Source organism: Camelus dromedarius, chromosome 1 (genome assembly GCF_036321535.1).
Source record: "Camelus dromedarius isolate mCamDro1 chromosome 1, mCamDro1.pat, whole genome shotgun sequence".
NCBI lineage: Eukaryota > Metazoa > Chordata > Mammalia > Artiodactyla > Camelidae > Camelus > Camelus dromedarius.
In genome coordinates this window covers 96,972,911-97,094,806 of record NC_087436.1, presented here as the reverse complement: position 1 = coordinate 97,094,806, position 121,896 = coordinate 96,972,911, and the positions used below count along the sequence as shown (strand labels likewise).

Genomic DNA, 121,896 nt, shown 5'->3' with positions numbered 1-121,896 from the left:
ATGATTACTACCATAGCCTTAGCTAATACCTCCGTCACATCTCATAATTACCATTTCTTTTTTTCTGTCCCTGCACACTCGAATGAGGCTTTGGGGGGAAAAAGAGAATCCTGAATTAGAAAGAGGGAAAACTCAGAATATTGAAGTCACAGCTCTATTACTTTCTGGGCCTCACTGTTACTGTGGAGGAGCCCAGTGCCTTCTGATTTAAATGTGACCTTTTTCTCCCCTTTGGAGGCTGTTAGGATCTTTGTTCTTGATGCTTTGAATATTCATGATAGTATGACAAGTTATGATTTTTTAATTTTAATCTATAGCCCTCTTATCTCTTTCGGTGTGGAGTATCAAGTCCTTTATCTGGGAAATGTCCTTGTATTATTTCCGTGATTCTTTCTTTCTTTCTGTTTTCTTTCTCTAGGACTCATTAATTGAAACACCTAGATTGAACAATTAATTTTCTTCATCTTTTTTTTTTTTTTCCTATGGTCTCTTTGTTTTGTTTTGTGTGACCTCCTGGGATATTTCCTCAACTGTTTCTTTCTACCCATATACCAGTTTTTTAAAATGTCTGTTATATTTTCATTTCTATGAGGTCTTTCTCATTGTCTGAGTGCATCTTTTCATTAGAAAATCTTTTCTTGTTTTGTGGGTGCCTTAGCTTCTCTTATCCCTGACTCTACGAGTGTTAATTATAGATTTATTTGGTATTTTCTCCTCTTTCCTCTATTGGCTCTATTTTTTTTTTCCAAGTTCTTTGTGTTTGCTTTAGTCTTCTGCATTGTATTAGAGGCTTATTTGAAATGCCTGACCCCCGTGACTGTGGTCCCACTCCTGCCTGAGACTTCATACTTGCTGGCACGTATGCTTGGAGCTGAGCTGCAGAACAGAGTGGGCCCTCACTTTTTAAACTCGTAGAATTTCACTTAACCCTTATTGAATGGCACTTCCTTCTGGTTCTCCGCTCAGCCGGGCCTCCTGCCTGTCTGCTGCAGTTTTTGCATCGGAGACATCTCTGGTTTCTAATGGCTGAAAGAGAGGCTGTTGCCTGGCTGCTTAGGACAGAGGAGAGGGATATAGAAATCTACCTGCCCCCCAAACTGAATTCTAACAAAACCTGTTAACAGCCCCAACTTCACTCCCACTTTCAGAGGTTCTAGCAGAGGGACTAGTTTTCCCTAATTCTTGGGCCCTTCTGAGAGTCCATGGCAAGAACTGGCCTGTTTTCCCGCCGTACAGGTACTCTTTTTGCTTGATTCCGTCATTTACAACTTATCCATCTGCTTTTGATCTTTCAAAAGTTTGTTGACATCTTTTCTCTGTCATATTTTCACCCATTTTCTTTGTCCTTTTGAGTTTATCTATTATTTTATCTTCTTTGGTGGCATTTTAGAAGGAAGCAGAAATAGAATATGTATTTAATCTATACTCTTTAATCAGACATCAAAGCTTTGGTTTTTACCACTTACTTTTCAGAAACATTTAAAAATTGATGTGCACATTGAGAACTCTGATATCTCATTTGTATTTTTCCCAGTGCACTAAGTCATCAGGGAAGACAAAAACTAAACAACTATTTCTCCTCTTTTCACTTGTCATTCAGTTGTGTAAGCTTGGTCCAAACAGACAAAAATGAGCAGACATTCAATAAGAATTTTCAAATGGGGAAAAAATTAATCTGGGCTGACTGTGCCAAAGTCTGGTGTCTGCAACTATCCAGGAACTCAAAGGAAATGACAAAATCAGATAACAGAACTAAAACTATCACCTCATCATGTCTTAAGCATATGTGACTCTTTCGCTAACATCTGACCTATCCATTGCTCCCCACCATGAACTCCACAGAAAGCAGTCCACTTTGTTACACTTCAAAACTTTCTTGTCCTCCCCTCCTATCTCATCAGTAGGCTGTCCTGTCTATGACAAAGTTTTATTTCTTCAACTGGTGAACAAGTGACTATCCTACTTACTGGAATTTTCTCTCTACTCACTTTGATACTTTTAATATGAAGAACTGTTGTCTTTTCAACCACATAATGTTTTATATGAATTCAAGACTACACACTAATTCCTTTAATGTTAGTGGAAGCACAGACTTCTCAGTAAAGAAAGTAAAAGAAAGTATTAATAGTCATAATAACAAGTAGCCACAATGAAGAGGCTGATTCAATGTTAAACCCATCAAGGTGAATTTTTGCAGTTAACTTTTGTGAATGTCAGAAATCTTGATTGCAAGTGTCAGATCTTTCTGTGGTTAGTGACATCAATTAGTTGAGAACAAGACGCAGGAACATGCAGATGCTTGTTTTAATGAGTAAAGGCAGCATGGCCTGTGGTAGGTCTCGCTTTGCAAATATTACATGTTCTTGGGAAGCCAGACTAAGGACAAGTTTAGACTTGAGGAGAGCAAATGTCAATGAGGCTAAGGAGAAATGTTTAGGGTTTTTTTCCCTTGCCCTGAGAAAGAATTTTCCCACACATCTAGAAGGGAATAAATGTATATTGGTCCAGTGAGTTAGCATTTCATAATCAGTTTTATTCAATACTTAAAACGTACGTGGTGTAAATTCCCCACTGATCTCTTCTACTTCCAGGGGTTGTTTCTTCACCTTCTATTGACTGATGACATTCAAATATGCCAATATTGTTCTGACTCTTCTAAATGTCTAACGTATTTCAAAGAACTGTCCTGAGCTATCTCACACACAACAAATCCAAAACTAATCAAATTATCTACCCATCAAGACTAGTGTTTTTTCTAAATTCCTTAACTCAATTGTTTTACTATCTATTCAGTCACCTAAACCAAAATTTTTGGTCACATTCCACTACCGAGTACAGTTCTTAAACCAGTGGCCAATAAATATTTGTCAAATAAATAAATGAATGGATTCCAGTGCTTTCTATTCCTCACCCTCTAACTCATGATTTAGCAAGTTCTAGTTACTCTACTTCAAATCCCCTTTCAAAGCATCCCCTCCCCTTGCCTGCACTGTCGCTGCTCTAATAGAGACCCTCAAATCTCTTAATTCTCACGTCTCTACCGTATAAACCATCTGCATCTCTACAGCACAGATTTGGTTATATATTTGCTTGGTTCAAAAATATTTAACATCTCTCTTTTGTCACCAAACAAAATGTCAGCTTCTCCACCTGACTCCCCATCATTATTAGACAACTCTTGTCACTTCCCCTGACTCATAAACCTACCTCTCAAGCCATAGTTTCTGGTTTTTGATCACATGGTGTCATTTCAGGCCTCCCTTACTTTGATCATATTATTTCCTATGTTGGAATGTTCCTTCCTTCTCTTGGCAAGCTGGCTTAAATCCCACTCATCCTTTAGCCTCCAATTTAAACATCTTCCAGGCCTCTAACTGGAATGAAATTTTTTACTCCTCAAAGCTTTGGTGAGAGTTTTAATTTATCCTTATGCTCTAGCTTTTAACATAATCTAAGCTTTTTTTTTTTTTTAATAATCTGTTCATGTGTCTGCCTTTCTCTGAAGTCCTAAAATGCCCTATTCTTAGCATGTAGGCAGTGCCTGGTCCACAGTCAATGTTCTAGAATGTTCTCAGAATTGGCATCAAATTAAAGCCATATCCACATTATTAAGAGAATTACACACATATTTCAGGAGTTAAAGGAACAGAGGCTCACGAAAGATAAGATTTCTGCTAGAGAATGAGCCCGCGCTCCCACCCCTAACCTCGCCACCATCCCTTATACCGCTCCTTTCTTTTACCTTCAGACTCTTCAGACCACAAGCAGCCCGGGCAGGACTTAGGCCCGTGGTGGCATCTGTTCTCTAGGATTTGTTCCCTGGGCTTGTGTTTCCCCATCTTGTCTGCCAGGTGTCACGAGCGTAGCTCTCAGAACCCCAGCGCTGACGACGAGACAACGCAAGGCCTGCGGGAGGGAAGCCTTCTGGCTCTCCTTGGGAAAATGTTCATTTCATTCCAGGACCTTGGAGGGAACGTGAGCCTGCCTGGGGTGTACTGCCCTCTCCCTCTGGTGTGGTGTCCTCCCTTGTTAGAGGAGGGCCTTGGACAGGAGGAAGCAGGCTGTTCTTGTTTCCCCCCAAGTCTCAAGTCCTGCATGGCAATGGCCTCATATATAGTGTGTAGACTGAGGGGCCAGCAGTGGTGAGAACTTGCTGTACCTGAATTTCCATCATACATGGTGAAGATGCCCTGCTGGTTCAGAGAAAGACACTCTTCAGGTTTGCTTTCTCTTAGTGAAGGAGCATTTCATCCAATTAGAGAGGAATAATCAGAGAGTAAAGAGGCCAAGGACTTAGCTCCATCTCCCAGGAGACTTGCCGGAGGAGAGGTACTAATTAAACTTACCTAACCAGTGCTAATAGACTCTGCTCCAGCAGAGGAGGAGTTTTTACATTTAAAAAAATAAAAATATGATAAATATATGCTAATTAGAGAGAATTATCAAGACCCCCCCACCCCATGTAACCGTATTCATCTTCAAGGATTATTAACTTATTGCCAATCTTATTCATCTACACACTACTCTCCAAGCTCCCAGATAACTTTGAAGCAATTCAGATATCATATTAGTTCATTCATAAGTATTTTTGAGTATCACATAGAATTATTATTAGCAATACTTTTAAAAGAATTTACCTTTGATTAATATACTTCTCATCCTACCACAGAATCCATATTTTGTTGCCTCAGAACTTGACAAGTATATGGGGCTTCCTTCGTACACTGAAGTGTAAGCCTTACAGGGAGAGTGGGATAGTGTGAGCCAGCTCTGTCCCTGCAGTTGATCTGTTCTGTACACAATTGCAGCCGGGGTGCAGGAATGCCCCTGCTTTGGTCACCTAGTAACTTTTCACTAGTCAACAAGAAGCTGAACAAACTATTATGTTGCAGGAAAGCACTTGGCTAGCTGACTTGGATCGTCTCCTAGGTTTTAGAAGGAAAAAAACTATCACCAAGCTTGAATTTGCTAAACCTTTAGGCTTTGTTGTCACTCTTGGAGCCTAACATGGATACAGAAGACATAGGCTCAGGTAAACTAGGCCAAACGCTGAAGCAGATTTGGAAACAAAACCTGATGCTAAAGCAGGCGCTGCTGGGCAGTGACCCTGGCGCAGGGGCTGGTGGGGCCACCTGGGTAGCCACGGTGGTCTTTCTGGGTCAGGAGCTCAGCGGGGCCCTCCACCAGCTCCTGGAGCACGCTGCAGGCACTCTGCACTCCGCCTGCCAGCAGCTGTACGTGCTGCTGGACAAACAGGATCATGGTACCTGGAGACAAGGCAAGTATTTCTTCTGTTTATTCTTTCTCTAAGAAATATTGATTGATAGCCACTCTGAGAGGGGGCTAAGGAGCATACAAAGGCTAAGATAGAGTCTTTGTCCACAAGGGACTAACAATGCAACAGGGGAAATTAGGTAAGACAAACACACGATAATGCAAGGGACGCTGAGGCCAATTCCATGAAAGATATACAAATGAAGTGGGTTAAGTCTTCTGAAGTGGGTGAGATTCTATTTTTAGAGTGGGGAATTGGGACTATCTCTAGAACAAATGTAGTATTTAATCTGAAGCTTAAGGAATAAATAGGATTTATGCAGCCAGAAATTGGGCACCTGGAAAGAGCATTCCAGACAGAGGTGTTGTTAGCAGGATCCAAGGTTTAGATGTAGGAAACTATAGGCTTAGTTTGAGACAGAACAAGCAGTTTTTCTATATTGGAATATGATATTCTATTTTTATACTTATTTAAACTTGAACCTATTAGTCGCAAAAACACTAGTAAGACTGAGATGGGATGGGATATGGAATTAGACCTCTACACACACTAAGAGGGGCGCAGGTTCTCGGCAATAGGCTGAGTTATGGATACTGAGAAGTACAGTGCGCAGGAAGAACGTGATATCCGATGCATATGATCTTAAACAACAACAGTTACTCTAGATAAGAAGATGGGTGGCATCGTGAAATCCAACTCTAAATAATATACTGTCCGCAAAAAAATTATTTACAAAACAGAGACAGACTCACAGATACAGAAAATAAACTTATGTTTACCAGTGGGGAAAGCGGGTAGGGAGGGATAAATTGAGAGTTCAAGATTTGTAGACACTAACTAGTATATATAAAATAGATTTAAAAAATAAGGTCTTGCTGTATAGCATAGGGAACTATATTCAATACCTTGTAATGGCCCATAAAGAAAAAGAGTATGAAAAAGAATATATATGTATAAATGAATGACTATGCTGTATATCAGAAATTAACACACATTGTAAATTGACTATACTTCAATAAAAGAAAAAAGAAACCCCCCCCCCCAAAAGACACACACACAAAAATGATGTCAAGGCAAGTGGGCAGGTCTCATCAATCAGGAATCCAGGGCAGATAGTATTAAGAAATTCAGTCTAGAAGGCAGATAGTGGACATCAGGGGAATCTGTCCAAAAGCGTGTGACCCAGAGATCATCAGCTAGAGTACATAGATAGGAACCGAATCTCTGGAGAAAACTGAATGTGGTTCTAGGCAACATACAAAGACAAATAATTACTCATGGAAAATGAGAAGGACTCAGCTACCAGAAGAGGAGTTCAAAATAAAGACAGGGTCTCAGACATAAGACAAAAAACAAGTTGTCAGAACTGGAGCCTGAAAATAAAGTTAGACTAGTGAAAGGATGATTTAGTGATGATTCTGAAAACACTAACTATGGGGCCTTAAGTGACATATTCCCGAGTTCAGAACTGAATTCTAAAGATTGGAGAGTCGCTAAGCCTGTAGGAAGCCATTAGGTGACTCCAGCTGTGAGGAGAGGAGGGATGGACAAATAGGAGAATAACAAGAAATGGGGATGCAGGGAGAGAGTACATCAGATCAGATCATGGTGAGGGCTTATACCAGGGTGATGAGGCTTCACTTGGTTTATTACTTCTTGAGTAGCCAGGTTCTAATCAGAGAATTGGTATGATAAGAGCTATTCTTTGAAAGACTCATTTGAAAATTGCCAATGATCACAAGCTCGGCAGGAGGAATGGTGTGAACCTAATCCAATCACCATGACAAACAAAGTACTCAATAAAATATACCATCTTCACCAGCAGAGGTAATGTATCTATGGTATGCCTACTACCCAAGTCTCATCTGAAGAGCTCTGCTAAACTTTAGGCAAATAATTACAGATGGATCATTGATAAACTGTATAGTATATCCAAAGAAGAAAACAATTCTCAAAATCATTCTGAATGAGGAATGATTGAAGATGTTGACTTCAAATGAATAGTATCTTATGGAGGGGGTTATGATACCTGTCTTCAAATGTTCAAAACATTTTCACATGCAAGAGGAATTAGATTGACTCTTTGCTACTATATTAAAAGACAACATGTCCCCAACTCCTAGGTGTGTTAAAAAAAAAAGTTACAGTTGTACAAGTGACTTTTTCTTCAAGAGGGAGAGGGGCTTAAATGCCTGGTAAGGGTCTTTGTAGATTTCTGGGTGTATCTCTCCATACCTCATGGCATATCATTGGAGAAACATAATTTGGTTTAGTTTTGTATTAATTTTTTTATGTGTCTTGTGTGTGTAGAAATCATTCCTTCCATAGACTGCCTCATGAAAATAAATGAATGTTTGGGGAGCACTGCTACATTTCTAAAGAAAGAAGAAAAGGAGATGTGTAATTTATGCGGCATGCGTGATGAATGTATTCCACGGCAGACAATGTCCGCCATTCAAGATATCAAAGCAACAGACATTGCTGCAAGAGGGGAACAAAATGTCATAGAAACAGTTCCTGTTTCTCCCACAAATGGAGAGGAAAGTCATTACACAAACCAGGTTCAGTTTAAAAAAAATAAAATACATAAGGGTTCAGAATTAGTGGAAAAAGAAAACAATCCATTATTAAATGGAGATGTAACAGGGCAAGAAGAGTCACAGAACAAAATGTTCCCAGATAATGCAGAAAATGAAGATGGTAAACAAATAGAACACATGACTGTTGAAAACATAAATGCCAACAGGGAAGAGACACATGACGTAATCCAGACAACAGAAAGAGAGATTCAAGAGACCTCAGAAAGCCAAAGAGAAGAGATTACCACATCCTCAACAGCATGTGATGTCTCCAATAAACGCATGAATAGTCTTCTCAGTGATTCAGAGAGTCTAAAGCAAAGGAATAACATAATGGAAAAGGAGTAAGTAAATGCAATGTGAGAGGTGCTTCTATATGCCGACTTACAGGTGTGTCTCCACTTGTACATAAAACATAGCTTTTATACATGGATAAAATTTTATATTTACTTTTCAGATCTCCAAAAGATATTACATGTCAATAATTCCATGTAAATTAATCCCATAAAAATATATATGGCTGCTATTTCTAATATTGTTTAGTTTCAGTAAACAAACATTAAATGTTTCTTTAAAGGAAGAAGGAAGTAACTGTGTAATAAAGTAGTCAAAATGAACAATTGTCCAGAATGGACACTTTTCTAAATAACTACTCTTTAGTTATCATAAGAAAAACTAGGAAGCTGCAGAGTTCAAATATTAAAAGAGAATTTTGTAGCCTCAGATTTATCTTATTTGTATCTTCAAATAAATTCCCAGAATCATTTTACTTATAAATCATCATGAATTCTTACCCCGTGTCTGGAGAACTCTAGGAAGGCTCATGGATAAGCTTTGGGAGGTTCGTAAAATTGAATGTATATTTTCATACCTATTTTATCTCCTTGGGGGTGTTCAGAGCTTTCACCAGGTTCTCAGAGAGCCCGAGCCTTCAAAAAAAATGTTGAAATTGACTGATCTATTTAATGAATTATCTCCCCTGTACAAAGGAATAATAATCCATACTTGCCAAATAAAATATTCACAAGCCTTACTTTCTCGGTAAAAATAAGAAACTTAGAAGGCAATGGGGAAAAGTAATTTAAAAAATCACTGATTTAGGAGTCAGCTTTAAATTTTTCTCTAAAAATATGATATACAAGTTCTATGATCTTGGGCAACTTGTTTTATTTCTTAGCCTTGTTTTCTTATTTGTAGAAATTGTATATACTTCTTGGAGTAGTTGGGAAGGTCAAATGAAAAAGTCATGTAAAGGGCCTAGCACTTGTCTCTTGGCAGATGTTCCCACTTAGCTCAATAACAGTGTGTTGATTTATCTCACCCCCAGCAACCCTCACTTTCTCCACCTCCCACACACTACCTCCTTTCACTGAGCCCCTCTGCTCTTTCAGACGTACAATGCCATTTCCAGCACAACATCACAAATGAGTCAGTGCTCTTAGGCAAGTCATTTTAGTCATTTTGCTCACTTTAACTTTAGTTATCTCATCTACAGAATGAAAGGGTTGAGCTAGTTTAGCTGTGAGATTCCCTACACGTCTGAAAAAAATCTAATGAATTCTGCAGATGTCACAGAACTACATTCAGTGCATGAAAGACCCCCCCTGGTTTGAAAGACTTACTGATCCTTTAAAACAACTGTTAGTCAATATGTGGCCGCCCATTTCACTTGAGAAAAACATTAACACTTTACATCTTCACATTCAGAAATGACTCAAAGCATCAACTAATGAGTCACTGCTGAACCACTCCCTCTGACACCTCCTTTAGGTGTTCCCTAGTGAGCGATTTCCTCTCTGTGGCATGCAAACCAATTTTGCTTGGCTTGCATGTTTGAGAAGATGACTACTCATTGCGATCCCTCAGGCTAGGAAGCCATCATGCCACAAAAAAGATGAATCTCATAAACAAAACCTAGCTTGGAACCTCTTGTGCATCCTCCCTGGAGAGCGTTCTGAAAAAAGCCCCTCTCTTCCAGGGTAGTTGTCCTAGTGTGTACAAACTCAAAGGGAAACACCACTAGAATAAACCAATGTGATCGTTTTAGTGGCTGGACTAGATCTATTTGATTAGGGCTAGGGGAAATAGAAGCATTTACAGGGTTCCTCACCCTACTTTGTCTGTCAGCCTTTTGGAAGAATGCATTGAGATGGTTGTCCAGGGCACGAGGAGGGTCATATTTGACGTTACATAAGACTGGATCATTGTCTCCTCTATTAAACAGTGTATCTCATTTTCTGAAGTACCATTATCACCATTATCAGAGAATACTCAGACAGAACCATGTGCTGGGTCATTTTCTATTCCTTCTAAGGTCATGGGTTCAGAATTATAAATACAAATAACTCTCTGCAATTTCAACATTTTTTTTAGATTTCTAGGCTAGAGGGCACTGTAAAAGTCGATTGACTACTAATTGAAAAATAGTTAAAACCTGATTATTCTACAACTGGGTACTAATGCTGCATTTTACAGAGATCCTCTTATTTTTAACACTGCTTACATTTCAATCATTTCACTGGTATGAAACGAGAAGTAGCAAGGAGAAATATAAAGTGGTAGTTTTAATGTAGAGATATAGCATTTATGGAGCACTCATTTTGTGTTAACTCACTATTATAAGAAGTTCAAATATTTTATCTTATTCAATCTTCACACTGTTGTAGATTTAGTATTAGTTTCAATTTTGTAATGGATAAAGAAACCAGTGTTTTGGAATGATTTGAGGAAGTATGATATTATACTAGGAAGTCTGGGGTTTTGAGTTAAAGATGGATGGATTCAGTTATTGATTCTACGACTTACCACCTGTATGATCTTCAGCAAGTTAAATTTTCTAAACCTCAGTTACCTTATCTGTAAAATGGTACTGCCTGACTCCATAGTATGAGGATTAAATGAAATAATGTGTAGCCTAAAACCTGGTTCATAGAAAGAGCTAAAGTATTTTAATAATAATTATTAATGTTGAAGGTCAAACAAATAGTAAGGGACTGACCTCAAAATTGAATTCAATCTGTAAGACTCTAAAATCTTTGGCAAAGGTGATGGTACAAAAAGCAACAGTAAAACCAATTGTCAAAATAAGCTTTTGAATTGATTCTTTGAGAATTGTAAATATTCTAATTACCTTGATTAATCATAAATTCACAGTACTTTTGTACCTTTCTCAATTTTTCTTAAAAATACAATAAACATCATCATTAGATCTAAGGTGTTTAAACAATTCCAATACTACATATATATATAAATTCAAATATCAAAATTTAGAAAATTACTCAGGTATTAGGACTTGGTTTATCAAGAAGCTTCCAGCAATTTTAAGATTCATATTTGAATGAACAAAATTGAGGAATAAATCGACTGCTTAAATAATTATACTAATAACAATAGTAACAAGAGTAACAGTAGCTAACATATACAGTATCTACTATGTGCCAGGCATAGCTTTTTAATTTCTTAACTCATAATAGTTCATTTAATTCTCACAGCCTTCCTATGAGATACATATTATTTTATCGTCACTTTACAGTTGATGAAACTGAAGCACAGAGAGGCTGAGTACCTTGCCCAAAGTCACCGTCAGTAAGTGGGAGAGTGGGAGTCATAGCAAGACAATATGGGGCTACGACTTGTGCTTCTATGCATTTCACTGCATAGTCCATAACTCAAATAACTGAAAAAATGATGTCCTTTTTTCCCCCTGCAGATTTCTTGATGTGCTGAGTGACGATACTGTCCCCCAAGTGTCTTGTTATATTACAGCACCATCCTATGTTCTACAACATCTAGAATGCTGGATAATTAATAGCATGAGTTCTTTAACAGTGAGCGATAATGAAGAATTGGTCAGCAATGTCATCACTGTTAAGTGCTCAGATATGGAAAAGAGAATTCCATTTCCAATAAGCATTGCAATTCCATTTGCTGCACGTTACAGGGGAAATTACAGAGACATCATGGTGAAAGTGTCTGACGTAAACATGCAATCAAGTTACCTGACTCCAAATTCACTGGAAGGAATGAGAGGAAGTTACAAGGTCAGTAAATCCTTGGCTACATCTACATTTGCTGTTTCACTCCTCTTCTAAATATTATACAGGCTAGTATAGATACAGTTGCTCCACTGGTAACAAATGGAAGGGTTGATTAAGATTTATGCCAGTAAATTCGTGCTTTTTCTGTTTTTTCTCCTTGCCGACCATAAAGGTCACAGAGCAGAGCTTATTGGTCAAATTAGGGAATGAAGAACTTAAGTGTAGGGCCCATAAAGTGTTATCATTTTGCCTGGGAAGCAAAGCCAACATCATGGTTTAATCAGCTTCCAGCCTTTGACTAGCTTTAGATGAACATTTCTTGTGATGGTCTAAATTTAAAAATTCTAGAATCCCCAGATGATAGTAGTTTATTTTTATCATTCATGGATTGGAAAAATATGTAAAAAATAAACAATTTGTTTGTGTGTGTGCCTTGAGATAGTTATTAAGTCTACAAATCATGTTTTTAGTCTGTGCATGGAAAACAGTATATGTGGTAGTTAGGAGGTGGGTTGTGGAGGAAGACTGGCTTGGTCTGAAGTTTGGTTCCTACACTTTCTTGCTATGTGAGCTTGCGTAAATTATGTAACCTCACTATGACTCAATTCCTTCATCTAAAAACTGAACACAACAGTGTCTACCTGATAGGGTCATAAGGATTAAATGAAAAAAAAATGCTCTTAAGAAGATCAAAGGAAGCCTATAAACACATGCTAGTAGCTAATAAATTGTCATTTTTCATGGTAGACTTTTTTATAATAACTCCAAAGCCATCTACGGAGATAAATTCGTATGTTTTGAAGAAGATATATACACAATTATTAAACTTAGCATAGAGTTGATGGGAACTAAAATTTAAAGTTCTTCTGTGGACCACTGAACTTACTTTTAAACAATTAAAATATTTCTCTTTTCAGTTTTATATAAGTTGTCATTATTTGAAGAGGAGGGCAAAGAATAAATATTAAAAAAAATCCACTCATACAAACAATTTTTTAATTCATCTCTTCCTTTTCTGACTTGGGTCTTTTCTGAGCTACAAACAAGATTATACATTTGAATATGAAAGCTAAGCCTGTTCTAATTATTTACTACTGTTCATGCAATTAAGACATTTTACATTTAGTCTAGGAAGCCTGTAAGTATAATAATCTAGTCAGCATTGCCCTTGATTGTGGCTGTTTAATCTTGACCACTCCACTGACTGTCACAAAAAAACAAAAACTTCATAGCACATGTGCTTTTCAACAAATAGACATGCAAGATGTTTAGTAATACAAGAGAAAAAAAGTAAGAGAACCATTGTCTACTGAAAAAACAAAGCATACACTTTTCTTTTTATGTTCTTCTAATTGTAGTTATCCCTATTTTTAACTAAAGAGAATTTAAACTCTGGATTCCTTCCAAATGTTTATGCGGTTCATATGACATTTATGAATTCTAATTCTGGAGTCAGATAAACTATCGTCAGAGTTCTATTCATGACACGCCCCCACTTAAAAACCCTTCCGTTTCCCCAGAATCTGCCAAATACTCTAAATGCATGGCAACCACCACCAGTTCCCAGAAAACCCTTCTCTCTCTCACTGTTTCCCTCCAGCCAATTAGGAACATTCATCATGCCCTGAATTTTCCCAGCGATGGATTCACACAAAGAAATTGTGAAATCTCTTTCTTAGTCAGTTTTCAAATGATAGATTATTTTCCATTGTGATTGTCCTTGAAATGTTTGTGTGTGTGTCTGCATGATTATCCACTCATGCCAGGGTGGAGCCCGGCTGGTGTTTAGGGAAGCATGAATAGACCAGATTACTTCTAAGTCTTCCTCTTCATTTTAAGCTTTGGTGATTATCTGAATAGATAATTCTGTTTTCATTTATGTACTCAGTTCCTTTTTGTGTGACAAAAAAGCTCGAATATGTCCCTGCATCTATGCACTCCAATTTTAAATGTCACTATGTGAAAAAGAAACACAAATGTGTCTCTTTGCAGTCATCTGCTCCCACTGCATGGAAGAGGGAAATAGAGAAAACGACTTTATCACGAGATTGTGAGTTGTCAGAAGGAGGAATTTACTGACAGTACGGGTGCTACAGTACTTGTGTAAACTACCCAAATGATGAAATTTCAGTCCTTGTAATTCCTAAAACAGTGTTAAATCTTCTGAGTAAAGGCCAATATTTAAAGTCCATGCTGGTAAAAGAGGATAGGATTCCAAAATAATTAATATTTGTGAAAACACTAAATGTGATTGCCCATTATACATTTACACTTTGGGGGAAATAATTTAATTTTAAAAATACATTTCTCTCTTTTCTGTTGTATAGTCCAAATTTGAGAAACTCCTAATATCTACTACTTCATCTCATGAAAGGACCATCCTTTTGGGGTTAATGAAGTAATTCTCGACTGTGGGAGATTATAGGGACAGCATATAGTTTTTAGGGGTCTTTTTTCCCTTTCCACAGTCATACACAGCATGTATTCCCAGAACACTGCTGTATTGATGTCTTTTAATCTTATTGTCTTAATGTCCTTTAATCTATACAGGGGGCCTGTGCTGAAGTGAAAGTTTACAAGTTGGGTATATTTTCTGTTGTGTCTTGTTTAAAGAAAGAGTCTTTTACAGTAACAAAGAAAGGCCTTACTCTTAAGCCAAGCATGGATTCCAGAATATCCTTAAATTACCCTCCAGGAGTTTTCAGCTCACCAGTGCTTGTACAGTTAAAGGTAAATATTAAAAGCTGGTGGGTTTCTTCTCCTAGATTTTGTGGGCCATCAAACATGGTCCTAAAAGGATGAAGAAGACATAAATATGTAAAATAATAGTAAATGAATTTTTCTCCTATAGTTTTAATGATCTAACGCTAGTGTCATCAGTGATACAGTGACGATTTGGAGCATATTGAATCTCATTCCAAAATAAATCCTTGCCTTATTTGAAAGTCTTTTCTAGCTATTTTTTTCTGTTGTTTTGTTTATGATATTTGTTGACAAAAAAAAATACTGAATATCTATGATAGAATTGATGCCAGACATTGGGACTTTCATCTGATTCAAGATTTCCACCTGAGAGGATGGCTAAATAAGAGGCTAATCAATTAAAAATTTATGATTATGAATATTTGGTTATATTTAATTTGGGGGATGAGGATTTAATACACACAAACATTATTTGCAAGGTGTACAATGATGCATCAATGTACAGTTTAGAAGACATGTTTCCTCAATATTTCCTATCCTTCTGGCCTCAACTCTCCCTCAAGCTCTCCCTGTTTCTCTATTGTTACTGTAAGTGGTAAATGAAGAAGAAAAGTTAGGGAGAAAACATAAATAATGTATTTATAAATATTTTCCATAAACTTTGAAATTTTGGAATTATGCTAGATTTTTTGTTAGCCATTTTTATATGAGAGGAAACAAATAAATATAGTCTTGTTTTTCTAGTTTCTGAAAATCACTCGCTCTAACAATAGTTCTAATTAGAAATTACGTAAAATGTCTATTTTATTTTCTAGGTCACTTTGTTGCCTACAATTAAGTGTGTTTCTCAGTTATTTATAACATAGGAGAGGGAACCTAGATTTCAGAAAGGCTTTCTAAAGAGAGGACCAAATGCTGTGCTCTTTTATAAACAATTGTAGTGTTGATTCCAGCCAATAAGGTATAGAAAAAGTATAAAACTATGTTCTATTAAATTTTCAGAAAACTGACTCAGAAATGTGCTGATATTTTGCATCCTTTGCTATCAAAATACAGGAATATATATATATATATTTTTTTCTTTGTTTAGGTCCAACCAATTGACCCATCTCTGGTGGCATATTTAAAAGCTCAGCAAGATACTTTCTACTCAGTACTCTCCACAAGCCCTCTGATTCATGTTCAGCACCCATCAACACATCTCTTCCAGAAGCCAGTCACTGTATTCCTACCTTGTTCTCCACACCCTGATAAAAAAAATCTTGGATCTGAGATAGATCATAAAACAGCAACTAGTGCCATGACAAACAGAATCATACCTTTATACCTCAACCGGTGAGTTAGACCTTACTGTCACTAATTAACTTGATGGTAAACAAAGAAACTTAAGTGATTAAAAATGTAACCAGATGTCATATTTAAATATCAGTACTGATATTATGAAATATTTTTAATGTAGAAAAAAATATTGTGGATCCAGAAGGGTAATGATTTTTAGCTGTAAAGTGTCCAAATGTATGCTATGTGATAAGATTGACACAAAAGAGGTAAAATTAATCCTTGATTTCAAAAAAAAATTATATGATTAATTATAAAGATATGATATGATGATTTTAATTTCTGTGGTTAAGAGTGTTCTGTTAATGTGGGGAAAAGATTAACCTGATCGTCTACAAAACAAGTTAAATTTGAGTCTATATTTACCATGTAGGCAGTTTCCTTTCTCTCCTAATTTCTATAATTAAAGAAAATCCTCATGAATAAGACTAATTTACATACTGAGTAACTAGCCAGAGATGAAATCAGAAGTGAAATGCTAATAACAAATAGGGTACATTGAGTAATACTAATTCTGATCTTAATTCCTGTCCTTTCAATTTAATACTTTTTTCCCTAATAAGAAAGGAAGAAGGGAAACTTTCTATTCTTTGGTTCTGAAGGGAAATTTTTTTCTTCTTTGAAAAACCATCGGAGGGAGAAACAACTTCAGACATTTGATTGAAATAATAACTACTATTAACTGAGAAGCTACTATTTGCCGGGTTCCTTTTGTAGATTCTCATCCAACCTCCCCACCACCTTACCTTCATTTCATCAGTAAGAGATTGAAACTCAGTGAGACTAAGAACTAGTACAACTATCTGTAGGTTGATACTACTTTCAACCCTACTGTGGGGTGAAAATTTTACAAAAACAAAAAAAAATTCTGGAAACTTCTCCAAAGCAAAACTTGAATTTGCTACAAACTGGCAACTATTTACATAGTGTTTACTCTGTACTAAGTATTATAAGTAATCTTGAAATAATTAAAAGTATACAGGAAGATACGTGCAGGTTATATGCAAAGACTGTGCCATATTTTACTTGAGGGACTCGAGCATCCACAGATTTTGGTATCTGTGGGGTCCTGGAATCAATGTCTTGTGGACATTGAGGGAGGATGGACTAAGGCTTGGTCTGGACTCAAGTATCTCCATTTCTAGTCATGACTATATGTAGTCATCATCTGTTCAGTTTGAGGCTGCAAAACTAGCAATTGAGAAGTGGAATATTTTCACTTCCCACTGTATTTCTAATTTAGGAAGCTGGCAATAGTAGAACACTGGGTTGTGGCTAGGAGAAGTTAGACTTCCCCTAGTGTTAGCTAAGTGAGAGGTGACATAGAAATATAGGCATGATTCAGATTTTTGCTACTTGGGAAATTATACTCCAATTGGCAACTGAGTTAATCCGTGTTCCTGTCTATCATGGTAAAGTAAGATTTAAAACCAAAAATATCCTGGAACTTCCAATTTAAAATGTATTAGTCTAACAGATTAAGACATTCACTTTCAAATACCCCCAAATACATATACATATGTATTTTATATACATATATACCACACACACACACACACACACACATATATTTAAAGGTGAGCATGTAACTCTAAAAATTGATTCCAACTGTTGACCTATTGCTAGAATCTAGTAAGAATTTCTATTGTCCATTTGGTAGATTGCAAAGGATTAATGAAAAATAATTTGTGCCTGGCATGTACTTTACATCATAAAACAAAGCAGCTCCATTTGCCAGAAAGATGATAGAAAAAACAATTTTCCTGTCCCTGATTGTTAATCGCATAGTCTGTGTATACTAATGAGAATATAAATGTGTCCCTGTAATACACACATATTTGTGGAAGTGACTAGATGAGAGTTTCTTTGCCCCTCCTTTGCTATATTTCCACATCCCTCAGAAACAACAGGGCAGAATGTGGAAAGAAATTGGAAATTTGTAATAAAAAAAAAAAGTGAAGTTGCTGAAAGCATAGGGGTAAAAGTAGAGGCAGTAAGAGGCCTAATAGACATTCATGCTGAGGGTGGCATGTTTTCACACACTTAATCGTTAAATTCAAAGCATCGGAAAACTAGTCAGCACAGATAGGAGAAGGTTACACCTCTGCCCAGAGAAATTATACTCAGTAAAAATGACTAGACACTGAAAATTGGTTTAGAAAGTATGCACACAGATCTGCCCTCTAGATCTGTGAAAGAGATTTAAGTGGCTACCAAACTGAAAAGTGGGTGGACAAATATTCATTCAAAGATAGGAAAAAAAATCCAAATTCTCCATGATGTCTTAAGGAAAAAAAATCAATACCAATCAACACCAAGATTTCAAAAGAAGAACAAAAATAACAACAACAACAACAACAACAAAAAACTATAGACATAAGGAAATAGGACATCATCCTGACATTTCACAGTAATTTGAATAATGAGAATTATAGTTACCTGGAGAATATTATAGAAATCTATTTTGTAAGTTTGGTAGTACCCAGTAAGCAAAATTTCTAAGAAACAGAAAGCCATCAGGATAGACCAGGAAAAGTGTAAAGGACAACAGGATGAGACACAAAGATTACAAGCTGAGATGAAAAGTCACCAAGTATGATAAGGACTCATCTGAAGTTATGTAACCTAATAATTACAAGAACCATTGAAAAAGAGACCAAAATGACCGTAAAAGAAGCAATAATCAAAGGCGTAGTTAAATGTAATTTGCTGATGTTGATTAAAACTTTGAGTTAGAAAGTCTGATTTCAAAATTTATGAAAAAATCCCATATTTAGACATAATATGGCAAATTAAACTGTACATTTAAATAAAACATACATTTTATAAGCATCCATTCAGCAGAAATAGATTAAGTAAAAAGGATAAAATCAGTCTAGTCCCAGTTTCATTCTTTGTAGCAGTGAATATCAAGGAAAAATGGACTAAAACCTTCAAAGGGAAGGGTTTTCATCTAAAAAAAGTGTTTTGTTTTTTTTTTAAATACAGGGGCTCACAAAATGTGCTACTCACATGTTCTTACAATAAATCAGTAGATAAAATTAATGGGCTGATTTGATAAAATAAAATTTAAGAAATCAAGAATAGAGAGTCATTCTTATTTTCAAAAATCTGGAATTGAACATAAATAATATAAAAGCAAAAAGAAAAAGACAAAGTAAAGTTCATATGGCAAAAAGATAACAGAAAGAAAACAAGAAAACAGTATGATGACAAAAAGATTATATAAATAAAATCATCAGTTGTATTAAATAAATATAGATGGGTTAAACATAACTTATACCATTGTCCATCTTAATCTTAATGTTTAATATTTTAAAAAATATTTTATATGCTGTATTTGTAAAGACTTCCTTTGGTTTATTATATATTTTACCAGTTTTACTGTCAGTTTAAGCTGCTTATTTTAATAATTAGAATTGGCATTTCTAAAAGGCTATTGCTGTATTTTAAAAACCTTTTTCCAAGTTACCCCTGTATCAGTATGCTTTCTATTTCTTCTTTTATTCCTTTAATCATTGCAAACAGTTACATTTTATTTCTCATTTGGATTATTCGATCACCTATTAGCATGATGTTATTAACTATGATACCTGTTAGCATGGTGTCATCTAGTAAAATGCCTATCATCACAAATTCCGCTCCGTATCTCTTAGCTTTAGAAATTCATTTCCAAGTATTGATTATAATTTTTGATCAGATCAGCTTTCCTCCTCCCCTCCCCTTCCACGCAGAGAGCTTCTGTGTGCTTCACTGGTGCTTTCTTGAGCTAACATTCAGTGGGATTTGGGTTGTTTTTGTTGTTTCTTATTTCATGGCCAGTGCTGCCCTTTGGGGATTCCAGTTTTATGAGTGAGTTAGTTCCAGCTAACAACAGTTGGAGGCTGTATCTCATGTGCCTGAGTGAGTGTTAAACTCCAGCCCCCCCCCCCCACATCGGGCGTGTGTGCATGGTTGGTGGGGTAGGGACAGCCTGATAAGAGTGGGAGGGTTCCTAGAATCAGTCCCTCACGTTCCCTAGGGAGGAAAGAGAATCCTAGCTTTTTGCAATTCCCCTCCCCCCAGATTTAGGGGATTTTCTTTCCACTTTTTGAGTTCCTCTAATTTGTGTGTGTGTGTGTGTGTGTGTGTGACATTTAGTCCAGTGTTCTAGGACTGCCATTTGTCATTGATTCCGTTGGCCAAGGTCCAATTTCGTTTTTTTCCTCCATTTCCTTGCCTTCCTTAGTACATGATCTCTCTGCTAGGAAACCCTTTTTCTACCATGTTTAGCTGAAGACCTCTCATTTATTCTGTAAGCTGAAGCTCAACTATTTCCCTATCTGTCAAGACGCTCTGTGATCTCGGGGAGGGACTGACTGTTCCTCTCTTTGTGGGAGCCCTATTTGTGAACATCCTCTATCATGCTGTAATGCTAGGATATTCCCTCTCCCATCTATCTTCACTCAGCGTAATTGCAGCATAGTAGCTGCCATGTTGAATTCGGTGAAGCAAATATATTAATGAGTAAATTTGTGGAAATGTAAGTTGTGCTATTAATTCTCTATACTTTCTGACAATACTAAATTGGTAAGTTACAATATGCTCTGTTGCTATTAGTGCTAGAAATGGGAGATGCATTTTCCCTATCCAGTGGAGCAGACAACGATCAAATGAGAACCTATATGAATTATTTATTTAACATTCTTTCATCAAAGGGTGAATGTCAGTTGAACATTTTCTGTGGAAATGGAAACACACTGAAGCAATCCATGCCCCATAAAACGAAAAGATAAAACCAATTTGAGGCAAAAACATAGGCTGAATATAAAGAATAAAAGATCTTTATTGCAATACATTCTTACATGTGTGAATGATTTCTCGGGGGAAAAAAATGAGTCACTTAATAATGAGCCAGAAAAGATTTCTTGACAGTAATGGAAGGAGAAATTAATTTACTGAATAGAAACGTATTCCATATTATGCAATAAAATATGTTTGAGAGTTAGATGGGAAAATTTTTTTTGCATGAAAAATGCCATTTCTACATAGTGCTATTGGTCTTAAGGTTATCTATTCAAATGTAGTATGTGAGTCGTATACAAGAATACCTGTACAATATATGCATCATATCACAAAAAGTAATAAAATGGGCAAATTGGTACAGCTACCACATAACTTCAGAAATGAGATAACATCAATACAATAATACTTCCTTGGTTGGCTCCTCATTCCATTTCTTGCCTCCTTAACATAATTGCTCTTCATTTTCACCAAAGTTAATCACTCTTTGGAAATTTTAAGTCATTCCTTTGCTTTTCTTTCTTTCTTAGTTTTATCACATACGTTTTTATTCATCCCTATACAATGTCTTCTTTGGCTTGCTGTTTGTGAAAATGACACCCTACTATGGTCTTATGGTCTTGCCCTTTCATTTATAGTTGGATAAAGTTCATTTTCATTTCTATATAATATTCTGTTGAATAATTTCATATTTCACTTATCAATGTTCTTACTGCTGGACATTTGAGTAGTTTTCAATTTTTGCTAATACAAATAGTACTATTATGATTAGTCTTCACTCAAAGTACTTCACTACAAGTACTTCTTTAGAGTGTATACCCAGAAGTCTTGTTGAGTCATGGGGGTATGCACATGTACAATTTCACAAGTTTTATGAACTGGTAGAACTAAACTTCAAACTCCCACTCTTGCCCCTTATCTTTTCTAGCTTTGTATATTTTCAGACTTTATAATTTTGAAAATCAAATAGGTATAAAATGGGTCTCATCTGGTTTTAATCTGTAATGCTCTGATCACAATGAAGGTAACATATTTCATAATGTCTTTTGTTAGCCATTTGTGTTTTCTTATGTGAAATGTCTGTTAATTTCTTTGCTAATTTTTGAATTTTTTACACTGATTTATAAGATTATCTATATTCTCAATGCTAATCCTTTGCCAGTTTGTGGCCTTTATTTTTATATTCATGTGCCAAATTTATTATACTTTTCTTTTATGATTAGTGCTTTTTGTCTAGTCCTAAAATACTTCTATCTCCTGAAATTATAAAAATGTTCTTCTCTGCTATCTTATAATTTTAAAGACTTTAATTTCATGTAAGTCTTCAAGCCATCTGAAATTGGCTTTTATATACAGTATGAGGTAGGAATTCATTTTTTTCTAATGCGGGTAATGTTTTAGCAGCATGATTCATTGAATGATTCTTTCCCCAACAACCTGCAATGCCTCCTCTGTCATATAACAAGTTTCCTTATTCTGAGTTGTTCCTCTGGTCAGTCTTTTTGAGCCAATCTAACACCATCATAATTATTAAGGCTTTATAATAAGTCTATATATGGTAGGTAAATCACATCACATTCTTCTTATTTAGGAGAATTTTTGTTCTTTTTTTCTTGAAACTTTCCCATTCATATAAAATAGAATCAGTTTATTAAGGTCCACAAGAACAAACTCTGTTGGGATTTTGCTAATAATTGCCTGTGACATATGGGTCAGTTTGGAGAAAAATGACATCATTAGCATATTAAGTCTTTTAATCTATTTCCTACAATATATGCTTCTATCAGTGTAGTTTTCTAATGTCTTTCATTGAAGTGTTATAAGACTCTCCACACATGTACTACACATGCTTTGCTAGGTTTATTCCTAGATACTTTATAGTTTTGACTACTATTAACAATATTCAAAATTTTGGTTTTCTCTATTGGGGATATATATATTTATATGTATGTATATATGTGTGTGTGTATATATATGTATGTATATATGTGTGTGTGTATATATATATACACACACACATATATGAATATATGTAGTGGATTATATATATATATATATATATATATATATATATATATATATATATATATATATATATATATATATATATATATATACACACACACATATATGAATATATGTAGTGGATTTTTCTACAATGGTATTGAAGCCAGCCACCTTTCTAAATCTTCTCATTATTTCTAATATTTTCTTTTTGAGAATTCCTTCAAGTTTTCTATGTAAATTCTTGCATCATCTTTAAGCAATGATAATTTTGTTTTTCCTTCCAGTCATCATGTTTATGCATTTAATTAATTTTGAGTTAATTTTTGTATGTGGTCTAAGTCCAATTTCATTCTTCTGTATACAGATATCCAGTTTTCACCAAACCATTTATTGAATAGGATAGCCTTTCTCCATTGTGTGTTCTTGGCATCCTTGTCATAGATCAATTGACTATAGATGTGTGGATTTATTTCTAGGTTCTCCATTCTGTTCCATTGGTCTATATGTCTGTTTTTATGCCAATACCACACTGTTTTGATTACTGTAGCTTTGTGGTACCTCCAGCATTGTTCTTCTTGCTCAAGATTGCTTTGGCTATTCAGGATCTTTTTTGGTTCTATATGAATTTTAGAAATTTTTTTTCTATTTCTGTAAAAAATACCATTGGGATTTTGATAGGGATTGTATTGAATCTGTAGATCACCTTGGGTAGTACAGAATATTAATTCTTCCAGTCTACAAACATGAGACATTTTTCCATTTGTCTGCATATCATTTTCCTTGAATAGAATTTTGCTCGGTGTTACAGTTACCTATCTCTTCATATCAAAATACTCCCCCAAAAAACCACTTCACTAGTTCTCATGATTCTGTAGTTTGTTTGGGGCCTCAGCTGGAAGGTTGTTTTGTTTATCTTTTTAGAGTCTGTTATGCATTGCAGTAAGAGAGTGTCTGATGTTGGGAAGTCCAAGATAGCATTATTCACGTCTGGAGGCTTGGCAGTGGTAGCTGGTATGCAGAAGTGGTTGGGCCTTGTTCTCTCTCCATGGAGTCCCAAGGACTCTTTCTTTCCACCTGACTTCTCCATATCACCTCTTTCTGTCATGTGCTCTTTCCAGAAGAGTAGCTGGATTGCTGACATGAGGATCAGGACTTTCAAAAGTACAAAAGCAGATGCTGTGAGGCTTTCTTAATTCCTAAGCCTGTTATCAGATCATTACTCCTATAACAGTCTACTGATGGAAGTGAGTCACAGAGCTGACCCTAGTTCATTGTGGGGAAGTGTTACACAAGGACATGAATATTGGAGAGGCATGGGGAGTGTCTTTGGAGACCTGCTACCATATTTGGCGTAAGATTCTAGATTTACATTGTTTTTTTTTTTTTCATTTCCTTGGTGATATTATGCTACTGTTTATGGATTTTACTACTGCTGCTGTGAAGACCTCAGTAAATTATATTTTCATAACTTGACGGGTGATCTGCTTTATCTTCCTGGCTGCTTTTAAGATCTTTTCTTTGTACTTGGTGTTCTGCATTTTTCTATAATGTATCTAGATGTGAATTTTAAAAACTTTTTGTGAATATAATACATTGTGCTTTCTAATTGGAATTTTGTCCTTTCACATTTATGAAAAATTAATATATGTTTTCCAATCAAATATTGCCTCACCTCCACTTTATGCACTCTATTCTTCTAGGTATCCAGTGAGTTGTATGTTAGACCATGCCCTTCTAAATTCCATATTTCTTTTCTTTTCTTTTACATTTTCCATCTTCTTGTGTCTATATGTAAATGCTATATCCTGTGTACTGTTTTCACATTTCAGTTCAAGTGCCACAAATATTATATACTTTAAAATACACTTTTAATTTATGGTTGAGTTATTGTTTTCAGCAATTATATTTTTTACATCTTAAGATTCTTTGTAGCTCATATCCAGATATCCCTCATCATTCTTGATAGTCTCTTGCTGACTGCTTATTTTTAGACTATTCTTTATCTAATTAAACTTTTCATACATAGTTGTTTTCATTTGGTAGCTACTCATTCTAATAAGTGTAGTTTTTGAGGGTGTTGCCTGTTGCTTCTGCCGACTGTGATCTATGGTATTTACCTCTTTACTTGTTTGGGGACTTTTGTTTGTGATCACATATACATGAGATTCCTGCAGGCATAAAAGGAGCTGCTTTGTTCCAGATGGCATTCATTTCTGTCTTTGCTGAGAACCAGGTGCTACTTCCCTGGGACTACTTCAGCCTCCTTGAGAGTCTCAGTCAAGATCTCAAGTTCACCTTTTATGATGAGGATCTCAAGGATCACAGTTCTTTGTTCTGCTCACTTGATTATCACTTACAGTTTTATTCTCCTGTATCTAAGTTATTGGAAAAGAATTTGTCCTTATAGTAATCCCATTATTCCTGGCTGTTTGTTCCCTGACATTCAACCCTGGCTGCACTCATGTTTTGGAGGGGAATTTGAGACATTCCCTTAACATTCCTCCTGCTAAGTTCAAACCCCACCCCCAAATGCATTAAAAAGTATATTTATCAGGATCTAGTTGTTTAATATTAGGGACAGAGAGGCCTAGATTACTTACTCTCAATTTGTTATTTATAATCTTGTGTTTTGTGAATGCAATCTATAATATTTAAAAGATTCCACCTAAAAGGTCATTTTATTTATTTATTTACTTATTTACTTATTTATTTATTTATTTATTTATTTATTTATTTAATTTGTTTGTTTTATTGAAGTATAGTTGACAAATAACATTGAAAAATATTTGAAGCATAGATCACAGTGATTTTACATATGGATACATTGTGAAAAATTCCTTCAATCTACCCATCTACCTAATTAACACATCCATCACCTCACATACTGATCTTTTAAAAACATTTTGGTGGGAACATTTAAATTCTACTCTCTTAGCAAATTTCAACTATACAACGCAGTGCTATCAACTACAATCACCATGTTTTACGTTAAGAAATAGTAGCTTTATAAGAAGTAAAGCCACACATGCCATACTTTTCTTTGTACTGATCAGCCAGTACTATACTGTCAGCATAGGTTAACCTCATTCAATAGAGTGAAATGGGTTTAGCAAAATTTTGAAGCAAATGCTTACTGAGAAAATATGATTTTTCACATTTATTAAATATGGAAATAGGATACTGGAAATATTTTTAGTTCATTATATACCTTTGTATGCAAAAGCATGTAATGTTACCTGTGGATTTGAAAGCCAAGCAAGGATGAATTTAATTTTCCAAATCAAAAAGAAACTGTCACCTAGAATAGCCAACACAATATTGAAGGAAAAGGACAAAACTGGAGGACTGACACTACCTGACTTCATGACCTGCTGTAAAGCTATGGTAATCAAGACAGTGTGGTACTGACAAAAGAAGAGACACACAGATCAATGGAACAGAATAGAGAGCCCAGAAGTAGATCTACAACCGATCTTTCACAAAGGAGAAAAGGCAATATAATGGAGCAAAAATAGTCTCTTCAACAAATGGGGCTGGAACAAGCGAATATCCATATGTGAAAAAATGAATGTAGACACAAATCTTATACCCTTCACAAAAACTAACTCAGAATGTAAACATAAATGTAAAACACGAAACTATAAAACTCCTAGAAGATAACATAGGTGAAGGCCTAGATGATCTTGGGTATGGTGATGAATTTTTAGACACAATACCAAAGGCATGGCCCTTGAAAGAAATAATTGGTATGCTGGACTTCATAAAATTAAAAACTTCTACTTTGGGAAAGATAATGTCAAGAGAATGAGAAGATGAACTACAAACTGGGAGAAAATATTTGCAAAAGACACATCTGATAAAGGACTGTTATCCAAAATATACAAAGAACTCCTAAAACCTGATTCAAAAATGGGCCAAAAATCTTAATAGACATTTTACCAAAGAAGAGATGCAATTGACAAATAAGCATTTGAAAAGATGATCCATATCATATGTCATCAGTGAGATGCAAATGAAAACAACAAGGAGATACCACTACATACCTAGAAGAATGGCGAAAATCCTGAACACTAACAACCTCAATTGCTGGTGAGGATGGGGAGCAGAAGGAATTCTCATTTTGTTGCTAGTGGGAATGCAAAATGGTATACTCTGGAAGACAGTTTGTTTGTTTCTTAAAAAACTAAATATAATCTTACCATATGATCCAGCAATAGCACTCCTTGGTATTTCCCCCAAGGGAGTTAAAAATGTATATGCACACAAAAACCTGCACACAGATGTTAAAGCAGCTTTGTTCATAATTGTGAAAACTTGGAAGCAAGCAAGCTGTCCTTCAGCATGTGAATGAATGAATAAATAACATCCATATAATAAAATGTGTTTCAGCACCAAAAAGGAATGAGCTAACAAGCCACAGGAAGACATGGAGGAATCTTCAATGCATTTTGCTAAGTGAAGGAAGCCAATCTGAAAAGGCTACATACTTTATGATACAGACTGTGTGACATTCTAGAAAAGGCAAAACTATGACGATAGTAAAAAAATCAGTGGTTTTCAGAGTTTGGTGTTGGAGAGGGATGAACAAAAAGAACACAGACTTTTTGGGGTAGCGAGTATTTTCATGACCCTAAAAATTCTCTGTACTATGTGATAATGATAGATACATGTTATTATATATTTGTCAAGCCCACAGTATGTACAACACGAAGAGTGAACTCTACTGAAACTATGGACTTTGGGTGATTATGATGTATCAATATAAGTTCATCAACTGTAGCAGATGTACCACTCTAGTGGGGAATGTTGATCATGGGGGAGGCTATGTATGTATGGGGGCAGAAGATACATGGGAAATCTCCGTATCTTCCTCGTAATTTTGCTGTGAACTTAAAACTGCACTAAAAATATAGTCTAAAAAACAAACAAAGCTTTCCTTGAAAAGTTTCCTATTATGTCTGTTTCTACTTACAGAGACAAAATATTGAGGTACCTTGGAACAGACCATTTTTATCTTAGGAAAAATCTTCTGCATGTCTTTCCATTGTGGCATTAAAGGCATCAGGACACTGTTAGATGTGAAAAAGGCAGCCTGGAGTAGATACCTGTTGGTTTGTCTATCTTGCCACTTTATTTTTGGGTAATTATACTGGAAATTATCTTCTCTATCCATGTGGCTCTAATGGGAGCTTTCATGTTCTTCAATGTCCCTATTATAACTGAATATTTAACCCAAAATGGGCCAATCATATTCCCTTAATGCCTGGAATTTTGGACATGGAGAGAGTTTTGTACTCAAGAAATAGCAAAATCAGTTATTCCTAAATAAACAAATTGATCTAATAAAGGTTGATTATGTTTTATGGAACTATTAGTACATAAAAATGTCATCTTTTGTGTTGTATGATCACGTGCTATCCACTACCAGGCAACACTAGTTGTCAAAGTTTGCTAATAGCATCCATGAAAGGAAGAGGTTAGTTGCAGAGCTGCTAAGAACAGCTGAGATAAATAAGGACGCCACTAAATTATTTAATTTCAGTATGAGTTGTATCTCTTATCATATTAAAGTCTAAATTTGAGGTGATAGATGTGCTCTCTAACCTTATTGCAGTAATAATTTTGCAATATATATAAGTATCAAGTCATCACATTGTACATATTAAGCTTGCACAATGTTACATGTCAGCTGCATTTCAACTGGAAAAAAATAAAGTCCAAATTTGATCTTTATATCATTAAGGACTTCTTTGACTTTAAGTGACAGAAATGCAAACCCAAAGTGCTCAAGGAAAAATGAATTCTTTGGTCCATGTAATTTAAAAATCTGGAAATGTATTTATCTTAATAGCTTTCTTGAACTAGAAAGAGCCCAGTCTCTCGTCTTCTCTGTCTGCCTTCCTCTGTGGCAATTCCATTCTCCAACATGCTTATTCCTCATGCTGGCAATATGGCTACATCATCAAAACCACAAGTTCAGTAGAAAAGAAGAATCTTTTATTCCCTGTGAGTATACGTAAAAGCCTGGGTCTTATTCTTACGCCAAATCTGTCACAAACCCGTCACTGAACAGATCACTGAGACTAAAAGGAAGTACTGGGGCAGACCAGCCTAGTTTATGGTATGATAACAATAACCTGTTTCACCAAAGACAGGCTGCTACCTGGTCATCCTCACCCCTAGACTGAAGCTGAAGGGCTCCCACTGTTTGGTTGCTATCATGGTGGTAGAAGAAAGAGCTTTGGATAGACCCGCACTAGCAATTAAATGCTTAACCTGAAAATGACAAAATGACTTTGTTCACTATTCATTAACCAGAACTAGTCACATGGCCCCACTCAACCACAGGCAACAAGGAAGTACGACCCTATCATGCTCAGAATGAGGGGAAATTGGATTTTTTTTGGCAAAATGAATGCCAAATGTACTATTTGGCTCAGATTATATCCCCACCTACACCTGGGAGTAGGGTCAGCCCCATTACAATTGAGAACACGTAGGTCTTCATGGAAAACTTAGGTGATGAGCAGAAAAAATGTGAGAGTTGTTAACAGAAAAAAAAATTACATATAATTAAGTCAATTTCTAGTAAATGACCAAAGTTCTCGATTCAGTATGAATGTAACTTCCTGTGTTAATAAATTATTAACTTACAAGGGTTAAAAAATTTACCATATTTGTGGTTATAAACCAAAAGCCAAAAACTGTTCTGTTTTCCCCTGTCCTCCTGATTTTAATCTGGTTGATCGACCTAGTCTAAAGTTTTCAGAGTAGACATTTAAAATCTAGCTCATTTCCTAATCTTTGGTTCACAGGACAGCTCAACCTGTGAAACTAAAGTAGTTTTAAAACCGTAACAAATTCTATTCACAAATAAAGATGTGGGATTCACACTTGCATCTTCATTCTGAGTACCTCGCTAGAATGGTTCTGTCCTCTTGTGGCTTGTAGCACCATTAGACCAGGTTTTGTTTAGGTTTTTCCAGCAAGATGTTCAGGATCAAGGATTTTTCTTCTTTTAGTTGTGAGAAACAGATATCCATTCAAGTGAATTTAAGAAAAGAAGAGTTTATTGTAAGGCTATAATAGCTGCTTTCTCCAGCTATAAGACTACACTGATTCTTTCATCTTGATTTTTCTCCTTTTCTCTCTTAGCATCTGCTCTGTTTCCCCTTCCTTAACAACCTCTCTGCTTATTCATTTTCATAGCCAGGACAACAAGTTACAATCTCTGGGCTCTTCCAAAGAAAGGAATCACATTGTCTGGGTTTTGGAAATTGGTCTCCTGCTAGTAAAATCAGCTCTGGTTGGGGAAAGTATCACATAGTACACGCAACTGCCTCTTTCATAGCTTCTGGGTGGGCAGGTTAAGCAAGAGGGAGAACTGTATGAGAAACTAATTGACCATGTCTGCTGTAGGAGTTAGGATGAGGTTATCGATACCATTTACGCTTATTATAATTTTAAGTGCTTTACAAATATTAACACATTTAACCCTATGATATAGATAGTATTATTACTCTCATGATACAAATAAAAAGACTGAGATACAAGGAGATCAAATAACTTGCCCATGGTCATACATTTAGTTAGAGGCAAAGCAGAGCCACTCAGAAGTTGAAAGTAGGCAGGATTGCTCCAGAGTCAATGATTGCTATACCACGAGTCTTGGCTATCCTGAAGCATCCGGTTTACGTTATTGAGTTTATTAATGTTTAGAGTCCTTTAAAAAGCTCTTTTGCCAGTAGTAAAATGCTTCTCATTCTCCCAAGCTCATCTCAGGTATTAGCATTTCCACTTTGCAAGCTTTCCCAAGCACCTTTCTTCTGCTGTTAAACCACCCTATATATTCCCATCATTGCCACACAGATCTCCTTGGCCTGTAACTGTTTCATATTGTTAATACTGTGAGCTTCTGTAGGGCAAGAGCAATATATTTCTTATCTTTGTACTCCTGGTGCACAACATAATTACTGGCACATAGCATATACTTAATGAATTGTTATTGGATTATTCACTTAATGAGAGAATGAATGCATTAAATATAATTTATGCTACTCAAATTTCACCAATTTCTCTCCTGCTACTGCAATACAGGACAAAAAGCACCTCCATAAGAAAACCTGGGAACAACGCCTGTGAATCTTTGAAATTATTGGGATTCAGAAGCCGAGATAGTGGTTGGTTTGTGCTTGACGGGGTTGCGGTGAGAACCATGCAGAGTGGCTTGATATCATTTGAATTGTGTGACCATTTAGAGAGGTAATACTACAGTAAACAATACCAGTTGATGAGATGATATCCTCATGGTTCATAATTGATGTTTACAGAAGCACAATCATAGGACGAGATTTTTTGTTCCTCAAATAGAATTATAGATAGTCCTTTAGGGTGTGCTAAAAATGCAAACTAGATCCGACATGAATATGCTATCTGTAATTTCATTCATGATAGTTTAATAAGTGCTTCTGGAAACCACTCTTAACTTAGATTTATTTTTACAGCTTTCTTCTAACTCCAAAATAGTTTTAAAATAGCACCTTCATTGCTGAAATTCCATGGAGATAGTAATTAACTGTTCATATTATGCTCATCTGCTAACTATGTATATAGAAACTGAATTTGTTACTTCAGTGTCCTGATTTTGCTTTCTCATTTCCATGTTCTCTAGACAGCTCATTATGAGAGGAGTTTTAGACAATTTTAAGGTTCACAAGAAGTAGACACTCATAAAGAGAGGGCAGTCATATGTCCAAAGATAGCTTTTATCTCATAAAGGAAAAGCTCACATCTACAGTTGTCTTGTGTCAGGGTCCCTAGAAAAAGAGATTAAGATGAGAATGTGAGTGACTCATTGAGAGAGGGCTATCAGGTGACTCCTGTAAGGGAAGGAAAGAAGCAGGCAGGGCAAGGGAAGAAATGGAAAAAACTAGGGTTTGGGCTCAGCCTGATACCTCAGGGAAGCTCTGAAGCGTGAGTACCAAGGGGGCTGGCTTTACACGCCTGCATCAGTTTGTCTTTGTGAATGTGTGGCTGTTCTAGGGGAGGGGGCGCTTACAGGCAGTTTTCTGGAGAATGACTAAGTGACGGGTGGTCCAGCCCAGGGAGAGGGATTTGTTTTAGTAGTATTTTTGAGACTGGATGCTTCCCTCTGCTCACTCTTTTTTCCTTCCATGCAGGCTTATCGTGCTTCACCTGTCTTCCATGGTGGACAACATCCATTTGGTTTCTTTCGTCAAGTCTTTGGAGGAAGCCACGTTCAGCACCACTGCCTGCGTTGTGCTGTATCATGAGAAAGACAACCCACAGAGAGTCGTTATTTTAGTGGTGCCTGCTAAGGATTTAAACCAGGTGCTTAGGAATTTGCGCATGGAAGGGTTCAGTGGTCCTCCAGAGCCATCTCGCCATTTCCAAGTGAAAGAAGGAGAACAACTTCTTTTAAGGTTTACTGGAAACATATTTGCTTCAAGTAAGTATATAAAAAAAAACTTTTTGCATATTCTGTGGGCTACTGGCCACAAGCTTCAGAAGGAGCTCACTAAATGTGTTTTACTAAGCAAATCTTCAAAGGATTAAGTGGAGGCTTTGGAAAAGTAGGAAGAGAAAAGAGACCTATGTGCTTCTTCCTTTCCAGTCTCTTTCTTCTCTTTTCAGGGTATGCGTGTTCCTTTGTGCACAGACATTCTTTTAGAAAGTTTCCTCCGTAGTCACTGTATCTGAGTCCAAGCTAGGATCATCTCTTTCTTACACCAGTGTAGCCACCTCCTAAATATTCCTCAGCTTTCACTATTAGCCACATGAAATGTATTTCCATACATTAACAACAGCGGTCTAAAAATATAAATCATACTTTATTACTCCCCTGATTAAAACTCTATAATTACTTCCCATTCTACTTAAAACAATATCCAAACACTTTATGTTGTGCTACAAAGAATCCAATCTGGGGTCAGTGGACTCCCACGAGAAGTGTCGTTAGTGCTATATTCCAGTATACTTGTCCTATTTATCATTCCGTTCATTCTATTTTATATATTTAAAAGACTACCCTGAGAAGGAATCCAGAAGTTTCACCAAACTCCAAAAGCGTTCATGACACAAAAGCTGTTCAGAGCCCCAGATCTAGATGACACACCCCAGCTTCCCTCTTACCTTTATCTTTATCTAGTGATTTCTATTTCCATTATAAATCTTACCACAACCTGCAATTACTTTATTTATTTATCTGTTTACTTCTTTTCATTCCTATACTTCAGTTCCTCACTGGAATATAAATTCCATGGGGGCAGGGACTGTGTCTTTCTTGCTGTGCACCCCCGAGCCTGGAATGGAGCCCAGGACATCGCTACGTCATCACTACCATAAATACATAAGTAGTGAATGAAGGAAGATATGACAACGCTGAGGAAAACAAACAGGGTGAATGATGATGAGAGGTGGCAGGAGAGGTGGGGAAGGTGAGGGAATGGACGAGACAGAAGAGATAAAAGGAGAGAAAGAGAAAGAGAAAAGGAAGCCGAAGGAGAACACAAAGAAAGCAGCTGTGAGAGAGAAGAGAGAAAAAGATCCTTGGGGGAGTTGCCAGCACAGCAATTTCTTTTTCATTAATCCTGCCCCCTCCACCCCCCAGCCCTTCTAACTCCTTTCCTCAAGGTGGAATAAGATCTAACAGGTACACATGTACGGATGAGGTGTGAGGGGAAATTCAGGAATGGGTTTTGTGGGGATTTCTGGTCCAGGGGTCTTGAGATAAACTTGATTGGTAATATTCTCTGTTTACTTATAAATTAGTATAGATTCCATTGATTTTTAAATAGTGCCCATTTTCTCTCTGATTCCGGAAATTACTCCAAGCTCCACTGGCTCTTTGCTCCCTCTTGCTTCAGAAAGCATGTGGCTTTGAAGCCGAGGCTGCCTTTTTTTCTAGTGTCCCAGAAATAAGTGAGAATCTAGGTGTCTCAGTTTGAAGTATCTCTTCCACTTTCATGCGCAGAGTTGCAGTCCTCTGGGCCAGCTGATGGGCCACAGTGTGAGTGACAGAATGTCAGGAAAAGGGGAAGGGAAAGGAGAGGAGGGCGGGGAGGAAGGGTGGAAGAGATCCCTTCCTACTTGGCTTCCGGAGCAGAAACCACCCTGAGACAATCCCTCTAAGAAAACAGTCAAAACCTGGAAGTGTTCCACCCAAACTCATGATGCAAATGACTTCCTGTAATACTTGGGACAGCAGCTGTGTTTCCCTCTGGCTATTTGTCTGTGAGATTCACAGAGGTGACCATGAGCCCTCATGGAAGGATGAAGTATCAGTTCCTTACTGAGGGTCTTGCTCCTGTTAGATGGAGAAAATCCAGTGAGGTTCCAGATAGAGCCTAGGTCTCTAGGAAAGGCAAAGCAGAAAGGATCCCAGCATCCTGCCTGACTCATTTTCCTTGAGTGAAGACGACTTCTCCATTCCTATATGGAGGAACTGCACACGCGCTGGCTACCTCCAGGCACTCTTATTTTAGCAGATGCTCCACTCCCTACCACAGGCAATAGGACACTCAGCCCTTGCCTATGAGAAGGTCAGTAACCCTCTCTTGTTTAGGGCAGATTGTGTAAGGCAAGGGTAGAAGCAGGAAGACCAGTTAATGTGCCACTGCAGTGAACCAAGCAATGGAAGATGGAAGCTTAGATGTGAAAGTGTTGAAGATCATGTCTGATACTTTCACCATCACTATCTTTCGCATAGACAGCTAGCCACAAGCATTTTTGCCTTATAACTAACTGGCTGTAAGGCAATTTTGTTATAAAAGATACAATTAAAAAAAAATAAAAGGGAATTTAAAAGGACATAATATAACAGGAGAAATAAAATAACAAAATTTTAAAGACTGTATTGTGAAATAGAAAATATTTAAATACAATGAAAATGTGCATAGATTCATGGCAATGCTGCACAGATAACTGATTTTATTTTGTGGGCTGTACCTAAGATCTTACCTTCCAAGTCTTTTGTTCATAATATTTTAGACATTTTTTAAAAAACTTGTTGATTAGTCTCTTTGTTTAGCATCACACTTTTTCTTATTTGCTAACACTTATCCTTCATTAAAAGAGATATCAGTTCCCAAATACAAGGATGCCTATTTATAACTGAGATTTGTGTTGCATTGTGAAACCTGTAGACACTGTGTGCCCTTGGCCTACTGTCACATGTCCATTGGTAGATGTTCCAAAGTTCTGCGGGAAATGGAGGTTCAACTTTGAGCTTGTCAGGCCCTTCGTCTCAGCCTCTTTCTCCCCCAGTTTAGTATGTTTCAAAATGAGAAACCAATTTTTGGGGTAAATCATTGTCATCTGTCATGATTTTTTTGTTGTTGTTGTATATATCAAACCAAACTACTAGCCAGTTATTTTATCTTTTATGGTAAAATTGCCTTCTAGCCAGATATATGGTAAAATGTTTGTGGCAAAAATGCTTGTGGCAAAGATGTCTACAGCAAAGATGCTTATGGTGAAAGTACTTAAAACTGGTGGAAATGTGTTAGAATATAGGAATATTCCGAGCCAGTGGTTCTCATAGGAGTCTTCTGGGTCTCCGGGTTGCTAGCCTGTCACCTCTTCATCTGACTTTTCTAAGCAAAAGCATACATTTCTGCATTTGTAATTCCTATGTCTTCAATGAAAAATAGTCTAATACTCATTACTGAGAAGAAAATATATTGCTATAAGAAATCTCTAGTAACTCACAAAATATAAATAAATTCTGTAGTTCTTTATATGACAAATATTTATTGTATAGCTGTTAGCCTACTATCCTTACTAGGAATTATACACATAATATGTTGAGGAGAAAGAGGTTCTCAAAAGGTTAGCTAATGATTGACTTCATAATTTTAGTATGCAATAACAGCTTTTGGGTTGACTTCTCTAAATATGCCAGAGTGGGAGAAAAAAAAAAAAACTACAATTTCTTTGTGCTATTTGTCCTTTTATCAGTTCTCTTTTTTTTCTGTGACAAAGGATCTCCAAAATATAGTGTTATATCTTTTTAAAAAATCTGCATAATGCTTTCTGTTTATAACACCAAAATCATGCTATTTATTGTAAGTAAATCCTCAATAATTTCATCCTTATTTTATATATAAGTATGACTCAGAGATTTACATTACATATTTTTGTTTTTTAAAATCATCTGGCAATAAGAGGTAGATACATTTTATGTCTAAATTGAACCTATGTGGCTATGTTTCTTCCTCAATCCTTATACACTGTATATAAATTATTCCTTATAAGTAATTATGTACATGGAGGGAGTATCTTTCAAGGGGTGGAAGGAGAAATTTACTAAATTTTATTCTATTGTGACCAAAGTAGCAACAGATTTCTTGATAGTACTTTAGTGATATGGAAGCAGAAGTGTGCCAGATGTTAGTTACCCCAGTGATCCAGAAACTCTAATTTACTATTTACTATTTCAGTGACTCCAAATAATTTTTCTTTTTTCTTTTCTTTGTTTTTTCCTTTTTACCAGAGTGAAACTTAAGAAGGCAAACCCTGGCTAGCCATAACTGTCCTAGGATGTCCTAGGAATCTGTTTTGTTCAAGGAGCCAGGTTGCCTGTAAAATAGAAATTTGTGCAAAGGAACATACTCCTGTACCTTCCCTAACCTGAGGTATTCTAAGTCTAGAGTTAACCGTGCTTTAGAAATTCACAAAAATGACCTCTAGCAGTTACAACAAGGAGAAAGGTATTGGTGTCATCTACATCTCTTACTCTTATTTCACTGGGCAAGATGGAAACCTTCCCATGAGAGAGAGGGAAAGAGAGAACTCTGGGCAGTCATCCTTCAGACCTCTCAGAGCAGCAGGAAGCTGCAACTTAGATATAGAAGTTTCATATTAACATTTCTTTAAAAATTTTAAATGGGTTATTTTTTTGTCATACAAATTCAAAACAGTGGAAGAGTCCTGCTTCTTTCTTCTCATCTGCTATCACCGCTGTTATTTTCTGTGCCCTTATTATGTGCCAGGCCATGTGCCAATCATTCTACCTATATTATCTCATTTCATTCCAAAACAATGCTAGAAGATGAGTTTCATTTCTCTTGTTTTAAAGGTAAGGATATTAAGACGTCAAGAAGTTCAGAGATGTAAAAGAAGTGGATAAATATGACAGAGGAGATTAATAGTAGAGGCTGAACTTGAGTCTACATCTTTATGTTTCAGAAACATATCATAACTGCTACATTGTAAAAGCTTACTTTTCAATTTGCAAAGGGTAATGTACTCTGCCTTAGGAAATACGGCAGTGTCTGTTGTACTTTTGCAGTGACAGGATCAGATATCCTGATTGTCATGGTAAAACCCCTGTGAGTGAAACATTATGTTCACTAAAGTGCCATTATTTTCAGTGGACAGTAGAGAAGACTTTTACATATCCTTGTTTGGGAGGAATTCACCAGGTTTTAATAGAAATTTTAGTAACTATTTAATCTAGTAACTATTCCATTTGGAAGTTCTAGAACAGCACTGTATTCCTGCGATGGTGAAAATGCTTTATATTTGTACTGTTCAATAAGGCAGCTACTAGACAAATGTGGCTACTGAACACGTGAAACGTGACGAGTGCCTATGGAACTGAATTTTTCATTTTTTAATAAATTTTAACTTTAATTTAAAAAGCCACGTGTTGCTAGTGGCTACCATATAGGAGAGTGCCATTCTAGAATGTCCATTGTGAGGTTGTGATGGTGGGAAACATTGTATGACTACTTAAAGGAAAGGAAAATATAATTCTTAAGAAGTGAAAATAATTTTTTAAGTAGAGAAAGAGCGGGATATACCCAATGGTTTCTTGTTATAACAAAATGGAATTGAAAAAGAAAATGGAATAGAAAAAGAAACTCAAAGATTATTAGATCTAGAAGCAGCCAGAGAGCTCTTGGTTCAACCAGATGAATCGTTTCAGTAATCTGTAGTCTCAGCCTACTGCTGCCCTGTTAGGTTATGTTTTGACAAGAGTCAATTACACAAAAAGGATGCATTTTGAAAAACAAATGATTGTTTGGATTTTAAAAAATTAAGTAAGGAAACACGCTATGTCTTCATAGTAACAAATGCATTTTACTTCTATTTAGGCAATGGGAAGGATTATGGAAAAGACTACAAGCTTATTTTTCATTTACAAAGGAAACCTAGACTGGAACTCCAAATCAAAGAGGTGGATGAATTTGGAAACTATAGCTGTCCTCATTATAAGGGCACCCTGGTAGTTTATAAAGTACCTAAAGAAAGGATAGCCCACAACTTGGATCAATCTCTTATACTTAATGAAAATCATTATCAGTTGCCAATTTGCAAATTACCATTGAGACTGCCAAAGGTGAGTTATTTTACTTCCATAATTACTGTGTTTGGTCAGTTCTTTATAATTATCTACCAGAATCAATACTGCAGACATATGGATACTTATGGTTAAAAGAAAAAATAGGAGTAACATTGATAAGGAAGGAGTGGGTAGCTATAATTTTAAAGTGATAGATCACCTAATCAGAATTTCTACTTTCTTTCATATCAACTTTCTAATAGGAACAATTCAAGTCGGTCTGGTCCTGACAGTATATTGTTAATGACTATTGAAAAAAAATGTTATAAATTTTCTGTAACTGTATCTGAGCAACTAGAAAAGTCATTTATAAAAAACATTGAATACATTTCAGAACACAACATTTTAAGAAAAAATCATGTGGTGACTAGGAAAATGACATCAAAATATTTTGAATGAGAAAAATCCTGCACATTTAAGAGTTAATTACTCTTCATTTCTGATTTTGTTTGAGTTCTTTTTCTCTTGGTTAGTCTAGCTAAAGCTTTGTCGTTGTTTCTTATCAAAGAACAAACTCTTCATTTCATTGATTTTTTTCTACTGTCTTTTTCATTTATATGCACTATAATATTTATCTCCTTCCTCCTATTAACTTTGGACTTGTTTGTTCTTTTCCTAATTTCTTTAAGTATGAAGTAAGATTATTTATTTGTAATTTTTCTTGTTTCCTGAGGTAAGCCTGTATCATCATAAACTTTCCTCTTACAACTGCTTTAGCTGCATTCCATAGATTTTGGTATGTTGTGTTTCTGTTTTCATTTGTATATATATTTTTTATTTTGTCCTTAATTTCCTAGTGATCCATTGGTTGTTTACTAGCATGTTGTTTAATCTCTACATTTTTGTGATTTTTCCAGTTTCTTCTTGTAGTTGATTACTAGTTTCATTCCATTTTTTTTTTTTTTTTTTTTTTTTTTTGCTGGAGAATATGTTTGATAGGATTTCAATCTCCTTGAATTAATTGAGACTTCTTTTGTGGCCTAATGTGCAATCTAGTCTGAAGAACAGTCTATGTGCACTTGAGAAAAATGTATATTCTGCTGCTTTTGAATGGAATGTTCTATATATACCTATTAGGTTCATTTTACTTAATGTGTTTGTTTAAAGTTGATGTTTCCTTATTGATTTTTTGTATGGATGAACTATCCATTGATGTAAAGTCCCTTATTATTATTGTATTTCTGTCAATTTCTCCCTTTAGATCAGTTGATATTTGTTTTATTTATTTTGGTGCTCCTTTATTATGTGCATATATATTTATAAATGTAATACCTAGAGGAGAAATTACAACTGATACCACTGAAATAAAAAAGATTATAATAAACTACTACAAACAATTACACACCAAAAAATTGGGCAACCTAGAAGAAATGGGTAATCTTCCAAGACTGAATCATGAAGAAATAGAAAATATGAACAGATCGATTTCTAGTAAAGAAGATTGAAACAGTAATCAAAAACTTCCCAACAAACAAAAATCCAGGACCAGATGAATTCATGGGTGAATTCTACCAAACAGTCAAAGAATATATAATACCAATCCTTCTCAAACTCTTCCAAAAAGTTGAAAAGGAGTGAACTCTCCCAACCTCATTTTATGAAACCAGTGTGACTCTGGTACCAAAACCAGACAAGAATACTACAAAAAAAAGAGAAAGTTACAGGCCAATATCCTTGATCAACATAGGTGCAAAAATTCTCAAGAAAATATTAGCAAACTGACTCCAATAATACATTAAAATAATCATATGCCATGATCAAGTGGGATTTATTCCAGGGATGCAAGGATAGTTCAACTTTCACAAATCAATCAATATGATGCACCATATTAACAAAATGAAGGATAAGAACCATATGATCATCTCAATAGAAGCAGAAAAGGAATCTGATAAAATTCAACATCCATATATGATAGAAACTGTCAGCAAAGTGGGTAAAGAGAAAAGGTACCTCAACATAATAAGTCATATATGACAAACCCACAGCAAACATCATTCTCAATGGTGAAAAGCTAAAAGCATTTACACTACGATCAGGAACAGGACAAGGATGCTCACCACTTTTATTCAACTTAGTACTGAAAGTCTTAGCCATAGCAGTTAGACAAGAAAAAAAATAAATAAAAGGCATCCAAATCAAAAAATAAAATGTAAAACTGTCACTATTTGCACATGGTATAATACTACATATAGGAAGCTCTAAAAATTCATGAAAAAACTGGGAGAACTAATATATCAATTCAGTAAAGTTTCAGAACACAAAATCAATATACAGAAAGCTGTGGCATTTCCATTCCCTAATAATGAACTAGCAGAATGAGAAATTAAGAAAGCAATCCCATTTACAATTGCAACCAAAAAAAAAAAAATCTAGTAATAAATTTAACTAAGGAGGTGAAATACCTGTACACTAAAAACTGTAAGACATAAATAAAAGAAATTGGTGAAGACACAAATAAATGGAATGATATCCTGTGCTCATGGACTGGAAGAATTAATATTATCAAAATATCCACACTAACTAAAGCAATCTACAGAGTCAGTGCACTCCCTAACAAAATTTCAGACATTTTTCACAGAACTAGAGCAAATAACTTTAAAATTTGTATGGAAACACAAAAGAACCCAGATAGCTAAAGCAATCTTGAGAATAAAAAACAAAACTGAAGGGATCATGCTCCCTGATTTCAAACTATACTACAAGTCTACAGTAATCAAAACAATATGGTATTTGTATAAAAACATACACATAAATCAGTGGAACAGAATAGAGAACCCAGAAGTAAACCCACACATATATGGAGAATTAATTCATGACATTGGAGCCAAGAACATACCACAGAGAAAGGAAAGTCTCTTCAATGAATGGTATTGGGAAAACTGAACAGTCACATGCAAAACAATAAAACTAGACCAGTATCTTATACCATACATAAAAATTAACTCAAAATGGATTAAAGACTTGAATGTAACACTGAAAATCCTAGAGGAAAACATAGGCACAACCTCTTGACATTGGTCATAGAAATGTGTTTTTTGGATCTGACTCCAAAGACAAAGGAAACAAAAGCAAAAATAAACAACTACATCAAACTAAAAACCTTCTAGGCAGTAGAGGAAATCATCATCAAAATGAAAAGGGAACCTACTGAGTGAGAAAAGATGTTTACAAATCATATGTTTGACAAGGGGTTAATATCCAAAATATATAAAGAAGGCATAAAACACAACAATGAAAAAACCCCAAACAACTCAATTTAAAATGGGCAGGGGACCTAAATAGACACTTTTCCAAAGAAGACATACAGATGGCCAATAGTCATATTAAAAGATGTCCAATACCACTAGTTATTAGGGAAATGAGAATCCACACCACAATGAGTTATCTAAAAACTCTCAAGGTGGCTGTTATCAAAAAGACAAGAAATAAAAAGTGTTGGAGAGGATGTGGAGAAAAGAGAACCTTTGTACATTTTGCTGTTGGTGGGAATGTAAATTGGTGGGAATGTAATTGGTCTAACCAGTATGAAAAATAGTATGAAGAATTGAGAATATAATTACCAAATGATCCAGCTATTCCATTTTTTGATATTTATCCAAAGAATACAAAATTACAAATTTGAAAAGATATATGCAGCCTACGTTTATTGCAGCATTATTTGTAATAGCCAAGATATGGAAACAACTTAAGTGTTCATACATGGGTGAATGGATAAGAAAGATGTGATACATATATACAATGGAATACTACTCAGCGATAAAAAAAGAATGACATCTTTCCATTTGCGACAACGTAGTTGGACCTTGAGAATATTATGGCAAGTGAAGTAAGTCAGACAGAGAAAGACAAATAGCATATGATTTCACTCATATGCGGAATCTAAAACACAAAACAAAACAAAAACCACGTAATCAAACAAAACAAAACAAAAACAAACTCAGAAATACAGATATTAGATTGGTGACTACCAACCAGAAAGGAGGGAGGTTTTGGAGGGGTCCACAAAATGTTTGAAGAATGTCACTTGATAGTTGGTAACTAGATTTTTGGTGTTGCTCACTTTGTAGTGTATACAGATTCTGAATTGTAACGTTGTACAACCGAAGTATATATAATCAATTTTACCTAAATTAAAAAAAAAGTTACTTTTGTTCACTTTTGTTTAAAATTCTTACTCTTATCAGGAAACAAACAAAAATTTAAATAATTTTCTTGCTGTACATACTATTTCTTTCAGTGATCCAGAACTTGTACTTCTAAACTACATTCTAATGAGAGATATAACTGAAAAATTTATTTTATTACTCCAGAGGAAGAACAAACTTCTTATCCTTTAAAGAAAACCAAGATATTTTTCTGTGTTTTTACTTGTATTATGAACAGTAGTAATATGGTTTTCACGGGGTTAGATTTTTGTACTGATTTTAAATAAATTACTAAGATGAGTAATTAATTTGACACATATTAATTGAACTTCTGAAATAGGGAATGAGCTATGCTAGACATTATGATAAATACAGAGCTTATATAGGAAAATACATGTCCTACCTAAAGCTGCATTTTCCATAATGATGGCCACTATCCACACGTGTCCATGGAGCACTCGAAATATGGCTAGTCCAAATTGAGATGTACTATAAGGGTCAAATACATACCGGATTCCAAAGACTTAGCACAAAAAAGAAAATAGAAAAAATTTCAGTAATTTGTTTAAATTGTTTTCATTGTAAATTACAATATTTTGCTTATGCAGTTAAATAAAAATATATTACTAAACTTAATCTCACCACTTCAAAATTTTATGTGGCTAAATAGAACATTTTAAATTATTTATGTATTTCAAACTATATTTCTATGGGACAGCGTTGCTCTAAATGGTTTATAATCTAGCAGAGTATGCCAAACATTTATACAAAGTCAACTTTGTAATACAGCGAATAATTAGACTCATAGTATCAACAGTGTACTAATAGTTATTCAGAGGAGGGTAATGGTTCTTCTGGAAGCTAAAATCAATAGAAGTTTCATGGTGGTTGTGGTATTTTATCTGAGCTTTGTTAAGTTGGTAGAGATTTGGCTATTGGAAAAAGTATGTTTGGCTGAGGAGATGGAATGAATTTGAGTGGGGATGGTAGGCATAACTTAGCAGAAATTCGTAAGTCACATAAGAATGAAGCTGGAGGAATAACCCTCCCAGACTTCAGATAATACTAGAGAGCTACAGTAATCAAGACAGCATGATACTGGCATAAAAACAGACATACGGATCAATGGAACAGAATAGAAAGCCAGAAATAAACCCACAGATCTAGGATCAATTAATCTTTGACAAAGGAGGCAAGAATATATAATGGAGAGAAGACAGTCTCTTTAGCAAGTGGTGTTGGAAAACTGGACAGCAGCATGTAAATCAATGGAGTTAGAACACTCTTTCACACCATACACAAAAATGAACTCAAAATGTCTTAAAGACAAGTATGAGACAAGACATGATAAACCTCCTAGAAGAAAATACAGGCAAAACATTCTCTGGCATAAATCTTAGCAACATTCTCCTAGGGCAGTCTACCCAGGCAATAGAAATAAAAAGAAAAATTAACAAGTGGGACCTATTTAAACTTATAAGCTTTTGCACAGCAAAGGAAACCATAAGCAAAGCAAAATGACAACCTATGGAATGTGAGAAAATATTTGCAAATGATGTGACTGACAAAGGCTTAATTTCCAGAATGTATAAACAGCTCATACAACTTAAAAACAAAACAAAAAAAAAACCAAACATGAAATGAACCCCAAAATGAACAGAAGACCCAAACAAGCAATTCTCCAGTGAAGACATACAAATGGCCAAAAGGCACGTGAAAAAATGTTCAATATCACTAACTGTCAGATAAATGCAAATCAAAACTACAATTAAGTATCACCTCAGACTAGCCAGAATGGCCATCATTAAAAAGTTCATGAGATAAATGCTGGAGAGAGTGTGGAGAAAATGGAACCCTTCTATGCTACTGGTGGGAATGCAGTTTGGTACAGCCATTATGGAAAACAGCATGGAGATTCTTCAAAAAACTAAAAATGAACATATCAAATGATCCAGCAATCCCACTCCTGGGTATATATCTGGCAGGACCTCTAATTCAAAAAGATACATGCACCCCAATGTTCCTAGCAGCATTATCTACAATAGCCAAGACATGGAAGAAAGCTAAATGTCCAACAGATGATTAGATAAAGAAGCTGTGGTCTACTTATACAATGGAATACTACTCAACCATAAAAAAGAATAAAATAATGTCATTTGCAGCAACATGGATGGACCTAGAGATTGTCATTCTAACTGTAGTAAGCCAGAAAGAGAAAGTAAAATGCCATATACCATTTACATGTGGAATCTAAGAAAAGAAAAAAAGAGGACATTAATGAACTCATCTACAAAACAGAAACAGACTAGCAGACATAGTAAGCAATCTTATGGTTACTGGGGGAAAAGGGGTGGGAAGAGATAAATTTGGGAGATTAAAAAATTTATTCTGTATAGCACAGGGAGCTATATTCAATATCATGTAATAACTTTTACTGAAAAATAATATATTTATGTATATGCATGACTGGGACATTGTGCTGTACATCGGAAATTAACACATTGTAACTGACTATGGTTCAAAAAAAAATAAAAGAACCACTAGAATAATTTCTAAGATGCCAAAAGTCTTTCAAGTGCTTTCCATGCATTGTGTCATTAATTCCTCACAAAAAAAACCCTATGAGGCATTATCATTGTTCTCATTTTATAAGAAACTCAGACATAGAAATTTTAGGCAACTTTCCCATGGACTCACAACTTCTTAAGTGTCAGAACTAGGATTCAAACTGAGAAAATATGCTTCACACAAGTGCAACCACTGTGTGCCGTTCCCTCTTTAGCAGATAAAGCTAGGATTCTTAGTCAAAGATACAGGATGGATTCTAGGATCTTCAGGTTCTCCCTGGAAGTTGGTATGACAATGTCACTACACTATGCTCCAGTGTAGAGGTGATAGTAAAATTATTTAACACATGATAGGACATGGATTCTGGTCATTTGCACTGAAAGGAGCCATTTGATCTGAAGTGCAGGGTCCTGGAGACATTAACTCTTTACTTACTGTTTTGGGGGAAACCCTGGGGTTCCTGGGAGGCATGTGTAGGGTAGCAGAGTCTATTAGACCATTGATACTGAAAATCATATTTTAAGAACAGCATAGCTAGAGAGGTGTATCCCCACCATCAATGTCTCCTCTGTGCATTTTCATTTCCATCCTAGGGCCTTTGTAGTGGCTGCTCCCCGCGTTTGGGGGCTTCTTCCCTCTGATAGTCACGTAGCTGGTTATTTTCCATCCAGGTCTCAGCTCAAGTATCAACCCCTTCACCCTACTCCTCCATCTCCTTATCTACAGTCACTCTTTAACCCCTGACTCTTTTAAAACTTACTTCGCAGCACTTACCATTCATTGAAATCATTTGATTTATTTACTTGTTCATTACATTTCTACTTGCCTTTGCTCCCTGAGAAGGCAAGTCCATGAGGGAAGGACCTATTCCACCCTGTTCGGGCCCTGTACTCAGTGATTACAACCGTGCCCGGCACCTCGTAGGCACTCTGCGTATTTGTGACTGGAGGGATGAGGGGAGGGCTGTAGAGTTCATTAGATTCTACATGTTTAAGAACTGTTGACTTAAAGGAATGCTTGAGTAGTCCCAGATCAGTGGTGTAGAGCCTGGCTGTACAAATGCTTAGCTGGCAGGCCAAGGGGTGATTTGGATCAACATGAAGATTTGAGAGCAGAGGAAGGTTACATCGGGGTGCTCTCTCAACAGCTAGATTTAGCACTTTACTTCCTGAGGTCACTATGTTGATATGATGCTGTGGGGTGCCCAGAGGGAGACCAGTGAGGGCGGCTGTGGGAATTCTCTGGCAGGAGGTGGTGAGCACCTCTCTGTGATGATGGTGGACAATGGAATGAAAGGCCTTTAGGTGAGAGAGGACAGACTAGAGGTACCAAATATGAAACAAATCCAGCTTTCAGTTTGCAGTATTTTCTCTGTGCCCTGACTTCATGAATTCATTAATCAAATTAGCCAAGCTAGATAATTAAGGGGTTTATATAGCTTTTCCTCAATGAAAGTCCCATTCAGTGATTGTCCCTGTCTTTTGCATGAGCTCTTCTCTGCTTTGATTCTAGAGCAGCACTCTCCATCTGCTTGCCTGAGCAGTTCCTCCTGGTCATCTCTCACAGCTCTGCTGAAGTGTGACTTCTCCCTGGAAGCCCTCCCTGACCCCTGCTCCAAGTTAGCTGTTCCCTGCATGTGTTTCCACAACGTTCTATACGTTCCCCCATCACTGCAGTTACCGTATTTTATCATAATCACTAGCCTTCCAGTAGACAAGTGTTTCTCAACCTTATTTGTTTTTCCTCCTAAGGAGTCTCTAAACTATATGTCTGTTTATGTATTATATGTGTATCTATATTTTATACATTAAAAGTTTAAATTTTTTTGTCTTGCCCCAGAGCAAATTTTCTCTCCTTGAGGGTGATGTTACTTTGGTTGGGAATGTGGGCAATCAACCATGCAGGCACATCCACTGTCTTGCTCAGCTTGTACGGTCAGTGCCAGGCACATAGTACACACTTGAAAATTATTTGTGAGTGATTAGATAAAGGAGACAATTTTTCATAACTTAACATTGCCCAACCTTGAAATTTATCATCTTGAAACTATACTGGGATTTAAAAAAATTACGTTTTAAATGCCTGCTGCCTTTCATATATGAATCTGCTGCTAATATGTCATTTTTTTTTTCCTTCCGGATAAGTTTGTATAGGGTTTTCCAGAGTCACTTTTTGGGCCCTTTCTCATGCCTAAACTAAGTCTTTACAAGTAAGTTTGTTGGTGTTGAGAAAGAATCTGTGGCTAGAGAAAATTCTCCTCTTTTAAAACTAACATACCTAAATGGGAACTGAAACCATGACCTCTATTTTTATGAGAACAGACTTCTTCCATAAAGTTTAGAATTTTAAAAAATCCATCTCAGCTAGGCAGTATTAGAATGTGCTATTTTTTCAGGAAATGGAAGTAGCCATAAAAGGTGGAGCTCGGCATTAATGAACACTATATTATGCATACATTTATAGATGTAGCATAAATGAGGGGAAGGCATCTGTCAAAATTGAAACTGTTTTCCACGGAGAAGGCAAGCAGGAAATATTCATATGTATGTATATGGATATAAACACACACACATTCACATACAAATAATCCCAAGGTGTGGCCTTAATGTACTGTGCCTGTTTACCAAAGCAGTGAATATATCACCCATTACCTCATGCTTGTGAGGCTCTCTGTTCATCTTACTCTTCAGCCTCCACCTTCCATTCAGTCATCTATTAATTCATTCAACGAAGACTTCCTGCATCCATGGGCCACGCACGCGGTGTTTCTGTCCATGCATGGTCTCATTCTTCCCTTCCCTCTCTATGGACTATTTTCATGTCAGAGGGCAGAGTGAGCTTTTAAACCATCAGTCAGATTCCCTCCTGCCTCTGCTCCAAGCCCTGCAATGACTATCAGTTTCACTCAAAGTCAAAGATTCTAAATGAACTTGGCCCCACTGACTCTAGGGCATTCCTTCCCATTGTCTCCTCTTCACTTAACTGTAGGCACAACAGCTCTCTGGCTGTCTGGAACTTGCCACCCATGCATCGGCTTTGGGTTTTTGTATTAGCAGTTCCCCTGCCTGAAATGCTCTTCCAACCATCAGATACCTGCATGGCTAACACCTTCATCTCCTTTAACGTGATCAAATTTCACCTTCTGAGGCTTACCTTGATTCTGTTTGTTATTTCAGTCTGTTCCTACCCATACAGCCTGACACTCCTTACCTTGCTCTGATTTTCTCCTTTCCTCTAAAACATTGTTACCTTCAAGCATGTATTTCCCCATTTATTATGTTTATCGTAGGAGCACCTCCATCCTACAGCTAGGACATAAGCTCCTTGAGGGCAAAGAACTTTATCTGTTTCATTCACCAATGAATCACAAGGACCTAGAAGAGTGTCTGGCATCTGTTAGGTGCTCAATAAATGTTTGTTGAATGGGTGAATTCATGAAGAGAGCTTGCATTTTAAATACCAAAAGCGTGAAGAGGAAGTAAGAAGTGTCAAGAAGAAAAGTAAGTTCACATCAGAGGGTTGTCAGAGCTGGCAGTGGACACTTATAGAAGGGATGGCCAGTGAGGGCTTCACGGTGGAGGTGATTTCTGGGCTGAGGAGCCATGGTGACAAGAAGCCTGTGTGCTTGTGTGGCCAGAAAAGCACACTGGGAGGCAAACAGCAAGTTCCAAGACTGGACTGGGCATCAGTGTCTCATCAAAGACTCGAAGGAAGACCATTATGGTGAATGCACACATGAGGAACAGAGAAAGGTGATGAGGCTTGAAAGATAAAGAGGCCCTGGTGATAGTTTAGATTTCAACAGAATCTGAAAACAGTCATAAAATCAATATATGTGAAAATGTATGGCTGAGAAGAGTGATGATTTATCTCTAAACTTTTCCTAGGTTGTGCTTCAAACTTCCTCTTTTTACAAACATATTCAGGTGAATTCAGTTCACCTTATGTCTATTTGTGCTTTGACAGAAATAAGGCAAGTTTCAAAGAACTGTCAAAGACTTTTTAGGTGGCAGGAAGTGGTGTGCGTATGTGCTTCTGAAATCACGTCACATAGATGACTGTCTGTGCTGTTAGGTTATTTGCACCAGCTTGAGTTGTGACTGCTTTTGACTCTTCCTGTCTGCTCAGAGGCTTTGCTTTGAAGGAGAGAAGGGCTCCAGGTGGCTGTTTTTGCGGGACTCTGACCGAGGCTGCAGTGTCCCAGTCATACCTAACCTACATATTTACGTAAGCCATCCGTTGACCCAAGTTTTGCTTAGCCTGAACTTCCTCTTTTTTTTTTAAACTGATCTCCTGACATGTGATTTCTAGTAAATAATGATACTGCTTCAACACTGAATTCTCACCACATTAAATAACTTGCTGTGTCAAAGGGAGGAAGCAAGCAGAGGCTGGTGTCACATCCAGTTCTTCAGAATCACCACTTTCTCACCACTTTGGACTTTCATTACCATCTCCCTGCCCTGCCAGGGTTGACTTTCTTTTCTATATGATTTTTCCTTCCTAACCATATGAAAACCTAAAGAACAATCCTGGCTAAATAAATGAGAAGATTCCAAACTATTGCAAATGTTTGCATTCATAGGCACTTCAGTTGTACTTAGGATTTTTCATTGTAGTAACTTACAAAATTATATTAACGTTCAAAAATGAAATGGAATTTATAACCCTTATGGTAGCTATTAAGAAAGGAGGTTAAGAAAAATATAGACTTTTAAAAATCCTTTAAGAGAAATCAGGGTTATGTCTGTTGTGGGAAATGGTGAATTTAAAATAGCAATAGGGAATTTTAAATAGTAATTTAAACATTTTTTTGGTAACTTAGTTTTATGCTCTCTACACTACAGTTAATTCCAATAATGTGTACGTTACTTCATCCTCCACCCCCTACCAATTATAGAAGAAAGTCATTTGAATCTTGATAAGGAGAGATATCATGTCAATTTCTTTAACCCATGAAAGCTTTAAAAGCTACCTCACTCTTTGCAGTGATTCAGTTCTGGCACTCCTTGGCTCTGCCTAGACATGTCCTCCCTGTCTGTCATCTAACCTTCCTCTAAGCCATCAGAAAGACCTTCAAAGACAGTTTTGACCATGTCACCAAGAACTGATTTTATATTGTACGTGAGATGTGAAAGGGAGAAAATGAACAAAACTAGTTTAGTCAGCAACAGGATCCTCTATTCTTTTCTGGGAAGTGCTTTGCCCACCAATTTAATCAGAAGAGAATCTTGCCCTCTCTTTTCCTCCTCCTTCCTCTTATTCTTCCCCCTTCCTTTTCTTTCCCTCTCCCTTCTTCTCCTCTTCTCCCCACATCTCTTCCCCTCCCTTCCCCTTTCTCCTTCTCTGTTCCTCCTCCTCCTTCCTCCTTCACCCGCTGTCCATAAAAGGGAAGGTTTTCTCTGCTCAATCAGCAGTATAACTAAACCAGGAATTGTGCACTATATTGATGTGTTTGCATTTATTCTGTTAAAATTATAACATTTAATAAGTGAAAAATGATGTTCATTAATTCTGACAATTTTCTAGTTCATGAACTGCAACTGTTTTTTTTTTGTAGATACAGCAGCAAACATATCAATTAACAAATACTAATTAAGTGCCTACTATATATGAGACATTATGTAGGGCCTTAAAAGAAAGTAATACCTGTCAAAGTCCTAGCTTTCCAGGAAATCACAGTCCAGTTCAGGAAATAAAACATAAACACTTTAAAAGTTGTAAAACAATGCAAAAGATAAATAATAATTGAATACAACAATACAGTAATATCATAAGACAGGAAGTGATGATAAATTGCAAATAAATGACTAAGATGGTAAGTGCTGGGACATTTCAGAGAAGGCAGGAATTCCAGTGGGCTGAGGTGACTTGGGGACACTTTACAGAGCAAGAGAGTTGTAGAGGATGATTCGTTCTGGAGAGGAAGAGAGAAAGAGGAGTGGGTTCCATACAAGGGGGATGACCTGAGCTGAAACTTAGAAGTTTAAAAAAAAATGACACAAAGGAACTTATTCACAAAACAGAAACAGATTCACAGACATGGAAAACAAACTTACCAAAGGAGAAAAAGGATGGGGGAGGGATAAATTGGGAATTTGGTATTAACAGATACAAACTACTATATATAAAATAGATAAACAACAAGGATCTACTGTAATAACCTATAATGGAAAAGAATCTGACAAAGAATATATATATATATATGTATATATATAAATATGTATGTGTATATATATAAATATGTATGTGTATATATATATATATATACACACATATATATGTACCTGAAATATTTTGCTTTACATCTGAAACTTACACAACATTGTAAATCAACCATACTGTAATAAATTTGCAACAAGGATAAGTTGTATAGCACAGGGAATCATAGTTATCTTGTAGTAACTTTTAATGGAGTGTAATCAGTAAAAATACTGAATCACTATGCTGTACACGTAAAACTAACACAATATTGGAACTAAACTATACTTCAATTAAAAAATAATGAAGTAAAGGGGAAAAAAAAGTTGCAAAGCACAAAGCACGCTTCAAGAAAGGACAATGAATAGATCTGTGTGGCTTGAGTGAAATATTTGGAAAAATCATACTGGAGATACATTGGGGAAAAGTTATGGAGGATTCTGAATGCCTTCTTTAGGTCATCCAAATGTTTCTGTGAAATTGTTATGGGGGGTCCTTTTGTCAAAATTTGTCAGAAGGATGTGACTCATTTCATAATATAGAGATCATGTGCAAAGCCGAGATTCACATCCGAGATTCTTAGGGTATGAGGAAACAACACAATCTCTCAGCTGCTGTGCTCTTGGAATGAGTCTGGCCATAACTGAGGATGGAGCAGCGGGTATCTAGCTAGTTTTCATTGAACATCTTTTATCCTATAAGTAGTGGCAAGCCCTTGGAAAATTTTAACCAGGAGGGCAACATGATCAAATTTTGTTAGCATATCATTGTGATAGCCTATAAGGATAAATCAGAAAAAGGTGAGCTTAGCAACAGTAAAATAAAGGGCTAATGAAGTTGTCCACGGAAGAGATGATGATGGCCTGATGTTCAGACCACGGCAGTAATGATAGAGAGAGCAGAGGTCGGAGAGGGAGTTAGGATTTGAGATCAACTGGACTCGGTGAAAGAGTGAATACGAGTAGGGACCGGGAGACAGTGGAAGTTGTGGACTGGGCGCTTCCTAGGGTGGCTCCCAGGACACAGGTTTGAGCTATGGTCCTATGATACAACAGAGTGTTTCACTAACTAGTTTAGAAGTGTGTTCAGACTTGCATTTCATCTCTGTTCCCCCTAATATTGCCCTATCCAGTGGCTGATTATAAATTCTCCTTGAAGGCCTATCACCGGCCCCATTTTCTATCTAGATCACACAACAGATGGGGTATTTTTTTTTCAAAAACAGATACGACTTTTCACTCTTCTCCTAAAACTTCTCAGTTGGCTCAGACTTTATGTCTATTGATCAAAAGTCCAAGCCACTTACTCTGGCATTTAAGGCCCTTCACAACCCCCTCTAACTCATTCCTACTGCATTTACCCAACTAATGTCTTTTGCTGCAGTTCCACTTAAGATCTCATTTCTTCTACACATTATGGTCTTAATTTCCTCAGAGGTTCTTCCCACAGCTGCCCTTGTGACAGCACTGACTTAGCTGTATGATCATCTCTTTAGAAGAAGACTAAATTTCCAAGGCAGAATTAGGTACTACAGTGGTATGTATTAACTAAAGCCCTGAATACATACTAACGTATGGTCTGTTATAATTTTAATTTGTGTAATAATAAAGGTAATGATAACTAATATTGTTATTTCTTGCTAGTAACTTGATAAAGCATTTACACATATTGACTCATTTGCTGAAAAGGTAGATGGTTGAATCAACTGAGGCACAGAAAGGTTTGCTCAACAGGAAATAGCTGGAGAATGGCAGTGTTACTGTTTGAACCCAAGTTCATCTGGTTCCAATGGTGGCACTCCCAATCTCTGTACCAGTGTTTCCTTTTGTGACTGAGTTCGTCAGGGCTGGGAGCACAGCTCATCCAATTTTGTAATCCCATCTCTAGGACACATTCAATAGTATTTTGTTGAACTATTAAAGAATAAATGAATGCATGCTGGGAAAATTGATAAAGCAATTAAAGGTGGAGACTTAATAGCTGATAAAAGCTTTACCTGTTTCCTTTCCCAGGTAATAGTTACATTTAGCAGAAGCCTTTCATGCCGACAAGCGAATGACTAATGTGGGGATTTCACACACTGTGGCCAGACATGGGAGGAAGATGTTTGTGGCTATCCAGGCCTTTCCCAGTACATTCATATCACTCTTTCTGTCAGAAAGGATATTCCTATCTATAAGCCAAAAAAAAAAAAAAAAAAAAAAAAAAAAAAAGACAGGAAGTTTTAAAAAGTCTGTTAGGATATTCTAGAAAAAATTTTGCTTAGAGTTGAATAGGAAGCTTGACAGGTCTTCATAACTGACAGAAACTTGTTAGGATTATAATTTTAGAATGGAACAATAAAGGAATGAGGTGGAAGTTTATGCAAGTTCTAATAGTGTTGTATGTCTTTAATTTGTTGAGTTGCTTTTTAAAATCAATAAGGTCTCCTACATGGCTGCATTTATGGATCAAAGAATCTGCTTTTGCCAGAATTGCTTGGAATAGTGAGCAAAGTTTTAAGCATATTCACAATAGCTACCATTGATGGAGTGCTTGGTTAAGTGTCAGACATGTCTGAAGCATTCCATATACATGATGTCATTTAATCCTTCCTGCAATCCCACGTGGTATGTATACTGCTTTGCCCTTTGGTAGATGAAACGTGAAACTGAGATATTAATTTGGAAATGAGGTTTATCTATTCCAGGTTGCTTTTGACAACTTTTCTTGACTGACTCCATGTGTATTCCATATATATTTCCTGACTTATCCAGAACTTTCCTCACTTTATCCCTGCAGCCATCCCCAAAAGCCCCTTCCTGCTGTCTGTTCCAGCTGCTTGGATCAATTGGGGTTTCTTGAATTGGTCTATCTGGTTTCCAGGGTCCTAAGCTGTCTTCTTTTGTGACTGACTCCTTCAAAGGCTGAAAGATATTTTAATTCCTTCCTCTTGACAAAGCCATAATCAAACTGAAGCCTTAAAAAAAAGTCATTTTCTAAGAAGCAATTGAAAAAATAATGAATAAACAAAACGTAAGTTTGGCTGCAGTAAAAGGTGCAGGGTTTAAAACTGAGAAAGACCTGAGCTAAACAATGATATGAATGGGCATGTCTTCTGGGATTGATAACAGCCTGATTTCTTTTCCAAAAATCTTAATTCCTAAATATATTGCACTTGAGACTCCTCTGGGTCAGCTCTACTTGCTCTAAACTCAGTTCTTTTTTCCACACTAAACTTACATCTCTGTGGGTTTATGCTGGTCTTCAGATCTTTCTATGTAAAAGCCTTTCCTTTTATTGTGAGGACCAAGCCTTCAGGAAGTTTAACACTGAATGTGCAGTGTATAATAATATCCGTGATTAATACAACCACAGGATGTTTACTGACTGATGCTGGTGTATTTTAATCTATACATATTTATTTTAAAAGCTGTGTGTGTGTGTGTGTGTGGCTAATTGCAAAGGCACACAGAAATAGAGAAACTATACAATGAATCTATATGGATCCACCACCCAACATTTCTGCCATTCCTCTTCCGTCTAACAGGTTTTGTTTGTTTGAGTATTTTAAAGCAAATCATAGCTATTCTATCATTTTACTTGTAAATAATCCTATATGTTTCTCTGAGAGGCAAGGACTTTTAAAACAAACAAACAAACAACCACAAACCACTGCAAAACCTAATAAAATTAGCAGCTATCACTTAACAGCATCTCCTATCCCATCCATGATCTATATTCATCTACTGACTCACTTTTCTCTTTTTACAGTTAATTTTCAAAAACAAGGTTTAAAAAGTATTCACACACTTCATTTGGTTTGTGGGCCTCCTCCATCATTTGCTGAATTCTCAGTGTAGGTAACGTCCTTTACAGACATTTCACTCTAGCCTTGTAGCATACGTCAGAGGTAGGAGCCATCATCTCTGTTTCACCAGTTTGAGGATTTAGCCAGAGCGTTTAGTTGGCTTGCCTAGGCTTACATGACTTCGCAGGGGCAGAGGCTACGCGAGGATCTGGAAATTAAAGTCATTTCTCTTTACGCTCTTTCACTTCCCCCATTCCTTGCACAGGTCAGAGCTTTTGTGTCCTTACATTGTCCACTTTTATCACTATGTTACATTGCCTCTCGTGTTTTTTGCCCCCTTCAAAATGTTTAGCGCAAATCTAGATCTCCCAGAAAGCCAGAGTGGTTGTACCTTTTGTTGAAGCTAAGCTTTGGAAAAGAGCAACTGTAGCTTTGGATGGCGGTTTCCTTTTTTATTTGGAATTTTTCAGCTCCTGAGGCAGAAGCAGACTTTCTGCATCATCTTGGTTGTAAGTGCAGAGTTACTTCTGAACAGTCCAATATGTTCCTCTTTTGCATCCATGTAAGGGACATCTCATAGCTCCTCATTTCAGAGCAGAGATAATGGCCATCCCTTAAAGATGATAAAGGCTCTAGCTTTCTCTGTCCTACGTTATGAGTTCACGTTCCTTGCTTTTTGTTGATGACTTACCACTCGGATGCCCTCAAAATGTTCTCCACAATTTTAAAAGAACAAAAATACTTTGCATGCATGTTTACAGTAAAAGATGGTAAAAGATACAATTCTCAGCAAATAAAAGGTGATACTTATTTATATTTTTCAAAATTTTTGGAATTATAAGTGCTTTTTATTTTAAGGACAGTAACATGCCAGCTTTGAATAAAATGGATTCAAAATGGATTCATATAGTGAGGCAGTTATTCTCTTTTTAATTCCTTCCTTGATCCACTGAGTAGATCGCAGGTTGGTGCCTGCACGTTTCTCTCTCTCTCTAACACTTTCAAGGTTTCCCTGTTAATAAGAAGAGAACAACTCTCAGGCTCAGAGATCTTGGCTGGCAACAGAATTTAATGATATTGTTTTGTTCTAACTGTATTGGTTGTTAAGGTTTCCATGTGTTTATACAAGTTAAATGGCATTACCACTTAGGACTGAAATATGAGTTTCTTTGAAAAATGAATTTGTGTAGGTAAAAAAAAGTAACTTTAAAGAAAAACATTAAGAAATAACAGCTATGGTTTCAATCACTTATTTATATATGATGCCCTGCTCTGGGTTACATGATGTGACTGGATGTTCCCTTTAAGGGCAGTGTGAAGCGGATACTATTATCATGCCCACTTCATAAGTGAGGCGAGCAAGGCACAAACCTGCAAGATCACAACGTTAATAAGTAGTGTGATTAGGAGTTGAGCTCTTTCCCTCCATCTAATACTGCTTCCGAGTCCAGAGCAGCGATGTTGACATATATGAATGGTGAGCAGAATGCAGGAGGTCCTGGAATGACTGAGGGAAAGTCCTTACAACCCTCACTTTATGTACAAGTTTTAACTTACAGACTATGAATAAAGGATCTGCAGACTTACAGACGGCAGTTTACACATTACATCTGCCACTTAGTGTATACGTTTTTGGTCAGATTATTTTACCTCTCGAAACCTCAGTTTTCTCATTTGTAAAGTAAGCATAATGACTAGCTCACAAGGTTCTAGATACACTAGACTCTGCCAAGGTTATAGAATATATTTTCAATTGTTAGAGTAATCACTGGTGCATGGTAAGTAATTAAAAATAGTAGGTGATATCATTCTCTGGAGGCAGTGTTATTTACTGTTTAAGTGAGGGCTTTAGACAGACCTAGATTTCAAGATTAGGTCCATATTACCTTGGAGAAACTACATGTGTCAAACCGGGATGACAGTTCTTCAAACTACTGTTAAGAGTTTGGAATGAAATAACACAGTTACGCATACAGCCCAGTTGTTGGCATCTATCCTGCCTGGTATTCTCCGAGCTTCTTGGATCTTTGGTTTGGTGCCTGATGTTAATTTGTGGAAACTTTCACTCACTATTGTTTCATATACTTCTCTTTCTTTCTCTTTTTCTTATTCTGAAATTCCTATTACACGTATGTTTTTATAGTTGTTCCACGGTTCTTGGATGTTCTGCTTTTCTCTTTTTCCTTTTTTCTTTTCAATTTTGGGGTTTCTATTGAGATATCCTCAAGCTTAAATTCTTCCCTCAGTCACCTCCATCTACTAATAAGCTTATTAAAAATATTCTTCATTTCTGTTACAGTGTTTTTGATCTGTAATATTTCCTTTGGATTCCTTCTTAGGATTTCCATCCCTCTGCTCACATTGCCCATCTGTTCTTGTGTGCTGTCTACTTTTTCACTAGAGCCCTTAGTATGTTAATCATAGTTCTTAAAAATTCCTGGTCTGGTAATTCTAACATCTCTGCCATATCTGAGTCTGGTTCTGATGCTTGCTCTGTCTCTTAAAATTGTGTTTTTTGTCATTTAGTATGTCTTGTAATCGTTTTTCTTGAGAGCTGAACGTGATGTACTGGCTAAAAGGAACCACTGTAAACCGACCTTTAGTGCCAGGGCGGTAAGTGTGGAGGAGGGGAAGTGTCTGTAGGCCTATGACCAGGTCTCGGTCTTCAGTGAGCCTGTGCCTCTCGACTGTGAACTTCACATGTGATTTTCTGCCTTCTCCCCACCCCCACACTTGGTGGGACAGGACAGTTAGAGGGGCCTGAAGCTGGGTATTTCCCTTCCCCAAGGTCAGTCAGGCTCTGAAAAACCCCTGCAGACTAGGCTTTAGTTAACCGGCCTTGTTAAGAACAGTGTGCTCTGGTACATTTCAAAAGGTTCTTTCCCCTCTCCCTGCAGGAAACACAATGGGATTTTTCTCAGGTCTTCACTCTGAGAACCTCATTGAGCTCCTGGAGGTAAAATTCACAAAAGTGTGGAAACTGCCCTCATGACTGGGTCCCCCTGGAGTTTTTAACTCTTGGGCTTGTCCGCACTGAGCCTCTAGCAATTTGTCGATTACAGTTGAGCTTCCTTACCCTGGCACTGGTTCCTGTGGTGGTTTGTGCTTATGGGTTTCTGCTCTGGTAAGTTGTGCTTCTCCGTATTTGCCTGTCAGTTTCTTCCAATTTGGCAAGGGGTTTGCCCTGTGACCTTACTTCTTTGGCAGATCTAAAGAGAGCTGTTGATTTTTCAGTTTGTTCAGCTTTTTACTTGTTGTGACAGAATGGAAACTTCTAGCCTCTCACATGCCTGCCTGGAAACTGAAAGTCCAGCTCAGTTCGTCATGCCAGCATGTCCTCACGCAACACTGATACAAGCTTTTATTTGATTTGTATTATGTTGGACCCATAACTGAAGCACAAAGTTTTTATGCTAACATTAATCTTTTGTATCACATTACGTCTTTAATCAATATTCAGTCTAACTAATCTAACTTATTTACAATGTAAAATTACTAAGAATTTTATAGGAGTTGTACATCATAAAATCTGAGATGCTACAGTTGACCATTATGATGCAATCAGTGAGCTCAAATGGCAACTCTTACTTAGTTAAGAGGACTCTATATGCAATAAATACAGCATAGAGTAAGCAGTGAAAACCACTACTTGGCTATGGTATCTTAAAGGCCTCTGGTAAAATCTGTGCTACAGATACACAGAAATATCCTAATTATATACACTTCTTTGAGTTATTATTCATACCACTTTCACTTTTATATCTTCTGACTACAAATAAATGGCCAATTTATCAGAAAAATCTCTACAGTAAGTGTTTGGAGGTGGGCGGAGTGTGGGGGTTAAGGCTGGATGGAGGACTTGTTGCCACAAGATATTATAATAATAACCTGTGAAAATCTCTTCGTGCATAAGTGCCTTAGGGTAAATGATACAAATGATAATGCCAGCATGGCACTTTTGTTGTTGTTAAATGTGTTACACTGTCGTTTACTGGAATGCTGTGTGGCATTTGTGTTAGATGGTGCTTCAAGTGTCAGAAAGTACTTAGCATGTTACTTTACACAAAAACTGGTTCTTGAGGAGAGACTCCAAGCAAGAACTAGCAGACAGGTAGAAATTAAAAAAGAGAACTCTACCACTTATTATTTCCTTATCCGCCAAATAGCAATAGTATTATTGTAGGTGCCCTTGAAATTAGTGACTACCCAGTTCCAAAGCAGCATCTGCCAGTGCCAATATTAGCAAAGTGGCCCGAGATCATGACAATGACTCCCATCACTGACTCAGTTCCTGGGGAATATCCCACCTGGTTGCAGCCTCTCTGGAAGATGCTTTAAGATTAGTAAGTGGGTTCCCTTTTCCTATGGTCCATGTGCTTTTTAATCTGGTGTTTTTGCTCTGGTTTTTGAGTTGAGTGAGTCTTTGTGCAAGCCCTTTAAGAGCAGGCTTGCTCCCTGCTGCTCTGTTATTTTCCTGGATGTATACACTCTGTTGGTTTTCAAAGTCAGGTATTTTGACGGGCTCGTCTCTTCTATTTAGGATCTAGGGTTTGGGTGCCTGGTGTGGAGGAGTTTCATTCCCTCACTTCTCAGGGAAAAAAATCTGTACTTTGTCATCCCTCCTGATTGTAGATCGCTGTGGCTGGGTTTTGGATTTTTCCTTGGTGAGACCTTTATCTCTGTCTCTCCTCCCTGTCTCCATGCTGTTCCTTTTACCCTTTGTTGTGGAGGCTTTGTTCATCCAGTTTTAGGTCCTTTTCTGAGGGAATTATTTCATATATGGCTGTAGATTTGTTGTGACCATAGGAGGAAGTGAGTTCAGGATCTTTCCACGCCGGCACCTTGCTCATATGCCTTAATGGAAGTTTTATATACATGTTTATGTAATGTCTATGACTTGAATACCTATAGAATATTATAGTCAGATTTAATAAACCTGTATCAAGTGCTTTTTATGAACCAGTGTGCTGTGCATTTATTAACATAGAGCACTTACATCATTCATGTACCATTGCTATGAGTAGGCTTTTTAAAAGAAATTGTTTTATTTTGAAATAATTATAGGTTCACAGGAAGTTGCTGAATATAGTACAGACAGGTGCTATATATTCTTCCCCCAGCTTTCCTCAGTGGTTACATCTTACATAACTGCAGCGAAATATCGAAAGCAGGAAGTGGATATTGTGTATTTATAGTACTTTACCATTTTATCCCACGTGTAACCACTGCATTCAGGATACACAAGTGTTCTGGCACCACAAACACCTCCCTTGTGCTATCTTTTTATGGTCTTTCACCACCATCCTAACCCCTAGAAATCACTAATCTGTTTTATATCTTTATAATTCTGTAATTTCAACAATGTGATATAAATGGAATCATGGAATATGTGACCTTGTGAGACTGTAATTTTTCACTCAGCACAATGCCCTAAGGTCCATGCAAGTCGTTGCATATATCAATGATTTATCCATTTTATTACTAACATCCCATCCTGTGGATTTACCATAGTTTTTTTAGCCATTCACCTATTGCAGAAAATTGTAGTTGTTTTCAGTTTTTGGCTCTTACAGATAAAGTTGCTGTGAACATTTATGTACAGGGTTTTGTGATGGGTGTGTGCATTTTAATAAATCACTTTTCAGAGCTGGGATTGAGGGGATAAGTAAACTGTGCAAAGTACTTAACAGGTTTCCAAATCCAGATGTTTTTACCTTACCTGCTGTGCTGTTTTCAGGCTCCTGTATTAAGTGAGAACAAACTGCTCTGCAGACAGCATAGAAAAGTTATGATTATATATTTGATTTCTTCTTGACAAAATTTTGGTTTCAGAGTAATATCTGCTTAAAGATTTAATGGTTTTTAGCATCACTTCTGCATATTGACTCATTTATTACAAAAACAAATGTTTGATGACTGGAACATTGTGCTGTGCACCAGAAATTGACACATTGTAACTGACAGTACTTCAATTAAAAAAAAACTAATATTTGAGTACCCATTGGGTACCAGGCTTGGTGCTAAGTGTTGAGGCAAGGTGCCTGGCTAACGAGGGTTTTTACACAATACTATGTAACATAGAGGTAGCTTGCTCTATGTTAGCTAGTATTAACAACTCTAAGTTTTAGTTTAGAAAATGTTTATTTAGAGTTAATATGACTGCTATAATAATATTTAAATGTGTATTCTTACATTTAAATTTTCTGAAAGATGTGGGTCAATATATGTTGCCTTATCTCAGAAAACCAATTGCTGAGCATGAACGCACAAATACACAATCTAATTTTGTAATCCATGCAATTCAAGACTTTTTTTCAAGTTGAGGTGAGGTTCAGATGGATTTTTATGTGTGGCTTGTTCACAAATTAATGGTTTCTTCTGCTTATTCTGTGCCCCTTTCTCCCTAAAGCATGAAAAATTAATCAACCGTCCACAGAGTACCAAAAGAATTTCTACAGACCCTCTAGGTAAGGAATATTTTCTATGTCCTCATTACAGTGATGTTCTTTTCCCCTTATATTTTATATTTTATGTGAATCTTTTAATAAACAAGAATGTAGAATTTAGCAATTAAATAATCCTTCATCAAATAATCATTTATTATCAGCCTAAGAAGTAAGTTTTCCTTCGGAATTCATGCACATATAAACAAAAAAAAAAACCATTCTTGAATGTAGATGTAATTAAAATTTTGCTAAGATCTACGAGAAATATGAATTTAACTAAGTAGTATTTAACTAAGACAACTAGTAATTGCCTAGTTTGGTAAATAGACAACTACAGTTTGTTCTGAAATGTTGACTCTTAGTTACAGATCTTAAACTAGATTTTAAGTAGAGTTACATTGGTACGAAACCACAAAGCAAACATGTAATATTTGATTGTGGTTATGTGTAATCTAACTATATAACAATAATGCATATTTTAGGGTAGAATTTGACACTTTTAGTCTAGTTTAACCTTTGAAACAATTCATTTTGTGATATTAGTAGTTACTGCTGCAATAATTTATTGATCTTCAAAAGACATCAGTGAGTGCGTCTGGACTGCTGTGTCAGTCTCACCACTGATGGTGTAACATTCTGTTCAAGGGTTATCTTTACGGACTTGTACAGAAAGTGCACAAGCTTCACTGAATTAAATTAGAAGTGAGTAGGATGGGAATAAACCTTAACATCAGACACTCTCTCAGAGGCAATAAAATTATTTTCAAAGAGAGAACAGGTGACAGAGGAAGCAAAACAAAGAATACTAAAGCCAAAAACCAAAAGAAGAAAACCCCGTTAAAACAACTGCAGCAGTAGCTGAAAGCCCGGTGAGTTTGATAGTGTTGTCGACTCCCGAAGAACTTGACGTTCAAATAAAAGCGCTCCAACCACCGGAGAGGACAAAGGTATAATGATCTCTCCTAAGTGTACCAGGACGTCCTAAGTTGTTTCTCAGTGTGATCCTGCACAGTAATACCACCTGAGCTGTTGTAGGATGATGGTAGATGGTCAGTTAGAGCAGGATAGAACTATGAACAGTTTCGAACGCCAAGTTCAGAAGTTTAGACAATGTAGGTGCCTACAAGAGATTTATTAACAAAGAAGGAGTAAGATCAGATTGGACTTCGAAAACTTCTATTAGTTGTGTGGAAGACTAAAGTCAGCCAAAACTGAGAGCAGGGATATGACTCAGAACCCTGGTTCTTGCAGTCCTCCAGGAAAAAGAGGCAGGACATGGTTAAGATTGAGTCAGTAAGGCTGGAAAGTGGGGAAGTATCTGAGATATGTTTAGTGTTAGGACCAATAAAACTTGAGTACAGGCGATACGAAATGGGCTTTGAGAAATTGGAATAGTATTACATGTGTTAGTGTACAAAGCTGAGTGTTCACATTCACTAAGAAAATGATTAGAGTGAAGGAGCAGGTGGAGAGAGGGAAACACCACAGTTGACTCTGATTTCAGAAATATGGAATTTGAATTGGCTGTGGTATAAAATGGTAACAATAATTAGGAGATGAATATTGCAAATGCTGTGCAGTTGTACCTTGGAGACATTGCAAGTTTAGTTCCAAATCACTGCAATAAAGCGAATATCATGATAATGTGAGTCGCATGAATTGTGGGGTTTCTCAGTGCATATAAAAGTCATATTTACACTAGATTGTAGTCTATTAACTGTGCAATAGCATTATGTCTAAAAAAGTGTATCTACCTTAATTTAAAAATACTTTATTGCTAAAAATTAGTGTTAATCATCACCTGAACCTTCAGGGATTCATAGTCTTTTTGCAATAGCAACATCAATGTTCACTGATTGCTGATCACCATAACAAAGAAAATAATAAAAAAAAAGTTTGAAATATTTTAAGAATTACTAAAATGTGACACAGAGACAAAAAGTGAGCAAACGCTGTTGGAAAAATGGCGCCTGTAGATTTGCTTGACACAAGGTTGCCACAGGTTTTCGATTTGTCTATTTCTTGGAGGAGGGTAATTAGGTTTGTTTATTTCTTTTTTTAATGGAGGTACTAGGGATTGAACCCAGGACCTAGTGCATGCTAAGCACACACTTAACCACTGAGCTATACTCTCCCCCAAATATTCAATTTGTAAAAAAACACAATAGCTGTGAAGTGCAATAAAGCAAAACTCAAGAAAACAAATTCTACCTATACCAGGATTTAGGGAAACAGAGCCAAAGCTGAAGAGATAGTAGATCTGGGATATTTCACATAGAGGAGAAGGTTAAGGTAGTAAGATTTGGTGAATTCACTGCAGGGATGGGCAGAAACAGAAGGGCCCTGAGATAGGAAGCAGTAATTCAGCACCATCAGGAGGAAGGGAGTCAGCAAAGGGACAAGGGAGGGAAGAGGAAGACCAGGGCAGGCCATGGAACCCAAGGGAAGGGGTGCAGTGCTCTGGAAGGCAGGGAAGATACAGACCAAGAATCAGTTGCTGTAAGTAGTATCTAGGAGGGCTCTAGAAAGACCGGAAAGAAAGGTTTTAATAGAGATTTAAGAGACGATGTATCACCCTAAAGCAAGGGCTCAGGGAGTGAGCTAATAGTGATGAGCTTAAGGCATCAAGTTTATGTTATACATGAAAAGATTTCATGGTCAAGGGAAGGGGAGAGATGAGGGCTTGAAACATCAGCAGAAGCAAGGAGAGGAGAGGCCTGAGAGTGCTTGTGGGAAGCATGGGAAGCACCTGACGGAGGAGGTGGTTAAGGAACAGGTGTGAAGGAACAAATACTTGATGAAAAGCACTGTGGGGGATGGAACCCAGCAAGCACGGAGGAGGGATATTTTGTAAGAAACTGATTTGGAAATGAAAACGAGGTTATGAGAACTTAGGTCAAAAGGCTTCGGGTAAAGTTAGGAGAGACAGACACTGGCTGAGTGAAACAGAGTAAGAGTGAGACTGAGGCTTAAGGGTGGTAGAGTTTTGTGTCATTGCTATGGAAAATTTTCAATTGGATTCAGGGAACAGACTTTTTAATGGATTTATAAGCTGCTAAGGCGTACCCAGCACAGAGATTTTTGATCACATTCAGTACAGTTCCGTAAGCCTGGGCACCCCAGTAGTTGACCTGCCATGTTTGTAAGGCAGGATTGGCGATTGAAAAATTGGGCACATTGAAAGCTAAAGAGGACAACAGATTTTAAGGAGGACAATCGTTAAGGGCAGTGTGGGTACAGAGGCAGAGACGATGGAATGATTGACGGCATCAAGGGACTTGTTCTATTGGTGACGGGGCAAGAAGCACATTAAGCAGGAGCAAAGGAATAGAAGCTGCGGAAGTTTAAGAGGTCAGGTAGTGGTCAGCAGCAATACTGAGAAGCTGAGGCCATGGAGGTGGGATTGTTCCAGCTGAGGATGAAACACAAGGATTTGCCATGCAAGTCAGTTTCCAATATGGCGTCACCACACAGGTCCTTGAGATTGTCAAGATTAACAAACCATGTGGTCCAAGGTGTGACCTTATCCACAGGGTGGCTGACAATGCTGCCTGCCAACGGCAGGAGACAGGTGGTGTAGATGGGGAGAGGAAGGCGTACACATGTAGCAGGACATTAAAAGGGATATATTGCAAGATGGAAGCAGAATGTTGGTTTGAAAGTGACAATGGAGAGGAAGGATGTGTTGGCTCCATTTTCTGAGTAGCTTTCACAGAAAAGCCGCAGGATTTATAGTGTAAAAGCAGGTGCAATTTATGTGAGTAGGTTCATGGAAAGAATAGTTGAGTAAAAGATGGCAGACCTAGTGTTCTTTTCCGACACCAGACCAGGGAAACTGGTGCAGAGGTCTGCGTGCAAGCGGGATGTGCAAGTGCAAGTGCCGCTGCTTAGGGCTGACGTGTGGAAGGAGAGAGGCAGGAGGGCTCGGGGGCTTACTGCGAGGAACGGATCTGAGCTACACAATGAAATAAATAACAGCCAAACAACAGAAAATGGGAATCATGCATTTAGGCAGTAGACAGGAGTCACAGAGTAAGGGAAAGAGTATGCTGAACACATAGGATATATTCAGAGATGTTTGTGCTGCTAAATAGTCCAGAGGCCAGGGGAAATGTTGGTGTAAAGGACCTTCCCCTGAACTGTACTTTGGTTAGTGGATCTTGGTGAGTTGTGTGTGTCTGTGCACGTGCATGTAGCTGAGGGGCTGGGGCATAAGCATTGCTTAGTTGCCTTTATGCATCTGGTTAGTACTAATTAAGAGAAGTATCTTTTGAACCTAAAAACATCATTTAGCATAGTGCCACTCAAAGTATGGTTAAGGACCTCAGTGTCAGCATCATCTGGGAGCTTGTTAAAAATCCCGTTTCATCCCTACCTTAGTCTTCCTTAATTAGCCTGTCTGGGGAGGGGCCTAAAAACCATTTTAACCAGTCCTCCTGGATCTCTGGGAAGTGAAAATTAGAGAAGCATTTCTAACCGTCTGCAGTGTAGGTGGTTCCCTTAGAAGAAGATCCCAGAAAGATCAGGGATTCAAAGGCTCTCAACTGTCCATCCGGGTGGTCCCACATTTTTCAGAGGCCAAATAAGAGATGGTGTAGCATAGATGTCCTGAGAACAGGTGGAAGGGTCCTAACACTGAGTGACCCCTGTGCCCTCAGAAGCCCTGTGGGACAACCTGCTCTACTGGCTGGCAGAGGAGCTCTCCGAGGAAAACGCCCTGTGTCTCTCCTCCTCCCTCCCTCTGCGCCGCAGCACCATTCAGCTCATCAAACTGAAGAGCCCTGATGACCTCACAGAACAGACCCACGAACTTCTCTGCTTTTGGAAAAAATCACTCCCAAATTCCACCGACAAACTCCGCCTGCTGGCTCGTCACCTCCGCAAGATCGGCAGGGGTGATCTTTCAGAAGAGCTCAAATTCAAGTGGGAAAATAAAGTGTTCACCGAGCCACAGCAGTGGTCCGATGTGGCAGAGGAAAGCCGGGTTGCTCTTTCTTTTGCTCTAGAGAAAGGGTCTTAGTCGGTTGGAAGATGGCTTCTGTCAACATTTTACTAGCGGTTTCCAAGTAATGTTGTTTGAAAGGAATCTATTTGACAGACATGCTATTGAGACAAGGGAAGAAGCACTAATCAAACAATAAAAAACATTTGTGGATTTGAGTTCTCCTTCATGGTTCAGTGATAGATGTTCTGCAAGCAGGATTGTCTTGAGTTCAGCCAAACTCAGTAGCCTTTGTAATCGAGTTCACCCTGTTTTTATTTCATAGCTGAGGTTGCTCTTTAAGTGTGAAGGAAAGGTAATACAGGCAGGATCCATTTGTTACTGTTATCTACAGGAAAGTAAACTAGTCATGCAGGAAGGACACCCAGCAACTAATTCATGTTATGCACGTACCGTGGAGCCCACAGGTAACAATAAAGCATAACTGGGCTACAGAGACCTGATGTTGATGACAACAAATCGCTTTAAGAACTATATTCAATACCTTGTAATAGCCTATAATGAAAAAGAATATGTAAAGGAATATATATGTATAATTGACTCACTATGCTGTACACCAGAAATTAACATAACATTGCACATCAACTATACTTTAATAAAAAAATTAAGAAAAAAAGACAAGGTTGAAATAAATTAAAAATAGAATAACACTTCAGCCATTTACTGCCACAAATTTTTCTTTTAATAAAAGATAGCCTAGACTAGGAAACCCTCATATTTTATTGTTAGTGAAATGAGGCAGCGCAGAGACAATGAAATTATCAGTGAAAGAACTCAGGGCCTTTTGCACCTGCTTAGGAAAATAACCTGCTTCGAAATCAGTTTGACAGAAGCCTTATTACACAAGCCCTATATGCTCATTATATTTTTTAAAAATCCTGCCTGTAAAAAACACAAAACTAAAAGAAACAAATCATAATTACCTAAGTTCCTCCATCATTGATAATCTCTGTGAATGTTTAGTGTTTACATTTTGAGACCTTGGAAAACCTAAAGCACTGTAGCTCCCTGAAACCGTGTGACACGAATGGGGCATTTCATTAGTACCACCAAGTCATGCGTGGGAAGCCATTGGGGCCTTGACTTGCAAACGTCAGTAGTGATTAGTTTCGATTATTGAAATGATCTGAAAATTAATGAAATTACATGAAAAATTAAACACTTATACGGTTCTCAAATTGAAAGATAACATCTATAAATTAACCAGGGACTTAGATCTCTGTTTGGTTATGTATTTAAAAAGAGAATTCCAATTTTCAAACACACTCCTATTAAGAAAGCTTTTAGCAGGATTTTTATTTTTATGTATTTCCAGAAAGGTACAATATTTTTCATGTGTGAAGAAAATAGACTGAAATGTTCATTGTTTTTATGACTACAAAATGACAAAAAAGTCAAGAAAATAAAATTTGTCTCTTACTCTGCCCCTAGAGATGACTATTAAGAAAATATTTTATTCTGATTTTTCTTTTTTCTTGGAAAGAAATATTTCTACTTCAGTGCATATAGATGTCTATAAACACAATCACCTATGCACACACACACACAAATCTCCTCATACATATCACCGCACTCACCACCTCCTCACTTACACACATCTCCTCACACCCCCTCCCCATGTCCGCACACCCCCACAAGCCGTCTCACTCACACAAACACACGTCTCCTCCCACGTACCTTTCACAAACAGCCTCCAACACATATGCCTGCCCCGTACACAGACACCCACAGACTGTCATCCTCCTGTACATCCTCAAGTGTGTTCACACACTGTCACACATCCTCCCGCATACTCCACTCCCACCTCTCTTGCACAAACACACTGCTTCACATACGACTCCCCCACACATCCACCCTTACACACAGACAGTCTCGGGTCCACAGGGACACTTTCACACATGCCTACACACATGCACACATACACTCATTAACATACACATATACTTGTTAACATCCTCACCAACACACACTCACACACCATGTCACATTGCCTGTGCACCTTCACATACACACATACACTCTCACAACAGCTCCCACCTCTCTCTCTCTCCCCATCGCTTTCTCTCACACACAGACACTCATTCACTTTCATACCCTGACAGGCACACATCCCTTCACACATACACTCTGACACACATTTTCCCTCAGCATTAAAAAATGCACATATTATTGCAACAATAAAATAATATAAAGGTATATGAAGATAAAAATGGATCATCTCTGCAGCACCTGCTCTCCCTTAGGTAGTCAAAGGAATCATCAGTCCCATACATGGCATGTGCCTCGTGTGTTCAGGGTGCCACACCCATGCCTCACCCTCACACATCCTGCTGTCTGTCTGGTGGGCTGACCTGGAGGGATCACGTCGCCAACGCTCTGGCTTCTCTGTAGGCTTGGTAATGCGGAGCCCCAGCGGGAGGCTGGGAGGAGGGAGGAAGGTGAGCTGGACTCTTCCTCTTTCTTTCTCCCTTGAATTCACCATGGCCCGGCTGTGTCCCCCACCCGATGGCCACTGTTCCTCTCCTTTCTGGCAGTTCTCTCCTGGGGCTGGGAATCTCTCCTGCTGGGGCCGCATCAGTCCTGGGACAGTGACAGCTCCACTACTGCACTATCCCTTGTGGTCCCTCATGCCCTGCCCACTCTGAAGACAAAGCCTCCTCTAATTATTCTAATTTGAGGTTATCATGTGTTTCTTTGAGACCCTGACTGATACTTCTCATTGAAACTTAGACTTTTTTTTTCCAAAATGGGGGTCATATATTGTATGTAGTTTTAAATATTATCATATTTTATTAATTTGTGAACATTTTCCTATGTCTTTAAATGTTTTAATAGCTGCAGAATATCCCACTTCGTAGCCATAGCATAATTAATTTTAGTATTACTAATTTTTGAATTTAAAAATGGAATAATGCAGTATATATTCTTTCACATCTGGCTTTTTTATTCAACTTTATGTTGTTGAAATTCAACCATGTTGTTTGTGTGGCAATAATTTGTTCCTTCCCATTAATAAATAATATTCCATTCTATGCAGATACTATAAATTACATACGTCTTCCACTGTAAATAGGCATTTCAGAGGGTTCCAGCTTGGAGCTATCATGAACAGTTATTTTATAAACTTTCTGTAGACACTTTTTAGTGAACATACGTTTTAATTTCTTCCAAGTATATGCCTAATTTATTTAACCTTTCCCCTCTTGTTATATATTCATATGACTTTCTTCTTTCCATAAACCAATACTACAATGATCATTTTTCTACATATGTATATGAATTATTATTTCATTAGGATACTTACTGGAAACATTTTTATTACTGTTCTCAGTAATAAATGGGATTACTTACTGGGAACATTTTTAAGGTTCTTGATACACATTGCCAAGTTGCCATTTTATATTCTAATCATCAGGTTATGAAGATTCTTGTGAAAACAGTATTTTAAGTATATAAATGAATCAACAGTATTTTAAATACATAAATGAACGAGGCACATAACATGAAATTCTACAACCTAGGTGAACCTGGATTGTCTTTAATTTCTCCATTAAGAAAAAAAAGATATTGGCTCAAATCTTTTATGGTGTTTCTTCTACTAATGAATAGAGCATATTCTACTGGTATTGACATTTTAAAAAAGTATCAGAAGGAGAAATAATAGAGCAGATACATGGACAGATTCCAGGATACCAGGGAACTTAGCAAATACAGCTAATTGCCAATGAAAGGAATGTTAAGTTCATTTATTCAGTGGATATATATTGAACACAAACCCCGCGTCAGGCAACATTTTCACTGCCCCGAGCACAGAAATGGTAAGAGACAGTCCCTAGGTTATGCTTTCTGTGTAAAGGAAGAGCCAATGAATGCGATCAACATATTGTTTATTGCCTATAGTGAAACTAGCTCTTCATGCTTAGCTGTTTACGAGTATGCACTTATTTAATTCTCCCAGTGTCCTATGAGGTAGGTACACCGCCCCGTTTTACAAGAGAGGAGACTGGAGATTAGAAACATGCCATGCCCTGCTGATGGTCCCAAGTGAGTGACATAGGATTCAAACGTAGCTTGTTGGCTTAGTTCCCATCATATCATGTTGTCACTAAGCTAAGAAGAAAAAGGAGGGGAATGGACATACCGATTTGCTCCTAAACTTTCACTATTCCCACTTCTCATTTCGCACAACATTTCTAATTCATATCAGAGGTGCAAATAGATACTGGTTTTGCGGATGAGGATGGGGATGGGAGAAGGGGCAGGAGTGAGAGGGGATTGTGATCATTGATATTTGTCCCAAGTCAGCTAGTTAAATGCTCTCTTAAGACTTGTCTGAGAGACTGATAGATTAGGATAATACTGCAAACTGACCTAACACAAGCTGGTGATGCATAAACATTGGCTTATTTGCGGTAGATATCAGCAATAGTTAGAGCTACATTGCCACAACTTGGCTACTTGGGCACATCAAGAGCCCTCCAAATAGTGGCTGCAAAGCAGGACCGTTGAGCAACGAATCCTTCTGCATCATTACTGAGATGCCTGTTTTATACCACAGAGGGGTAAGAATGTTTCTACATTTTAGAGTCAGTCTATATACCCTGAGTCACATCAGTTTCACTAATGAAAACCCATTACAGCCATCATTTTGCTAATTATTAAGTACCAAATTCTACAAATAAAAAAAAATTTCTAACATTTATTATTCTAGTTAACAAAACCTATGATGTTAAATCATAGTTATCTTGAACAAATGCTTACCATAACTGAGATATAAATTTATGATTAGAGCAATTGATTATTCCCAAAAAATATAGCTTAAATGAATGCATACACAATATCACATTGTATATTCTGAAATATTTTAAAGTAAAATAGAAACAACTTAATAAGTTAAATAGGCTTTGAAAGCAACATAATACAATTTTCAAAATTTCTAAATTTTGTGAGGAAAGTTCGATTTTCCTAACCCAGTGTTTCTCAATGGGAGTGTTACTGGCATCTTGGCTGAAATATTTTAAGTAACCTGAACTGGCTCACACATTGTAGGCCATTCAGCACCCCTGACCTTCACCTATCAAATATGCAGATCATACCCTAGTAAGTGTGAGAAACAAAACTTCCACATAGTTCCAGGCATGGGGGAGGGCAGTTGGGAGAACAGAGAAATGCTATCACTGGACTTAAGAATAGGGTGCATGGACCTAAGGGAGGGTGTTGAGAACAATTGTCTTAACTTTTGGTTTGAAGCAGGGCGTAAAGAAAGGGTGGAATAAGTTAAGGGAAAGTTGGAACATTATAAGCAAAAGAGGGTCCTACCATACACTCTCCAACTGCTATCAGTGTTTGCAAGAAATGTCAACTGCTGTTTGATGAGCAGCCCCAACATACTTCTACTGAGGGGACCCTCTGAGTTATAGCCAGAGTTGTGCTATCAAATGAGAAGTTTGTCTAAGGCACACAGTCAGGCTCGCTGAATTTAGAAAAGCAGTAGTCCAGAAGAAAAGGAAAATGTTGAGTGAAGTTGAAACAGTGGCTGACGCTGGGCTTGGGCGTCCCCCTGTGGCTTAGCTAAGCATGGCTTCTGTGACTCGACCTCATCAGAATGCCCCGAGCTACAGACGTCAAGATGTTCTGACAAACTGCACATCATTTAACCCTCATCTTGCCCCTTCTTTCAGGTGTCCTCCACTGGAGCTTTCAATTCTCCCCACTCTGCATTTACTACCTAACAAACTAAATATTTCACAGTTCAATTATGGTTATTGTTTATTTTTTTGCAAACCCCCGCCTGAGGGCATGCTATGCAAGGGTCAGGGAGCCCGTCTCTTTTGTTCAGTGATGTCTTCCCATGACTTAGAACTCCATCTGGCACTCACTGAATGTTTCTCTGTTTTCTTATCCTTACTTTACAGATGAGAAAACTGCAACACAGAGTTACAGTGAAGCTCAGTCAGTGGCAGAGCCTGGATTAGAGCCCAGACGATTCTGTTTTCAAACTCCTGGTTATTTTTACTTCTGACTTCCTGCCCTTAGCTCCCTCCACCCCTCTCCCTTCCGTAGTCCTCTCTTTTCCATAACCTCGGGTAACGTTTTTCCAGTTCCCTGAGTACCTTTATCGTCCTTGGCACTACTTATAGTTATAGCACTTCTGAACCCTGTAGTAATTGCCTATTTATCTGTGTTTTTCTCCAATCAGTCTGTAAGTGTCTTGCAAGCAGAGATCGAGTTTTGTTCATCATTGAATTTCAGCACCCTGTACAGGTCCCAGCACATAGTAGGTACTCAATAGGTCTTTGTTGAATTAATGCATGAATAATATCCACACGGTGACAGGCTTGGACCCTCTTTTCCCGTTCCATCTTCCTTTTGGAAGCGACACTGTAGGGGCAGGTGTCATGTCTGAAAAGGTAAAATTTAGCGTGGACTGTAAACATCTGCTTTGCCATTCATCAGGCTGGAATAACAGGCAGAGATGAAGCCAGCTGCAAGGTTAACAGGATTCAGTATTTCTCCCTCAAACACACTGCAGCTGTAAAGTGTTCCCTTCTTTGAGAGACTGCTGCTTTCTTACACACTGAGAAATTTTGTTCTCCCAAATCACAAGACTACCAGAAACTTTGCTGTTTGAAATTGTAACAATAAGGAAGAAATACTGCTCTCTTGCCTGGAGGATGTAAGTCATTTCGACAGGAAAGCAGTCTCAGTTGACAACCTGGGTACAGAGCATTGGATAAAGGTTTCTGGATACAACAAACACATCTATCTCAACATTAACGTTTCCAAGGAAACAGGACTCAGGGTCCACTTTGCAGTGAAGACCTGATGTTGAGCCCTTCACACAGCTCTGCTTTGCTTTGAACCCATCAGAACACTCAGCTCCACCCTTCTCCTAAGACCTCAAGTAACTGTCCTTGCCTTTGTTTAGTGATACACCACTGTTTCTCTGGTGCACAGTCTCTTTCATTTTAGTGAGCCATTAAACCCAACTTTGTTAAACTTTAAGTATGTGCCTGGTGGTCCGAGGCTGAGTGGGCTGCAACATCTATGCTTCTGTGCTCTGGTCCAGTAGTTCCTAAATTGGCAGCATGTTAGACTCAGCAGAGGGTGCCTGGATCCACCTGGAGAAATTCTGATTGAAGTAGTCTTGGGTGACTCCTGGGAGTCATAATTTTAAAGCTCCCCAGTTGATTCTGCAGCCAAGGCTAAGAATCATTCTTCTAGCCAAGTGGACCTAGAGAAATCTAGAATGTGAAGATTCAGTTTCACCAGACCACAGCTTAGCTCTCTAAGCCAGAAACTTTGGCTACAGACTCGAGGAGACTGTATTCTTAGTGAATAACTGAAGTGATCTTTATATACATGGAAGCTGAAGGGTATTGCCTACTCTTTTGAATTCCTGCCCAAAGTACTCTCTCAATTATTGTTTTTATTTTTCATGGTTATCACAGGCCCAAGAGTAACACAGGAGGGAGAGTGGAGGAAACAGAGTAGGCTCTGTGCTGTGCTGAATATAAAAGGTTTTTTCCCTTGGTTTATAGTCTTCTTTTGAGACAATTCATCTGTTCATAAGACTAGGTAGGGTGGAGTCAAGAGCTGAGGCAGGGAGTTCAGATAGCTGGGAAGGACTCAGAGGACACTGAGCCAGAGGAACTCAAATATAATTTCAGTAATCTGTCTTAGTGAAAATAGCCACCCCCAAATCATAAAGCTGAATTGACATCCCTGGAAGCTGATTATTGTACACCTTTAAATTTGGTCCCATTAATTGACTACACACCCAATCATACACTGTGAATCAGTATTTTTGATTTTTTTCTCTCATTTTAAAGAGAAAAATTATATTTCATTATATTTGTGTGCTAAAATTTTTAAATGTACTGTATTATATTACTTATAGCATATTTTTGGCCATTTTTATACATGCTGATGGCTTCAAAGATTGAAAGTGACCCAGGCCTTGCTCCACCTGAAAGGCTGTATCTGTGCCAGACAAGCTGAAACTTAACAAATAGTCATGGCAAATACCTAGATGCCACCACAAGAGGGCCTCTGTGTCTCAGATAAAATTAAGGAAACATTCAAGACTACAGAGAAATCCTTTTATGTTGACGAATAATTGTTTTGCATGATACTTAAATTTTTTTTATAAGTTATTTTAGGGCAGAGGGCATAACCTCACTTATGGTCAATATACTGTTAATGTAATAGTGCATCACTCTGTGGCTAACTTCTTCTCTAATATTCTGAAATGTCTAATTCTCATTTGATATGAAGGAACAAGGTACACAGAAACTCCAGCACCTGTAGAGGCTTTATGTTTCATTGTATCTTCTGTTTCTTTAATCAAAGCAGCAGAAATAATAGTGGAATCTATTACTGATCACAGAAAACAATATGTATAATTTCTTTGAAGCTATCTGGATATAGAAATTAAAAGTTAAACTATTAAAAGTATTATGGAATAAATGTAATTTTGACTCACTTCACTTTCCAGTAAGTGCTATTAACTGATTTGATGTCTAAATAATTACCTTCTAGCTTCTGAAAGGTTCTGAATGGAGTGTTGCTATGTTTGTCAGAAAATAAAAATGGCTTACATTCAAAATGAAGTAAGATTTTTATTAAAATTCAAATTCTGAATTAAGATTATTATTTAAAAATAATCAAGTGATATTTTTCAGAACATTTTAGTTGTGATTTTAAAATAATGTATTTCTGGGATTGAATTCTTAAAAAAAGATGAATATTACCCCTTCCACAAAGCATCACAAAACACACAAACCAACAACAGTGTGATGGCAGTGGAAGAGCCCCTGAACATAAAGCAAAAATGAGGACAACTGAAAACAGTCAAACATACAAAGATGACTACTAAAATGTACTTGACTGTATTAAAGTATTTGCCATTTCTCTTTGTAGGAAAGCAATACATTCCTGACCCATTGATGTTACTCTTGGCCATATGACTTAGAGTGCCCAATGAAATATGTGACATATATGAGCAGAAGCTACATAGCCATTGAGTGGTTCCACCATGTTTCTTTTCTCCCTGCTTTGAGGTCAGCAAAGTCTCAATGAAGAATATTCTGTTAGCCTGGATCCTAGAGCACAGAAGAGATTCACAGCCTGCTTATAATACATAGCATAGAAAGTATATGTGAAAAAATATATTTGATTGTAACTCCCTATTACCCTGATCGATACAATTAATTTACCAGGTATAAGGAAGAAACCAGACTAGCGCTGGTTATCAATGCTATCAGACTTTAATAAAAGCAGTAGAGCTCTGGGCTCTATAGGCAAGGAAAAAGACAAAAAATTGATGAGAAAGGCATCAAAAATGCAAAGATCAGAACTGTTGGTATTAACAGCAGACTGCCACAGCAAATGGGGGAAATTAGAAGCCATTATAGGAATGATAAGCCCAAATATTATGCCACTGAGGAAAGATAAATAATAAATACCAATTTATTGAAGGCTGACTGTATGCCAAGAACTTTTTATGTATAATTTCATTTTATTCTCTTAAGTATCCTTCAATTATTTGGTATTATTTTTCTTTCCTAGATGATGAACAGGTTTTGAAATGTTAAAAGTTCATTCATTTACACATTTCCTTGTTCATTTGTTTACCTATTCACCCATTCATCATTCAATCAACAAGTATTTATAAAGCAGCTATTATATACCAGGTGGTGCAGTTAGGTTTTTAAGTCCATCCCTATCTGATTTCAAGAGTCTATGTTCTCTCCGCTCCATAGAACTCTGCAGTCAGCAGAATTCTAAGATGATCCCCAAGATTTCTCAGTCTTTTGTCATAGACACTCTAAGTAATCCTCAGGATTATGAGTGTTATGGATTTAACTCTAGGATTAGGAGTTGGCACAGTTGATTTTAAAATGAGATTATTCACTTGGGCCTGACCTAATCACATGAGCTGGACTCAGAAGGAAAAGTCAGAGAGAACTGAAAGAGATTCAAGAGGAGGAAGGTTCTCAGTTTCTGAGTTAGAAGGGGGCATATGGTAAAGATCTAAGTGTAGCTTCTAGGAGAAGAAAGCAGTCCCTGATGACAGCTAGCAAGAAAATGGGGACATCAGTCCTACAACCCCAAGGAAATGAAGTCTATCAACAGCCTGATGGAGCATGGAAGTGTAGCTTTCCCTAGTCATACCTCCAAATGAGGACAAGGCTGGCCAACATCTTGAATTCAGCCTCCTGAGACCTAGCTTGAGTGAAGGACTAGCTGAAATGTGCCAGACTCCTAACCTATGGAAATGATAAGCATATAAATATGTGGTCTTCAAGTCATTAAGTATGTGATAATTTGCTACACAGCAAAAGAAAACTAATGCATTCCCCTTTTGGCTGGTAACTTTGAATCATTAACAAAAGTACAGTTTATGTTCAGAATTATTTGCTTCAGAAGGTAGGAAAGTATGATGATAGAATTTAGAAATATGTTCAATAAAAAGCAAAGCAAGAAAAGGGAAAAAGAAAAAGCAATGAGAAATGATTATAATAGAGGATCTCTATGTTTCCTTCTAAATTCAGAGCTTATAATTTGATTTTCTATGATTTTATGACCTCTCAAGTCCCTTGTTTTCAGAGTTAGTCTCTGAATTTTTATTAATTTTGCCAGATACATATTTGCTGACTCTGGGTGAAGGTTTGTGGCAGTTGTGGTCCAACCATAATATATAACTTTTGAACATGAGATATTTTTCAGGGCTGTGAGCCATTTAATTCAGACATTTACATTTTAAAAATTTTGTTATGACTACCCACGTCTCTGCAGCAGTTGGACTAGAATTCATCCTTCTTTCCTTTGTGAGACTCAGAAGTCCATGCAAAAGCTTTTCCCATGAGAACAGTATGAGCAAATAAAAGGGCACTTTTATTACTGTAATCTTTTATTTCAATGTACATGTTTCCTACAATAACCTTGACCTCTCTTCACTTACGTTTTTCCTCTCTTCTTATTTATGTAGCCTGGGTTAAATATTCTTTGACCATTTAAGATTTTTATTTTGGACAAATCCCTATAATTTTTGTGCAAGATCTTTTTTTATTTAACCTTAGTATTCCTCAGGAGCAAAAGCTTCGTGGGTAGTTTAAATTTGCTCTATTCATAATATGTAACTATGATGAAATATCATTTAACTAAAATACTTGGAGAATAAAAGCCCTTTTATTTATTTTAAGAGAATTCCTTTCCCATTTCAAGATCTATGTGAAATGTTACTCAGTATTATTAGAAGGGTTTGGACAACCCACTACAAAAGGGTTAAACAACATGATCTTGAAAGTTTACTAAGTCTCCAAATACACAAATAAGGCACAAAAGCAGCAAACTTGCCCTCCAACCTACAGCTTCATGAAAGGAAATCTTGTCGTGAGAATGTATTCTAAGCTTCCTAAGTAATGGATCTTCTTGTGTCTCCCTTGAAGTGTGCGCCATTATTCGTTAGCATTTACTGTCAGGATGCCCTTCACCCAGGTTCAATTTCCTTTTCTTTCATTTTAACTCATTACATCGAATTATATGTCTCCATTCAAGAAAACAATTCTCCTCTTCTTTGTTTTTCTTATGTATTTGGGAATGTAAATACTTTTTGATTCAGTAACATCTGTTTCAATTAATGTCTCAAGTTGTCTTTCTAGAAGAGAATTGTTCATGTATTGTCTGTTTGGGACTTGCACTGTTTTGAATAGCATGTAAAGAAGTTAAATTGCCACTCCTAGTCATTGAACAGAACACTGTAGTCAGCTCTAAAGGAGCTATTTATCTCGTTTATAAAATCTTGCAGAGGAGCAACTTTGCCTTTTGGAGAAGAGCCTGGGTTAGAGTATGTAAAAATTGCATAGTATGGGGCTGTGAAGTTACTGCTTTATGACATTATGTGAAAACATCAATATTCAGGGCACTGAAACTAATTGACTGTTAACTTTTGGCAAGTCCCTTGATACCTCTGTCTCAAGTTTTTTCACTTAAGGATGAAAAAATGGGATGTATTTGGGGTAGAATACATACTGCTTGAGGGTTGTAATTCTCCCACCCCTACACGTATCCGTAACATCATGACACCATTCATTCATTCATTCCTTCACTCAAATTCAACCAAAATCCTCATTCTTAAACCCAGTAGTTTTCAACATACTTACTAACATTGAGTTATCATTTAATATGAAACAATATACCACTCCTGAAATAGACGGTCCCCAAATCCTTTTCTAATTCTTTTAGTGTTCTGTGTTTCTTGCTGCATCTTCTAGCACAAAGAATTTTGCATGACCTCAGAGAGGGCTCCATTTTGCTCCAGCTCTTGACTAGGTGCCTTGCTCACCCGCCCTTGCTTTAATGCAGGACACTCTGTTCCTGAGTAGACTGGACCACTAGGACAGGGGTTCCCAAACATTAGTGTGCATCAGTACCTACTGAGACACCGATGGCTGGTCCCCCCCCACCCCCGGCTAATGATTCGGTATGTCTGGAGTAGGACCCATCAAATTGTATTTCTAACAAGTTTCCAGGTGATTGTGATTCTGCTGGTCTGAGGAGCACATTTTGAGAAACATCTGCTCTCTAGAAGAACATTTCTTAATCTAGAGTTCACATATTGCAAAGGCATCTATGGATAGAATTCAGAGACTTTATGAACAAAGATGAGTTAAAAATTATATTTATATTTTTACTAACAAAGCTGAATGTAGGCAATAAACCGCAGAAATAGTAGTAGTATCTGACCTTGTCACAATAGAAATCAGAGATATTTTCCTGTCACTTTACAATTATTTCAGATTGTTTTAGATCTGTTTCTTAAAGTATGACTTATGCATACCAGTACTACGACATGATATTGGTTATTTTCCTCTCATTAGATTTCATTATTTTATGAGTTACTAAAATACCAGTTATTATTATACCTAAATTAAATATACTGATGCCTGCATTTCAATATAATTTCACCTTTGTCATTTTATGTATTTTATTTTAAATGTAGAAAACACCAGTGTGAATAGCAGCCATAGGCTGCCTCCCTCTGTCTGAGGGTTCATGCAGGAGACATGAACTCCCTTCCTAAAATGTGGGTATAATAAAGACTTTAAAATCAAGTCATATTTTACCTACTAGGATCCTTCTGGTTGTACAACACCAGTCAAGGATCTAGTGGCAACAGAACAGAAGGTACTAGGTGAAATCTATCTGTAATCATCTTTGCACCTAAACAGGTAAATATCAAGCAAAGTGACTGGATAAATAAAACTATACATTAAATTTTATTTTTCCCCTGTTATTTTTGCTATTCTAGATGGCACTACAGCGAGATGCCACTTATATTTCTTTTAGTTTATCACTTAGAGCAATAGTTCTCAAAACGTGAACTCCTGGTGTCAGTGGGGTCCCTGAAATTCTTTTGGAGGATCTGAGGAGATGAGGCAAAAACTCTCTGCAATATAACTAACATGTTATTTGCACTTTTCATTCTCATCCTTTTATTAATTATACAGTGGAATTTGCTAGAGGCTACATAATTTAAATTGTGAAAATTTAAACCATGCCACTCTTCCCTATTATTTTTCTGTTTAGGAAAACATAGTTATTTTTAATGAAAATATTTTAGTTATGTTAACATATAATGGACTTATAATTGTTATTTTAAAATAAATTAATCAATAAATATTTCATGAATTTTATTTTATAATATGGTAAATATAGCCAGACATAACCAACATGAAAAAAGCACTTTGAGGTCTTCCATTTTTAAAGTGGAATGGGGTCTTGAACCAAAGGATTTTTTTCTTCCTTAGAGAATTTATGGTTCAAAGAATGTAATTATTAAACTATCAAAAAGTCTGTTAGTGACTGTGTACTTTTACCAGGTCTTGAACCAAGCGGAGAAAAACAGGCTTTTCCTTGGGAATTTACTAAGACCATCTACCTTGACAGGAACTATAAGAGAAAGAACAGATCAAACAGGGAACATGGGTGATTTAAAGAAGTTAAAAGAACAAAGCTTCAATAGCTTTAGGGGAAGACAGGGTTAAATAGAAGCGGAGTTGGAACAAACAGGATAAGCTGGTGGCCACACCTGTGGCATGTGATGGCACGCCAGGGTGCTTTCCTTCCCTCCAAGTCTCCTGCATCTGCTTGCCATTTTTATTACAGACTTGGAGTAAATGTAAATGTTGTGTAAACAGCTGTAAGTGCATTGTAAATGCTACGTAAATAGCTACCAGTGTGTGACAAGTTCAAGTTTTGCTTTCTGAAACTCGCAGGAATATTTTTTCAAATATTTTTGACTCACTGTTGGTTGAATCCATGGATGTGGAACTGGTGGATACAGAGGGCTGACTGTACTACCTTCTTTCACATGTTTCTAAAGAGAAGGAATCTCAGCCAAAAATAATGATCAAAACCTTCACCTGATAGAATTTGGATCATTGTGAATATATCCTCATGACCAGAAGGGTGTCAGGTTCTGGGCCGCTCACAGTGACAAGGAACAAAGTGATCAACACACCTCTCCATCCTTATGCTGAACATCATCTCCTCTTCCCTACAGCTCTGGTACCATCAAGGCCAGCCTTGAGTGAGAGCCCTCCCTTCTTCCTACACTTAAGCATTAATTAAGGTATGTTCCTACACTTAAGCATTAATTAAGGAATGTCCCTCCACACCATTGTGGTTATTTTGCCAGGAGAAAAAAATAGGTTAAAGAAAATGTTCCTCACTTTGCTAAGCTCTAAAACAGTGGCTGCCTATTTGGCTGATCATCAAAGTCATTGTTGAATTTTCTAAAAATTTAGATTTCTGGGACCAAAGCTTGTGCTTCCAATTCAGTAGGTTCCTTATGTACTTCTGACTATCAGGTTTTAGAAGCATTCCTGAGAAGCACTGCAAAAAATTTTGGTACAATATTTGAAACTACAGAGCTTGTTTGTATTGGGTTTGACGCTCATCCTCTTGATGTTGGGTACTTTCTTCTCTTTGTTTTCCTTGAGATGATAAGCATATTAAAAGCAAAAACTGTCTTACTTATATTTATGCCTCACTGCATCATTATATTTGATATGTTGTGCAAAGTGTGTGCTCAACAAATGTGATTGGGCTTGACACAACACCTCAAAGGAGAGGGGTAAGGATGTGGGACCACACATCTGGAAAGTTCACCAGGTGTCTAAGACTGCTTTTGGAAGCTGAGGGATCTACACCTCACATTTTACCTGGAAACCACCCTGCAGATCAATCAGGAACATGGCTCTTTCTGAATAATCAGGGAATGGTCAGTATGATAGCTTAGTGCTATGGTCAGATTAAAACCTGTATTGTATCCACATAAATAAAAATATTTCTAATGTAATATTTGACATGTACCCAAATTATGTGCCAATATTTATCAGATAAAGTTAGAGAATAAGAAGAGACTCACTATAGATTAAAAATTCAATATTGTTACTGGAGACAACTAAGGAATAATTATGCCAGCACCTATTTTCCTCTATTATAAATTATAATATGTCATGAACTTTTCTACTGTAGCAAAAATTCAACAAGTCTAATTTTTTATTTATATCTTAAATCAAGGCAAAGAAATCTTGGGAGATTAACATTAACACTTAAATAAGTATAGTATTTATTTGGATACTTCATTTAGTGTAAAAATGATTGATAAAGTGAACACATAAATACATATATTTTTATGAAAATATTCATATTCTTGATAACTTAAGTCTTTCAAGTGAATTATAAACTCAGCATATTCTTGGAAATATGGAGTACAATTCTACGGGTATTATTTAGGGAAAACTTTTTTTTTTTTTTTACAATTTTTCAATTTGTGGAGTTACTGCTGTCCACATTTTGCCAATAATTTAATCAGTTGTTTTACTGAATGGGCTCCTAAGCTAGAAAAGCACACAAACATGTGGCTATTTCATAGCTTCACTTCCTAAATTTACCATTTAGTGCAATTTACTAAGGATCCAACTTGCTGCCAGGAAGTAGTTTGCTTCTAGGAAAAATTTGTCCGAGTTCTAACATCAATTCTCTATTCAGTGAAAAATGTACACACAAATTAAAAGCAAGTGAAAATACTTGTTTCTTTACAAAAATACGAAATATAACAGAGTTGGAGCTGGAAGGGCTCTTAGGGAACAAGGTGATGCAACACCTTCATTTTGCACATGAGGAGACTGAAGTTCAGAGTGTTTAAGTAACATTCCATAGGCTATGCACCTCTTTATTGGCAAAGCAGGGATAGAACCCAAGTTTCTTGATATCTAGTCCATTTACCTTCCAGTATAGTAGCGTATTTCAAAGTCTGACACTTTGTAACCTAGATGGCAGTAACCTAGATGATTCCAGGTGGATATGGATGAGCATTAAAAATTATTATGCATTCATTTTAAAATAGACTGGGGACTTCTGGCATCTGCTTAAGAGACAAAGATCTGGGAAAGGCATTTCTCATACCCTAACATCCAGAAAAAGCAAGATGATCTACAATTTTCTTGAATCCATCAGAGATGGAGCTGCAAGTCCACCAACTAACCTGAAGTCAAAGGAATGGCAGCAGGTACCTTTAAGGAGATACAGGCCTTATACACCAACTCCTGTGAAAGATCACAGGTGGAAGATGGGGCTTCCATGCATGTTGCTAGGAGGAAGTCAGCTAAAATTTTTAATGAAAAGTTGCTAAAAGTGAAGTGTGGGCAAGTGTGAGAACATAGAACCCCTTGAATCTGAAGCTGCAAGGGGAATTTGTACCCACTCAGAGGCTCTTCTCCACTGGATGTTTACAAAAAGATTGGGAAGAGGTAAGAACAGACAGCAAGCTTCCCTCACGATCCAGGTCTGGAGAGGAGGAGGATCACTACTAGGGGAGAGACAAAGTCCACCTGGATGCTTCGGCCCATGGGGAAAAAAAAAGCCTTGTGTTACTGGGGGATGGGCAGTAAATCTTGCCATAGTTAGGTCACAGGTCAAGACTCAAGTGTGGCTTGGAAAAGAGGGGAAAAAAAACACTGTACACCTTGGTAGGGACAGGAAATCTCCTGGGCCTGGGCCAGAAGATTTGTTGGACTACTGAGGGAGAGGAAGGATCACAGAAAGACCTGAGATGCAGTGATACAGAGCCCATCTAAGACGGAACCTGAATCAAGGCAATAGTGGACCCTGCTTCCCTCCACCATCAGACTAGTAACCACTGAATAACAAGCAGCAGCCGTCTTTTGCTGGGAGGTGGACAAAAACTTGGAGAGGAAATCCTCTCTGAAGCAAGGGTTCACAGGAAATGCCTAAAGCTGAGGGTGGAACAGGAGCATTGTAAAAAGCCCTCTAGCAAACTAGCTCTCACCACAAGCACAAGGTAATACTACAGGAATCGAGGCCAGTAATGCATGGAAAGTGAATCTTTGCTGTAACAAAATCCCCCCTTCCCTACATGCTAAAAGACTAGCAGAAGAAGAGGTTTGCCTACTTCCAGCTATAAATACTAATTACTTCAGTCTCTACTGTCCTATACACAATGTTACACTTTCAATTGAAACTACAAAACACACAAAGAAGTAAGCAAAAAACAACATACTATCAATGGACAAAGTAATAAATAAAATCATATTTACATAGAACCCAAATGTTAGAACTATCAGACACCAATTTTAAATAACCATGATTAATATGTAAAGGCTTTAGTGGAAAAGTTGGACAATATGGATGAATAAGTGGAGAATTTTAGCAGAGAGGTGAAGAATAGAGGAATAAAGAAAACTAAATATTAGAAATAAAATTAGAGTAACAGAGATAAGAATGCTTTCAATGGGCTCATCAGTGGACCTGACACAGCTGAGGAAAGAATCAGTGAACTTGAAGGTAGGTCAACAGAAATCACCCAGGTTGAAACATCAAGATAAAAAGAGTAAAAAATGAATTAGAAAAATATATACAGCCCACCAAACATATATCTGAATTCTACTAGTTAGATGAGGTTGAAGTGAAAAATAAAAAAAAAAAAAGTTAACATCAGAAGAGATAAGTCATAGTGAGAGTATGTAATCTTGATGTAATGAGATGAGAGCGGGCGCTTTACCTCCATGGTCTTCCTCACAAAAACCTGTAACTCCAGTCTTATCATGAGAGAAACATCAGACAAATTCAAGGTGAGAGATATCCTACAAAATATCTGACCCACATTCCCCTGAAATGTCAATGTTTTCAAAATAATGGAAATCCAAGAAACCATCAAAGCTAGAAGGAACCTAGGGGGATATGATGACTAATGTAATGTAGTAACTTGGATGGGGTTTTGGAACATAAGACAGAAATTAAGTTAAAACTAAGGAACTCCAAGTAAACTATGGCTTTTACTTAATATATCAGTATTGATTCATTCATTGTGCTAGTATAAGATATTAAAAATAGGGAAAATTGGGTAGGGGATATATAGGAACTCTTTGTACTATATTCACAATTTTCCTATAAATCTAAAACTCTTCTAAAAAGGTTTATTTAAAAATAAACAATTTCATTTAAAATTTCATTTAAATAATTATACAACTAGTATGCAGAAAAATTGTGATTTTAAAAATTGTGACTGTGGTAGGGGAATAACAGGTTTGGGAAACACTATTAAAAGAGTTAAGGGACTATACTATGACATGCTATTTGCTGATTTAATTTTAAAAATTCCAAATTTCTCAGTCCTGCGTCTATATTTTACAAAGCTCCTTAATGGTGTTTTATGGTTTCATAGCTCAACAGTATAACTTTCCTTCTGATTGGAAGCTTCAATAGAGCAGAACACATGCCTTTATTCAATTCCCTTGGGTGCCTGTATGATAATGTTCAGAATGGATATGGAACATTTATTCACAAAATCAGTTCATGTGAAGATGAATGAATGCTTCTTTGTGCTTTTCTTTAATTTTACCTCACTAATCTCTCTCAATTGTTGAGAAGCCCAGATTATTGTATATTTTCCATTGGAGTGACTCTAACATGTTGATCATTAATAATCAGAAAACTGTCACAGGGACATTTTTCTGTGATCACGTGCTTTGTCTTATTTTGAGATCAAGGTGGGTGAATCTCTTGATCACTGCCAGCTGTCAGTAAATCTGCTTAGAGCTGGGAGAGCAAGTTGGTATCATTTTGCAACTCAATTCCAATCCTTTGGCGATGGCTTCCTAAAAATTTGTCTTGAGGATTCCAACACCATGAGTGCTGTGACCAATTTAAGGGTGAGAGAGAGAGAACGATCATGCCATGATGGCTCATGAATCACATATCTGGCAAATTCTACTTAAAGATTACATGACGTTAATAAGTGTTATTACTCTCATAATGGGCCCCCGAAAGCCTGAAAAACTTAAATATATATACTTACACATGTATAAAACTTATACATATATATGTATATATATTTCAATGGGCAAATTCAGACATTGTGGCAGGTGGTAGGGTATGCAAGAGCCTTCCTGGACTCCTTCAATTCTTGCCACAAAGATGGTTACCAAACTTACTTAATTGTAAGGCTGCTCTTTTTGGCAGTCTTTTTATATATTTTCACCAAAGTCTTTTATGAAATATATACAAAACTCAATTTTTAGACAAAAATTGTGAGTAAAAACATAACCACTATTATTATTACTGATGAAAAAATACAAAAAATTCACATGAACATAGAGATGAAAAAAGTTCCATTTACTAGCATAGAATTTTTTTAAAGAAGAGAGACCAAATGGCAATCTCTCAAATTAAAAAACAGTGTTTCTCAGTTAGCCTGGCAATGATCCCAGACCTGGCTTCTGGGAAAGTCTGAATCACCTCTGACTTACCACATATGCCAGCTTAAGTATGGTTCATCCCCATTAAGGCCAAAGGCAGTCAATTATTTCCCTACAGCACCTCACCTGTCACCCTGCTATTCTTGGCTGAGAAAGGTGCTCCTGTGATGACCTACCAGATGGGACTTTTTCAAAAGTATTTTAGAATTTCCGTTTGTAGGAAATGTTTCCAAAACATTACCTAGTGAGCAAACTCTCCATTGCATCACTTATCAGCTAGATTGTAAGCCCTTTGAGTGGTACATCTCTGGGACCAAGGGCAAATAAATGAGATTACTCCTCACACTGTTTCCTTGTTGAGGGCTATTTGGCTTTGGTATATGCAGGTCCCTCCCATCTGTCCATCTGTCTCTCCATTCATTCATCCCTCTAACCAGCAAATATTTATTGAGCATCTATATTATCAGGCATAAAGAGATGAATACATCAGTTTTTGTTCTCAAGAAGATTACACTCTAGTGTGGGAGAATTATCATCCAATATCTCTACTTTGATTTTCTGTAGATACATCAGAAGTGCAATTAGTGTCTGCCCAACATTCAAGGAAAACAATTTTGAACAGTTAAAAAAAAATCTAAATGTCAAAGCTTTTTATAAAAAACATCACTTCTGGGCAGGGTTTTCTTGTAATTTGGGAGTCATAGTAGAGGGAACTTATGGCTCACTGTAAAGGGCACAACAGTTAAATGATGATTTCTATTTAATAGGAAGCATCTGGATCAACACTGAGGACAAGTAGGTAAGAAAAGGAGTGCTCCTTGCCCTTCTGTTCTGGCAGAAGTACAAGACTGATGGATGTAGTCCTTGCTTTGGAGAAAGACACCCACTCTATCATTTTTTTCTTAGTAGAAATATCTGTTCTACTCATTAATCTGACAACTGAACACCAGAGACATGATTGAAAACATATCTATCCCTCCTCAGATTCTGCAAAGATTCTTTCCTTGGCAGCTAAAAAGTCAGAAAGTGTACCTGTGGGGGCCTTGGCACCATAAGCAACAGTAACAGATGCAGAGCCAAACCTGCCCCACACAGTTTGCAAGGGTCAATGGGAAAGTACTTCTCCATTCATCAGTTTGTAGCCTGAGGTTCCACAGTACTCTGCTCACCAGGCAAACTGGAAGTGTATCCATTGGAATATATTAGGACAATAGAGTCAGCGGATGGATTACAATTTTTGAGTATCTTTCATATTAGAGAAAAGAAAATGTGAGGTAGTATCCATCCCTTTTGAGTATCTGTGCATATTTCAGTGGAGATTATTTCATTAATGTGTTCTTGCATTCATTCATTCATTCATGATTGGTTTTTCATCAAATTAATTATTGTATACTGATCAGCTCAGAGTCAGGTAGAGTGCTAGATGATGTAACTTCAACAACTTGAAAAAAATAATTTTTTCCTGAGAAACTTTCATTCCCTAAGTCTTTCATTCAGCATGCATTATTTGAGCACCTACTATGTGCCATATATTATGCCAGGTTCTAAGGATATAATGGTAAACAAAACCAGACATGGCCAGGTGTCTGCCCTCATTATTTTGGAGTTTTCCTTTTAATACTTTGCTGAGAATACTAATAAAATCTATTGGGTTCTCTGTGGCTTGTGGGTGGAGCTGCAGGCTAAATGCTCCCAGCAGGGCAAACCTATTCTTTCAGAAGCAAAGAATCAGGAAGAAAAAGAAGCCTGTTTACTACATGGAGAAAAAAAAATCATAGTTAATCTTTGCCTTGGAAATGAAGGCTGTTAAATACACTGCTTAGTCTGATAATATATCTACCATATTAGTATATTATGCTGAGATATACATTCGGTTCAATGCAAAATAAAGTTTTGGAAAGTATAATTATAGATACAAAGCTGATGTAAAAAACATGAAGGAATAGTAATAAACAGATCCTTTTTATCAGTATATTGTTTTTAGGACAACTTTTCACATTGAAATGACATGAAGCAGTACAAAAAGACCCTAAAAGGAAACAGAATTGTGACATGGCTGGATTTCTTGTCATGGAAACCTCCCTCCCTGTCATGTTCTTTGACGTTTGGCATCCCAAAATATCTGGGGAGGAAGTGAGAGTTTAGGTTTCCTTTATCTTACACTGCTAAAAGAGGATAGAAATCAAAAACAAAAAACAGATAGGTTTTAAGAACAAGCCACACCAAGAAAGTGACATGAAGAAAATAAAATCTATGGCTGGTTTTTACAGCTATTTCTGATTTTTTTTTTTTTTCAGAAGAAAATCTGGAAAGTCTGATAAGAGATGGCTGATGTGAAAAAGTCTACTATTTGGGATTGAAAGGGGAAAATTCTAAACAAGAGGAGGGGTCATTTCAAATGTTCTCCTCACTGTCCTACAAGAACATCCCTTACAGCACTGGCCTGTTGCACATGCTAACTAACTATCTCTGCCTGGAATAAACTCTTCCCTTCAGACCTCTAGCCAGATGAGATGTTTCTCAAATCTTTTCTCCTTTAGGGCTTTCCAACCACAGTGACTCCTCTGAACTCATTACACTTGTCTCTATCACCCATTTCTCTGTTTAACCACGTGATGCTTTGTGATTTTTTTTTTTTAAGATTACTCATTTGCTATTTCCGTTAAAGTGTCCAGACTAAACCCAAGATGGGGTTGCTTATGCTAAGCTCCACATCAGCAAACCTGAACTTAACTAAGTTCCTCTGCTCAGCTCTTCCAGAAAAGGAAGGCCTAGGCAAACCAGCCAGGTCTGCCTACTCAGCACAAGTCACCAGGCCTGGCTGCAAATTCCCTTTGCTCCATATAAGGAAAGTAACCCTGCTTTAACCAATCAGCAGACTCCCAGTGTAACTTCCTTGTTCCTGCTCACTTTGGTCTATAAAATTCTGCAGCTTTGTATAACTCTTTGAAGCTCCATTCTATTTTCTACAATGGATGCTTCCCGATTTATGAATTGTTGAATAAAGCCAACGAGAACTTTTCAAATTTTATGATTGTTGGACTTGAACATTATCTAACTCTTCCAGGTGTATGTAACTCATATTGTTTCCCATCTCAATCATAAACTTTTAGGGATCAGAGATGCCTCTTCCATATATTTCTCTATCGATCGCATGCAAGAGGCAGAGAGTCAATACCTAAGTCACTCCGTAACCTTAGATAACTCAGGAACTACTCACTACATTTGGATCAATTGGATTTAGGAGCCAGCTAAAGCAGCAAGCAACTTGCAGATCTCATCTGGACCTCATACATCCTTTGCCCTATTCTGGCTTCTTTTATGAATAATTTCTGGATCATTACAATAAATATTTGTTAATAATTAAGCAAATAAGTGAGTTGTGTCCCATCTGGCAGTTTTGTTATGGCTCCAAAGATATGAAATATTTTGGATACTTGAAATGAGAACAATTTTGGGGGAATGTTTATTTAGAAGAAGGTTTAAGAGGGACATAGGGTAACTTCTTCATCCTCTTGTCAAATATGCAAAATGCTGCAATTTAGCCTTTGCTCAAGATAATGCCTTGTCAGAACTCTGTAGAACCTAGAAGAGTATTCTTTCCTGTTTCCTTCGGCCCCTCCCTCATGTTATACCCATGTTCTTACTGAGAGAAGCTTATTCTGAACGCATTCGTTTTTTTCTTCTCTTCCAAAGTGATACTACTCCAATTTTGCAGTCCACTTTAGAGTCCTTTTTATTTCTTAAGCTTAGATATTGTAGTTACTTGAAAACTTTAATAACAGTATATCCAAGAATTTGGCTAGTACAAAAGAGTAACATAAACATTGCCAAACTAATTGCACCTTTCTTTAAAATTTCAATATGTCCATAAGCCACTTGATACATCTAAAAATAATTGCTATGAACATAAATTACATGTGCCTTGGGAAGAAAACAAGTGTTTTAAGCTTTCTATTTATGTAATCACTGTATATAGGAAGATTTAATATTTTATTTTACTAGAATAAGAAAGATTATTATCCTAATATCAATTAAAAAGATGATACAGGCAAGCCAACAGCTAATATCATACTCAACAATGAAAACCTGAAAGCTTTTCCTCTAGGATCACGAACAAGACAAGAATGCCCACTCTCACCACTTTCATTCAACATAGTATTCAAAGTCTTAGCTGGAACAAATGGGTAAGAAAAATAAATTGAAACCATCCAAATTGGAAAAGAAGAAGCAAAACTCACTATTTGCAGATAACATGATGATATATATAGAAAACCCTAAAGACTCCATGAAAAATCTGTTAGACCTAACAAATTCAATAAAATTGGAGGTTACAAAGTCAATACAGAACATATCACCTTGTTCATTAGCAGCGTCATTTATGATAGCCAAGATATGGAAACAACCTAAGGGTCCATTGATCAATGAATTAAGAAGATAAAGATGTGGTATGTACAATGGAATACTATACAGCCACAAAAATGAAACCTTGCCATTTGAGATGGATGGATCTTGAGGGCACTATGCTAAGTTAAATAAATCAGACAGAGAAAGACAAATACTGTATGATCTCACTTATGTGTGGAATCTAAAACAAAACAAAACAAAATCAAGCTCACAGATAGAGAACAGATTGGTGGTAGCCAGAGGCAGGGGCTGGGGGGTGGGAGAAATGGGTAAAGAGAGTCAAAAAGTACAAACTGACAGTTATACAATAAAAAAGTAATAGGAATGTAATATACAGCATGATGACTATGGTTAATAATGCTGTATTGCACATTTGAAAGCTGCTAAAAGAGATCTTAAAAATTTTCATCATAAGAAAACAATTTTGTAACTATGTATGGGGCCAGATGTTAACTATACTTATTGTAGTGATAATTTTGCAACATTTACAAATATAGATACATTATGTTGTACACATAAAACTAATATAATGGTATATGTCAATTATACTTCAATAAAAAGATGATACAAACATAAAAATAATAATTAACATACATCAAGTACTTGAATTTTCTAAGTATTTTACATGAATTATCTCTGTTATCAATTCTCTCAAATACCCAATGAAATCCTACTTTATTGCCATTATATAGATAAGGATTGAGACATATAGAGGATAAGTAACTTGTTCAAAACACATAGCCATATTTTGCAGAGTCAAGATTCATATCCAGGCATTCTGATGCTGGAATTCATGTTCTGAATTCTGATAGCAGGAACTGATTGTTCTGCTGGCTCACATGAGCTGATTGCTAAAATTTCAGAATTTTTTTGAGCCCATTGTTTCATCTTGGTAGCTTGAAATTGGCCACAGTGAGTGTTGTAGGCAGAATAACGACCTCCCAAAGTTGTCCCTGTCGTAATCCCTGGAACCGGTGAACATGTTACTTTACATGTCAAAAGGGACTTTGAAGATGTTATTAAGGATACTGACTCTGGGGAGATTACTATCCAGGTGGGTCAATCTGATCACACGAATCCTTAAAAATAAGGAACTTTCCCCACCTGTAGTCAGAGAAAAATATGTAAAAGCAGAAATATGGTCAGAGAGATGAGTGTGGATAGGAAATTTCCATGGCAGCAACAGAAAACTAAGGAATTTAGTGGGAGTATTTACACTGCAGAAATCAGCAAATAGTATCAATTGGCATTTGTGTTTTTTTCTATTTTCCTAGAGAGACAATTTCAACGCTTACCAGCATACCACTGCTTTTAAATATTATATTATTATACTGTATCCTATTAAATACATGAAGAAATAAAAATGTCAAGAATTAAGTAACTTATCCAAAAGACAGACTAGAAATTTGATTGTCTCTGTAAAACTGTTATAATGAATATATAAGCATGTTTTTAATCTTTGCCGTAACTGGGAGGCTTAATTTATTTACTTATTGCTGTACAGTGTATTTATGTTAAATGTATGTAAGTAGAATCCTTTTCACAGCACATCATTTCAGGGTTCCCTATCTTTCCTGAGTACACCTTAGCTAGTGCATTTCACTGTGTCTTCAAGAAATAGTCTGGATAGGATCTAAGGATATGTGGCCTATTGAAAGAAAATGAATCAGCCAGTGACTCTTCATCCATCCATTCATCTATCCATTAATTTATGCATTCAAACAATAATCCAGTTACTTCTTCAATTTAACAAATACTTATTGATGAGCTACTGTATGCTTAGTTTTAGATATCTGGTTATTAGTAGTCAAATCAATTAAAAAGCAGCAACACAAAACCACCTGTTCTCAGAGCAAACTACCCTATTCTCATAGAGCATAAGTTCTAATGGAGCAATACACAAAAGTTACCCCTAGACACAGAATACAGAATATTAACTTGAAGAATAGGGGCTCTCAGATACGTGGATGCTGTCATTTTGGGAAAGTCCGTGGCCGAATAAGAAAGTAGGGGGTCTGCCCTTATAGACTCCTGACTTTTCATTGTCTTTTCTCCTTCACATGTTATCCCTCCTCTTCTTTTGTTTCTCCCCCTTTATATAAAGTGGGTCTCCCTTACAAAGGTTATCACTCAAGGTCCTGGCAAATAAGGATAGGGTTCAAATAAAAAGCCATTATTGAAGTCACTACTTAAAGAGGCATGATCAAAACTATGAGAATGCCAAAGGATGGTGAGGGCACTCAGAAATTAGCAGTGGCTGCACCCTGAAGGAAGAGCCTTAGATAGGAGCCGTGCTCATGGAGAGATACAACTCCTGCCAGAGGCACAGCACCCGAAGGCCCAGCACCCAAGCAGGGAAGGAGTAAGGAAAAACACCAAGATATCTCAGTCCTCCTGCCACCTGTTCTCCTGCTGGTGCCTCGCACTGCCCAGCCCAACCAGAAGCCAGGCAGCAGGGGAGCCTGGGTGCCACAGTCTGCTGCGGTCAATACCTGAGGTTGCAGAGGTCAGACACTGGATCCAGGTGAGAGGCTAATGGAGAGTTAGCAGCACAAACATAATTCAAATCATGTTGCAAATGGATAAACTACATTATTGCATTTGAATAAGGGATATACCTTATACTAAAGACATAATCTTCTAATAGTATAGCTTAAGGTAATGTTAGAAACATTTTGGGCTGATGAGGGCTAACTCTTAACCCTCAGGTCACACTGATCTCTTACTAGGTGCCATCCCTCTAACACACCTGTGTCACTAGGACACACTGCTGCTTTCAGTCATTCACTAAGTCTCAGGTCAGCTGCAGTTGCAGGTTTACTAAGTTGACATAGTTTTAGAGGAAACACCATAGCACTCAAGAAAATAATAAAGACATAGGAAATGAGGAAGTTAGGATATCCCAAGCTGACTGCCTTTTATTCTCTAATGTGTTAGTATTTACTTGTGTAAAATGAAATCCTGCTGTTTAAAGAATGTGAAACATTTTGGATGAACGGAAGCCATTTCGTCCTGTGGGAAGTTATCCACTGATGTATTTGGAAAAAAAATTAGCTTTTGCATCATGTACACCCTTAACCAGCAGATGTCATGCAAAGTCCTGTGCATGTGTTTTTCTGCTTATGTTGTCAGTAGAAGAATGACAGCATATGAAATCAAAGAAAAAATCTCATAGGCTTGAAACACACAGAATTATCTCTATTTTCATTGAGAATAAACAGCAAGTTTAATAAAAATAGTGTCTATTTTAATATATTTGAGGGGAAGCGGCACAAATAGATATCTAATATATTTAATGAGAAGAGAAGCAATTGGGAAAAGAAGTAATCAGATATTCTCCAACTTGTATTTTAATCTTAAAGTACAATTATTCTGATTATTCTCCACCGGCATTCTAGCCCTCATACTTTAGTAACTGCGCTGTTTCCAAATGTGTGGACAGGGTAATTTTAGAGTGCCTTTCACTGCCATTGATCCTGTTCCTCTGATCAATGGTCTGGGATATTTTTAAAAACTAAATCACACAGATTTATGACACAGTGCTCTAGACTGAACACGTGCTAGCTCTTATTCCTCACCAAATCTGCTTGTTAAACACAGAGAGTCACTGTCCAAAAACCGTGCAGAAAAGGACAGGCACACCCTGCTTATATCTGGCTGGAATATTTTTCTTACTTCATATCATATTGATGGGGGATTGTTTCCACATTGAATCCTACTTTGTTCATTCTGTATAAATAAAATCCCCTTGAAGTATACTTCCTTCATTTTTCCCCTTTACTGTTAGCTGCATCATTTATAATCTTTGCATCACCCCCATATTTTATACATTTGCTATTATCTTTCTCTCTTTCAGATCTAATAATGTCTAGCGTCTAACAATCTGTTAGACATCACTGGGCTAAATGCTGGGTTTTGTGATACCCTATTGTCCATCTCTTAATTATTTGGAAAAAATGCAACATTATAATCTATGTGATTATATTTTCATTCACGCTAATGTAAACAATTTAGACAAATATTTAGGATATGTTTTAATTTTTTTTTCTTAAATTTAGCTAGAACTTCAGAGTTACAGACCATATATTATTCAGGATTCTCCAGAGAAACAGAACCAAAGGGTGTGTGTGTGTGTGTGTGTGTGTGTGTGTGTGTGTGTAGATAGAGGGAGGGGAAGGGAGGGAGAGAGAGAGAGAGAGAGAGAGAGGGAAATAGATTTATTATAAGAATGGGATCATACAAATATGGAGGGTGACAAAACCCAATATCTGCATTCAACAAGCTGGAGACCCAGGAGAGCCAATGGTGTAGGTGTAGTTCAAAGACCTTTAGGCTTGAAACCTGGAAAGAGTCAATGTCTTCGTTTCCTGAAGGCAGGAAAAAGCCAACGTCTGAGCTCAAAGGCAGTCAGGGAGGAGGAAGTCTTTCTTATTCAGAGAGAGGTCAGCCTTTTTATTCTATGCAGGCTTGATTAGAACAACTGATTGGATGAGGCACACCCACATCGTTGAGGGCAAAGTCCTTTACTCAGTCTACCAATTTCAATGTGAAGCTCATCCCAGAATACAGAAATACCCAGGATACTGTTTTGACTAAAATATCTGGGTAATCCAGGCAAATTGAACATAAAATGGCCCGTCATAGACCGTAAGACACTTCATTGTTCTTCTTTCAGTTTCCTCACTGCACACTGGAGGGTTGGTTCTGGATCGGTGGTTTCCAAATCCAGTTAAATGTCAGCATTACTTGGAGACCTTAAAAACATAGATTTTTTTTGTGTTTACTTGAGAACCTGAGATCTACTGAGTCAGACTTTCTCTCCACGAATAGAGCCCAGGAATCAAGTCATTCTGATTCTCTGTTCTGCAGGCTGATGATTGGAACTCTGTGAATTATTTTTTTCTGTTGTCAGTTGCTTTCTTCCCATTTCTTCCAATAGGTTTCACTAGAAGGAGACTGAAATGCAGGGCAAGGAAGGAAGGGATTTCCTCATTCCTATTTGCTTTCTGTTCCTGCCAGTATTGCTCTAGAAGTGGCACTTTCACCCTAGAAGAAAAGTTGATTCTAGTTTTCAAATTTGTTTGGCACTTTGGAAGAGGGTCTCATTTTGGCCCCTGAGAGCCCCCATCTCACAGATCTAGGCCTCAGCTCTCCAATCCCCTCATTTGGTTCCCTGAGGCAACAGTGCAGACAGGCAATGGTCCCTCTTCTGAGATATGAGACCAAACATTACCGTCTTCTCCTCTGAGCTCCTGAGATCCCGACAACACAAGATGATCAGTGTGCCATCCTTGGATGTCTGAGCCACGACTCCATGGCCAGTCCTCTGAGCTGCTGGGTTTTGAAAGCCCCAAAGCCTTCCATTTGTGTCTCCTACTGCTTGAGGTGGTAGCTGCTTCCTGTCTTTATTAACGAGTGTTAACCTTACTCTTGGGCTTTTGGCTGTTCCTGCCCTACAACACCTGCTTCACCAATTCCATATCACATCTTCTCTGTTGAAAGACAATGTAGTTTGTGTTTCCTGATGATCACTATCTGCTGCAAGTTAGTGAACTTCCCATGTGAATGTCTAGGTGAGGAATTGGCCAGGCAGTGGAAGGAACAAGTTCAAAGCTCTAAAGCGGAAAAGCATCTGGAATGTTTGAGAAACAGCAAGGAAGTCACTGTAGCTGGAGCAAAGTGAGTGAGAAAAGCATTTAGAGATGTCAAAAGGGGCCAATCATGTATGGATTTGTAACTGATAGAAAAAAGTCTTTGGTTGTTTTCTGAGTGGGAAGGGATGACACTGAATCTACTGAAACCACTTACCTTTAAGGAGAGAAGTGATATGATGAGTTTGTTTGAAAAGTATCACTGTGGCTGCTGTATTTAGAATATATTTAGGGGAACAAAAACAAAAGCAGAGATACCAGTTAGGAGCCAATTGGAAGCACCTGCACAAGAGAGGATAATGACTTTTTTCAGGGTAGCAGTAGTGGAGGTAAAAGTAACTAGAGAGATTATGACTATATTTTGATAGCAGAATCAATCAGGCTTGACAATAAAGTAGGTAAAAGAAAAGACATTAAGAATAGCCTCAAGGTTTTGGCCTGTGCAGTTGGAACGATGAAGCCACCATTAACAGAAGTGGAGCCGTTCCTTTTTGTGGGGGTGGGTGGGAGACAGGCAGCAGGAGCTGTGCTTTTAACATGCTCAGTTTCAATGTCTATTAGACCTCCAGGGTGCTAAGTAGACCACCGTATATGTGGATCAGGAGTTCAGAGTAGAGGTCCAAGATGGAGCTATGCATGTAAGAGACTTCAGCACATAGATGCTATTTAAAAAGCACAGGCATGGACCAAATAATCTAGGGGACACAGATAGAATCAAGGGGCAGGAGATGCCAACATTTCGAGACTGAGGAGACAACCACCAAAAGTGACTGAGGATCCAAAAAATTTGGAGGGATATTAGGAGAACATGGTGTCCTGAAAGCTACTGATGAAACGAGGGCATAGCATGAACAGTGGCAGAAGCTGCTGGTAGGTCACCTGAGATAAAGACTGAGAAAAGACAAGGTGGCTCTAGCAACATGAAGGCCATTGATAACCATGATAGAGGGTTGTTTCTGTGGAGCAGTGAGGTTGCTAGTCTACTAATGTGGGATTAAGAGCGAATGGAAGTAGATACATTGCAGTCAGAGCATATAGACAACTTTTTCAAGACTTTTTCTTTCTTCCTTCCTTCCTCTCACCTTCTCTCCCTTCCTCCCTCCCTCTCTTTCTTCCTTCCTCCCACCTTCCCTCCCTGCCCCATTCTCAATTTCTTTCTTTCTCTCTTTCTTTCCTTTCTTTCTTCTTTTTTCTTCCCTCTCTCCTTCCTAAAGGAAATGAGAGAAACAAGATGATACTTAAAGTGGGAATGGGGGTTGAGAAAACTTTTTAAAGACAGTAGAAAAAACAGCGTATTCATGTGTTACTGTGAAAATTCCACTAGAGAGGATAATTCGATGTCTTTGATGTAGGGCATCAGAGAATTGCTTTAGAAACATGGAAATTCATCTACAGTATTTTAAATCATAAAATATATTATTTCACCCCCTCCCCCCACTTAAAACTGATGAATGATTTTTCCTGGGTTTAGAAGAAAACCCACAATCCTCACCCTTGTCTTCAAGATTGAGCACTTCCTGGGCTCTACCTGTCTCACCCGCACCATCTCTTCCCTCTCCCTGCCACACAAAGCTCCAGCCAGACTGGCCTCCTTTTTGTGTCTTGAACACATGAAGCTTTTCCTTGCTTCAGGACATTTGCACTTTGCTTTCTCTCCGCCTGGTAAACTATTCTCCTAGATTTTAGGCTTCCTCTTTCACATATTTTAGGTTTCAGCCTAAACACTTCTTTTTCAGAGAATCCTTTCCTGATGATCTCATGGAAGGTATGAGCTCAGAAATTACTACCACTATGCCTTGTTTAATACCATCTCTCACCATTTGTAATTATCTTTCTCCCCAACCAAAATGTAAGTTCGAGCTGTATCTCTAACACCTAGTAAAGGGTCAGGCTCACACAGGTGATCAATTAATTATGTCTGTGACATAGATAAATCTTTATTAAAATAATAATTAAAACTTCAGTGTCCGAAAGTTTTTAAGGCCTCTAGGGTGTGTATTATTTTTCATATACATGCAACTATAATCTAATCTCCCATACTGGATAAATGAAAGAAGTCTATTCTCTTCCTAAGTATTTCTGAGATCACTCCTTCTGTGTTCTAGAAATCCATTTTGTCTGCTTCTCACTTATTTTTCTCCCTTACAGATTGCCTCCAGCTGTCTCATCATCACTTTCTCATTCCTGAGCATACTTCATCCCAAAACACGAACACAGGTTCCTAAGTGTAGTTAGAGCAATACTCTCATCTTTACTATTTTACTAACTCAAGGGGATAGTCATAGTGTAGGTAATAATAATAATATATTCAGCACTTGTCAAGACTAGACAGTATATATACACACATACATATATTCACTTATTATATGTATTCACTCTATCCCACCAATTTTATGATAGAGGTATTATTATTCCCATTTTTTAGATAAGATACCAAAGCACTGGGAGGGTAAATTTCCCAAAGACATTTAACTAATAAGTGATTACCCCAGGATTCCATCCCAGGCAGTCTGGCTGTAGAGTTCATTTTCTTAAATGGGAGGGAATTATCATCTAGAGAAGGAAAGATTAAAACTGGCTATCTGATAATTTTCCTCTAATGTGTTGGTTCATTCTCTGTAATCTAAGTTCTCCCACTAGACACATCTTTCTCAGCTGCTGGCTTATTTCCATATTACTGGGGCCTGATTCTCTTTCTTTGGGATAAATTCATCTTTTCTTAGCTCTTAATTCATCCTCATTCCTTGCTTGTAGTCAGAGAAAATCAATATATCTTAACAACATAGTAATCTTTTGCAAAGACTAACTCAACTCAAAGTAAACAGAGCATTTTGCATTATTAAATATGGAATAGCAGCTTGGCCTGAAGCATGAGTATTTTTATTTCCTCACTGCCTTACATATGGGAGGCTAAAAGGACCAGAGAGGTCCTTAAAATTGCAAAGGGAGGATGTTGGCTTCACCCAAGAATTCAGAAATGGCTGTAGCCTTTTAAATGGCACGCTTTGGTCCCCACTTTATATGCAAGAGACAGCAAGGGTTACATGAAACAAAAATGCCATTTGCTACTCCCAGGAACTAACAGGAAGAGAGGAGACAGTATGACACATGACTTCAAGTGTTATAAAGTAGCCTTCCAGAGCTGGGAAATAACAGTATCTTGTTCAACAAAGATATGCTACAATGCCTGAGGAGAGAAGTAAAAATCAAGTGTGACTACCACAAGCGATTAAGAGGGCATGCATGTAAAGAGTTTGGGTCAGGGGGATTGCTATTGAAGAATAAGAATGTTAGAAAAGAGTGATTCTCCTGGTCTCAGAATGTAGTGACCCCTGGTATAATGGAGACTCAACAGCACACCTTCCCTAAATATTTTAAGGATGGTCCATGCCTAGGTGGGTTGGGGATTTAAAAAAATTCATGACATCTCTGTTTACAAATATCATAAATTCCCTGACCTTACATGAACAACGAATACAAACACAGCAATACAAGCAACTGCTATTAATTAATCAATTACTTATATAAACGTTTGCTAAGTAGAGTCAGGAGCTGGGGTTTCAGCAATGAACAAAGAAGATGAAAATCCTGGAGCTTATGTTCATGGAGTATTTACTGTGTGCCAGACATTGTGTGCTGAGTTTTTACAGACATTCACCATAATCGCTCATAACAGCTTTTGAGGTAGTTTCTCTTCTGACCAGCGTTACACAATTAAAGAATGAAAAGAGTGAGGCTTAGGAGGACTGATCAGGGTCTAGTAAGTAGTAAGCAAGGTAGTCAAGTTGTAGACCCAGGCTTGCCTGGCTCTGAAGTCTAGGGGTCTGATGCTTTTAAACACTATTTGTGCTGTCTCCTACTACACCCACTGGCATTCTGTGAATTCCTTGCCCTCGATCATTAGCTTCAGGCTACCAGTTTGGCTTTGTCTCCTCTGCTCTATCCATAGATATTTCTATTCCATAACAGATTTTTGTCTACAGGTATCACATATTTGCCAATTCCACTCAAATATACACATAATCATAACAAGCACCATGAGTGCTTCTTATTTTCTTCCTTACATTTCTGATGAGAGCATTTACAAAGTAGTGTCACTTTGAAACCTCAATTTGTAGATGCCTCACTAAAATAACATTATCTGGGTACATTCAGTTCTCTAATAAGTTTGTATTCTGGTACTCAAATGTGTTCTAATAAAGTCTTGCATATATGTAGACAAAAATTTCAAGCACAGATTTCATAGCTTTATCTGATTTTAACAAGGACAGAGTATATATATGACATTCACGGTGGTGAAATTGATTAGGCTGGGAGTTACATTTCCCCACAAGCGTCCAAATTAGTGTTGGTCAAAAGGACTTGTATGCAATTGGAATGCAGAAATAAAGCAGTATCCATTGTCCCTGAAGGCCTTTTCCCCAGCCATATATGGTGACAGACATTCACAGAGGTGTTTGCTCTGTGTCCACTTGTTCTTCCAGACTCCTGGCCATGCTGACCAACAGTGACCTCAGGCTGTCTCCCAGACACTTGACCGTGGATTCACTGATTCAGTAGCTACTCAAAAGCAATGCTTTCTTATATGTTTCTCCACAAACTCACCTTTCACTGTTCTAGATGTATGGCTGGTAGGACATGGCTTCTTTAATTGATTGGTTGTTGATTCAATCTCTGATCCAGCATCTCTTCTGGACCTCTGTTTTCTAACATTTTGTGTAAGATCTCCTTCCTATAATAACTCCCTTATCTTACAACACTCAGACTGACCCTTCGCCACTGACTGAACTTGGATTGATTCACGATCAAAGGGTGAATGGTAATTATTAGTGAAATGAGAAGCAAATGTTAATTATTTATTCCCAGACATAGAATTCTCAGTAAAAATATTTCTAATCTCTTAAGAAACGTCCCTATCTCAAAATATCTGCACCCCTATGTTTATTGCAGCATCATTCACAATAGCCAAGACATGGGAACAGCCTGGGTCCCTCAGTAGATAAATGGATAAAGAAAATGTGGTATATGCGTACAATGGATTATTCAGCAGTAAACAATAAGGAAATCATGCAATTTGCAACAACATGGATGGACCTCGAAAACAATATGCTAAAGGAAGTGAGTCAGACAAAGGCAAATATTGTATAATCTTACATTTGGAATCTAAAAAAGCTGAACTGATAGAAACAGAGAGTATAAAACTCATAAAAACAGAGTTGAATTATAGTTGTCAGGGGTTGGGGAAATGGAGAGATATTGGTCAAACTGTACAAACTTCCAGTTATAAGATAAATTCTGGAGATCGAATATACAGCATAGTGCCTATCGTTAACAATGCTTTATTATAGTCTCAAAATCCATGCTAAGATAGTAGGCATCTTTTTGTTTATTTTTGTTTTTAATGAAGGTACTGGGGATTGAACCCAGGACCTCATGCATGCTAAGCATGAGTTCTACCACTGAGTTACATGCCTCACCCCTCAAGAGAGTAGTTTTTAAATACTGTCACCACACATACACAGAAAAGGTAATTACGAAAAAAAAAAGTTTGCCTTATTGGGAAAATTAAAGTACTACACATGACTTGGTAGTTCAGTGGGTCACATTTTTTTTAAAATGGTCTACCTTCTTTTCTGCTGATTTTAAAAAGCAGTAGCTTGAAATTGACAAGGCAAGGAATAACAGGACAAGTAAGTTTGCTCTAAACAAGCTTGGTTTTGCATATAATACACAGAATAAAAAATACTGATAAATTTTTGACTCTGCTTTTTTATTTTAAGTCACTACTGTAGAATATAAAAAATTGTTCAACTGAAATTAAGTGATCCAGAAGTTGTTTATGTAACTGTCTGAGGATAATATGTCAAAGATTATTATGGTTCTTGGTAAATGACTGGGAAAAACAATTTATTAGTCTCAATTTTGAAAGGATAGAAAAACTATTGGAGATCATGTTTGAAATATACATTCTGCCTTACTGAACTTCTTAATTTGTATTAATGATTGATGATCATACTATGTTTTATTTAATGTGCACATTAGCTTTTATGAGCATGTTGAGAATTACTGCAAAATCAGTTTCATTTATTGTCTCATAGTTCTGGAGGGGAGAAAGTCTGAAGGCAAGCAGTTGAAACGTTCAGCTCCCGAGGGTGATGAAGGAAAATTTGTTCCACACCTCTCTCCCAGCTTCTGCTGGTTTGCTGGCATCTTTGGAGTTCTTTGAAGTGTACACACATCACCTGGAAATCTACCTTCATGTTCACTTGGCATTCTCTCTGTGCTCGTGGCTGTGCCCAAATTTCCCCATTTTATAAGGACTTCATATTGGATTAAGAGTCCACCCTTCTCCAGTATGGCCTCATCTTAATTACATCTGCAATGGCCCTATTTCCAAATAAAGCCGAATTCTGAGGTACTAGGAGCTAGGACTTCAACATATGAAGTTTTGGGGGACACAACTGAAACCAGAACACTTGCTAGCTGCTGTACACGCTTAAGAGTAGGGAGTTATAGTCTACCTCATTTATTTAGTTTAGGATGGACTCATTGGACTTGGTACTTGCTTTATACTTTGGGTTATAATCCAGTGCTACTTTATTTTGTTGCTCAGCTGTAGCATTTGGAGCTCTTTCATTTGGCTCCTATGTGTCTTTAATATATTCCCATCAACATAGTTTTTATTTTAAACCATTTTAGCACTTCCTTCCTTTCTGACACCACAAAATGCTCCAGCCTCATCTTGTGCATTTTCTATCTCAGTAACAGTGTGAACACTTTCTCCATAGATCCAAGGAACCCTGGTTTCTTTTACTGGAGAATGGTATTAGCAAGCAAGATCAGGGCATTAGGTGTGCTCGTTGCTACTGAGCTGTTTCTAGGCCCTCCCAGTCTGCAAAGCAAGGAGACATATGAGAATATAGTAGCCTTTGTATATACACATATCTATATATATTTCTGTATGTAATCATTTGAATCTATATTAAGCTAAATGAGTTGATACAAATGTTTCCAATTATAATCTACTATCATGTGGATCATTCTAGCCTCTTCCCTTGCTTATCTATAACCTCCCACTGTAACAATGAGAAACTTGGCAACTACCACCCACCATCCATTCACTTAATTGTTCAATTCTAGTGTATATTTATAGTAGTTTTCATTTACTTTTAATCTAGAGAATTACTAATATATAAATATTTATAAACCAATCATAAATATTTAAATGTGCAAACATTCCACACAGTAATAGCTTACATGTCCTAGGAATAGCAACAGACTAAACTGAAGTGTAGTTTCTTCTCTGGATCATTGTTAATGAGGATAGTGCTCTTACTGCAGTGCAACTGACTCTCTGTTTAATGTAATGTATTAAAATATGCATTAGACCAATTAGAATATAAGATACAAACATCAACTTCATGTTTTCATCAGAGTAGTAAATAATGAAGTTTATGTAATCTCCCTAACCCTCTCCTCTCTCTCTCCACATATATATTATTTGTATCCATAAGTTATATATACATACATTCAACATACTCTACATATGTTTACACACATACACTAAAAACTTCATTATGAACAGTTCAGAAATAGTGAAATAATTATTCAGTTTCTAAGACAGAAATAAGATATAATGTTGAAAACTGAAAGGTATTTTCAATATATTAAACACTGCTGGTTACAAGAAGGAAACAGAGCTCCTGATGCCAGAGGTTTGCATTGGTAGAATTTGAGCCATCTCTAGCACATCAAAATATAAAATTTTCTCTTTGTTCATCATGTGCAACATTGAATTTTGTATATAGTATAGTATTTATCATAGTGTTTTCTTTTCTTTCTTTTTTTTTTTTTTTGGTTACAAGTTTGGTTATAATTGTAAAGTCCCACTTGCTTCAAGACAAAGGAAGAATATTGAGTAAGTTTGGGGAAAGGTTCAAAAAATTAAAAATTAAAATAAAAGCAATTGGAGTTAATGCACAAAATGCATGGCGTAAATTCTCTGCACTCATTGTCTGCAAACTTGGTCTAAGTTTTCCATCAGTCTCTGTGTAGCAGACACCTCTCCTGTACGGCTTCAGTGCCTCTCAGTCTCCCTTGTCTCTTGTCCCAGCTGCCTCTGTGGTGACCAGCTCAGCCTGGAACTAGACTGACTTCACACAGGTGCAACATGACAGCCCCAGCCCTGGCCCCAAGCCACACTCCCTCACCTCCATCCTGTAGTTTCTCTGTTGGCATTGTTTTGGGACCTTCATTCTGAAATCTTATCACTGTCATCAATACAGGACAATTTCCCCTTTCAAAACTTTATTCCTGATGCCATTTTTCCTTCTACTGCTCTTTTCTTAGCAAACTCTTATGCATCTGTATGTTTACTGTGTTACAGAGAAAGCATCAGACACGAAGTGGGATCCTGTTACACGTGAGCCTTTGGGTCTCTCAAGGAGAGACCATGACAATTCATTACATTAGTAGAGTTGATAATAGCATTTTTAAACCTTGATTTGTCTTACAAGTTCAATGTAAAGCTGTGAAGAGCTGCCTGGACATGAGGAGAAAAGGCTGGTTACCCTTAGCTGATCAAAGAACAAGGGGTTTAATTTTTAGTTTAGGCTCATAAGATCTCTTAGAGGCAAAAATCTGCAGATGGCATTTAAATGCAAATGCGAGCCCAGTGTTACCTGGGCAGGAGTCCCTGAGGGAATGAACTCTCTTGATCAAAGGATTCACATCTGATCCCAAGTCCCCTGAACTCATTCACTTGGTCACATTTGTAACTAACTGACTGTTTTTAAAATAAAGTTTCTGTTCTACTAGTCCTGATACTATTCTGAGATTCTTAATGCAAGCTGGAGAACAAAATAGGAAAAAAGAGAAGAACATTAAGACTTCCTCCCTAACCATCCAAAGTTAGATTCAGGCTGTGAAACAATGATGCTTCCCCTCCAGTCTCCGTGGGGACTTCATAACCTTTTATTCATGGGAAATTCAATTAAAATGTGCATCTCTGCTGTTTCCTGAAAAATTTAATTTGTATCTTAACTTGCTACTGCTGTGCCCAAGATTTTCAAATCAAATATTAAAAATGAACTTGTCAACTCCAGCAGCTTTATGCTGGGAGCTAAACACTTCATAAATTATCTTTCATTTTGTAGTCTATTAAGATACACTTGTAAGTGAATGTGTAGTGTCCTAAATTGTTAATAGGCAAATTTTACAATGAATTTTAAATTAGAGTATCTCCACACACTCATTAATGCACTTCATTTCCTGTGTGTATTTTTATCATTTGGCCAGATTCACCATCTCAGAATCCAACACAAGCCATTGTGTTGTCTGAATAATCTCGGAAGTCCTGTAGTCTACTATCTCATAAACTTATTTTTTCTCTTTTATGTTTCTGAACAATTTTAGATCTACGTAAGCAACAATGCAAAAAAAGAATCAGAATTCATTAGATATGCCATCCTTTGAATGGAAAAAATATGACTTTATAAATCCTTAAAGAAATAGTCAAGATTGAAATTCAAGATAGGTTTTCTTTTTGTAAAAAATGTATATACTAAAAAAAAATGTATATACTAGTTGACTGTATTCTAATGATATTCACTGTATATGTCAGAATTATTTTTTACTTGCAAGTGGGAGGAAAAAACCTCACACTAAATTTTGTAGATGTGGTGAGGTATAGCTGATTTCAGGCGTGGCTAGATCCCAGGACTCCTTCAGATTCTGTATCTCCTGTCATCTCTTCTGTTCCAGTGGTTCACAAATGGCTCCCAGAAGCCCTACACTTGTATCTTTCAAGCTTACTAACATTAGTGGAAAGATCATCTTTCCCAATAGTCCTTAAAGAAAAGTTCCCCCGAAGGCATATTTGTCTGGCATGTAGCCCGTGATCATTACTGAACTAATCACTGATCAGTGCTCTACAAAGCCCTTTTGGCGAGACCCAGGTCACAGGAAATACCCCTATGGCCTCACAGAGCCGCAGGAAATGGTTTTTCCCCGAAAAGAGGACTTTCATCACCTGAGAAAGGACAGGGAAGAAATACTGAAAAGGCAAAAATAACGGAAGTTACTAGGTGCTATTTATTACTCTGTTTTAGTGTCTCCTCACACCTGACCTTAGATTGTATTCTCCTGGATTATAGAATTTATCATGTTGCATTGTGATTGTTTTGATCTTTCTTGCCCTGATCAAACTCAGAAAATCTGAAAGCTAAGATGTAAATATTATTACTTTAAAAGTATTGTCATTGTTTCATTTGCAGAGTCTAATCCAGTATTTGGCACTTAGTAGCTCTTCAATAGATCATTACTAATTATACTAAATAACTACATGTATACTATGATTCTTTTCTCCATATCGCTGTTTTGGCATTCTTTTCTCTTCTTATTCAGGGTTTGTGAGTTCTTTCTTTTTTAATTTTCTTTTAACTTTTTATTTCATCTTTTCATTTCAGGCAGTTCTCAAATCACTTTTCTAGGAAGCCAAATAGAAAAAAATACGTAAGCTTAGCAATATATTTTATTTACAAAAGACACTTCCATTTTACAAAAAAATAGCAATCTCTCAGTTCTATAAAAAAGAAGCTAAAAATTAACATGTAATTGCTTCATTTATGAAGCTAACTAAATTTTAAAAAAATCTCTGGTCCCTCATTCCCTCAGATTCATGAGGGTACCCTGACTTCTCTTTGGCTCTACCCCTGATCTCCAGTTTCTTGGAGAGACTAATTGCCATTATTACTTCAAACGAAACTAATTTTGATTGTATTGTGTCATGTTGCATTTTCATCCTGGACTTTTGGCATGTTTTCTATAATTGTCTGTTTATGAGTCACATGTATTGCTATTCAACTTATTATAAGTCCAAAGCTAGTCTCATTCTAGTTAAACTCAGTGAGATTTACTTTGTCTTGACAGGCAATATCCAGGTCTTGTCCCAAAGTCTTGTGGCTCTGGATTGGTCTTTGGGCTGTTGTTAAGGCTGAGGTTACTCGGGATTAGGTGCCATATTAACAGATATGTACCCAAAAAACCAGGATGAAAGGAAAATCAGTACAGCTTCCCACGCAGCCACTTTTCTATACCATACACTCTTCGTGCTTATACAGTTCTTCCATCTTTCTTATATCATGCCACATTTAACTGAGTTCTCTTCAGTTACTTCTCTCTAGAATGTCTTTCTGGAAAATTTCCCCAAGTTATTTCTACTTATCCTTATGCTTGCCTTCTTCACAGTTTAGAGGTCCCTAAACTCTAAAAAATTAGTTGGGTTACCCTACAGTGTACTGTGGTATCACTTTGTGATTTATTTATCATCTTATCACTGGTCATAATTAGACATTTAAAAATTAATTTTGTGTTCCCTACTATATTGTAAATTCAATAAAAACTAAGACCACCTTGTCTTATTTACTATTAAATACCCATTCCAAATACAATGGCACACAGTAGCCTTTTTCCCTCCAGCATTTTACTATTTCTGTTTTATTTTATTCTATTGACATGAGATCTATCCTCTTAGCAATGTTTAAGTGTACAGTACATTATCATTGACTGTAGATACAAGGCTGTAGTGTAGATTTCCAGAGCATATCCATCTTGCTTGACTACAACTTCATGCCTGTTAATTACTAACTCCTCATTTCTCCCTACCTCAGTCCCCAGGTAACCAACATTCTATTCTTTGACTCTGTGAATTTGATGATTTTAGATACTTCATATAAGTGGAATAATGCAGTATGTGTCTTTCTGTGACTGGCTTATTTCACCTGGCATAATTTCCTCAAGTTTCATTCATGTTGTTACGTACAGTAGAATTTGCTTTTTCAAGTCTGCATAGTACTCTATTGTGTATTTATTTACCATATTTTCTTTATCCACTCATCTGTTGATGGACATGTAGGTTGTTTCCACATCTTGGCTATTGTGAACAGTGCTGCAATGAATACAGAAGTGTTAATATCTCTCAAGATCCTGATTTTAATTTTTTTAGATGACCGAGAAGTGAGATTAGTGGATCACATGATAGTTCTATTTTTAAGTTTAGAGGAACCTCCATATTGTCTTCGATAACAGATGCACCATTTTGCATTCCTACAAACAACGTGAAAGGTTTCTAATTACTCTGCATCCTAGTCAACATTTGCTGTCTTTGGGGGTTTTTTTGATAGCAGCCTTCCACAGAGGTGTGAGCTGATCATCTCATTGTGGTTTTAATTTGCATTTCCCTGATGATTAGTGATGTTGAGCACCTCTTCATATACCTGTTGGCTACGTGCATGTCTTCTCTGGAGAAGTGTCTATTCAACTTCTCAGCCCATTTTTAAATTGGGTTACTAGCGTTTTGTTTTGTTTAGCTTCACGACTGAGTTGTAGTAGTTCCTTATATATTTTGGGGACTAAGCTTTTACCAGATATATGGTTTACAAATATTTTCTCCCATTCCATAGATTTCCTTTCCACTCTACTGCCTGTTTGCTTTGCTGTGCAGAGCTTTTCACTTTGATGTGGTCCCACCTGTTTATTTTTGTTTTTGTCGTCGGGGCTCTTGGTGTCACATCAATAAAATCACTGGCAAGAACAATGTCTTGGAGCTACGAAGCTTTTTCCTTATGTCTTCTTCTAGGAGTTAGAAAGTTTCAGGTCTTGCATTTAAGTCTTCAACCCATTTTAAGTTGATTTTTGTGTACAGTGTATGGTAAGGGTCCAATTTCATTCTTTTTTTGTGGATATTTAGTTTCCTCAGCACCATTTCTTAACGAGACTATCACTTTTTCCATTGTGTATTCTTGATACCATTGTTGAAGATCAGTTGTGGATTTCTTCTTTCTCAAATTTGATTTGGCTCTCCCTGGTCTTCTGTAGTTCCATGTGAACTTAAAAAAAAATTGTTTTTTCTATTTCTGTAAAAAAAAAAATGTCATTGGGATTGGTATTGTATTAAATCTGTACCTTTCTTTGGGTAGTAAAGACATTTTAACAATATAAAGACTTTCAATCCAGGAGCATAGGATTTCTTTCCATTTGTTTGGGTCTTAATTCTAATCAGTTTAGATGTTCAAACCGTCATTTTTGAGTGAAATCTAAGTAAGCTCAGTGATGGAGACCTTATTTTTCTTATTCATTGCTGTATCCCCCAGGACCTAGAACATTGCTTGGCCCATACTTTGTGCTGAGTAATTGATTCTTTCAATAAATGTAGGAATCTTTTAAGGTTTAAATATGCATTGGGTAATAAAATGTCTCATCTCAGAATTAAAGAACCAGTTGCTGAGTTAGTGGCACCCTCTGGTGATTTAAAGTCATCACTGTAGCCTTTTTCTTAAACCAAATGACTGGCTTTGGGGCTTCCCTTTTATGCCTGAACAGTTCATAGTATAATGTAACTAGGGGTTGTCTCAATGAGATACACTTAAGAAACTTCAGTGCAATCCTAGCAGTATAAGAAAAATGCCTTATATATGTATATCACTAAAGTTTTGGGGGCACACATAGATGTATTAGTCAGGGTTCTCCAGAGAAACAGAACCAATTATATATATACTAGAATACTGTTGGTATATTCAGAGAAGAAAGTTAGTGGGGCTAAGAACAGTGAGTGACGATGAAAGAGGTTGTTGAGGGTAGAGATATTGTCAGGAGACTTGAGCCTTGTTTATCTCTAATCAACACTAGGGGATATTCACCTAGTGTAACAGATGTTATAAAAACGACTTCATTAATTAACTGAGTAATGGTCAAGACTTATGAGTTGGTTAGAAACACTATAGAGATACTGGTCTTCACATAAATAGCAAGCCCAGCAGCCTGTATGGTTCTGATGACTCTTGAATTTTTATCCCAAGGTGACTGGTATTCAGTCTCTATTTTGAAAAATATCTGATTGTTCATTGCTTACAAATAGATAAGCAGAAAAAAACCCTGATTGTCCATTGCTCGCAAGTAGATAAGCAGAGTCCTGGCTTTAGTTGTATTTTTTTTTTTTCCTAGAGAAGTTTTCATGCCAAGCACAGTCAAAGCATTTAAACATGGACAGAAAGGTGATATTCCATTGAACTTAAGGGAACAGATTGCATGACTGTCTTAGTTCCTAATTGCTAAACATTTGTATGTGTACAAAATTTATCCTAATGATTGCTTTGATACCTGGCAGTACCTGGTGTTCAGAAGCTCTTAGCTCTCACTTATGTATAAAGACTGGATGCTATGATACCAAAATGAAGCCAGCAACTCTGAGGCCCCATATTGGATTAGATCAATGTACAACTTAGATAAATTTTAATGGTTTCCTTGGAAGTCCCTTCCAAGTTGATGAGTTTGCATCTACCTTCTGCCTTGTGTGCACCATAGTGGAACTGTATATGAACAATGACATCATAAGACATGAATTGTTTAATGGAAAGAACATTGCTATAAAAATCGGAGGACAGAGTTTTAGTCCCAATTGTACTATTACTTGATTGTTTATATTAATAAGTTTCTTTATCTCTCTTGGCTTCTCTCTATTTTACTGTAAAATGAATTTCCTTCAGACTGAAAAATCTTTGAGTTGATATGAAGCACAAAGATTCTTATCTCTCTGGAAGGAAACTGTATGGACTGAGTTGTGGCTCCCCCCAAATTCATATGTTAAAATCCTAACCTACAATGTTACTGTATTTTGAAATACTATTTACAACAGCCAAGATGGAAATAATCTAAATGTCCATTGACAGATGACTGAATAAAGAATTATGATATTATATTACACACATACACATAAACATACATACAATGGAATACTATTCAGCCACAAACAGAATAAAATAATGCCATTTTCAGCAACATGGATGGACCCTGGAGATAATCATACTAAGTGGAGTAGGCCAGAAAGAGAAAGAAAAACACCATATGATATCACTTATATGTAGAATCTAAAAAAAAAAAAAAAGACACAAATGAACTTATTTACAAAACAGAAACACCTCAGATATAGAAAAACTTATGGTTACTGGGGCAGTGGGGAGTGGATGGGAAGGGATAAATTGGGAGTTTGAGATTTGCAAATACTAACTACTATATATAAAATAGACAAACAACAAGTTTATACTATATTGCACAGGAGACTATATACAGTATCTTATAGTGACCTATAATGAAAAATAGTATGAAAATGAATATATGTATGTATATGTATGACTGAAACATGCTGTACACCAGAAACTGACACAACATAGTAAACTGAATATACTTCTAAAAAAAAGTTAAAAAGAAGAAGAAGAAGAAGAAAATAGGGCTTATAAATGTAATAAAGGAGGAGGTAATAAAGGTTAAGTGAGGTAATATAATTCGGACCTTCATCTGGTAGGACTGGTGCCCTTATAAGAAGAAGAGATGAGAGAGTCCTCTTTCTCTCCACAAATGCACAGAGAAGAAAGGCCATGTGAGAACAACGAGGAGCTGGCTGTCTACGAACCAGCGGGAGAGGCTTCATCAGACACAGACCCTGCTTGCACCTTAATCTTGGACTTCCAGCCTCCAGAACTGTGTGAAAGTACATTTCTGTTGTTTAAGCCACCCGGTCTGTGGCATTTTGTTATGGCAGTCCTAGGAAACTAATATAGAAGCATTACATAAACGATTTCATCTGAGAGGTAAGGTCATTCTAATAAAAAAAAGATCTATGAGATTTGGAGTCAGAAATGTAGCTAAATACTATGTGAAGCTGGGAAAAGGGCTCAATTTTTCACAGGTTCAAATTCTTCTTTTTAAAAACCCAGGCAATAGTGTCTAATTTACTGGATTACTGGGAGGATTAATGATTAAATTAGATAATTTAAGGAAATGCTTTGTAAACTGTAAAGAATTATATAAATATCCTAGGTCAATCCATCCAGCCTGGGAATATTCTGTTTAAAAAATAACATCTCCTTACAGACACTAGCTCAGATCTCATCAGACCATTCTTGTTCAGGAAACTCCACCCAAGTCTTTCAGACTGAGAAGACAAATATTCCAACTGAATATAAACAATATTCTTCCACAACTGCTTTGAGGTCAAGTTGTATGAAAGACTCCTTTTAAACCAATAATTTTTAGGAAGCATTTCTATATAGGATAATTTTCCATTCAGTTTTTTTCTGACTTCACTGATGAATTTTTGATGTATGTATATTTAAAGTCTATAATTAGATGATTATATATACATACACAAAAAAACAGAATAAAATGGAATGATTGCCAAGATCAACATAATGAACACATCCATTACCTCACATAGTTAACTCCTTTTTTTCTTTTTTCCTTTTTTTTTTTTTTTTTTGTGGTGAGAATCCGTAAGATCTACTTTCAGCAACTTTCAAATATATAATATTACATTATTATTAACTGTAGTCACCATGCTGTATGCAATTCAATCCTCAGAACTTATCTCAGTTTTAGACAAAGATGATAAAGGGAAAAGTATAGGAATATACTAAAAAGTTGGTTTAAGGATAAAAATCCATTACCTATTTAATCATTCAAAGATAACAAATAAGTGGGTTCTCTGTGTTAATTCCTATGCAATACCTTCCTTCTATTTTAAAATTATGCATTCTTTTAATATAATGTGATTTGGTTCACATAACAAGTTTCTATCCACTGTGATTCAATTAGGAGACTGGCATTTTTTTCCTTTAAAAATATTAATTGAGATAAATATGTTTTCAGGACAAAGATGACTTTCTCCAGGGTCTTTATTGAAAAGAAGTCACCCTGTTTTGTTGTCAAGGACACCAAAAATTGCTGGTTGACTGGTTAGTCATTTCTTTTATAATGAAAAGAGACAGCATTGAGATTTCCTGGAAAAATGAATCAACATGAAGGGGATAGTGGTTTAGAGTCTTTCTGTTGAACCATTTAGAACATGACAGAGACCAAACAAGATTCCAGAGCAAAATGAAAATGATATAAAATGTGTTTAAAAGACTTCACATTATGCCTTTAACATAACTGAATCTACCATGGAAACAAGCACATGCCAATGAGGAGACTGAAGATCACGCTGTATAGAATTGGGTTATCCCTGTGTTGTTACAGGAACTAGGGCAAAGTGTCTCCCCTTTATTTTTTAAATTAATGTGTCTTTTGTTTCATTAACCAATAGGCATTGTGCACTTTTTGTTCACCTAAACTTAGAATTCATAATATTATAAAGAATGACTCGTGACTTTGATGTAATAGAAGATGATGGAGCTTCTGGGACTCAAAAGTAAAATTCTCTTAGGCTATAACCTAACATTTTAGAAAAAGAAAAATTAATTAATTTAGAACCAACATCCAAGAACTGTTATGTGTGCTACATCACCAGTCTTTGAAAGTTCAAACACAGGCAGAATGGGCCAAATGAAAGAAAGTCAATGAGAAAAGATAATGGGATCCAATTATGTTACTGCTTAAGCAAAGTACAAAGAAGAAAACAAACTTTAGTCTAAACATATCTGCTATTGTTTAAATAGAGAAGCTTTCAGTCATATATTTTATTATTTTTAATTACAAAAGTAATACATGCTTCATATTAAAAAAAAAGCATATAATGGTCTTTTGTTGTATCCACTTGGCTAGGCTACAGTCTTGAGTTATCACTCAAACACTAATCTAGGTGTTGCTTTGAAGGTATTTTGTGGATGTGATTAAAGTCCATAATCAGTTGACTTTAAGTGAAGGAGAGTATTCTAGATAATATGAGTAGGTTTGATTCAATCTGTTGAAAGGTCTTAAAAGCAGAGCTGAGGTTTCCCTGAAGATGAAATTCTACCTGCAGACTGCAAATTCAGCATCTGCCTGGGAGTTCCAGGTTGCTCTTTCTGACATCCTGTCCAACAGATTTTGTACCTGCCTTGTCAGTCCTGACAATCACATAAACCAATTCCTTACAACAAGCGTATTATTATATTTCTCCTACTGGTTCTACTTCTTTTGTTGAATCCTGACTAATACAAATGAGTGAAGTCAGAGGAACAGAATCTGAAGAATGAGTTTTCTGAATTAGTTCTGGGTTTTCTGTAATTGGTAGATTCAAGGCAATAATGACTCTATTTCCAGTAGTAAAGGGAGTACGAATAATCCATGACTTGGTGATATGAAAACCATTGCATTGGATACTCCTAATCAAGTATCTATAGAAGGCAAGGTTCTGGATGACCACAGATTTGTTACTTTGGGATATTTTAGTCAAACTAAATAGTATAATGAGATTGATTGGTTGCCCCTAACTGAGCTGTAAAATATGGAGGCAAAAAAAGATGAGCTCAGGGCTTCAAATTCTTAGTACAAACTCTGCAAAAATAATTTTAAAGCATCTATATCTTTCCTAAAAGAAACTTTTGTCTATTGTAGTTGCAGGGCTAAGAATTCTGAAAGCCAAACCCAGAGTCTCATCCTGTATCTCACTGAATTATAATGCAAACTGAATTTCCAACCTCCCAGGGAGTCTTCTGTTAAACTGAGGGCACTGACTAGGAGGGAATGAAATTCTAAAAACTGGTAGCTCCCAATAAAGCTGGGGATATTGAATCCCTAAATTCTGCCAAGTCTTCTTCACCAGGAAAATCAGCCCTTTCGTCTTTGCCTAAAGAGACCATAATGACCTCCCAGAAGCAGTTCCTGACAAGGCACTACTGATTCTCCTCAGGGCAAATCCCCTACCACCCTTCTTTGGTGCTAAACCTGTCATTAGACTCAATTCACAGCAGGCTCCAAAGGCTGAGGTAGAGACTGTAATCTAAGAAGAGGTTCACTATACATCAAAAGAGCTGTATTTTTTTTTTTTCAGTTCATATAAACAGAAATCTTGGGAATGTGGTGAGAATGGAATTTAAAGGTTTGGTATAGTAATGAGAAAATATACAATTGCAGCAGACTAACTTTATTGACATGAGCCCAATTATGAGACAATCTGGATTCAAAGTTTTAGCTTGAGGGGTTGAAAAATGCTCCAGTTGTTTGGTTAGTTAACTGAAACATGGACTCAAACATACGCTACATTTAAGGAAATTGAAATGCCAAGACTGTCTTGGTATACTTTCAAAGGGAGGTGTCCAAAGGCTTAAGGAGATTGGAAAGTTAAAGTGTTTCTGTCATGTAAGATCTGTTTACTCACCCTAGGAAGCCGCACCTTCCCCCACAAGTGAACGAAATAAATTTGTGAGAAAGCCTCAGTGTCCCAGCAGAACTCTTGAACAGAACTGTGGTAGTTTTTCTCTGTAGGTCAGAAATGGCAGTGGGAACCATCAAACTGGGATCTGTAAATGTGATGTAGATAAATGTAATCCTGGGGTGGCAGGGGCCAAGTGGTGGCACTTAATCACCAAAGACAAAGTGAGTGTGGTCACCACGAAGGACCATGGATGGACCCAGAGCAGTAACCAGAATAGTCTGACTCATAGAAACCAACAGCGAGTCTTGGATTTGGTCCCATTCCCCAGTGTTCTAAGTCCTCGTGCTCTTTTCTCTCCTAGTATAAATTATGCTATAATTATATCAATTCAATATAGGAACAAATTCATTTCTGTTATCAAATTATAGACATAGTATCAGTCTTTTATGTAAGCATAAGTATGCCTCTTTTGACTCTGAAAAGTAATATCTCAATAACACATTACTTATGTATCATTAACTCAAGAAGGCTGATCTCTCTCTTGATTTGTTAAATATTTTTTAAAAACCTTTATTTAGTAACCAAAAGAGATTTCAAATTGTTTTGACTTAACAAAACTATAATAAATAAAATCCAAAGAGTATTTCACTTATAAACTCCTTTTTCCCTCCTTTTATGAACTAATATTTATGGTTGCCCAGTGGCCACCTGAGAAATACTAGTAGTAGTTTAGGTTTAAAAAACATCACAACAATTTCATTGTTTTGAATATGGGGTGAGAATTAGGAAAGATATTATTAAAAAGCATCGTCAGAACATATTGCTCAAAAACACAAAAAATCTGTGATGGTGTCTCCATTAGTCACAATAACAATATTTAAAATAAATATGCAAAGTTTAAATGTAACATACATTGAAAATTCTAGTTCTTGGAGTGAAACATTCTTATTATTATATTTAAAACAAACTAGGAACATGGTAAAAGACAGCATGAAAGCACAAAATTAGACTCGGGAGAATTAAAAGTTTACATAAATAAGGAAAAATAAGCTTCGATTTTCTGAGTAAAATATATAGATGCCAAACAATAACTCTTTTTTTCCCTTCATATGAAAAGCTAACTGAATACTCTAAGACCACAGTTTTCATGTCCTTTCAGTTATCTCCTTTTTATTACACTTAAGGCTTTTTTCTTTTGCTTTTTGATATGGCATGATATATTTAAACACAGAACAGTCATATTGCACAATGTTAGATGACAGTAGTATTTAAAGTTTCTCTTTTTGGGGGGCCTTAAAATATAATTAAACTTATTTATATATGACAATGTATTTATTAAAATAATTTTAGCATTTTGATTTAATTGTTATAAGATATAAATGCACAATATATATAGGTACTTATACAGTTGATCCTTGAACAACTCAGGGGTTAGGGGCGCAAACTCCCCACCCAGTCAAACATCCACACATAACTTTGCAGTTGGCCTTCCCTATCTGAGGTTCTGTGACCACAGATTCCACCAACCATGGATCATGTTGCACTATAGCATATATATAGAGAAAAAAATTCACGTTTAAGTGGACCTGTTCAGTTCAAACTTATGTTGTTCAGGGGTCAACTCTATATGTGGGAATATTCTATATAGGTATACACACACACACACACACACACACACACATATATATATACACAAGATTATAAGTAAATACTATATGACAACCCTGTATATTTGTTCTCTCTGATTTAGGGAGACTGATTTCCATAGGAATTTTTTTTTTTTTACTAAAAAATTATTCACCAATGACTTTAAAACAGAGAATAAATTAGAGTCATTCTTTAAAAAACAATATGGTCACTGTTGATATTACAAAGTTCCATAAAAACAAATCACTTTTCAAAATTGATGTAAACGATTTGAGTTGAATAGCTCTCTAAATTCACATAATTTATAACAGTATCTGAAGTTGTGAGAATCAATCTGTTTTATAAAAACTTTGGTTATTATAAATCACTTTGGTTAAAAACATGTTTTCCTTTTCATAATTGGAAATATTTATGACATAAGTGTTAGTTCATCTGACCAGTAAAGCCCGAATGAGAAGCTTAGAAATTTCTATTTAGGCTTTTTATTTAAAAAGTAACCAGATCTTGCATAAATTGAAATATTTTCTAATATTATTTTATATTTTATTATTTTTACATTCTGATAAAATCAGAAAGAAAGCATATTCTCAAACAAGTATGATTTCAATAATTCATCTTGATTAAATATATATTATTTGTCATCCTTTTTAGAGATATACACGTATTGAAATTTGCTAAATCACTTAGAAGGAATGAATATCCCCATAGCCCATATTTTGAAACCTCAAAAAGTCATTAAATTGACTTAAATCAAAAAGCCATTATTATTATGATAGCATAACTTCCCCCCCCTTATATAATGAGCATATTTAAAATGTTAAAGAAATTTTTTTCCTTTAGAAATTGTGGAGTTCTCATATCTTAAATTTATATAAGCCTTTAAAATCTCTATAAACCAATTACTACAGGCGCATCTAAAAAAAAAAAAGAGATCTGAGAAGCTGATATATTACTTTTCACTCCTTTTATGTTAGATTTATCTGCGAGATATATTTCCAGAGTGCACACATGCCAGATTTTATAAGCAACTGGAAAGGCAGACTAAAGTAAAATATAACCTTGTTCCCATTCTGTTCTAGAACTCTACAGAGCTGTAAAACTTGGTTAGATTTAAAACTTCTTCAACATGACCACTGAGATTCTAACTTATCTTTAGTGAAGTACTACCACTTAACCAATTAGACACAGGAATTGGGATTATAGTGTAAGAGCAATAAAAAACAGTAGTCTTTTCAGGAGGTGGTTGAGATTTAGATATGGATAAACACATACAGACAAGGGAAGAAAGTACCATGATCAACCTTCTGTGCTTTAAACGAGCAGAGCTGGTTAACACATGTGTAGTCTCCCCGTTACCAACATCCCCCACCAGAGTGGTACATTTACTACAATTGATGAAACTACATTGTCACATCATAATCACCCAAAGTTTACATTAGGGTTCACTCTTGGTGTTGTACATTCTATGGATTTGTACAAAGGTAATAGAACATGTATCCATCATTACTGTATAATATAGAGTATTTTCACTGCCCTGAAAATCCTTTGTGCACCACTTATTCTTCCCTCCCCAGAGGAGTCTTCTTAATTCTGGAATGATTGGATTAATTCTAAAAGCTCCAAAGTAGAAATTATGATATTAGCATTTTTTTCAGTATCAATTGGGTAAATATTAATTAGTGTGTTTCCAGTCTTAACCTTTTGGTCCTAGGATGAACCAAAAAACATTTTAGCACCTGTTCAGTCTGAAAGCAAGGTCTTGTTCCATATTCACTATAACCAAAATGAATTTGTGATCTTTTTCCCTCTAATACTTGTTCCTTTACCATCCAAGTAGTCACAGAAAAATCTCCTTCTTGTATTGCTTAGGTCAAAAACTTAGAGTTATTTTTGACTTTTCTCTTTTCCTCATACCAAACATTTCAATCCATCAGTGAAACCTCTTGGATTTACCTTAAAAATATTATTTATCCAACTATTTTCCTCCATTTTCATTGCTATCATCTTAGTCCAAGTCTTCATTATATTATGTTGAAGTTATTACATTGGCTCCCTAAATGGGATCTCAGTTTGCAAACCACTTCCCCATCTATTCTAAGTACAGAAGATAGAATAGAGATAATCTGGTTTAAAATTAATTAATTCATGCAAACCTGTTGCTTAAAATGATCTAGTGACTTTCTGTTCCATTTAGAGTTAAAAACCTTAAAAGTAAGAACTCTTTAAAAATTTATAGGATTTAGTCCCAAATCTCTCTGTGGCCTCATTTCCTGCTATTCTGGGCTGAGCTTACCCCCTCTGGTTGTTCAAGCCTGCTTGCTGTTTTGGGGGTCGCCACGCTTGCTCCTGCCCCAGTCATGGCACAGGACCTTGCTTGTCTTCTTTTCTCCCTTTTCCCCCAGTCCTCAAAGGGCCCATAAAAATAATGAGCAAATAGAATTATGGACTCAGCACAAATGATTTCACTTCAAAAAAGAAGTGAGATAACAATCTTTAGAAAAACAGAAACTCTGAATATTCACCATCAGGAGACCCGTCTGACTAATGGAGAACCTGAGAAGGAAAATGATCCTGGACTGAAGGTCCGAGATGCAGGAAGCAATGGTGGGCAATGGAAAGGGCAAACATGTACAGAAATCCAAATAAATACCAATTGTACAAAACAAGAGAAAAAAATGTCTTTTGACATTTAGAGTATATAGAAAATTAAAATACCCAACATCTATTTAATACTAGTTGGAAGAAGCTTAAAAGTAGTTGAAATAGTCAAATGTTATTGCATTATCTAGAAAGTGCTAAAAGAAAAAATTTGTATAAGAAATTAGGGGAAATAACAGCAGAAAAATCCAAGGAAATTGTAAAGAAAAAATAATAGATGGAAGAAAAGAAAAAATGAGAGAAGGTACAAATAACCAGAATCAGAGTTTACAAAAAGGATATCCTATAGACCTTAAAATGCCAATAAATTTGAAAATTTAAATAACAATGGACAAATTCCTAGAAAAAAACAATGTATCAAAACTGACAAAAGAAATAGAAAATACAAAAATTCCAGTACTATTAAGGAGAAAAATTATAGAAGAATCTCAATAGATGAAAAATAAACGTTTGATTACAGGCAATATCTATTAATAACAAAGAAAATAGAAAATTAGTAACACAAGGGAACTTCATTTATCTGATAATGTTTACATTTAAAATATCTCTTTTCTATCCTTTTTGTCACCTTCTCTCAGTATGGTTTTTTCTTATGTCTATTTTCTGGTTCTCAGCCAAAATTTCAACTGTGTTTCATAGTCGTTTAAACATAATTTTAAATATTCAAAAAAATAGGTATAGTTATTTTAAAGTCTACGCTTCATAACTATGGCTCTTTTGCTATTGTTTTTTCTTTTGATTGTCAATCCATGACCTGTCTCTTGAATATAAAACAAAGTTGAGATAACTGTTGGGATTTTCACGACATAATCTCATTTCAGAAAGGATTTCTTTTTTTCTGATATGTGGCCAGGTTGGAGACCCCAGCCTAACCTAATCAAAGTTTGAGATTGAGAACTGGACTTTACTCTTTGTGAGGACTAGCATATTCCTAGTTCATTTTTGCTTTCTAAGTATAGCCTTTCACATTGATTTTTAAATTCAGAGTCTTGGCAGATCTTCAGTGCATTGGAACAAACTTTAAAAAATATCTTGTTTAGTTTTTCCTGTTGTTCTCAGTAGGAGGGTTTATCCTAATTCCCACTGTGACATTAGCTAAGCCCAACTCTCATTACATTTATTATTAAGTGTAATGTGTGTATTTGAAACATAAATTTCAAATTTATAGTAATGATACAAAGTCCCCATTAAAATAAATTTAGTGAGTACAATGTGAGTCCATCTAAATACAAATATCAAGCAAATAGTATGTATAAAAGTTCAGTAAATATGGCAAAGAATATGCCAATGACTGAAGTCTGGGAAAGACAAAAATGAAGTCATCTATATTAAATAAATAGTACAAGGCCTTCCAAGTTCTTGGTACTCAGAGATGTCTGCCTCTCTTAACATTCTGTCATCCTCATTGGTAGGCTCTCTGTTCATAGACTCAGTTTCCACAAACCTGCTTAGATCCTTATTTCTGCTTAGATCCTTATTCCCAAGTCCCTCTGTGGTTACAGTTTTTCTTTTACTCTTTCAGCAAACATTTATTTAGAATCCACTGTGTATCAGCATGTTTGTAAAATATTGGTGATCTGATCTCAAGGAGATCACAGCCTGCCTGATAAGATAGAAAAATGAGCAAATTGCATTCATGGTGTAAGAGCAACAACAGAACCATGGACCCAAAACAGAAGAAGCACAGTACTGGTGTGAGGAACTTTCCCTTGGGATGGGAAGTTATGAAAAGTTTTTTGGGGAATCTGGGGCCTAATAAATTAATAATAATCTGCTAGGTATGGCAGAAGGAAGGTGAAGAGGATCCACTGAGAGCTGGAGAGGGGATTCTTGGGAGAGCAAAGTGCCTGAGTTTATGCAAAGAGGCATGAAGCATCATGGTCTGGTTGGGTAACTAGAAAGAGTCAACTGTTGCTGACATAATAATTGAGAAGAAGGAGCAGCAGGAGAATCTGGTTAGAGAGGAACACATGAGGGAGACCCTGAAGGAAAAGAGGTCTGATGATCCTCTATAGTCACAAGAGAACCCTTGATGCAGTTTAAGCAGAGCAGTGACACCATCATATTGGTGCTTATCCAAGGTCATGTTAGTGAAGCAAGAAAAGATGATTTGGGTATCAGGGTGAGGACTGGGGCCTACACTATGGGGCCACTGCACAACAAAGTCTGCCATGGAATTATAAGACTTATTTTTCAATGAAGTCATATCTTTGATCAGAGTTACAACAATCACCAATTCTATTAATACTTCAACGTGTATAGTTCTTGTTCTTACCAACATTTTGGGAGATACATTTATAGGACAAGAAATCAGAGTTCTGTATTGATGGCTATAATTAATACTTCATGGAATGAACATTTAAAACACATATTA

General features: G+C 36.7%; 1 protein-coding gene across 2 annotated transcripts; it reads left to right on the top strand.

Moving 5' to 3' along the window:
* Nucleotides 1-5,007: 5,007 nt before the first annotated feature.
* DTHD1 (death domain containing 1) lies at nt 5,008-67,012 on the top strand. 2 transcript variants are annotated; one of them, XM_010982443.3, is made up of 10 exons: nt 5,008-5,278; nt 7,586-8,198; nt 11,564-11,894; nt 14,442-14,621; nt 15,685-15,929; nt 30,819-30,983; nt 31,901-32,190; nt 37,841-38,085; nt 61,202-61,259; nt 65,897-67,012. In XM_010982443.3, the coding sequence occupies exons 1-10, from the start codon at nt 5,008-5,010 to the stop codon at nt 66,256-66,258; spliced, it is 2,760 nt and encodes a 919-aa protein (XP_010980745.2). In that variant the 3' UTR covers nt 66,259-67,012. The 2 variants fall into 2 exon arrangements, with proteins under 2 accessions (XP_010980745.2, XP_064343623.1); XM_064487553.1 differs by lacking the exon at nt 14,442-14,621 and having other exon boundaries at nt 5,013-5,278.
* The last annotated feature ends 54,884 nt before the right edge of the window (nt 67,013-121,896 follow it).

Coding starts and splice junctions, on each gene's coding strand:
- DTHD1 (XM_010982443.3), top strand. CDS start 5,008: ATGGATACAGAAGACATAGGCTCAGGTAAACTAGGCCAAACGCTGAAG. Junction 15,930..30,818: donor ATACCTTTATACCTCAACCG/GTGAGTTAGACC, acceptor ACTGCAATACAG/GACAAAAAGCACCTCCATAA. Junction 38,086..61,201: donor TACCATTGAGACTGCCAAAG/GTGAGTTATTTT, acceptor TTCTCCCTAAAG/CATGAAAAATTAATCAACCG.